The 144,179-nt window shown below is 42.1% G+C and overlaps 1 protein-coding gene across 18 annotated transcripts; it reads right to left on the reverse strand.

The window, feature by feature from the left end:
• Positions 1–17,492: 17,492 nt before the first annotated feature.
• SHLD1 (shieldin complex subunit 1) lies at positions 17,493–117,001 on the reverse strand. 18 transcript variants are annotated; one of them, XM_058684946.1, is made up of 6 exons: positions 116,916–117,001; positions 114,190–114,377; positions 112,981–113,257; positions 96,538–96,712; positions 95,437–95,621; positions 17,493–20,148 (listed from the first exon to the last, which is right to left on the reverse strand). In XM_058684946.1, the coding sequence occupies exons 5-6, from the start codon at positions 95,612–95,614 to the stop codon at positions 19,706–19,708; spliced, it is 621 nt and encodes a 206-aa protein (XP_058540929.1). In that variant the 5' UTR covers positions 95,615–95,621; positions 96,538–96,712; positions 112,981–113,257; positions 114,190–114,377; positions 116,916–117,001; the 3' UTR covers positions 17,493–19,705. The 18 variants fall into 18 exon arrangements, 17 of the variants coding, with proteins under 17 accessions (XP_058540929.1, XP_058540923.1, XP_058540926.1 ...); XM_058684940.1 differs by having other exon boundaries at positions 112,981–113,300; XM_058684943.1 differs by lacking the exon at positions 114,190–114,377 and having other exon boundaries at positions 112,981–113,300; positions 116,916–116,987.
• Between the last annotated feature and the right edge of the window lie 27,178 nt (positions 117,002–144,179).

A 144,179-nucleotide genomic window follows, 5' to 3' on the forward strand; every position in this document is an offset into this window, starting at 1 on the left:
CTGTGAGCATAGCACTGAGAAAGACGAAACAAGATATAGGCCCTGACCCTTTCCCTCAATTTGACCATTGAGCAACTGCTGAGTCTAACATTGTGTGAGTTGCTGGGACTCACGGACAGTTAGGACAAACCATAACTTCCCCCAACGAGCCTATCAGGAGGTTTGTCCTAACTCAGGAGTTCAGAGGTGCAAATAAATAACTATAATACAGGGTTCTGAGTGCTTCCTTAGAGGAAATATAAAGTAGAGCCAATAAAGAATTCCAACAATTGGCAGGGGGGCCCCAAGGCTTCCACTAGAGCTGATTTTAAGCTGGCTTTTAAGTAAACATATGCCAGAGAAGCTTATTATTTCATAGGATGATGAATAACTTTAAAGACAAAACAGCAGTTACAAGGCACTGTGCCACTCATGCTGGAGCTAGCTTGTTCGGTTCATGAGAGGTGATTGTTAAATTTTCAGGAATTTCAAGAGAGTTGGCTGACATTACATTGGCAGCTTGAACTCAGCCATGGTGGGCATATTACAGCACAGAAACCATATGTATATATGATTTCTATATATATCTGGTCTCTCTCTCCCTCTATATATCAGATCTTCCCTTCCCCAAGAGAGGTGGTTGCTAAACACCCAGGAACATACCAGCAGGCACAGAGCAGACATGATCCTAGGTTTCACATGATGGGATGGCCATAGCAGCTGTCACAGTCAAGGACTCTGGTGATGGTAAATGAGCTAGGCCTTCACAGAGGATGAGATTTGGATGTGCCAAAGTGAATGTACTGGGTGAAATAATGTTCCCCCCCCCATTCATTTCCACATGGAACCTCAGAATTTAACTTTATTTTGGAAATAGGGTGTTTGCAGATGTAGTTAGTTCAGTTACAGTGAGGTCATACTGAATTCAGGTGTGCCTGAAATCCAGTGATTGGTTTCTTTACAAGAGATAGGAGAGGGAGATTTGGGTATGGAGAGAAAAGACCTGGGAAGAAGGCATGTGAGGAGAGACACAGAAGTGGGGCAGATACAACTTAAGGAGTGCCAAAGATTGCTGTAAACCACTGGGAAGTAGGAAGAGGCAAGGAAAGAGTCTTCCCTACAGGATTCAGAGGGGGCATGGCCCTACTGACACCTTGATTTTGGACTCCTAGTTCCAGGACTGTGAGACAATAAATGCCTGTTGTCTTAAGCCACTAAGGTTATGGTAATCTGTTACCATATTAAGAACTAGGTTACCATATTGGGAAACTAATACAGAACTACATGAACAAAGAGAATGAGGTGGGATGTGCACGAGATATCTGAAGGAGAGGAAAAGTAAGAACTGTTGTCATTCATTTATTGAGGGCTTTATATGCTTCCTCCATTCCTACGGTCAGCATCATTTCTGTTAATCCTTAAAATAATCCTATGAGGTAGGGTTCATTATCCTCGTTTTGAAGATAAGAACATCAAAATTCAGAGAAGTCAAGTTATTGCACAAGAGTACACAGAAATTAATAACAGAACTTAGACTTAAAAAGCAAGCTTGTCTGGGGCACCTGGGTGGTTCAGCCAGTTAAGCAACCAACTCTTGATTTCAGCTCAGGTCATGATCTCACAGTTGTGATATGGAGCCCCGTGTTGGGCTCTGTGTTCGGTATGGAGCCTGCTTAAGATTCTCTCTTTCTCCCTCTCTCTCTGCCCCTCTCACCCTCTCATGCTTGCTCTCTCTCTCAAAAACAAAACAAAACAAACCCCAAAAAACAAGCTTGTCGAGCTTTTAATGCTCACCTTCATGTTCTCTCCCAAGTGGGCAAGAACCATCTCAACAATCATAAATGATGGAGACAGTGATAAGATATTAAAATCCTCATTATCTACATCAAGGAAGCAGGGCAAGGAGATTTTAGGATCCGAGTAGAGTTCAACACCTTTTGCACTGCAAAAAGTATTGATCTGGTAGAAAGACCCAGATGTCATTTTAAAATGGAATTTTAAATACAGACATGCTAAGAAAAATGCTATAAGAGAACTGAGACCCTTTATGTGGAAGGAAACCACCATCACAGTCAGAAGAGATCCAAGTAGCTGACATTTACATTGGTTAGAATCTTTTCTCCCCCCAAATCGTGCCTTTTATCTGGCATCATGGTTTGAACTTAAAGAAATAAAGATCTAGCTACTAGAAAAACAGTCAATAGTCACATAACATTCTACACATTTGTACACTTTAGACAAGCTTTGGTTTAAAAATAAAAATAAACCCAGGGGCACCTGGGTGGCTCAGTCAGTTAAGTGTCAGACTCTTGGTTTTGGCTCAGGTCATGATTTCACAGTTTGTGGGTTTGAGCCCTATGTCAGGCTCTGTGCTGACAGCGCAGACACTGCTTGGGATTCTCTCTCTCCCTCTCTTTCTGCCCTTCCCCCACTCTCTCTCTCTCTCAAAAATAAATAAATGAACTTTAAAAAAATAATTCCACCAGCGTTTTAAGGGAAGATCACATTGAACAATTGCAGTTATATTACCAATGAGTCCCTCTCCTCCCACCTCAAGTAGATTCATGTAAAAATGTTTCTAGGTTATATAATACTAGGATTGTGTTTGAACTTGTATATTGATAAAGATAGTCAACCAGTTATCTAATAAAAGGGAACTTACTAACATAAGTGCAATAGTTGAATGGTGGAGAATATAATGGGTTCTATACATTACCTCGTTTACAAAAACACAGCCTTCATATGAGATATAATATTCTCATACGATTATTCAATTTATTAAAAGTCTAAGATTAAAAATGTCATTTTGCCTACTTGGTTTTTGAAAATTATTATTGCTTCCAAATTGTGGTTGGTTAGGATCTTTTATTGATTTATTTTTAATGTTTATTTATTTATTTTGAGAGAGAGAGAGAGAGTTTGCAAATTGGGAGAGGGGCACCTGGGTGGCTGGGTTAAGCGTAAGACTCTTGATTTCACCTCAGGTCATGATCTCACAGTTGTGAGATTGAGAACCACATCAGGCACTGTGCTGACAGCACAGAGCTTGCTTGATTAGGATCTTTTAATCTGTGACTTTAATTGTTGAGAGCTGAAGTCAGCCTAGCAACTGGAATTGATTTCCGTTAGGTCCATACTTAGTAAAAGGCTATGCCTGTATTTCACTGACTCTGCATTCTAGCCTTTGGGAAAATACTGTCCTCAGTCTTTTGAGGTGTGACTGCGAATGCAGGGTGCACCTACCCCAGGAACACTAGGCCCCACTGAAGCATTCAGTGCAGAGATCCCAAACTGGTAGAGCCTGGGCCTCAGTGGATGGTTTGACTTATACCAGTTGGTTGTTTTAAATATTTGAATTTGAATACTTTTATTTTCATTATTTTTTTTAATGTTTATTTATTTTTGAGAGGGAGAGAGACAGAATGAGAGTGGGGGAAGGGCAGGAAGAAAGGGAGACAGAATCCAAAGCAGGCTCCAGGCTCTGAGCTGGCAGCACAGAGCCTGACGCGGGGCTCGAACTCGCAAACCGTGAGATCATGACCTGAGCCAAAGTCAGACGCTTAACCACTTACCTGACTGAGCCACCCAGGCTTCCCTGAATTCGAATACTTTTAATTGAGGCTTGCACTCTCCTGTTTGGCCACTCCCAGTCTCCACCACTTCTGGTTTAATTCTTAGCCCAGTTCCCACAGTTTATCACCTTTGTGTCCCTTGGAAGCATTTGCTTCTGTGATCCTTGGAAAGAACGCCTTGTACTATTTTTCCCACACTTGCAGAAAGTTTTCCATTCTCTTGATTGCACTTCTAACCCCCATGGGAGATATATTAGTTCTTCACATCCCAGGATGAAATCATTCAATCAGATTGCTTCCCTCCTGAAGCCTAACACCAACCCAGAGAGGATTGAAGTTTTGCTGGTGGGGAGTGTGTATCTTTGAAGCTTAAATGATATAGGAGAAAGGGCAGGTTTAGCGGGATCGGGTAGAAAGGGGATTTGGGCAGTCAGAGGGTACAAGAGGTAGTACCCACTGAGGAGCTGCTAAGTAATGTTTCCATGAGGGAATTCCTTCCCAGCGTTTCTTAGACAATTTATATACTCTCCAAATAGAAATTGGGAAAACAGGAGAAGGTATTACAATTCTCCTGTATGAATTAAAGCTTAACAATGAGCAGAGAGATATGACTGGTCTAAAGGGATCCACTGAAAGACCAGGAGCCACCAGAGCCCAGGAGTTGAAGGTTAATGTAAACATTTTTGGAGAATGTCACAGAGAAGTCACAGTTTGATGGGTCTGCCTGTGTGTAGCTGTTACTGTGTGTACTGTGTTCCTGGTCCTATCTGCTAACTGAGAGACACTCTTGCAAACAAAATAAATATCAATACCTTTATACTTATTATGATATACTTTATACAGATCCTAAGAAATAACAACTTTTGAAAGCAAAGTAAGCCCATAAATTAGTGATTTTGAATTGTGATTTTTGGGTGATGATGTCTATATTGCTGGATTACATTCAAATGTTAGATTATTTAAGAACTACTCAATTATGTTCACTGGCATTTTATAATGTTTGGATATTTGTTATGGGCTACAATTTTTTTTACATATATAAGCTGTATATTTCTCATTTATTAAAAATATTTTAATAAATAGGAGTACCTGCCTGGCTAAGTCAGTAGAGCATGTGACTCTTGACCTTGGGGTCATGAGATCAAACCCCACGTTGGGCATAGAGTTTACTTTAATATATATATATATATATATATATATATATATATATATATATATATTTTTTTTTAAATAAATCCATAATAATGAGTAAGGAATTTTGGATTTTTTACTTCCAAGTCCCCAGGATTCATATGTTTCTGAGAATTTAGAAACACTACAATGTTGAGGATTTTAAACGGTGGAGAGAGTCTGTTTTGAAATTCTGCCCAGGGCCAATCTTACTCTCGGAGGAAAAATAATGGTCTCCAAGAGGTAGAGGTTCGCAGGGAAGCAAAGTTATTTGGTAAATGTCACAGGCTACAGAAGCCACAGGGATTTGCTGTTGTTTGTCTTATCCCCCATGTTCTCAATTTCACCTAGCAACATCATTTCACTTTTGTCTTGGCTGACAAGTCCACTTATATGCCTAAGGAGGCTTAAATGAATGTGGCAACCTGAGGTGCAGTTTGGTAGTTTGGTCCAGAATCCGAGGTCTTTTAACTATTTTGCTATAGGTAAAGCACTCAACCACATAGCATCAGCCGTTTCCCTTGTCCCAACTGCTTGTTTTCCAACCAAGATCAGTTCAGGTTGAACCAGATGTGATCAAACCATGTCAAGTTATCAGCACTGATTGCTCTTTTGAGAAGAAGTTATTCTGTATCACCCTGGTATAGACAATGGTGTCTGTACCAGATGAACCTCTGATTCTGGAGACTGGCAAGCAAAGAGAGGGCATGGATGAAATTCATCAGGCACAAGCTTAACTTCTCATTTCAGTCCAACTCAAAATGGAAGCCTCTTTGACTTCTACTAGCAGAAATCAAAGTTGTCCTTTGAAGCCAGGACAAAGCCAGTAAAGAGCTCATGCCTCTTCTACTTTAAGGAGTGTGATCAGTAATGGTCGACCTCTGTTCCACTCACATTTTTGTATGTGGCCAGAGGAGGGGAGAATTAAAATTCTCATTCTGATGTAACAAATAAGCTCTGAGCTGCTAGTTAGATATACAGGTAGGTGTAGAAGTAAAAGATGTATGTCACATAGATGTAGATGTTGTATATGTTCAAGTAGGTGATGTTGATGTAGATATTGCAGATGCTGTGATGTGATGTAGCTGTCAGTGACACAGATATAAATGCAGATGTAGCTGATGTCAATATAAATATAGATGTACATAGAGTAGATGTCAATATAGATGTAGATGTGATTGGCATAGCTGTAAACATGGATGTAGTTGATGTGGATAATGTGGATTAGGGTTTCTCAACCTCAGCACTATTGTCATTTGGGGCTGAATAATTCTTTATTTTCAGGGACTGTCTTGTGCATCATAGGATGATTAGCAGCATCTCTGGCCTCTACTCACTAGATTCCAGGGGCACGCCTTTCCCACCCAGAGTTGTGACAATCAAAAATGTTTCTGGATGTTGCCAAATGTCCCCTGGGTACAAAGCGGCTCTGGTTGAGAACCACCAATTTAGACAACGTAGATGTAAATCGAGGTAGACGTTGATGTGGATGTGAGCATAGATGTAGATGATGTAGACGATGAACAAGAAAGTGTAGCTGTAGGTAATATAGACACAAACATAGATGTTGGTAAAGAATATGTAAATACAGACAGAGGAGATGATGTAAGAGGAGATATAAATGCTATTGGTCTAAACATAGGTGTGGATGACATATTTGATATAGCTAATGTTGATGGTCTAAATGTAAATTTTATGATCTGGGCAGAAAAATGCTGGTGTTGATGATACAGATGACATAGATTAGGTATAATGAAGAGTTTAGGTATATGAGATACATATCTAGATAGATCAATATAAAAAGAATGTTCCCAACATGAATTTAAAATTTTGAAGATGGGAATCATATCTATATATTCATATCTCCCAGAGTAATTTGGAGGTACTCATTAACGATCTGTTGATTGTTTCATTAGTTCTACCCCTTAGGAGCCAATGAAGTTATCTCTTATATTCAAGTATATTTTCAATTGTGAAAACAGATTGTCTTCAGGAAAGTTTGTGGTTATTTAAATCTCCAAGTTATAAATAAAAGTACGTGGGTAGACACTTAAATACTCAAAATATATCCTGCATATATTTTCCTAACATTTTGTTGTGAAAAATTTCAAACATACAGAAGACTTGATAAAAACTTACAAATAAGACCTTTATACCCACTGCTTAGACTTTACCATTAACATTTACTATACCATTAACATTTACTTTACTATACATATAACATTTACCATACATTTGCTCTACTATGTCTTGTGTCTTCTGTCTGTCCATCTATCCATCCATCATTCCATCTTATTTGTTGATGCATTTCAAAGCAAATCCTACATGTTTTTCACTGATTCTCTAGAAGACTAAATTTCCCCCAAATACCACTTTTGACTTCCTATAATTATATACTGTCATCTAGCGTAGGATGCTCATAGGTCACTGGGATGTTTTGCAGAATATCTCTTTGTAGGATTTAGGAGATCATCATGACATTTGTTAAAAACTTGAAGCAAAAGTTCAAACAAAGATAAGCCCAGAGTTTATTAAGGAGAGACATTGAGAACAGGCAGACTGTGGCATTTCTCCCACTTTTCTTTCAAAGAGTTTTCAGACCACACAGAAGCAGCATCCTGTCAGGAATGGTTTAAGTGTGATGTTGCCTGAAGGCAGAGAAACTGCCTCGTGATCTTTTAAGGTCCTTTCGATAGAGCCAGCTGATTCTGAGATCTCTCATTCTCTACTAAAGACTGATACTCAGATTGAAAAAAGAAAAAAAATGATGAAAAACAGAAAGCCGTTACTTCAAGATATAGGTAGCTTCATTAGTACAAGATCACATGACAAGCCTCAGATGGTCTTACAACTCAACTCATTCAGTAAACCACAGTAGGATGTTCATACACCAGACAAGTGAGTAAATGTTTCTGCTTTCCTGACGTCTTTGCCTTTCTCACAGACATTTCCAAGTTGCCAGCTCACAGCTGGCTGAACCACAGTTGAAGGAAGTGCTATTCATAGTCCTGAGGAACCTGACCTCTTTCCCTAGGAACGAGCAACATATATTCTTTCGAATCACAGGTTTTTAAAAAAAATTTTTTTTTAAACTGTTTTTATTTATTTTTGAAGGAGAGAGAGACCGAGCGTGAGCAGGGAGGAGCAGAGAGAGAGGGAGACACAGAATTTGAAGCAGGCTCCAGGCTCTGAGCTGTCAGCACAGAGCCCGATGTGGGACTCAAACGCACAAACTGAGATCATGACCTGAGCCGAAGTCGGACGCTTAGCCGACTGAGCCACCCAGGCGCCCCTAGAATCACAGTTCTTTATACACCCCAAACTCATTATGTTTAGCAAATTGTAAATCTCTCCAAAACATCAAACCTGACGAGGACCTACACAAAGTACATTGGCTGTGGACTGCCGTGATACCAAGTATCCAAGAAGATGTTCACTGAATGGAAGGGTCAGTCTGTGAAGTTTGTTCAGTTGTTGCAGGGCCATGGTCAGTGTGAGCTGCTAACACGTTACCAGGCAGGGTTAAAGAGGACTAGATGCAGAATGACCCTGTGACATGTGTGGAGAGCTACCAAATAGCAAATGGTGAAATAAGTAATCTGTACCAATTAGAAATTTGGTTTGGGGTGGCAGAGGAAGTGCATCCCCTGTTTGATTCTGGGGGAGTTTACTTTGGGCTTTGAATGGGTGGGGAACAGAAAGTTTGCCCACAAGTCTGGAGGATGAGAGAACACAGAGTAGCAGATGCTATAGATGCCCTGGCCCTATCTCCTCGGGCTTTGACGTTGCATGTATACCAGCCTGACTTCCAACGGCCAGCATCTGCCCTCTTTACCGGAGGGCTCTGTTGGGTGGCCAGGGTCTGCTCTGCCCATACACACAGCAGGCCAGACATGCTGGAGATTTAATGCCTTCCTGGTTGCTGCCTTTTACCAAAGACTGATGGGAACTGGTGCTTACAGACCCCCACACTCTCTCTCTCTTCTGGTGCAGGATAACTGAGGCTTGCGTTCTGCCCTGGCCCCCTGAGTTCTGTGGTAGGATTGAGTTCCAGTTGTGCACAGTTGCAACTTGCTTGATAATGTACCACCTATTGGCTTGCTTTTCTCCCATCTCAGTTCCCCACTCCCCCACTCAAATAAACTACTTGCACTTGAATTTGTGCCCCAGAATCTGTTTCTGAGGGGATCTAAAACTAAGCCACATAGGCAGTGGACAAATGCTCTGAAGGTCCCTCTGGCTCATTATTTTCCATCTTGTAATCTGTCAAGGCAATCAGAAAGCAGAGAAGATAGGGCCTGCCAAACACTCTTACCTCAGCCCAGAAAACTCAAGGGCATCTTTTCCTAGTAACAAAGAAATCCTGTGCCTTTGGGAACAGCTGTCACAGTGTCAGCTCTGGCTTCATATTACTTAACCACACACCACTGCTTCCCATTATGGAATTTGAAAGCTGTTAGCAATACTGAGGGAACAGAGTCAGAATCCTGGCTGTTGCCTGAACAAATCTCCTATGTCCCAGTTCATCTTTGCCCTAGTCTGATACATAGCAGCATGGGATACTTTCAAGTGCAAGTCCAGTCACTAATGGAACTTGGAGAAGTTTTAATGCCCCTGGAAGCCACTGTGATTACATTGAGCATCTGAGTGAAAGTCGAGTGGACAGATTGGTCTTTGGCTTCCCCCCCCCCCCCCCCGCCCAGAGATTAGGCCAAGAGACAATCACTGAAACACCAAGGCACAGAAGAAACTGTTAACCTACCTCTTTAGTAAGGTTAAAGCCTTTACAAACTCGGTGCTTAGAAAAGTGCTGTTTCTCTGACAATGTAATCCATTTTGGAGGGTAGGAAATCTCTCCCTATTTTGTTGAAATAAAATAACTACTGTTGTCTATGTCTATATACTAACAGAAGTCCACATGGGGAGATGGGTGGGCCATTTGCTGTTTTCAGGGAATGCTTAGCATCCTAATTCCTTTCCTCTATGATGTGGCAAATGGTGAGAAGCAGGATTCACCCCCTACTATACAAGGGAGCCACACCTGATGGCCCTTTCCCTGATCCCTGACTGCTAGAGGACAGTCACATGATCCAGCCTCAGCAAATCAGATGTTCCGACCCAGGGCTTAATTTAGACTTGGGCACAGTGCAGAATTTAGTGCAGCAGTGGCACCTAGGCTCCTGGCCACAGCTGCAGTCTAGTCCAACAGCCAGAGTGGCAGCAGGGCCAGACTTAGGAACATTCCATCCAGTCTGTCCCTGAAGTATGACCTCAGCTGTGTTCCTGCTGCCCATCCTCCCTCAGATGCTGCCCATTTTCAAAACCTGATTATCCAGACTTCTGGTCAATTCTGTTTGCCACCCATTAGCCAACCTTCTACTAAAGGCAGCTAGAGTCCACTTTTGTTGTGTGCAATCCAGAGCTCTGACTGCACAGAAAGTGATATCTCTTAGTATACAGAGTCACCCCTGGAGGTCAGAGACCTGGGAGACTCTTGTCCAGGGGGCATTTAGATATCTAGATAACTAGACAAAGGGGTCTTTATCTCCTTCCCTGCAAAGGGCTTGACTACATGATTGCTGAGTTTCCTTTGCTGTTCAAAGTCTATGATTTTTTTTTTAATTTTTTTAATGTTTATTTTTGAGAGAGAAAGACAGAGTGTGAGCAGGGGAGGGGCACAGAAAGAGGGAGACAGAATCTGTAGTGGGCTTCAGGCTCTGGGCTGTCAGCACAGAGCCTGACGTGGGGCTCAAACTCATAACTGTGAGATCATGACCCAAGCCAGTCAGACACAACTGACTGAGCCACCCAGGCACCCCTCAAAGTCTATGATTCTAAGTGAAGTGTTGACCAGTAAAGAACCAAAGCTACTTGAGTTTCTGCATCCTTAGCGATAGGGAAAGTGTGTCTGGAAAAAGATGCCACTCTGAAACCCACAGATCTGGTCCAAATCAAATAATCAAAGAGTATCTCAAGCCACTATCCTGTATGCACAGGTCCCCAGAGAGGTGAATGTATCTGGTAAACACTGCTTTGGGCATGTCAAGGCAAAGAAAATCCATGGTTCACTTAACACTGTTCACAAGCGTCTCCCACTGGGGACAAAGAAAATCAGAGGGAAGACAGAGTGATTGACACTTTTGTGTATGCAGTAATCTAAATAATTTTGTAGCCATGAAAACAAGTCTGGGGCGTGGGAAAGGTGGTCATAACAATCCATAGCATAGATTATGGATTTTTAGGGGGAGAGCAGAGTTCATTTGTTTTAAAGCCCTTTCACACTATAACAAATGCAGGAAAAAAAACCATTTGAAAATTAAGGTCAGGAAAACTTTTGCATTTAATGATAAACCAATTTATTTGGATGGTAGTTCCAAATAGTTTTTATGAGAGAGGGAGGCTAGTGTAGATTGAAAGAGGTTTAAGAGATACAAATGCAGGGTGCCTGGGTGGCTCAGTTGGTTAAGCGTCTGATTCTTGATTTCAACTCATGATTTCATGATTCATGGGATCCTTTTTCTCTCCCTCTCTCTCTGCCCCTCCCCCCTTCTCAAAAGGAATAAACTTTAAAAAATTAAATTATAAAAAAAGATACAAATGCAATCGTAGATCCTTGTTTTAACCCAGATTCAAATGCTGTAAGAAGGCATTTTTGAGAAAGTTGGGAAACATTGAACATGGACTGAATATTAATGGTCATGTGATGCTTTGTTTTGTTTTGTTGAGTCCTTATCCATTAGTGACAGATGTTCAATTCACAGGTGAAATAAAAGAATGCCCTGGATTTGCTTTAAAATATTGTAGCGTAGGGGCACCTGGGTGGTTCAGTCAGCTGCATGGCTGATTCTTGATTTCGGCTTAGGTCATGGTCTCCGGGTCATAGGATGGAGCTGTGCATTGAGCTGAGCATGGAGACTGCTTGGGATTCTTTCTCTCTTTCCCTCTGCCCCTCTCCCCCACTTGCGCACACTCTCTCTCTCCTTAAAATAAAAATTAAAAGCAAAAACACTCTAGTGTAGTACTACTCAAGTTGTGGTCTGTGGATCAATGCCAGTTTGCAGATTGTGTGCTATTGGTCCGTGATAAGTGCAGACATTGACACTATGTATTTAGAAACTGTTACAACACTTTGTGTTGTCATAGCCATCCAAGCAGGGATTAGTGTCTCATTGGCCTGGGAAGAGCCCAGTCTGGGTATTGTTGAACTTGCATGGTGAGCTGCATGTGCATGAGCACAAGCTGTGTGCTTGAGTGGTCCATGAGAGACTGGAAATTAAGCAAAAAGTCCTTTGCCATTGATAGCTTCTGCAATGCTTTAGCACACACACAAAAAGCAGGTGGAGGAGATTGATGAAAAAGAATGGCAGAAAGCTAATGGCTGTTGAAGCTAGGTGATGGGCACATAGCACAATTCTCTCTACTTTTGTGAAAGTTTGAAAATCTATATCATTTGATTTAATAAAAAGTTTTAAAAAATCTAGCCAAGGGAGATATTTTAAATACGTACATTTTCAATACATCTCATATACTTATATCTAAGCGTATATAGTACCTATACAATATGTATGTGTTTCAAATAAAATAATACGGAAATGACCCACAGAATACATAGTCTGCATAGGGATTATATGTAATGATTCAGGTCAAACTTTATTTTACAGAAGAAGTCGTGAGTAAACAAACAAAGCAATTTGCTAGATCATGAGCTTGGTGAGCTTTTATTATATAATAAATTCTGATTATATAATAAACTCCTTGAAGCCAAGGTTCCTGTGAGATACCACTCTGTGTCTCCACAGGATTCAACACAGGGTAAATGTTGAGTAAATGGTGCTTAATAAATACTGGCTGATAGGCTAAACTCAGGAAATAAATTGCTATGAAAAACAGTTTAACTCTCCATGCAGTCACGCCATACAGCTCAATCAATTTGAAAATCAGTTTCCCGAATCCACCCTTGTGGAGGTTTGTCACAGAATGTTTGAGCCTGAGAGGGACTTGGAGCTTTGCTAATGTCCTCATTTTGCAGATGGAAATGAGGCCTGGAGGAGTTCCTTGTTAAGGACAGCATTGTTGCCTCTGATGCCTACAACTGGACTCTCTCTCCAGCCATGATGTTTCCCAAAAGGGATAAAGCCACCTCCTATTCCCTGTACTTTACTCCTGGTTTAAGATTATATGGTTTCAGTTGCAGGAAAGGGAAAGAGTTGTCAAGCTGGCTCTACCAGGAGGCTAAACAGAAGAGGAGACTACAGAACAAGCTCATTTCATAATCAGTATTTACCCAGGACTGGTCTGTGTCTAGTCCGGCTAAGAGAAGCTCCCTGACCTTTAGGAACTTCCCATCTCTTTTGGGAAAGAAGATGTATATATGTTAATAGCTACAGGGAGGTCCTACTGTGTAAGATTAAAGTATAAATGAGTGGTTGGGTAGAGCCGTCAGGGCTAGAGAAGGGATGGGATATTCTGGAGGCCATGGATCTTGGGTATAAGGTCTGAGGGCTGAGAAAAGGGCAGAACACCTAGGTTAGAATAGTATGGACCTGGTTTGTGCTTCACCCTGCTGGTATTAAGGGCCTTGGGAAGTTTCTGTGGGAGGTGGGATGGGATCCAGTGTTGACTAGATTTAGGAAGACCAATATGGTAGCAACAGTGTGGGGAACGGCTGAAAGCAGGAACTTTAAGGAGGTCCTTAAGGAGATGAAAGCTTGGAGCAGGCGATGGCAGTGAGAAGAGAAAGAAGACGCAAATGTAAGAATTTCAATTTTTAAGCAACCCCTCACCCCCAAAAAACCAATGCTACCTGCTGGGTGCTATTCTAAATACCATAACAAATCTGAATTCATGTGAGTATCCTGAATTAGACATGATTGTTATTTCTGTTTTACAGATGAGGAAACTGAGGCACAGTTAGGTCAAGTAACATGCCCAAGGACAAATGCTAATAAATGGTGGAAGCAAGATTCATATCCAGGCAGGGGAGCTCCCAGGTCTCAGTTCTTAACAACCACTGTGTGCTACAGTGGAATGTTTAGAAGTAAAAGTCATGATGAATCCAAAGTTTTTCAAGCCTGAATGACTTAGCAAATGTTAATGCCATTGATGAATTACATGCATCAAATAGGAGTATTATTAGCCTGTGGGAAAGAAGATACCTTTGGTTTTTTAATACATTTTGTTTAAGGTGACAAGGATGCATCTGAGTAGAATGTTCCATGGTAAATTACAACAGGACAAGCTTGGGAAAGATATGGCTGCCAGTTTTTTTTTCTTTCAGCCCTTGAAAATGTTGTACCATCTCCTTCTGTCCTCCATGATTTCAGATGCGAAATCTGTTCTTATTTGAATTGGTGTTTGCCTATAATTAAGGCATGCATCATTTCTCTCTGATTGCTCTTAAGATTTTTTTTTGTTAGTTTCCAGAAGTTTAATTATGCTGTTTTGATGAGCATTTCTTTAGATTTATCTTAGTTCAAGTTCACATAGCCCTTGAATCTGTAGTTTTCATCTTTTGCCAAATGGAAGTTTTCAGCCATTATTTCTTTGAATATTTGTTTAGCCCCACAATCTTGCTCATCTCCTTCTGGGATTCTGGTGATAGCCATGTTGATATCTTTTATTACTGTTTCACAGATTCCTTTTCTTCCCCCAGTCTCTTTCCTCTATGTTTGTCAGATTGAGTACATTTGATTGATCAGTTCTCAGTTCAGTGATCCCATCTCTTGTCATCTCCACTCTACCACTGAACCCATCCAGTGAGGGTGTTTTTGTTTGTTTTTTGTGGTTGTGCTTTCAGTTCTGTAATTTCCACCTGGTTCTTTTTTATAACTCTATTTCTTTGATGAGGTTTTATAGTTTTTCATATGGTTCAAGGGATTTCATAATTATTGGTTGAAACCATCTTAAAATGCTTTAAAGTCTCAACCAGATAGGGTTCCCTGGGTGGCTCAGTCAGCTAAGCGTCTGATTTCAGCCCAGGCCATGATCTTGCAGTCTGTGGGTTCCAGGCCCGTGTAGGGATCTGTGCTGACAGCTCAGAGCCTGGAGCCTGCTTCAGATTCTATATCTCCCTCTCTCTCTATCCCTCCCCAGCTCATGCTCTGTCTCTCAAAAAAAATAAAAATGTGAAAAAAATAAAATAAAATCTCTGCCAGATAGTTTCAACATCTGATTCACCTCACTGTTGGTGTCAGTTGACTATCTTGTCTCACTCGTATTGTGATTTTCCTGGTTCTTGGTAAGACAAGTGATTTTTTACTGTGTTCTGAACTTTTGCATATTACGTTAGGAGACCCTTAATCTTTCTTTTTTTTTCTTTTTTTTTTTAGTGTTTATTTATTTTTGAAGGAGAGAGAGACAGAGGTGAGTGGGTGAGGGGCAGAGAGAGAGGGGGACACAGAATCCAAAGCAGACTCCAGGGTCTGCGCTGTCAGCACAGAGCCCAATCAATGCAGGGTTTGAACTCACAAGCCATGAGGTTATGACCTGAGCTGAAGTTGGACACTTAACTGACTGAGCCATCCAGGCATCCTAGGAGACTCTTAATCTTATATAAATCTTCTATTTTAGTCAGCAGCCACCCTGTTTTTGTTTTTAAGGTTTACGTTTGTAGTCTGTAGTTTCAATGACAACTTTCTGAGCCCTTGCAATGCTGTTCTGGTCTACTATGTTCTGGCTTTGTTTAAACTCCCACCAGATCCCTGCATGTGATGCCTACATGGGTATCCTTGGGCAGATGTAGGGGGTGCCCTAAGTCACCATCTGTCATTGCATGGAGGGCTGGGAGACACTGGGCCTGAAGCCACTACTAGTGCAGCTGCATGTATCTATAGCATTCATTTTTTATTCTAGAATTTTATGATTTTTATCTTTTTACCTTGAAAAAATTTCGGGGGACACCTGGGTGGTTCAGTCAGTGAAGTCTCCAACATCAGCTCAGGTCATGATCTCGTGGCTTGCAAGTTTGAGCCCCAAGTCAGGCTCTGTGATGGCAGCTCAGCACAGTGAGATTCTGTGTCTTGCTCTCTCTCTCTCTCTCTCTGCCCCTCCCCAGCTCACACCCTCTCCCCCTCTCTCTCAGGGGGAGAGAGAGAGAGAGAGAGAGAGAGAGAGAGAGAATCCAAAGCAGGCTCCACACTGCCAGAGTAGAGCCCCATACAGGGCTCAAACCCATGAATCGTGCAATCATGACCTGAGCTAAAATCAAGAGTTGGAAGCTTAACCAACTGAGCCATTCAGGTGCCCCTTACTTTAAAATTTTAATCCACCTAAAATTCATTTGGATATCAAGAATGAGGCAAAGAATTTAGCCTTTTTTTTACTCTCCTTCCTCAGTTGGGGAGCCAATTATTCTAAAACCATTTGCTAAGGGGCACCTGGGTGGCTCAGTCAGTTTAGCATCCAACTTCGGCTCAGGTCATGATCTCGCGGCTCATGAGTTCAAGCCCTGCATCGGCTCCAGACTGACAGTGCTGAGCCTGCTTGGGCTTCTCTCTCAGCCTCTCCCCGACATGCATGCTCTCTTTCTCAAAATAATAAATAAATAAACTAAAAAAAAAAAATTAAAACCATTTGCTAAAAACTCCACCTTCCCTTGCGAATTTGAAATGTTACCTTCATCAAATACTCCATTTACACGTACATTTAGGTCTATGGGCTGAATGCTTTTTCTTTGATTTGTCTACTTTGGTTTTGTTGCTGCTTTAGTTACTGTAAGTTAAAAACGTCTTCATATTTGACAAGGCTAATCCCTTCTCTTTAATTTGCTGGCTATTCACATCTGTTTGCTTTTTAAAAGGATTTGCAACACAGCTGCAGGGTAAAGAGAGGCAAAGGATAGGGCACCTGGGTGGCTCAGTTGGTTAAGCAACCAGCTCTTGATTTTTATTAAGGTCATGATCTCACTGTTCATGGGATCGAGCCCCGAGTTGGGCTCTGCGCTGTGTGAGGAGCCTGCTTGGGATTCTCTTTGGGCCCCTTCCCTGCTCATTCTCGCTCTCTCAATAAATAAACATTAAAAAAAGAAAAACTTAAAAACTAAATAGAGGCAAAGGAAGATGTGGGTTGACCTGATGGAAGCTTCCTGCAGTATTCCCGGAGAGAGACGGGGGATACAGAAGGTAGAATAGATTCTCTCTCCCCTTGTATCCCAAATTTCAATCACCTGTATAATTTTTGACATATCTGTATATTGTCGACAGCATTAACTTTTTCAGTAATTCACTTTAAAATTTTAAATATATTAGGCTTGTCCTACATGCTGTCTGTAAAAGCACAGATTCAACGCGGTAGTTATATATTTTTCTAACACATTAAACAAAATAGATAACCATGAAGATAAACATTGTTCGTCCATGTGGCACCTACAGTTATTTTGTATACTACCAGCAGCTCTGGAAACGAGTAGTTTGAGCAAACCATCCCCATCTGTTCTCCAGATGAAAATTCTCTCTCAGCAAGGAGCCACCTGGGCTGGCTGGTGATCTCCATATTGTCTTGTGCTAATTGCTGGTAATAAGATCTACAGCATGTGTTCTCACGTAGGTCATGTAAAGAAACGACTAGTGAAGTAACAGTCATACACATACAAGACACTGGCAGCAGTTTCTCTTCTTTGGAGTTCTGATGTTCCTGCGAGCAAATCCTCCCTCACAGAGACCTCTGAAAAGGGCCACAGATGATATCATAGGCCAGTGAGAATGTTCACGGGATGATAAGACGGTGAAGTGATCAGGAGGGCAGAGACAGACAATAATGCCAAAGGCCAGAGCCTTAACACGCTTATCTCTTAGTCTTTATTAAAGGTAAACAGGGATAAATGGAAAATGCCATCCCAACGTTGTGAAGAAGATCAAATTAGAGAGCGAGACTGCAGGGAATCAAATATCTTGTACTGACCTGTCACAAGCACTTACTCAGATACAAGCAAACACACACCACACTCTTTTTTTTTTTTTTTTTCCTTCACCCTAAGGTGATTCTGGCTTCCAGGTTTCTAAATGCTCTGGTTTCAGGATCTACCTCTTTTTACTGAGCACCCTCAGCACTGATGATAATAAAGGTTACAAAATTACCAATACTAAAATCTCGGTGCCAAACAGAAACGGCTGCTTCCGGCATGGAGATTGGAATAGCTTCCATCTTCTGTGTTATAAAAACAGTATAAAATAATCCAGTTTCCTTCTGTTGGTGGCCATGGAAACTAATCTCCAATATTCCTTTCAGTGAATGAATAATTCTGAAATCTACAGCATTCTTCAGCTGCGTCTATTAATTTGCTCTACCTTAAAAAACAATAAAACTACGGACCTTAAAATTCAACCTGCACATTTTCAATTGTAAGGCCCACTGGTTTACGAGTAATTTGGGGGTGTTGCACAGGAGAAGCTCCTGGGGAAAGACTCACATGATTGCTTGTCAGAGGAAAACGCAGAGTATTGTTTCCTTCAGTATCTCTCAAAGACCTCCCCATTTCCTAGTTCCTATCATTTAGGTCTCTTCCAAGGGGCTTCTGCACTGCAGTGTGAAACACTGTTTCTTACCTCTGCTCTTCCCGGCACTGGAAGCCTTGGTATGTAATCCCTGACCTTTCAAGCAAAATCCCCACTCTTGCTCGGAGAGTCCCCAAGAGACCTGCCTGAGAGGGCTCACTCACTTCATGCGCGCCTCGAGGCCGATCCGTTTGCAAACTCCGCTTTCTGGCAAGCTTATGGAGCCTTAGGCCAATGAAATTTCACCTCGAGTTTCTCAAAATCTAACTGCACAGTGTTGCCAGCCTCATCTTGTTGTTCCCCCAAACAAACGATAGCCCTCTTTCTGCCAACGTAATTTATTTGAAGGGCTGTCGAGGCAGGGATTAGCACGAGGCCTCCAGTTACAGCTTCCAAGAGCTCGGTGCCAGGTGACGTCATTCTACCACCCAAGTCTCAAAGGGGGTTTCAGGACACGGCCGTGGAGCAGGGCCTCTGCCGGCGCAAGCCGCGCTGGCTATTTATAGCCACTCCCTGGCGGAGCAAGGACGGGACAGGGGTGAGGGGCCAACTGTTCAGAGGGTGACAGAGGGTACAGGCAGAAGGCAAAAATGACAGGGAGGAGTCCACCTGGGCAAAGGATTCCTTACTCTCTTCCACCACAAACTGCCAAGGCCGCGTCCCGTCAGCCTCGCGGCGCGTCCTTCGGTAGGTGGCGCACATTTGTTTTCTTCACACCTTCCACACTGCCAATCTGGTGGAGACCGAGAGCCCCGCCCCCCCCTTCTTTTAATTTGCAAATCTTAGCTCTTATTTTAGATGATCCAAATGTTCCTTCCACACCCTGTTAGAATGACAAAACAGGGAATTCTGGCTTTGGAGAGGCAAGGGTATGAGGAAGATGTGATGCACTTTTGGGAACCGTATTTAAATCTTTATGTTATTTTGGGAAATACATGCGCAGTCACATGGTCTCAGTTCTACAACTTGGTACAATTCTTATACTTGCTTTGGCGCAGAGCTTTAAATCCTTTAAAAAACTCATGTAACAAAGAAAGCCTGTTCCCTTAGGTTGGGTTCTCCCAGAAGTAGATTCTGAGTCAAGGATCCAGGTACAAGAGATATATTAAGGAAAGGCCCCTGGGAGACACCAGTAGATGAATGGGAGGACAGGGAAACGGCAGGTGCTGAGCGAGGGAGTGATTTCGTGTGAAGTCCCAGTCTTGGCCTGATCCAGAGGGGAGCTCTGGAGAATAATTTATGCCTCAGAGCATGTCCTTCCTTCCTTGGGGCAAGGAAGATGTGCTTCTGGGCTCCACAATCAGTCAGTCACTGGCCTTAAGTCAAAGGGAGTGGTAGGGTGGGGTGGGAGGTGGTGTGGACACAGGGGCCAGACACACAGGGGGCTGGACACACAGAGCCGGCAAGAGGGGCTGGAGGGGAAGTGGGTGTGCACTAACAGCGTTGGCCACCGGACCACCCTCCACACTGCCTGCTCTTACCACCAGGCACTACTTAGAGGTCTTTCATCACATTCTGCTGCAAGAGGAAATGAATGATATCTTTTGAAAGTCCCGGGGTTGGCTTTTCATCATCCAGAGACACACTTCCTTCTCCCGACGGGTAGAAGTGGACATCCCTGGAATGCCTCTGTAAGACCGAGCAGCCATCCCGGTTGAAGATGACCCGGGCCATTTGGAAACTGCGGAGGGCATACTTTCGGCTCTCCTGGCCCTTCAGTTCGTTGATTTTCTGAGACAGGCACTGGCAGACTGCTGCGGAGAGTGCATTTCCAGAGGCCGGCTGTGGACAGCCAAACACTTCATAGAATCTATCCAGGGATTTCCTAAGCCCATCATCCTCTGCCTTGGTCTTCACCTGTCCCTTCACAGAAGGGTCCAGCCAGAAGTTCTCAGAGGTCCAGGAATCATTTTGTTCGGAATTTAGGTTGCTGGTATCTGCAAGACAAAACACATTCCAGTACTTGAACACACATTCAAAAAGGCCAGAAGCAGATGATGTCTCTTCAAGTCACCTGCTGCTCCTGGGTGACTGGTACTGGGCAGGACTGGCCGATTTTGGGATCGATCCCCACCATCCTGGGGGTTATGCCACTTGTTTGCTCCAAACAAGAACATCTTATGTGCATGTTTCAGGAGTTCTTATCTATGGTCTTTGTACAGAAGTTCAGGGTAGTTGTGAATTTGGGTAGGGAGAAAACTTGTATCTTTATTTTCACTACCCTCGCCTCAATCAAAAATTAAGCATTCCCTTCCATAATAAATGTAAGCAACAAACCTACTAGCAGCAGTACGTATGACTTTGTTGCCAATAGCTCACAGCTATTTTCATACCACATTACAGTCTGCAGAAGATGTTTCAAAATATCATTTATGCCATCACTATGCTCTGGACTGAAGTGTGGCCTCCAAAATTCACAGTTGAAGCCCTAGTCCCTAACGTGACTGGATCTGGAGATGGGGCATTTAGGAGGTTACTAAGGTTAAATGAGGACATAAGGGGTGGGTGCCTAATCTGATAGGAGTGGTGGCCTTATAAAAAGAGGAAGAGATCTCTCTCGCTTTTTTTCTCTCTCTTGTCTGTCCAGGTGCAAGACTGGGGAAAGGCAATGAGAGGACACGATGAGAAGGTGGCCTTCTCTAAGCCAGGAAGCCCTTCCCAGACCTCAACCATGCTGGCACCATGATCTCAGACTTCCAGTCTCTGGAACTCTGAGAAAATAAATTTCTGTTGTTTAGGCCACCCGGTCTATGGTATTTTGTTATGGTGGCCCAAGTACACTAAGACACAGTTATTGGTCCTGATACTAGAACTTATTATTTAAACATTAATTAAAAAATATTCATTATAATATTGTAAATTTGTTCTTTAACTAACTTAATAACTACATTTCAATATTTTTCCCTTGATCATCCCATACATTTCAATTTTTTCACTTAAAACATTATCTAAGAAAGGGTGGGAAGGCTTCACCAGATGCCAAAAGGATCCATGGCACAGATACAGTAAAGACCCCTAATATAGACAGTGCTGGGCATTTACACAGTTCAGACATTTTCTTTTTCTACTCCTTACAGTAATCCTATGGACTCTTTCTCTCTCAATTAAAATCACCACCTTTCTGTTTTTTAAAGGAGTAACAAATAAACTGATTTAATAATAGACAATAAGAAGCCAGAACTGGAGCCAAATCCTAGTCCGTGATCTAACTTTCTGTACCTCTTTGGGAACCTTAATTCTTTCTTTTTTTTATGTTTATTTATTTTTGAGAGAGAGAGAGAGAGAGCGTACATGCACATGTGTGCAAGCATGAGCAGGGGAGGAGCAGAGAGAGAGGGGGACAGAGAATCCCAAGCTGACAATGTGTTCTAGAAAAGATTCCCCACAAATAATTTACAGAATTCCTTATACACCAACCAGTTTTAATTTTTAAAATTGTATACATTAAATCAAAATATATTTTCCTTTTTTGCTCTGATATAAGCTTTAATAAATTACTAGCTTTAATTCCACACATACACCCCTCACCCCATTAACTCAACTAGTAGCTATGATAAAAATATTTGCACTCACTAACGATTAAAAAAGTTGTGTGATGCAGTGGATGGTTATAGAAAAAGAGAAGAGATTTACGGTTTTGACTCCAGTTTTGCTACCAGCTAGACACCATACCACCTTGCTGAGCTTTGGAGTTCTCATCTACAAGAGTTTTAGTAAATGATCTCTCTTCTAGAACTTCTATGGTAAGACAAGGAACAGAGGAGTAGTTAATCCAAAGCACCCAAGAAGGATGTGGACACATGGTGTGAGACACACGCAGCCGACACATGGACGAGCATTCACTGGTCCACCACACAAGTAGCCCCAAAACAAAGCACTCAGCCACCTTGAAGAATGGCCGATTCCAGGCTGATTAAGGACAGTACAAGATGGGCCTGGTGCATCTTACTATCTAGAATGCTCAAATATTGATGGAGGCTTGTCAAGGGGGAGCAGAGGCCAGCTCCAAAGGGATCACCTGGCCACATCTGGAACAACTTAAGCATCAAAATAAATTATGAGAGTACCTGTAACTGATGGTAGCCCATTTATTAAAATATAAAACCATAAATCCATAAAATAATTGCAAGTTTGCTGAGGAACAGTCTCAGAGCACTTCCCCATAAAATACTTGCTAGTTACAAATGGGAAAAAAATAACTTCAGAGTGGAGAATCATGGCACATATCACCTTAATCAAGTGACCTAAGTGAGTATCACCAGTAATGGGACAAATCGAAACCCTGTTGCCACCTGACCAGATGCAGGAGGAAGACCCAATACCACTTCTCTGATAGTCCTGCCGAAGGTGCAGCCCCTGAACCCAATTATGAGGGAGCGACAGATAAAACCAAACCGACAGATGTTCTACAAACTGACTGGCCTGTACTCTTCAGAAGTGCCATGGTCATGAAAACCCAGAAAAGACGGAGCAAAAGACGGTACACTGAAGAGTACCAAAGAGTCATGACAACACATGATTTTCAACTAGATCTTTTTGCTATAAAGAATGTTACTGGGATCGCCTGAGTGGGACCTGAGGATTATATGGTAGTAATGTACCCTGTGAACTTCCTCATTTTGATAGTTTCATTAGGTTATGTAGGAGAATGTCCTTGTTTATTGGAAAATCAGGGGTGGTGGGCATCGGGCTGGCAACTTACTCTCAAATAATTCCAGAAAATAAAAAATTCTTTGTATTATACTTGCAAATTTTCTATGAGTTTGAGATTCTTTCAAGAAAAATAATTAAATAATTACAGAATTATTTAATTAAGTCATTAAATTCCTCCTCTGGAAGAATAACTGTTAAAATTTCCTTTGGTGGCCTACTTTAATACTAACACAAACAAACAAAAGCCTTAGTCCAGGGCTTGGTGAACAGTACTTGCCTAATAAACGGTACTATTGGAGAACCAAGGGGAGAAGGGGGTGGGCAAGGGGTCCCACAATGGCTAGATGAGGTGTCCCTTCCCACTTGCTTCCACAAAGATGATCTGGTCCTGGGGAAGTAAGGCAGGAAGACAGGGGCTGAGAAAGGTCAATGGGAAGAGTGAAAGAGAGAGGGAAGGTCCTCAGCAGTAACACTGAAAAGGCTGGAGAGTTCCTGAAACTGCCCATCGAGGTAGCCATTTATACAGAACCCTCCAAGTAGCATAACATGTACTTATTAAAGAACTGGTCAATAACTTTGATTTGAGCCTAAAGAGCCTAAAAAACTAGTGTGGCTCCTCTGTTTTTCATGTAAATATCAAGCAGGTTGCAACTCATCTTAAAGAAACCCTCCTTCCCTTTTCCAGAAAAGCAATGACAACATGGGTTGAGTTATTTACCATATCAGTTCTTTTGAACACTGTCTCCAGCTCATTTCAGTCTTTGATTTCCTTTTAAAATCTGCTTTACCAACAACAACAAAGCCATCTCTCTAATAATGTGGCTGTTGTGGCCTGATACCTGGGATTTCTTTTCCAGCAAATAGAGCTAATCGCTTTTCTTTTCCTCATGAACCTACATGTGTACAGAATGATGATCTTTGATAACTCAGTTCCTGTTCAGTGGTGCATCCTCACAGTTATGTTCAAACTTCAATCTTACATTAATAGTTCAAACTTACATTAAAGTTCAAACTTTAATCTTACATTAATACAGGCCAGACTTGTAAGGCTCTCAACTTGGGATGGTAATATCTATTCTAGGGATAGTCTGAGGATGTTTTTGTGTTAGTGATTGGAAAATGGTTGTACTTAATGAGTGGGATCAAGGATGGAAACATCCTGTAATGCACAGAACAATCCCATACAACAAAGAGTCATCCTCCCCAAAATCACAATTATGCCTCCTATCCCTTGAGAGGAACAGTCGCTCAAAGGATGGATTCTGGAAAGAGTGGGAAGTGAATGGTGAATCCCACTGCATTGTAATATATTGAATTGCGTTGGGCTTCCCAAGGCAACTTTGCTATTGATCCCTGCACAATCAATGCCTTTCTTGCTGGCATCCAATTGTACCATGCATTCCTCCCTTCTCAAACCTCGAGATGGCATTTTATTTTTCTCAGCAAGGGCCCCAGTCCCAATCATTTTGGCATTGTCTAAATTGAGTGGAATTTCCCTTTTTGTTCCAATTTCTTTAGGAATTGACAAGAAGAAAGGGAGGAAGGTGGCACTTGGTATGGCCATACTTTTGCATGCATTTTCAAGGTCACCTATCTACCAGAGCATCCATTTGTTAAATTCTCTTTTGATGAGAGAGAAAACAGATAACATAGATGTTTAAGATTCTTACAAATCTAAAGCCATTTTTATATGTTTAGGAGTCATAGATGGCAATTCTAGGCAATCAATTTGCATGAGGATTTGAGATGAATAGTTGCATTCTGTGAGATGCCATCAGCTTTTAGAAACCCAGATGTTTAATGGGGGTTTCTTCCAGAGAATCTTCCACGACTACTTCTGTGGTTGATAAATGCGCAGCAGGATTTTATCTCTGTGAAACATTTAGCTTTCAACTTTAACAAGCTTTTTCCTAAATGGATTTGATATTTTGAATTCTGTCTCCCTCATGCATCAGCCTCAATAGCCGCCCACTCTGCCTTATTTGTTCAGACTCTCTTTTACTAGTGACTACTAATTGGGAGGATCTGTGGTTTCAAGGCTACACAGAGCCAAAAGAAATCGAAGACTTTATATTTAAAAAAAAGAGAATTATCAGGATTTAAGGAAAGAAGGAACATGTGGCTCATATGGTCTCCTTTCATGTTGCTCAAAGGGAAAGCAGCCCTTTTTCAGGGCAGTGCACCGTCTGCTAAGAGTGGTCCTTCTGCCTTGGTTTGTCTGTTGGAGGTTCCTTGGAGTCTGTGTGGCTCTAAGAAAGTCAGGGGGTGTAAGAACAAGGTGAGTGGGAAAGGGGCATGTCGTGGTTATTAGTGCTCACTGATTAGCACACTTTGGATTCACAGACTCATCTCCTTTATGACAGCAGTAAGACTTCAGAGGCCTCACAGGCTCTCTATGTGGGTGACACTATGATCTATAATATATGAGTGGCTAGTGCCCATGATCTGGAGCCGTGCTCTGCTAGGTTGCATCTCTCTGCCCAGATCTTTCTTTTCCTTCTTACCCTCGTCTGTCCCTATCACTCCTGCCACTCCACTCCATGCCCTGCAGAGATAAAAAGGAGTGGCAGCATCGCCGGGTGAACAAGACTAAGTCCTGTCTCCAGCCCCACAAGGTGCATGAAAATCTGACTGGCGCAATACCTCTGCATCATTGCCTTGAGAAGTCTGGCTTCGTTTCTGATCCTTGCAAGCTCCCTCTTCAGAAGCTTTGCACTTGCTGTTCCTCTGTGTGGAACATGCTTTCTCTACACATCTGTATGATTGGTTCCCTCACCTCCTCAGGTCTCTGTTCAGATGTTATCTTTTCAGTGAGGGCTTCTGTATCAGTCAGGTTATGCTACATAACAAGCAAGTGCCAAATCTCAGGGGCATAAAAGAACAAAGGATTATTTCTCACTACTTACAGCTCTGTGTCATACAAGCAGGTCTGTATCATCCTTGCCTTTATGCCAGACCCTAGGCCAATGGAGCAGCCACTATCTCAACATTGCTTAGTGACTGCGGCAGAGGGAAAAGAGCATGACAGAGCAGGCGGTGACTGGGAGGGCTTTGTCACTTCTGTTCACATATCATTGGCCAATGCTAACTAATCTCAAGAGAATGAGGATGCAAAATTCTCCCGTAGGAGGCAGAGAGTATTGGTGAACAATAATTCAGTCTACCAAACCATCCCTGAGCATACAACTAAAAATTGCATTTCCCTACAAATCAAAACCACAATGAGAGACAACCTCACACCTGTCAGAATGGCTTACATGAACAACTCAGGCAATAACAGATGTTGGAGAGGATGGGGAGAAAGAGGATCTCTTTTGCACTGCTGGTGGGAATGCAAACTGGCGCGGCCACTCTGGAAAACAGTATAAAGGTTCCTTCCTCAAAAAATTAAAAACAGAACTACCCTACAACCCAGCAATTGCACTACTAGGTATCCAAGGGATACAGGTGTGCTGTTTCAAAGGGGCACAAGCACCCCAATGTTTACAGCAGCACTATCAACAATAGCCAAAGTATGGAAAGAGCCCAAATGTCCATTGACGGATGAATGGATATATATACACAATGGAGTATTACTCAGCAATCAAAAAGAATGAAATCTTGCCATTTGCAACTACGTGGATGGAACTACAGGGTATTATGCTAAGTGAAATTAGTCAGAGAAAGACAAATATCATATGACTTTACTCATATGAGGAATTTAAGATACAAAACAGATGAACAGAAGGGAAGGGAAGCAAAAATAATATAAAAACAGGGAAGGGGACAAAACATAAAAGACTTAAATTTAGAGAACAAACAGAGGGTTGTGGAGGGGTTGTTGGGGGGGGGATGGGCTAAATGGGTAAGGGGCATTAAGGAATCTACTCTTGAAATCATTGTTGCACTATATGCTAACTAATTTGGATGTAAATTAAAAAGTAAATTATTGATAAAAAAAGAAAAGAAAAGAAAGAAAGAAAATTCTATTTCCCTTACTCCCCTAGCTGGCTGGAGTCCCTGGCTGTCCCTGTCTCCCTTATCTGCCTTATATTTCCATATAAACATACCAACATCTAATAACATATGATTTGTTTATTGTCTAGCTTCTGCTCATGGATTTTTGTTTCTCTTGATACCTGTTGTACCTTCAGGGCCTAAAACAGTGCTAGCACATGGTAGATGCATTTAAAATTTTTTGATGTTTTATTATTTAATGAATTTCATTTTCTTTTCTTTTAAAAAATTTATTTTATTATTATTTTTAAATGTTTATTCATATTTGAGAGATAGAGACAGAGTGCAAGCAGGAGAGGGGCAGAGACAGAAACAGAATCTGAAGCAGGCTCCAGGCTCTGAGCTGTCAGCACAGAGTCCAATGTGAAGCTTGAACCCACAAACCATGAGATCATGAACTGAACCGAAGTTGGACACTTAACCAGTTGAGCCATCCAGGTGCCCCTAAAGATTTTATTTTTAAGTAATCTCTACACCTAACATGGGGCTTGAATTCACAACCCCGAGATCAAGAGTCACATGCTGCACCGACCGAACCAGACAGGCACCCCTGATGAGTTTCATTTACAAAGATGTAAATGTGCATGATTACTGGGTGACCAGTACTCACTAGGGTGTCTAGGAGGTTTGCCCAGGACGACCCCAGTTTATGCCTGTTGTCCCAACTAATTATTAATAGCACCTTCTTTCACTCTCAAAAGGGCCCTGATCACATAATTCATTACATGTATACGTGTATCATGATACATCACATATAAGTTCCTGTCATACATCCCTATGTCACAGGAGGGCTGAGTTTTGATGCCAGAAATAATCTGGTCTGTGGGTTAATAATAAGATGCCTACACACTTTTGTTTTTCTCCTATTTTTTTTTTAATTTTATTTATCTTTTTTGAGACAGAGAGTGAGTACAAGAAGGGAAGGGGCAGAGAGAGAGGGAGACACAATCCCAAGCAGGCTCCATGCTGTCAGTGCAGAGCCCAATGTGGGGCTTGATCTCAGGAACCAAGAGATGATGACCTGAGCCGAAATCAAGGGCGGGCTGGTTAACCAACTGGGCCACCCAGGTACCCCCCTAAACTTTCTATTCTCCTGTCCTCCAAGACAGTCCTCCTTTCCTTTCCCTCTGCTTCCACAGGAATCATTTTTCACCTACCCCCTGGCTGGGCAAGGACCTTTTGGTTTCGGCCCTGCGAGTAATACGGGCCTCAATTTACTTCATCCCATCAGTAATTCACTTTGATTCCTTTCTCTGGTTTTATCTGGCTTTCCACCACTGTACAGTAACAGCAGCCCCGGAGTTCTAAGGTACCTTACTCTCTGTCTTATTAATAACATAAAATTAATGACAAAAAAAAAATCAGTAAGCTTACGCCTCCTTTTGCCAGATAGCAGCCTGCCATCTGTGGTTTGTGCATTTTAGAATCTGCAACTGTTCCTTTAAAGGACAAAACCCACAGACTCACAAAGGGGTGTGGGCGGGGTGTGGATATCAAGATATTTAACCCAAATGAACACTTCAAAAGATGGATGATACTGTCAGGTGTTTCCGAAACCTCAGCCTAAGTCTGTACTTGTTTATATCTGAAAGCTAATCCTGATGAATCACCCCGAGAGGAGGTGGCCTATGCTGTCACCCTTCATCCTAATGACGAACAGATGCAATGGGCAAAAGCTAGGGTCCTCTAAAAGGCAACTGCTGAGAAAGAAAATAATGCTGGGGGAAAAAAACCCAAAAATTTGTGTCATCGGCGAAAAGCCCTAAAATTAAGTGCTCAGGGCAATTAAGAAGGCTTATCTTTGCTGTCTGATCTGTCAGCTACCTTATTTTTACCTTGGCATTTTATATTTGTCTTAAGAAATTAAAATGTTCTGAAAATTACACAGGAACTGGAATATCCAAATTCACGCCTTTAACATATTGTCATATTTGCTTCAAGTCTCTTTTCTTATTAAAGAAGGAAACATTTTAGGGATGGGGTTTAAGGAGTGCATTTGTGATGAGCACTGGGTGACATAAGGAGTAGCTGAATCACTATATTGCACACCTGAAATGAATATAATACTGTATGTGAACCATACTGGAATTACTTTTTTTAATATAATTTATTGTCAAGTTGGTTTCCATACAATACCCAGTACTCATCCCAAGTGCCCTCCTCAATGCCCATCACCCATTTTCCCCTCTCCCCTACCTCCCATCAACCCTCAGTTTGTTCTCTGTATTTAAGAGTCTCTTATGGTTTGCCTCCCTTCCTCTTTGTAACTTTTTCCCCCCCTTCCATTCCCCCATGGTTCTGTTAAGTTTCTCAGGATCCACATATGAGTGCAAACATATGATATCTGTCTTTCTCTGACTGACCTATTTCACTTAGCACAATACCCTCCAGTTCCATCCACGTTGCTGCAAATGGCCAGATTTCATTCTCTCTCATTGCCAAGTAGTATTCCATTGTATATATAAACCACATCTTCTTTATCCATTCATCAGTTGATGGACATTTAGGCTCTTTCCATAACTGGGCTATTGTTGAAAGCACCACTGTAAACATTGGGGTACAAGTGCCCCTATGCATCTGCACTCCTGTATCCCTTGGGTAAATTCCTAGCAGTGCTATTGCTGGGTCATGGGGTAGATCTATTTTTAATTTTTTGAGGAACCTCCACACTGTTTTCCAGAGCGGCTGCACCAGTTTGCATTCCCACCAACAGTGCAAGAGGGTTCCCGTTTCTCCACATCCTTGCCAGCATCTATAGTCTCCTGACTTGTTCATTTTAGCCACTCTGACCGGCATGAGGTGGTATCAGTGTGGCTTTGACTGTATTTCCCTGATGATGAGTGGCATTGAGTATCTTTTCATGTGTCTGTTGGCCATCTGGATGTCTTCTTTGAAAAAGTGTCTATTCATGTCTTCTGCCTATTTCTTCACTGGATTGTTTTTCAGATGTGGAGTTTGGTGAGTTCTTTATAGATTGAACCATACTGGAATTAAAATAAAAACAAACAACAAAAAAAGAAGTAAATCTTTTAATTAAAATTGACCATCTCGATATAGAAATTTATTCCTTCATCCCATGTTTAAAATGTTTTAATAATTTTTTAAAGACTTTATTTTATTTTTTAAAGTGTTTTTTAGTGTTTATTTATTTATTTTGAGAGAGAGACAGAAAGCATGCACAGGGGAGGGGCAGAGAGAGAGGAAGAGAGAATCCCAAGCAGGCTCTGGATTGTCAGTACAGAGCCCGGCATGGGGCTCCATCCCACAAACTGCGAGATCACGACCTGAGCCAAAATCAAGACTTCGATGTTCAACCGACTGAGCTACCCTGGTGCCACTTAAGATTTTATTTTTAAGTAATTTCTACACCCAACGTGGGGCTTGAACTCATGACCCCAAGATCAAGAATTGCATGCTCCACCAACTGAGCCAGCCAGGCACCCCTTCCGGCACATTTTTATACTTTATACCAATGTTCCCATAATACATGTGTGAGTATCATCTTAATTTTACTTCCCATATACAAAGTTTTGCATTTTTTCACTTAACTTTGACTTTTTACTTCAGCCATTGTTGATATTATGTATGAATCTGCTTTACAGTATTCTAATATAAGAACATACTGCATTGGGGCATCTGGGTGGCTCAGTGGGTTAAGCATCTGATCATGTCATGATCTCGCGGTTGGTGAGATTGAGCCCCACCCTGGGCTCTGTGCTGACAGCACACAGCTTGCTTGGAATTCTCTCTCACTCTCTCTCTGCCCTTCCTCATCTCTGTCTCTCTCAAAATAAATAAATAAACTTAAAAAAAAAAAAAAGAACATACTGCATTATTTTTCGTCTATTGCATTCTCTTGCTGGTAGACATGTAGATTGTGTCTGATTTTTTCCCCATCACAAACAAGGCCTCAGTGAACCCCCATTGCCTGCCTCCCGGTGTACTTGCAGAGACACTCTCTGGAATTACATCCAGTAGCGGAACTGCTTAGTCCAAGGGAACGTGGGTGTTCAATTTCACCAGAACCTGCCAAATCGCTCTCCAACTGGCTGTGGCAATCCCCCCAGCAGTATCTGTTGTATTTTCCTGTTTCTCCACAGCCTTGCCAAACTCTGATACTGTCAGGCATTTTAAATGGTATCTCCTTACTCGGATTCACATTTCCCTTAACACTCAATGTGGCTAAGCTGCTTTTCATACGCTTCGTGCCCACTTCTTTGCCATTCATATTCATATTCTTTACCATTTTTCTACTGGGCTTTGTCCCTTTTCTATCTTCTTTTTATTTTATTTTAAAAAAATTTTTAATGCTTATTTATTTTTAACAGAGAGAGACAGAACACCAGTGGGGGAGAGGCAGAGAGAGAGAGGGAGACACAGCATCTGAAGCAGGCTCCAGGCTCCGAGCTGTCAGCATAGAGACCAATGTGGGGCTCGAACCCAGGAACCGTGAGATCACGACCTGAGCCAGTCGGATGCTTAACTGACTGAGCCACCCAGGCGCCCCTCTACCTTCTTTTTAATGGCACACAAAATAAATTACAGAGAAAACAATATCTTTGTTTGACTTTTCTCCACTTGATCTCATGACTAGATTATCCCTGTCTGAGGCTGGACAAAAGATCTTGAGGTTTGTTTTTGATTTAATGGCAGATCTCAAGTAAAACAACTTTCACAGTGTCACTTCCAAAAATAATACTGTGTCTCTACTCCATTTAGTAAAAAAAAAAGTCACGCACCAAGCTGGATCCAGGGGCAGGGAAAACATCTGGCTTCCGGAGTCTCATTTGTCAGGCAAGAAAATTGAGACAAAGACCAAGTCTCCAGAATCACTTCATGAAGGGCCTGGAAAATAGACCATGGAAAAGGCTAATCTGCTTATTAATTTTCTTAATTAAAATGCTCTTCATGTGGCTAACATTTGCCATAATTAGGAACAATGATAGCTTTGCATGTTGGCCGTGAGGAGCCAGTCAGGGGAGTTTGAGGACCTCCCTAGATGATTCAGGTAATACAAATTTAGGAATCACAGGCCTGGATCTTAAAAATGCTTAACAATTCTCTTCTTTCCTAGCAGATTAAGGCTTAGCCAGAGGCTTGATTTAAAACAGCTTGGTTTTGCATTTTGTTAAGTAATAACCAAATTAAAGGATCAGAACCTGAGCCCCCCTTTACAGTAGAAAAGCCATGGGGAATTATCTGGTTCAGCTGTCTCACTTTGAGGACCACAGTCTGATAGCTAGAACTGGAACAAGAACGGTGATCCCCCGACCCTGTCCAGGTTCTGGGGTACTTCACCACCCAGAACCCCAAGAGGGGACTGAGTGGTGAAGCTGTCAGACAAGGGAACCTGAGAGAGAATCTCCTTCAGGAGCCACTGGGAATTAGGAGCTTCCTGTAACACTTAAAGCAATCATTTAAAAATGTTTTCCCCCCTAAATGTTTTCTTTTAAATCTCATTTTACACGGGATGTTTCTGCAGATTTGTCTCACATCATGGCCTAGATAGTAAGGTACAATCGTGAGCAGAAAAGAAAATCAAACGATTCTGATCTAGGTTGCTATGGTAACATTGCTGTTTTGAATACGACTGTTTACTTTGGCAGAGTTAAGTTGAATGCGAGCAGCTAATTAAGATGAGGCTTGAAAGTTTAACCTTAACCTTCACTGTAAGAAAAAAAAAAAGCACTTTAAAAATGATGCTTGAAGTGTTGCTGGAGACATTTTTAGCAGCGGGATCATCTCCCTTTGCTGTGGAAGCAGCAAACTGATTTTTTTCCTGAAGAAGAATGGGGGCCTACTCACAATCTGTCCAAATCCACAAGTTAGTATTTCCTAATTTGAAGATATAAAGAGGAACAGAATCCTATCAAAACAGAGCCAGTTCCAGTGTTGACATCAGCAGAGTTTATAAGACTGTGATAGACAAGGAAAGTCTGATGTCTTTCTAAACACAGTAGTATTTTCCTTAAATGCATATTTGTATAAACAGACTTCACATCAAATCAATTTATCTATGAAGTAACAGATTGAACTGTAAACAAATACAGCAGAATGTGAATATATAGCTGAGTGCTCTCCCCTTCAAACTAATCATCCTGGGAGGCCAAGCTCTCATTTTCAAAATGCTGACATCACTGAGAACATGCTGGAGCCTCCTAGGAAGTGTCTCCACTCCCCCTGAAAGCTTCTTCTGAATGTCCTCATTGGTGGCAAATCTCCATCCTCAGAGGACAGAATTACCTTTTTGGAAATTGTCAAAAGGTATTAGGAGTAAAATCTGATAAATAATGTAGGTGATCAAGTAGGGTAACATGGAATGGAATAAAAAGCAAAGTTTATCTCCAAAAAGAAATCGCTTGGGGCGCCTGGGTGGCTCAGTCGGTTGGGCATCCAACTTTGGCTCACGTCATAATCTTGGGGTCTGTAAGTTCGAGCCCTGCGTCAGGCTCTGTGCTGACAGCTCGGAGCCTGGAGCCTGCTTTGGATTCTGTGTCTCCCTCTCTCTCTGCCCCTCCCCTGCTCATGCACTGTCTCTGTCTCTCTCTTTCAAAAATAAATAATAAAATATTTAAAAAATTGTTTTTCTTATGTTTCACACACTGGCTCTGAAGGCAGTTCTTACAAAGGACTCCAAAACCAATGGTGCATAATGGCAGGCAGCATGGTGTTATACACTTTCAGATTTGTTACTTTAAAGGACATAACTGGTTGCAACAGCCTCTCCTCTGCTGTCCTGCCTGCCGCTCCCTGGAGGTATATTCAATGAATTTCTATCTTTTTTATAAATAAATATATAAGTAAGTAAGTAAGTAAGTAAAGGACAGAACTAACGTGAATTTAAGTTCTGGGTTCTGTAAAACAGCTCACAGTCATAGATCAGAAATCTGACTGTTTCTGTCCTGATAGATGAAATGCTTACGAGCATGGGCTGGGTTTGGAAGGCTTGCGTTTGAGTCCCAGCATGGCCACTTGCTGGCTGTGTGACCTTGGGCAAGTCACTTAACATCTCTGAATCATCATGTCCTCATCTGTAAAATGAGGATGATAATGGTCATGCCTTGCAGGACAGTTGTGAGAATTAATGATTTATTAGCATAAAGCCTAGCTCACGGTTCACACTCAGGAAATAAAAGCTACTTGGTAATTATTATCATAGTGACAAGAGCAGCACCAGCAGCAGTGATGTTACATGTAAATATTTAAGAAATTTGTCATTTAACATCCAAGGTTTTAAGAAGTGAATTGTAAATGCTCTTGTATGTCTCCATGCAGTGGCAGATACATATCACAAGGAAAGTCCAGATAAACAAGCGTTCATTCCTGACTGGAAGGAACATCACCTTTATCAACAGCCTGTGCCTCATCCTGGTATCAGAGTTGCTGGGATGAATCACAGTAAACAGTACCCATCTCACGGTTAGGACTGACTACAGAGAGGTCCCAAGTGCATGCTCTACAAAGCAAATATGATCCCAGTGTGGGTGGAAACAGCAGGTTCCTCAGTGTGGGGGAGTGTCAAACACAGAAGCCCAGACTGGGGGGGGGGGGGTGCCTCCAGCTGTCCCCCGACATGTCTCCCCAAGGGGGACCAGCACCAGGGTGTGGGTGGGATTGTAGTGACTCAACCTCCAGGGGCCTGATGGCAGTGGTGGTTTCATAGTTGATAGAAACTATGAATCAAGTGAAAAGCTTCAGGGAAAAGTTTAGGTTAGTAAATATATTGAAGAAGGAGAAACAGACTGCATCAAAAAAATTTAAAAAAAAGAGATCGGGAAATTAGGCAGAAAAGATCTAATGTTCACAGAATGACTGCTGGCTGAGTCAGAATTGTAGGGCTAAGTTAAAGTTTAAAAGGCAAGGTAAGACTGGGAAATACACTGAGAACAGTCATAGGAGTTAATCTTTCCCTTTCCCCCTGCACTCCCCCATTTACCATTGAAGTTGAAGAAGGGCAAAGCTTTGAGCCCTCTTTTCTGGAGCAAATAACATCAGAAAACATAGAAAGCTCAGAAACTGGGGAAGCCATAGGGGGCGTCTGTGTGGCTCAGTCAATTAGACTCTCGGTTTTGGCTCAGGTCATGATCTCACAGTTTTGTGAGTTCAAGGCCTGCATCAGGCTCTGAGCATGCTTGGGATTTTCTCTCTCCCTCTCTGCCCCTTCCCCACTCGGTCTCTCAAAATAAACAAATAAACTTAAAAAAAATTAAAAGAAAAAAAAAAAGAAGAAACTGGGGAAGCCATAAACACTTAAAAACAGCATGACTGGAGTGCCTGGGTGGCTCAGTTGGTTGAGCATTTGACTTCGGCTCAGGTCATGATCTCATTGCTTGTGAGTTCGAGCCCCTCATAGGGCTCTCTGCTGTCAGTGCAGAGCCTGCTTCAGATCTTCTGTCCCCCTCTCTCTCTGCCCCACCCCCGCTGGTTTTCTTTCTGTCTCTCTCAAAATAATTTAATTTAATTAAAAAAAAAACAGCTGTGATACAACCTATGCAGAAAAGGCCTTATAGACAGTAGAGAAGTAAAAGCTGGGGCTGACTGAATGACAAAAATATTAGACATGAGGGGTTTAGGATGTATTTGTGTTGAAAATGTTTCTAGCATGAATTATTAAGAGCTAGTAGTGGAGGCAAATATGGAATTGAATTTCTAGCTTTACAAGGACATCTCTAGTAGGACTGCAGAGATAGTTACATATTTTTGACTAAAAAAAATGTGGTGGTAACAAAATCCTTCTTACCAAATATCTAAAAATCCTGGGTAAATTTTCTTTTTAATCTTTTAAAATGCATGACTGAGCTGGAATAAAGTAAAGGAAATCCTCAGAGACCAAAAGCAAAAGAAATCCTCAGAGACCAAAAGTCAAGATGGGGTGCTTGAAAGGACATCACTGCATAAAGCTGAGAGCCCTGAAGTCACACACTTGGAGAAAAGATGAACTAGGAAAAAAAAAAAAAAAAAAGCTTTGCAAAGGGTCCCAATAGGAAACTTGTTTGTCTTGGCTTTGGCCCTGGGTAGAGAAAAGAAAAACAAAAAAACAAAAAAACAAAAAAACATCTTTCTGGAGATTTAACTATGAGCCAGACCTCACATGTGTTTGTGGCCTAAATTGAGACTATTTTTGTGGTCTAAAGACCTCCAAATCAGGAATTTATTTTAGTATATTTCCAGAATAATGTGCCATTATATGTTTAGAAAAGCAGATGAGAATCCTCTCCAGAGGAATGTACCTTCACTCAAGTGTCATAAGAAACCCCTCAAATAAAATTCCACTGAATAGGAGCTCACAATAAAAACGGTACTCACAAAATACACACTGAAAACAAGGCACTGGAGCCAGCCTCAGATTGAGACTCACAGAAACTTTGGATACCAGTTAATGGTCACAGAATATAAAACAAGTATGTTTACTATGTCAAAGAAATAAAGTAGGGGGGCCCCTGGATGGCTCAGTCAGTTGAGCGTCTGACTCTGACTCAGGTCATGATCTCGCGGTTTGTGAGTTCGAGCCCTGTGTCGGGCTCTGTGCTGACAGCTCAGAGCCTGGAGTCTGCTTCAGATTCTGTGTCTCCGTCTCTCTCTGCCCCTCCCCTGCTCATGCTCTTCTCTCTCTCTCTCTCTCTCTCTCTGTGTCAAAAATAAACATTAAAAAAAAAAAAGAAAATAGGAAATAGAAAGTTTGAGTTAAGAACAAGAGACTACAAAAAAATAAGCAGGTAAATTAGAAAAAGAAACAAAAATAACTTAGAAAACTAGAAAATTATAATAATAGGTATTTATCCCTCTGTAGATGGGTAAAACAGATTAAACACCAGTGGAAAGAGAATTAGAGAATAGAAATCAGATTTGAAGATATTACTCAGAATTTAGCAGAGAGAGACAAAGAAATGGAGAAAACAAAACAATTAAGAGATATATAAGTCAAAGTGAAATGGTCCAACAGGCACCTAATTCGAATTTCAGAGATAAGAGAGGGAATGGGGGAAAGACAATGCACAATGAGTTAATGGGTGAAGATGTTCTACAACTGGTGAAAGCATGAATTGTCCAGTTTAGCAATCACGGGGTTTTGCAAGCAGGATAAATAAAAAGAACCTTATTGCTAGGCATGAGATAAAACTTCAGATTATCAAAGACAAAAATTCTAAAATCACCCAGTAAGAAAAGACAGATTACCTATAAATGAATGACAATTAAGTTGATGGTTGATGTCTCGACAGCAGCAATAGAAACAAGAAGGCAGGGGAAGTTCTAACCTACGGTCACTAAGGAAATGGTGAGGAAATTAAGACATTCTCTTACCTGGCCAGATCAACAGAATAATAAATGTCATAGCCAGACTGCCTTCCTGTCCAAAGTTTATTCTTTTAAGAATGCTCAAAATGGACAATATTCATATCACCTAAGTCAATTTATGGAGATTTTTCCTGAAGGCAGAGAAATGAGCTACATAGAATCTTCATGTTTTCTATTCCTTTGGTGATGGGAGTCTATTTAATTCACTAATAGGGTCCCAGCTATCCTTGAAACAGGGTCCCAATGCTAGACCTTGATCCCAAATCACACGTGATCACCTTAAAAGTATAATTCATGTCCACCTTATATTTTGTTTCTGAAAGTTTCATTCTGTAATGAGCCAATTATGCAAAACAATTCAACATCAAAGTTGTTCTAGTTGGTTTTATAAAAAAAGGCAGATGCTCTCAATGTTTTGCTGATGACATTTTCTCTCTCTGTAATCAACTATTTCCATTTGCTTTTCATATAATTACTAACTTTATCTTCCTAACTCAGCTCATGCCTGCTGCTCTAGTGGCCTCAGCCTTGCAATTCTAATTATGCAGTCATTGGCTCCAAACACTCTTTTGAAAAAAAAGGAAAATAATTATTTTTACTTTCATGATATTCACTCTCTTGGAAGAGATCACATGAAAGAAGCTGTATAGGTTAGTTTTAAGAAAGCAGTTAAGCTTTCTTTTAGTCAAAAAACTGTGCCAATCACTTATAAGAAGATAAACAGAGTCAGAGGTTTTGAATCACAAAGTTACCACTGATAATATTTACTGCCTTATTGATATTTTGCAATTTTCTCTTATTTAAAGTCCTCAAATTAATTTCACTTCATGTATAAATGAAATAGTTTTCTGCCATAAATCTAGAAAGGACAACAAACTTGTAGAGGACTATGAAAAATAAAAGGGAAAAGTAACCTGATTATACTGATTATTCCAGAGGACTAAATTTTTTTTGACCTCTGAGTGGCAAAATCTCAAATGCATTTGAAACTTCAGCTTCTAAAAAAAGCTCCCTCAAATCCATACACACAATAAATCTTTCATGAACACTTCTGTTTCTCTGTATCTTGACCTGGGTAGTGGTTAATTGGGTGTATACATACGGAAAAATCCACCAAGCTATAACACATAAAATTTGTGTACTTTACTTTATGAAAATAGTATCTCAATTAAGAAAATATCTACACACACACACTCCCTGTCTCCAGTAAGTCCCAGAGGTGGCACAGAAATTAAGTTTTTTAAAAAATGTTCTCAGATAGGGGCACCTGGGTGGCTCAGTCGGTTAAGCATCCGACTCTTGATTCCAGCTCAAGTCATGATCTCATGTTTCTTGGTTTCAAGCCCCAAGTTGGGTTCTGTGCTGACAGCACCAAGCCTGCTTGGGATTTGCTCTCCCTCTCTCTCTGCCCCTCCCCACTTCACATGCTCTTTCTCTCTCAAAACTAAATAAACATTAGGGGCATCTGGGTGGCTCAGTCGGTTAAGCGTCCGACTTCGGCTCAGGTCATGATCTCGCTGTCCGTGAGTTCAAGCCCTGCGCCAGGCTCTGTGCTGACAGTTCAGAGCCTGGAGCCTGCTTCAGATTATGTGTCTCCCTCTCTCTCTGCCCCTCCCCCACTCACACTCTGTCTCTTGCTCTCAAAAAATAAATTAAAAAAAAAAAAGATTCCCAGAAGGTTCTAATGTTCAGTTAGGTTGGTAACCACTATCCTAGGGTAGCTGGGGCAACTCTTGATTAGCATAGATTTTCAGCAAATATTTGTTTCAATGAATGTATGAATAAATGAATGAATAAATGAATGAATGAACGAACCAACAAGCTAATAAATATCTGGTTATTATGGTTGTAGGTGTACCATTGACTAGGGCCAGAAAAAGTCCTAGGCACGTTTAAAAAAGAAAAAGCACACCAGATGTTCTAAACACTGTAAATGCTTTCTTATTAACTCAACAACCCGATAAGGTAAGTGGACTGTTCTTACTCTTCAGGTGCAGCCGATGTAAATCACTTTGGCTACTTAAGAAGTATACCAGGGGCGCCTGGGTGTCTCAGTTGGTTAAGCGACCGACTTCGGTTTAGGTCATGATCTTGCAGTTTGAGCCCCGTGTTGGGCTCTGTGCTGACAGCCAGAGCCTGGAGCCTGCTTCGGATTCTGTGTCTCCCCCTCTCTCTACCACTCCCCTGCTCATGCTCTGTGTCTCTGTCTCTCAATAATAAATAAACATTTTTAAAAAATGAAAAAAAAAAGTATACCATAGTATATATTGCTGTTGGAAGGGCTGCACAAATGGACTCTAGGCTGAGCTTTTACAAATTACTACTCAAATCAGCCAAAGAGGCTGCTGGCTCTATCATTATTTGAAAGCTAAACAATTAGAGAGCTGCTACAGATGCTGCTCCAAGTTAGTTTCTGCTACAACCTGGAAGCTTCCCAATCAGGAAGCCATCACTAAAGTTGCTAGTTCCAGACCATGCTGCCTCTGCCATTACCCACCCCAGCCAAAAATGAATGTCCCATGCCCCATCCCTCTTCCCACATAATCTAGGTCTGAATCCACATGTTTATGGGAATGCATTTGATTAGCAGATCTAACTCACATCCAGAATACTAGCTATAAGAGATTCTGAAAGGGGGAACTTCCATACTCTGTAAGAAGAGGAGGCTGGAATAGGCACTGAGTGAGCTAACTGATACACTCATGAAGAATGACACTGAGGCATGAAGATTAAGAAACTTGGTCAAAGACACAGAGCTAATAAGGAGCAAGATCAGGATTCAAACTCAGGAAGTATGGCCCCAAACACTAAGAAGGCACATAAGAGTATAATGATATGGTGCACAGGCAAGCTCATGGCTGTGGGGCCTCCAGTCTTGACGTACAAATTTTCGTGCTTATGTCACAACGAGCAACTTTCGATCGACTGTACTCATTGATCCTGACATCGCCTCTAGAATTTTAGGTCTCACAGTTTCTCATCTTCAAAATTCAAAAATATATTAATTTACTTGACCATTTTATTTTTGGTTTGGGAAGTGTTCTCAAGTGTTGACAAGGGAGGGTTGTCGAAAAGTTTCTATGACCAAATAGTGACCTACGACATCCATACCCAGGCTTCAATAACCGGGCTTCCAGCTGCAGCTCCTCACATTAGTTCCATGGTACAAATTAAAAGAACATCTACAAGTATCCTGAAGTTATTTCAGGACTTTCTAATGGAACATCTTGTTAATTGCACTTTCATCATAAAGTCTGGGAAACTATGTTGATGTAATAGAATGATGGTTATTTAGCCTCTTCTTGGAAAGCTACTACATAGCTCTTATGAAGTGGAAATCTTAAGACTAAAGCTTGTGATGTGTTCTCTGTTATCTGAAACTGTATTTCCACACACGCTTAGTACAGTTTGGCCTCTCAGTCTATCTACCTATTTATCTATGTATCTACCTACCTATCATCTTTCATCTATCTCTCCATCCATCCATCCATCCCTCCCTCCCCCTACTCACCCATTGCTCTATGCAAATGACCCAGATAACAGAATAAAAACATTAAACTGTATCCAAAATAAATATATCAATAAATACAAAGATTGAGAGGAGTGAGAAGGGTCAGTTCCAAATAAGATGGAAATGTTGAAAGCTCCCCACAAAGACAATGTGTCAGCTATTTTTAAATGATTATAATTTTGAACAGAGATCCTTCTAGGAGCAGGGGAAAGAGAAAATGCTTCATTTGACATGACAAGCTATAAATTGCAAATCTGCCAGTTTGGGAAGGGTAAATATTTGCTGAAGATTAAGTGCATGGCAGAGGGATGTCATTAAACCTACAGTAATTAAAAAGTTCAATTTAGTGCCACGTGCATCTACTCCAGTTTTAATGAGCATACAGCCGCAACAACCCCGAGCCATAGTCCAATCTACCTCCATGGTGTAGAAAGAAATGATAAATGTCTTCAGCATGACTTCCAACAAAGTGAGTCTGAGTTAATTACTCTGTGTGCAAGTGAAAATGGACTTGGTTAAACAAATGGGCCTACCAGCCAAGGACATCAGCCACATGCTGGACCAAATTTCATATTAATCAAATACACATCAAACTCTATCAGAGACATGTGCACAGCCAGAGGGCTGCTTGAAGCTTGTATTTTAATTCCTAACTAATTTTTGGTTATCAAAGTAATATATGCTCATAGCTTTCAAAAGTCAGATGAGGCTAAAAGTCTTACAATGAACAATAGTGCTCTGTCTCCCCCAGCCTCCTTCCCATTCCTCAGTCTACGTCTCAACTTGCTATTCCCTCTCGTTTTAAAAATTCTGTATATCTAATTAATATAACAATAATGTAGTTTATTGGTTTTAGACGTCCTATGTTCATATCCACATTCTATGTTCATATCCTCAGGCCTCAGGTGCACACTCATACACGCACACGTACACAGAGGCTTACCTTCCCCCATTCTCTAAATACAGTTATGTCAATTTTTTATTAAAGCCACAGCCAGTGTTTATGTTATTATAACTATATAAAGTTGATCACTGCTAAATGTAGTAAGAGAATGTTTCCTTTATTGTACAATATTATTGTTTTTGTAGTTAATAGTTATTTCTTTTTTTCTGCATTTGCTTGTTTGGCTTTGTAACCATCTCTAACTCTACCCACACCCTCAAAGAGCCTCTTGGTATCATTTTTCCTGTGTCAAACTGGCAGGACAGCCTCTTGATTCCCCAGCACTCCTGGTCACCTCCCCCTGAGAGCCCTCCACCTTTCTGCTGCCATTGACTAGGTTGCTCTCCAGGCCTGCTCCCCAGCTATTGGCTTAGGTGTCCCCTCTGTCACTCTCACTCTCCCGAATTACTTGTATTATTTCCATGATGATTTCCTCTGCCCCATTTTCTGTTTTGTGCATGTGTACATGTGTGGGTGTATGTATTTCTTCTGTTTCATCATTGTCTCTGTTTCTTCCAAGTTCTTCATTTCTTATTAGTCTGAGTCTCTATGTGTTGTGATGGAGGATTCCTGCAAATATCTGGTGATTTTTGGCTATGTGTTCATAATTTAAGGGTGTGGCATGAAAAAACTAATGTCCAGCTTATAGGTTGGTGGGCTTTGTATAAGATGACTGATAATTCATTCAGGTTTTCCAGAGATGGATCCCCTCATCTCCAAACTGGCCAGAGCAATGAATGAAGACACTGTTTTGTTTTGTTTTTTAACTTTTTAAAATTTTATTTATTTTGAGAGAGAGCAAGCATGAGCAGGGGAGGGGCACAGAGAAAGGGAGGGAGAGAGAATCCTAAGCAGTCTCTGCACTGTCAGCACAGAGCTTGACGTGGGGCCAAACCCATGAACCATGGGATCATGACCCGAGCCAAAACCAGGAGTTGGACACTCAACCGACTGAGCCACCTGGGGGCTCTGAAGATCCTGTTTTAGACAGGAAGGTCCAGAAAGTCCTCTTGGAAGAGTTGGCATTTAACAAGAGCCATGAATGCAACAAGGAAGGAAGCAATGCCAGTATCTGAGCAGCTAAGTTCCAGACAGAGGAAACAGAAGATCCCTGAGATGGAAACAGGTTTAACAAGGATAAGAACCAACCAGGAAGCCAATGGGGCCGGAGCCCATGAGCAAAGAGGAGACAGAAGGAACCATGTGCATTTATAATGTATGGAAACAATTTTCCACATAGACCTTGTTGGAGACTTTAAAAGCCTAATATTAAAATATTTAGCGATATCTTATAAAAATGAATTTGAATCATTTTTACAGTATTTGACATCAAACAAAAAAAATCACTATGACTTGCCTTTTGTGTTTAATCAGGCAGGCTAACAGTTATGTGAAATTATTTATCACTGTTCAACCCTGTGAAGACTGTGGAAAACAAAAAAAATCTATACCTCATAAACACGCTAGAGACTCTGAATAAGATAGAAATCTGTGCACACATCTGAGCTAAATCAAAGGAGGCAGCTCATGTTGTTGAGAGAAATCAAAAGCATAAAAAAAAAAAAAAAACCCAAGGAGTTGCCAAGGCAACGAAAAAATCATTCGACAGAAAATACAGTTTCCATCTTAAGCACATTCACACTGAGAAGCCAAGTACCTTCTGGCCCTGCTTTGGGGGTTTTATGTAACCTTTATCCAGTCATTTGTGGAGATGGGGCAAGGCTTGAGAAGCCACCACACTGGGACCTTGGTCAAAGCTGGACAGGCGGGCAACTCACCAGTAAAAAGCCAGTCAGGAGAGTGATGGTAAACCCAGTGGTTCGCAGACTAAGGCACGAGAACCCTTTTCTTCTCTTGAAATCATTCTGTCACTTTTCCTATATCCTCCAATTTTACAGAGCTCCCATTTATGAGCTAGACCCAATGGTTATTGAGAGACTAGAAGGTCACAGATCTGGCTGGAGGGCTTCCAAATCCTTCTCCCTGAATTTCTGTAATTTCAAAGAGTGACTCAGAGCTGACTTTAAACACCATCTGTGCTCCTCACTGGGCATCCTGCTCAAAGCCTGGCCACTTGCACACTGCCAAATATGGTCTCAACTCTCCCTTGGCTGGCCTTCTCTACCTGGAGACTCCACTGCTCCTGGGGGACCCTGTGCCCATGCCCCTCCCCGCTGTTCCCCAGGTGGAGCTGGCTGGGCCCTCCCCCAGGGCCCACAGTGCTCAGGACATGGTATTCAGCGTCTCCTTCCTTGCACTACTAAAAGCTTGTGTGTGGCTGTTTTCTTGTCCGATTGTGACTTCCTAGACATGGGGTCCCTGTCCTATCTTTAGTGGGACACCAGGGCTGAGGCAACTGGTTTTAGTGAACCAGAAAAAATGAATTAATATCCTGCTCTAGGTTTTAATGTGGAAGGACGCATTAAATCACCATCAACACAACTAGCATGAAGCATCTGAAAGCTGGTAGGTGGTAGAGGGAGGCAGCGCGTCTGGTCCCAGTTCAGGCCCTTGCTGGTGAGAACACTGACCTCTCCTTTTCCGAATAGTATCTGCAGAACACCACCTGCGTCCTGAGAGATGGCAGCAGGTGTTCATGAAAAGGGGGACTTGGTTTTCAATAAGTTCAAGATGGGAGGGTTAAAACATTAACCGGATTTATTTTGCCATAGACCTTTGCACAGTGGTACCTCACCCACAGAACTGGAGGAGGATGAAATGAAGCAAAATGGGGAAGCACAACTGAGTGCTTGATAAATGCTAACTGTTGTTTTCATTATTGTTACCCTTCTCATCCATCTATACTCAGTAGATTTTTCTTCATAATGACTACACATTACTTTTATTTTTTTTAAATTTATTATTTTTTTTTCAACATTTTTTATTTATTTTTGGGACAGAGAGAGACAGAGCATGAACGGGGGAGGGGCAGAGAGAGAGGGAGACACAGAATCAGAAACAGGCTCCAGGCTCCGAGCCATCAGCCCAGAGCCTGACGCGGGGCTCGAACTCACGGACCGCGAGATCGTGACCTGGCTGAAGTCGGACGCCTAACCGACTGCGCCACCCAGGCGCCCCTTCACATTACTTTTAATTTAAAAATGAGAAAGCCAAAAAAAACCCAAAAAACCAAGAAAGCTATTCAAGAAAGCTATTTTACTCAAAGAATTAGTCAAATTAGAACGCAACCCAGCTGGATAAGTCTGTAATATATATATATGTATATATATATGTTTTTTCCTGTATCATGATAGAAATGATCCCGTTCCCAGTTATTCCTCTGCATAAAAGTTATACACTGTTAATTTCTCTATCAAAAAAATTTTTTTAACTTCAGAAACTCATGTTTGAAGAAAAGGACTCACAGGATAGGAGAACCACTCACCCAGAGGCAGAAAGGCTCCACCATACATACACCTCTCTCCTGGCAGGCAGCTTGGTTCTGGGCCTCCAAGAGAAGGCTCGGACATGGGTGGGAATTGCCCATTTGCTTTCCCAAACGTTGAGCACTGCCTTTCCAATACGAACATAAACATCACGTCTTGAACGTGAACTTGCCCTCAGCAGGTATCTGCATTCCAAGGGTCACCAACTTGAAGGGCATCAAGTATAAACACATGTGAAGTCTTGTCTCCTCAAGGCCGAGGACAGCAGGGGCATCTTATATGAGGATTATAGAACCACTTCAGGTAACTGAACATAGGCCAAGAGTTAATCAAGATGGAAACGGTAAAGGTGCAAATCCAAACTATGTCCATTCTCTTCTCTTTTCTATAACTATTTTGGTAACTAGATTTTCTAAAATTATTCTCTCTCTCTGTTTCCTGTCTCTGTCTCTCTGTCATACATACACACTATAGAGCAGGGGACTCCCTTTGGATGGATTCTGATCAGGACAATCATTTATAGCAACACAGTTAAGTACAGGCTTAGATATAATGCAAATGTCACATGGAGTCCAACCAGAGCAGAGCTGAACAAACAAAACAATGTGCCTATTAAGCTGTTTTAAAGGTCAAGAGAAACAGACTGTCAGTATTATGGGGGTGATTTTTCTTCTTACCAATGAATAATCTCATTTAAATGAGTATTATTTAAATACTTCAGGAGCCTAAAGAGAAACTAGGGACAAAGCTTTGAGGAGTCTGGAGGAAAAGCCGGAAGTCAAGAAGGAGAGAAGCACAGGAGTCTATTTTAGGAGAAAAAGCAAGAGTGCAAACACCACATGGCGTGTGTACCCGGGCACATGACAGATGGGGAGCTCCAGGTCATGACAAGGAAGACAGGCGTGTCAGCCACACAGCGCTGATGGAGGGAAGGTGATCACCCTCTGGTTCCAGAAACAGAAAGAACAGCTCAGCCCAGGACAAAAGCCCAGAAATGGCTAGCTGGAGAGGCAACTCTTTTGTTCAGATCTCAGGCAGAGAAATAGGATTCATGGGATTTTCAGGGTCTGAAAGATGTTGAAGTCTAAGACATTTAAAAGCTCTCATCCTGCTTTTGGGATGAGATTGAGGACAGTAATATTAGTAAACATAATAGTTCTATCCTGGAAAAAACTCTAAGTTCTTTTTAGAGATTTGGAGTATAATGCATGCACCAGCCAAGCTAGTCTAAAAAGCTTATGCAGGGGATAAGAGAAGCCTGGGTTACATCTTCTGTTATACTATTCTGTAGCAAGGCATGAAAGCCCGGCTCTTAAGCTAAGTCACACTTTCATATATGGAGAGTAAGGAAAACTGAGGCAGTAACACACCTAGTTTCTAACCTACCTGAGTACCCTTTAAAAATGTGAAGCAGTTAAAAAAAAAAAAAAAAAGTGGAGCAGTTTCTATCCTGGATTCACTCCCATCCCTCTCCAGAAATGAAAGAAAGCAGTGGGGAGGGGAGGGAGCATGAAAGCAATGGCATTATAGCAAAAGCAAAAGAAAAAACACAGCAGAACAGTAAAAGAGTTTTGCTTCGGAGTAGGAAGTATTATGGGTGTTTCTCTTTTACTTCTGTGTGCTTTTTCATAATTTCCAACCATGTAAACAAGAAAATGTTAAAGAGAGAGAAAAAGATATCAAAGGGATTTGAGAAATCAAATTGAGATGATTCAAAGCAACACAATTATTGCCACTTAATCTACCCCCAAAACCAAGAGCACACGGCACACACTGTATGTTAGCCAATTTGACAATAAATTATATTTAAAAAAAAAAAAAAAGCAAATGCTTGCTCTGCCTTAGGCAGAGCCTCTGTTCATCTTCTTGTGTCTTCAAGAGCAATGGTCATTTGTCAGATATTTATCAAAGGTCCACAAATGCCTGACCCCGGATGGAGAAATGAAAGGTGGAGCTGGTGGCCTTGATAAACTCACAGTCAAGAAAGAATCAAAAGAAACAAAACGCCTAGAGTACTATTAACTTCTAACCCAGTTCCGATGGTGGCTGTGATCAGAGCTTATAAGAGAACAGAGGTCAGAGGTGCCACAAAGATTTCCCTGAACTGGAACACCAGAGCTGGCCCCTAAAGGAACTGGGGGTTTGGATAAGCTCCCATGGTTCTCCGCAAACAAAATCATGGCTAGGTTGAAGTGTCCCATTCATTTGGTTTCATTTGGTAGATAATATGGTTCTGCCTAAAGACAGTGCAGTACAGTACTTGTGTGCCCTTGAACCTTTGTCAGAGTGGCACTGTATACTTGTGCCTTTCTAATGAGTCAGCTTGGAAAATTACAGCAATGTCCAATTTGCAACTTGATATATTTGTAACTTTTTATTAAATTATAATATCATATAAAAAAGTGCCTAAATAATGGCTCTACTACTTTTCACAAACTGAACAGACCCAGTTTAACTAGCACCCAGATTACGAAACAGAGCAGTGCCAGAAGCCCAAGAGCCCTTCTCGTGTCCCCCTTCCGGCAACTACCCTTCCAACAGTTACTGCCTTTTTGACCTCTAACACCTAGATTGCTTTGTCTCTTTTCTGCTGCAAGCAGATGGAATTATACAGTGGGTACTCTTTGGCATCTGACTTCTTCCACTCAACCCTATATTTTTGTGAGACTCATCTCACTGTTATATAGGGTAGCAGTTTGTTCATTTTCAACGATGTATGGTATTCCACCACATGAATACATAACCACTTATTTCTCCATTCTACCGATGATGGGCATTTGGGTAGGAACTAATTATGGCTGTTATAACTGGCACCACTATGACTGTTTCAGGGCACGTCTTTCCATGAACATAAGAATGCATTTCTGTTAGGTATGTTATCTGGGAGCAGAAATGCTGGATTGCAGGATATCAATGTTTGGCTTTTGGAGATATTGCTTATCTGAGTATTAAGGGCCCATCACTGCTTTTGCCTGTTTCTGGCTCTAATTAGGATGTTCTATATCAAACCTGGTCCAAATCTGACCTTCTGTCATGTAAGATTGAGAGCTCCCAAACCATTTTATTTTCATCACCTTAAAAATATTATCTTCAGGGGTGCTTGGGTGGCTCAGTCGGTTGAGCATCTGACTCTTGATTTCAGCTCAGGTCATGATCTCAAGGCCATGAAACCAAGCTCTATGCTGTTAGCGCAGAGCCTGCTTGGGATTCTGTCTCCTTTCTCTCTGCCCCTCCCCCTGCTCATGCTCTCTCTCTCTCTCAAAATAAATAAATTAATTAATTTAAAAAAATTATCTTCAAGATATTGCCTATGCGTATTTTTTTCCTAAAGTAAAGGCTGATAACCAGAAGAGTGGAAGAAATTATATTGTAGTTAAAGGCAAATTATATTATGAAGGACAAGCTGTCTAGTAAAACACAAGTTAGAACTGCAACTATCTTCAAAATAAATCAATCATTTCTATAAACCCAACCACTCACTGGTAAATTAATGAAAAATATAACAGTGTTGAGCTTTTAATTGCTTCTGTCACAAAACCCCCAAACTTAAACGTCCATTATCAGGCAGAAAAGAGGCAACTAGTTTACAACAGAAGCATCAGTAAAACCTGTTACAACATGGCCCCACAGTTAATATTCTCCAAGTTTATGAAGTACATCTGTCCAATTTTTTCAGGTTTTCACTTTAGACAATCCAACTTAGACAGTCCCTCTAAAACTAACCGCTTTTTTTTTTTTTAATCAGGATCTTTTTCTAATATCTCCAGTATATAAGCTTTGTAAAGAGTCCTGTTATCTCAAACCTCAAGTTTAATTTCCTCTCCAGAACATTTTTTTTTCAGAATATTAAACATCAGAAAAACGGCAGATGAAAAGATTACTGAGCAATGATAGAGCTTAAATAAACTAAGGCTCCCAGGCTGTGTTGCTACTTCCCGTTTCCAAAAAGTAATCTTTTTTGAGGATATTAAACATCATCATTTGTGACCTTTAAAGAGAACTCCCTGAAGTCATTCATTCATAATAAAATCTGGTTAGACTGTCACAATAGTCAATAAGATAAAATGATGCCAATTTTCAATTACAAGACTTGATAATGCCCTATGACACATTTTCAAGACTACTGAATAGGTTTGAAATGGCCCAAATAACAATCAAATATATTTTATTTGGCACCATCAGATTAATAAACTACAAATAAACACAATCAGGGGAGAAATGAGAAATGGGATAATTGCAGAAAAAACAATTCCCCCAAATACATTATATTCCCTATGGAGTTTGAAGGAAAAGGGAATTTGTCCTTGGTACAAGACTGCTCCTGTACAAGTGGAAACGGTGGCTGCTGTAATGATGAGGGGGGAGGATCATAAAGAAATGACCCCTTCGAGACACAAGAAATGACTTGAAGGGTATGAAACTAGAATCCCCACTCTGCTGGACTCTTGAAGTTATGACATGTCATGGGTATTATGAACAACACATTTATTCATTCAACAAACATTCGTGAAGGATCTAGTGTGTACCATATACTGTTCTAAGGTTTGGAGATGCTGTGAAGAACAACACAGATATGGTCCCTGTCCTCATGGAGCTAAAGATCTAGAAGATCTAGAAGGAATAAATGACTACAAAGATAAATTCTAAACAGTGATGTATAGGGTGCCCCCAAAGAATATGACAGCAACTAAAGCTGGATGCGGGGACAGGGGGTCAGAGAGTGACTTGGTTATGCACAACATATGATACAGTTAGCCAGTTAAATATGTTGAATACATACAGTTAGCCAGTTAAATATGTTGGATACAGTTAAATATGTTGAATCCAGGGATGACTGGTGGCTCAGTCAGTCAAGCGTCTGACTCTGGATTTTGACTCAGGCCATAATCTCACACTTCCATGGGATCGAGCCCCGTGTCAGTCTCTGCACTGACAGCACAGAGCTGCCCCTCTCCAGCTCGTGGGTGCTCTCTCTCTCTCTCTCTCTCTCAAAAATAAAGAAACTTAAAAAATTTTTAAAAAATCCGAATCCATTATTCATAACTAACACCACCTTTAGCCACGTTAAGTGGTATTTATTGCATCTTTCCAACTAGTCGTTTCAATGCAATTGACTTTTTGAGCATTTTTATTTCAACCACTTGGAGGCACCACAAAGGAATGCAGAGAAGAGTATGGCACAGTCTCTCCTCAAAGAGAGGGTGATCTAGGGGCACCTGGGTGGCTCAGTAGGTTGAGCATCCCACTTCGGCTCAGGGCATGATCTCACAGTCCATGAGTTCGAGCCCCACATCAGGTTCTGTGCTGACAGCTCAGAGCCTGGAGCCTGCTTCACATTCTGTGTCTCCCCGTCTCTCGGCCCCTCCCCTGCTCATGCTCTGTCTCTCTCTGCCTCTCAATAATAAACATTGAAAAAATCTTTTTTAATAAAAAAAAAAAAAGAGAGGGTGATCTAGTCTATAGAGGAGGCAGTCCCACAGGTAAGGCTCTAAAGCACATGCAGTGCAGCAGGGATACATGCAGAGCCAGCCTAACAGGCAACCTAACAGGAGGCAGTGAAGACTGCAGAGAGCAAGGGTATCTGGACTGGATACTGTAAGCATGCTGCACTTCTCCAGGCCTAGAAGGAGGGAAGGGCACCCTGTGACAAGTTGAAGAGTGGCACAGAGGTCGGGTGTGTTTGCTGAGCCGCCTGCAGACTGGCCATGTGGCAGGGTTAGAGACCACAGCGGTAGGTACCGGGCAGAGCTCCACGAGGGGCGATGTATGAAGGCCAGACCGCCGGGGGCCATGACTCTAGCTGAGTGGGGGCCGCAGACCAGGGCCTCAGGGCAGTAAGCTGGTATTTTCCCCCTCTCCTCTGGTCTAAATCCACTCTCCAGCTGGCTCTACCCTGCTCTGCCCTGCTCTGCCCTGCTCTGCCCTGGGAGGCGACTCCATGCACTGCAAGGCATGGATGAGTGTCTTTGCTCTCCGTCTTGGAGCTGAGAACCAGGGGGTGGCGCTTGGCAGGAGAATCAAGGAGAGAAAAAGGTGAGGTCAGATTCCTTACCTCCCTGCTTGTCTTCCAGGGCGGTTGCCATGGGCTGGCTGCATCCTTCTACCAAGCTCGCTGGCCCCTGCCAGGCAGCCCTCTCCACACAGCTCCTGTGAGCATGCTCTCTCGGGGTTGCCAAGGCCTGGGCACTGTGCTTCCCCTGTGGTCTCCTCATGCATGCTCACACCTTTGCCCGTGCTCTCTTATAAGCTTTCCTCAAATTACCTGGTTGGACAGTGTTATCTGTGCCACCCCTAGGACCTGAACTGAAACAGTCGCGCAGCGAAGATTTCAGGGAGGAGGTGCTGGTGAAGCATGAGAGGTAAATGCAGACAGGGAGTCGCCTGTGGGAGAGATGGGGAAGGGAGTGTGGAAGGTCATGGTGATGGGGGAGGTGGTGTGACAGACTAGCCACAGACTACAGCACTTATGAGAAACCTACCCCGTGCCAGGCGCCATTCCACAGGCTTTAACATAACTCACTGAACTCTTGAAACTTTCTTGTGAAGCATCCCCTTGAATGGGTGAGGAAACTGAGGCCCAGAGAGGCCCAGTGAATTTCTCAAGGTTCCAGCTACTTATGTGGTGGAGCTCAGATTCAAACCCAGGGAGGTCTAGTACCAGAGTCCAGTTCTCAGCCTCTGTGCTAGACTGACCACTCTGGCTGGGGCAAAGAAGGGGCCTTCAGCATTTATGACTTTGCAGAAGGCAAGACACTGGTGATGAAATTCTTGGGACAGACACATGTGTAGATTGCTGAAGTAAAGCTGTTTGAAGAAAATCTTGCTACTACACAAACTCTGCCTCAGTGACAATGCAGAATCATGTAAAGGTATCAGAATGGAAGAAATCCTAAAAAAAAAAAAACCAAAAAACCAAAACCAAAAAACATACCCAAACAAATTACAGTCACTCATGCTATAAAATTACACTTATATTCCTAAGAAACATTATCAAAAAACATATACAAATAGTTACTTCAAGACAGGAAAAGGAGGGCTATGGTTACAGAGGATTGATAAAGCTAAATAATTTTTCCTGTAGGAGCTTTGATAACAAAGAGTTTAATTACTTTTTGTCGCCATCTGAAAATATTAAATGGCTTGATCACAGACCAACAAAAGAGAACCGTGAACAGCACAGAAACATAACCTGCTGTCAAGTTCACACCCACCGACGATAAAGAAAAGCCCAGGGCTCCCTCCGATGGTGCCTAAATCACAACCCCTAGTGGCCCAGAAAATGCAAACCATGCTTCCCACATGGACAGGTGCATAATAACCAGTTCTTGAGATGAAAGGTTCTGCCACAAGGAAAATATCCATCAGTGATGTTTGTACAAGGTCTCTTGCAGCAGATAAGATCATGAAAAGCACAGTGTTCTGGAAAATGAGGAGGAAAATGAGAGACAGGTGACAACAGCACGTGCCTCCGTTATGGTTTTAAATGGCACCTCACCTTCCTAACTGAGGCTGTCTGTCTTCCTTTGGCCAGCCGAGCCAGGCCATCATGTTCCTATGAATATCAGAAATAGCTTCCACAGCAATCACTTTCCTTTCCTTCAGAAGAAAGACAGGAAGGGAAACGCTCCCTGAGTCAGACTCCTATATTTTTCATTTGCACTGTGGGCTGCCAAGCGTGCCAGCCCTGCCGAGGCTGTATTGAGGAATCCGATAACAAGCTCCTAAAACACCGGCTGGGGGCCTGCAGCCACACGGGGGGTGGGGGGGTGTTGCATAACAGCTAGAACTGTACTGACCAGCCCCTGCCTTATTCCGTTCTTCCTGAATATCCTCTTGCTGGGTCCCACGCATGGTAGAGACAGGACTACAGAGAATGGTTCATTTCCACAGTTGGTCACTCCACATCCAGGGCAGGCTGCCGTGATTGTGTGAACGCTCAGCTTTTCCATGCAAGAGGGGTGGCCGGAGATGACACTTGTTAATCAGTGACGTTCCATCCATTCGTACAACAGGAGCCAAGAAAAGCTGGCGCTATGGCGAGTATTTATCCTTTCATTTGTTTTAAAGGAGTGCACCCTCTCTTTTGGGTACAGCAGAAGGAGAGATTTGATGAAGCACTTTGGAAGGGACGTGGCTTAGCTAAATGTGCTGTTAATTTTTGTAAGTTCCCATTTTTCTGATGCCTCAACACCCCCCCACAAGCATGCTGTGAGCACCTGCCCAGGCAACCAGGTACACCAGTGTGATAAGGCTGGTCCCTGCTACAGCTCCTCTTCTTTCTCCCCCCTGACTCTGACCAAGTGACACTCAAACACACCAGTAAAATGCCCTCCCACCTTTGCTGGTCGACCCCTCCATGACCACCACAAAGGCACTTGCCCTGGGGTGTGCTCCCCCACAGCCTGGTTGAGTCTTCTCCCTGGCTGCTCCTCCCACGTGGCTCCCCTTCCTCTAGGCCCTGAGAGTACAATAGACCCTTTCATCTCATAGGCCTCTCTGTAATTTCTGTGGCTGTGCTGGAATCATCCTTAAAGACCCCATAAGGGAGAGGAGCCTGGGTGACTCAGTCAGCTGAGCATCTGTCTGGCATCTGTCTGACTCTTGATTTTGGCTCGGGTGACGATCGTAGGGTCATGGGATCGAGCCCCAAGTTAAGCTCGTATTGGGCTGCGTGCTGAGCACAGAGCCTGATTAAGATTCTCTCTCTACATCTGCCCCTCTCCCCTGCTCATACGTGCTCTTTCTCTCTTTCTCAAATAATAATAGTAATAATAGTAATAATAAAAAGATCCACAATGGGAGACTTACTCCCCCACTTAGTCCAGTGGTTTTGGAAAGGAAGCTAAGGCCTCTGATGACCGTGAAGATGGAGATATGTATACAGGCCACAGGGATTGATCCACAATTTTTGGTTTGAAAAATGCAATCTGAACATTAGGATTTGGAAAAGGCAATCTAAATTTTAGGATCTTCAAATAAAATTGGAAAGACACAAGCTCCAGTCCACATTGCAGAAAACTGGAGATTTCATCAGAAAATTGTTCCTGGATACTAGATACATTTTTCCCTTAAAAAATGCAAACTTCATGGGGCACCTGGGGGGCTCAGTTGGTTAAGCCTCTGACTCTTGATCTCAGCTCAGGTCTTGATCTCAAGGTCCTGAGTTCAAGCCCTGCGTTGGGCTACTAAAAAAAAAAAATGCAACCTTCATGACAACTGATGAACCAGCTGTACTGTTATATTAGGTGCAAGTTGTAAAGCAAAATAGCTATGTGTTGTGCTTGGTTAACAAATGTACAATTGCAGCCCTTTCGCGTGATCGAATTCAAGCTGTTTATAAAAAACAAAAAATGCTAGTGGAGAAAACTGCCTTCCTGATAGAAATATAGAATAGCAAGGTTGATGGATATCACAAATAAAGAATCCAATTCTTTACATAAAAACAAAAAAAGCAGCTTTCATCTTCTGAAGTCAAGATCGGAAGCCAGCTACCGAAAGCACCTTTGCTGGTCTGCTCTGCCCTCCTGCTAGACAAAGAGCAGCCCTGCCCCTGCGGGCTGGGCCTGCGCTATTCATAGCCGCCTTGTTCTTTACATTCTTCGGTTAAGGTTCCCGTGGAGGAGAGCGTGCATTCACATCCGGCCCCATTGAACTGCGCGTAGTGGCTCTGAAATAGTTCCCTCTTCCCCCTCACATTGCTCTACCTGTTCCCCCACCCCCAATCCTGTGTCCCCTTCTCTGAGCACACAGCTAGGCTGCATTGCCAGCCTCCTTTGCTGCCAAGTGTGGCCACATGACTTAAGTTCATAACAGCAGTGGTGGAGTGTATGTGGGGGCAGGGGTGGGGGGGAGGTGGTGGTCAGTGGGGAGCGGGGAGTGGGGAGGGGAGGCACTAGCCTGGCTGGGGGGGAATTGGAGAGGAATTGGGAAGGAAAGAAGGGAGAGAGTGAGTATGGACAAATTAGACACATCTTTCACAGCCCTTTGCTGGAAAAAGGAACAGAGAAGTGGGGCAGGAGCCCAAGAGCAATATGGGGTCAAGGGAGGACTTCTTTTTTTAAGATGAGGGACATTGCAGCATGTTTTGTGTTGCTAAGAATAAGCCAGTCAAGAGGGGAAAATCAATAATGCAGGAGAGAGGAGATAAGTGGAGGTGTGATATACGTGACTGGGAGAGAGGAGATGGGGACAGCATACCTTAGGAGGGACCAGCCTTAAATAGGAGCAGAGACAATGTACTCACTCTAACAGATGGGGGCCTATGGGGACAGGGGCAGGTGTCAGGGCCATGAGAAAGTTCTTTTTCTGTTGCTTGAATTTCCTGGTAAAATAAGCAAGAAGCAAGGTTTGGGGCTCATGGGGTGCTCCTGAGAAGAGGTAGAAACAGGGGTGCCTGCGGGGTTCAGTTGGTCAAGTGTCCAGCTCTTGGTTTTGGCTCAGGTCATGATCTCAAGGTTTGTGGTTCAAGCCTCACATCGGGCTCCATGCCAACAGCACAGAGCCTGCTTGGGATTCTCTCCCTCTCTCTTTCTCTCTCTCTGTCTGTCTCTCTGCCCCTTCCCATCTGTCTGTTTGTTTCTCTCTCTCTCAAAATAAATAAAAAACCTCAAAATCAATTAAAAAAAACAAAGAGGTAGAAACAACCCAGTTTCCTCTAGGCCTGGGCAACAAGCAGCTTCGGGCTGGACCAGTGGGGGCACCAAAGCTCACCCTGAGGCCTGCTGAGCCACTTTTTCTTTCCTTCTCTCTTTCTCTCTTTTTCCAAAAATTATTTATTTACATATCGTCACTGCAGGTCACATTCATGTTGTAAACTGTGACTTAGTTTCAGCAAAACAATATAATGCATAACATTAAATTAATGCTGTTAATTTACTAGTTTTGTTGTTTACTGTCTTGGCTTTATAGCTGTATAAGCACCATAAGCCTAGGGCATTTTTTGATCTTAAGTGTTCTCAACACACACACACACACACACACACACACACACACACACATGAGCTAACTACTTAAGGTGATGGATGTGTTAATTATTTTGATCTTGGTAATTATTTTACAACAAATCATCCTGTTGTACACTTTAGATACATACAATTTTGTCAATTGTTCTTCAGTAAAGCTGTAAAAAAAAAAAAAAATACTGAGCCCATTTCTAAGGAGAGGAAACAGTTGGGAGATCGCAGCTTAGAAACCAGGAGGGGATAAAAGAAGGCAAATCTCTCCAGAATCAAGACTAGGCAGAGAAAACCCACCAATCTTAACAGTGCTTAAAAAACGAAAAATCCTTGATCCAGTCACTCTCAACTTTCCTAGGAAACTCTTCCCACTCCATGAGAAAAAGACTAATGTCCCGATAGGAAATATAGGCTGAGGACATTTTAAAAGAATTGATAGGTGAAGAAATGTGAATGGCCAATACATATGAAAATATTGCATTTCATCCATACAGGCAGAAAATAGAATGTGGATGCCGGGGGCTGGGGAAAGAGGTATGGGGAGTTAGCATCTGATGGGGACAGAGTTTCAGTTTGGGAAGATAGAAAAGTTCTGGAGATGGATGGTGGTGATGCCTACGCAATATGTAAATGTAGTCTAATGCCACTGGTAAATATGGTAAATTTTATGTAATATGTGTATATTGCCACAGCTTTTAAAATATTACATTTCAGGGGCGCCTGGGTGGCTCAGTCGGTTAAGCGGCCGACTTCAGCTCAGGTCACGATCTCGCGGTCCGTGAGTTCAAGCCCCGCATCGGGCTCTGTGCTGACAGCTCAGAGCCTGGAGCCTGTTTCACATTCTGTGTCTCCCTCTCTCTGACCCTCCCCCATTCATGCTCTGTCTCTCTCTGTCTCAAAAATAAATAAACGTTAAGAAAAAAAATTAAAAAAAATATTACATTTCATTATAAATTATTTGCAAATAAATGCAAATTAAAACAATGAGATGACACTTTGAACCCATAGGGTATTCTCAGTGAGGACACACAGTGGGCATCAGTACTGGTGGAATGAGTAAATATTACCATGATGTGGGGAGATGAGCCCCTTCCCAGCCTGCTGGGTGGAGGATAAGCAGGTGTCATTTTCCCAGAGGGCCAAGGGACTCAGATACTTTAATCCTGTAATTTATCTGCCAGGAGTCTATTCTCAAGAAAGAATCAGCAGACAGGCTCAGAATCCCCAAGTGCACACCTGTCAATCCACTACATGCTGGAAGGCGAGGAGGGCACCTCCAGTGGACAACTTGCAGGAAGGCCAGCTAGAGCATGAAACCCAAAGGTGCCACATACCCACACTCCACCCAGCTGAAAGAAGGTGGCTCACAAAAAGTGAGTTTCCCAGCAGAAACCTGAAATGATCCTACATTCAGAAACATGAGGAGGTGGAAGGAGAAAGGGTGGGGAAAGGGGCTGGTAGGAGGTGACATCTGGCTGGATGTCATTTAAAGGGATTAGAACAGTTGAGCCTGGTTGCTCCCTAACACATAGCACAAACCTGCCTCTTCTCAGAATTGTCAGCTCTGGTGTGTGTGTGAGCAGGGTGCAACACAAAACACATGGGACATTTATGTTCACAGTGGCACTGTTTGTAAGATGTGCATGTGACATGTGCATGCCCTTCAAAGCAGGCATTCCACTTCTAGGACCCTATTCTACATAGGGAAAAAGAGGCAGCATGCAAAACCATACAGAGAGTATGATCTTTCTTTGGTTAACAATAAAAAGCTACAAGTAAATCACAAAAATGGGAACAATGATTAATGATTACCTCCAGGTTTTAAACAGGAGACTGTGTTCTCCTCTGCATTGCTTTTTAAAAATATATGAAGGGGCACCTGGGTGGCCCAGTGGGTTAAATGACAGACTCTCGGTTTCGGCTCAGGTCATGATCTCACGGTTCTGTGAATTTGAGTCCTGCATTGGGCTCTGTACTGATGGTGCAGAGCCTGCTTGGGATTCTCTCTTTCCCTCTCTCTCAAAATAAATAAATAAACTTAAAAAAAATAAAAAACCAAAAACATATGAAATATCCAAATGAGCAGGAAACAATCAAAAGCAAATACAGCAAACCAACCAGAGTAAACTAACGTGAAGCTTTAAGACAGTATATCATTAGATATATTTGAACACCATCCCAACTTCTTTCCACCCTTTTCCTTCCAGAGTTTCTTCTTCCTAAGCTTTCTTCTTGAAGTTTTTCTGTATTTACAATGAAAACCTATTATCCTCATTACAACCATAACCCTTTGGAAAAAGCATTGAGTGCAAACAGGCAGATAGCTTGCACATTGCTCAGGATGTCCAAAAGGTTCTGGTAATTCCCCCTGACTACTTGTTATTGTAGAAACTGCTATTATCAGGTACCTCCCCTCGCATGCCATAAGACTGGCTCATTTAAGGCTCTGAGTTGAAATAAAAGGCCGTTTGGGAACCAGTAGCTTTCACATTTGAATGCCCAGGTGATTCTTCATTGGAACAATAGCTGGTAAAATGCCAGTTGCAACATGACTTAGCCACGTACTGTACTCATTACCTTTCTTTCTAGTCCTACCACTTTGGTACTGTTACAGAATTTAATACAGAGCAAGCATGTGACTTGCTCAAGACCAGACCTCAGGTCTCCTATGGGGGAGAATAAAGGAAGGGCTCCACGAACAAGATGGTACTGGGTCCCTTTCTTTCCCTTTTGGAAAATGAGCACTGAAAGGAGCACAGACCATGGCCTGGAGAAGGTGTTTCCAGGATGTTGCACTGAAGAAAGGTTCCCTCCTCAGATTTCCTACAACTTAAGCCTGGTCGGTGCCCCCATCAGTGAACAAAACAGATGGGGCTTCTCCTTTGTACTGGATCACTGGTCTTATTCAGGTTGAGATTTATTCACGCAAACTCGAAAGTCTTTTGGTGATCAATTCCTGCCTCTCAGGTGTCAGCTCTTTGGCCCTATAATATGACAAGGAATTGTACAATTGGCTGAGACTTAGGGACATACACACACACACACACAACCCCATGGCTCTGGGTTTTCACTTTTATATCTCTCAAGAAGATACAACCAACATGATAGACTTTTAAATGGAACTTTGCTGAACTGTGGCACACAGTAGGTGCTCACTGAATATTGGAATTTACTTTCCATCTTAACATAGCCCATGTGGTAGCCAGCCTCCAAGATGGCTCCCAAGGATGGCCCTCTCCTGATATGCACACTCTTGTGTAGTCTCCTCCCATGCTGTAGTGGGATTGGTCTGTGTGACCCATAGAATAGGCAGACATGATGGTCTGTCACTTCTCAGATTAGGTTTTGAAAGGCACTGTGGCTTCTGTTTTGAACCCCTCCCCCTCCAAGTCTCTCTCCTCACTCAGGCAGAAGTCAACTGTCATGTCTTGAGGACACAAGCCTGTGTCCCGTGAAGAGGCCCATGTGGACAGCCAAAAACTCCAGCCAAGAGTCCCATGAGTGAATCTTCTTGGAAGCAGATTCTCTAGCTCTAGTCAAGGCTTCAGCTTGATTGCAACCTCATGAGACCCTGAACCAGAACCCTCCGGCTAAGCCACCCAGACTTCTGCCCCCAGAAGCTATGAGATAATAAATGTTTATTGTTTTAAGCCACTGAGTCGTGGGGTAATTTGTTATTACTCCCGATAGATACCTAAGCTCCCTACCCATCAATATCCAGCATGTTATAACAGTAACTATAGTTTTAGTAAACTGTATTTTAGAGGTTAAAAAATGTTGGCTACAGATTTTCAATAAATTTTAAAGCCCCTTACTTAATATATTCATAATTAATGGATTTTTCAGTTTTCTCTGTTGATTGAACTCAGATAGTAAAAGAATTTTCAAAGGCCTACAAATTGCTGCCATAACATCCAATACCCAAGCAAATTGTGTATTTCAAAGAAGGATTAGGAAGGTCTTTATTTTACGAGGCTTTAGGGAAGCTGCCTTCCCAGCAGGCTCTCCCTGAGCACCTGCTGAAATCCTCTGTGCGGCTCTCAGACTGCTCCGATCTAGGACAACACAGGGGCTTTTAGGTAAGGCCTGGCAGGCTTTGTCATCCCTGGTCTCTTTCTCTAGAACACTGTAAATCAAAGGCTCTGGCTAAAGCTTATACATCAAACATGGAGATGAAAAGAAGACAAGACCAAAAGAGACATAAATAAAACCTTTCCCTGTGAAACAGTATGGCAGCTGGCTAAGCTATCACTGAATGTCAGCCTCAAGTAACATTTTCCCTTCTTTATTTTATGAACTTAGCCTGATCTTTCACAACTATTCTTTTTTAAGCCTACCCATGACAAACAACTCCAAGTTTGCCTAGTAAAAATACCACTGTAGGAGAATGTCTTCTAATGGGAACATTTCAGAGGCTGATTTCTTGGGTTTTCTATTGCTAGAGGGTAAGTTCCAAGATAGAAGAGACCGTATCTAGCTCACACTTCATTTCCAGGAATTAGCACAGTGCCTGGCACACAGTAGGTGCTCACTGAATATTGGAATTTACTTGCCATCTCTGAAGGCCTATCAATCAATCAAAGGGTATCTGTTGAGTGGCTATGGGTATAGCACAGTGCAAGGAGCTGTAAGGACCATGAACTTAACATAACATATACATACCTGAAGCACTTAAAGAGACTATCAAGTCCTCATTGTGTATCCACTGGAATCCAGTAGTTCTTTACACATAAACACAAAGCTCTGACTTTCTTAACAAGTTACGTGACGTTTTAAATATTCTATGTAGTTCCTGTGGTATCTGAAATCAATAACATTCACTGGGTACTCACTGATGAAAGCGAAGGTGAGTATTTCAGTTAATAAGCCAAGTTTGGGACTGGAAATAATTATACGTATAAGGGTGAGAGTATAGATGGCTTTTTTTTCCCCTTCTAATGTTCTGTATATTCAGTATCTCCTACAATTAACATGTATTAATTTAAAGTCAGAGGAAAATAAATGTACTCTTAAAGGGGTGGAATGAGGTGGAAGGAGGAAAAACATCAGGCAAATCAACAACAAGTCAGGGAAAGGCAACCTGTGATGAAGGCACAGGCTTTGGAGTCTGCAGATCTGGGTTCAAGTCTCAGCACTGCTGCAGTCTCAGCTGTGTCTCTGGGCAGAGAAGAGCCTTTCTGAGCCTCAGTTTCCTAATCTGTCAAATAGGGATAATAGTGTCTTCTTTGGGTAGAGCACGAAGATAAATGAGATAATACATTGAAAGCTCTCAGCAAAATGGTAAGGATGCAGCCAATGGTGGCTATTATTTCTACATTGTCATGAGTGACAGTGAGTGATATCTGAGGCAACTCTTGGGGTAACTGTAGAAGCCCCAATTTCTACCCCGATAGACAGCTAAAGAACTTTCCTCTCCCCGCGCTTCCACCACTGTCCTGTTTTACCCTTTCTTCTCTTTTCTCCACTGCTTTGGTCTCTGCCTGTAACACCCACTGGCATGTGTCGGTCTGCAGGTGGGATCTAGGTTAGTGAGGCAAGGTTGAGTCATGTGATCCAGGATCCTGCCATCCTACCAACTCTGCGTGTGATTTCAAGCCTCTTACGCACTCTTGGCAACTGTGTCATCTAACCTATAAAATGGTGACAGGACCCCTGCCTTTACTTACTGTAGAAAAATATTAGAAGGAAAAAAATCCAAGTAAACAGTCTCCAGCAATGATACAGTAACTGGTACCAGACCTGCCCTTCTGCTGTAAAACAACTGGAAAGCTGGACAAAACAACGTTTTTCAGTTATTGAACACAGGGAGTTCAGGAGAGAGAAGGGAAGCAAGTAAAATGTGCCTACGACTGCCCCAACTTTCTGCGTGGAGTCACTGTAGGGACCACAGTGCAAAGAGGGGGAATCCAAGCAGGGCACAGAGATTGGAATTTGAGGTGCCTGAAATTTATGAAGCCAAGTCCTGTAGAGGAGGGAGCCGCACAGAGATAAAACTCCAGAAATAAGCATAGAGATTATTCTTTTGAGTCTTTCACTGGACACTAAGCTGTACATTAAAAAAAATTTTTTTTAATGTTTATTTTTGGCAGAGAGACAGAGCATGAGTGGGGGAGGGGCAGAGAGAGAGGGAGACACAGAATCTGAAGCAGGCTCCAGGCTCTGAGCTGTCAGCACAGAGCCCGACCCGGGGCTCAAACTCACGGACTGTGAGATCATGACCTGAGCCAAAGTCGGACACTTAACCGACTAAGCCACCCAGGTGCCCCTAAGCTGTGCATATTTAGAGCAAAAGTCTATAAAGCCAGGCAAAGCCAGGGCCGTTATGACCTGGCCACCTTTTAGAACTCACACAGGGCTGGGGACACACATGTTTTGACAGCCAGAGTGGAGAGTCCTTGTTGAACAACTGGGGTATTCAATAAGAGAGCCAGAAAGGGACACACCTCGGTAGGAAGCCAGACTAGCGATACGTAAAGGCTGCCCTAAAATCTCCCTAACAAGCTTACAAACAAGCCTTGAAAGGATCAAGTTTACCAGCAAGTAATCTACCAGTTACGCCATTACTTTTATATAAAAATAAATTCCTGAGTATAGGAAAAAAAGTGGTGCATGGGTCCTATAAAGTGGGATATTACTAAGAAGGGATTTTTCAGTGGTTATAGGGAGCTTTATCAAAAGTCCTTTTAGAGCAGGAGTCAGCAAATTTTTTTCCTGTAAAGGGCCAAAAGGCCATGCAAAATCAGCCCTTGGGTCAGATTTGTCTGGCAACCTCTGCTCTACAGTCTTACTCAGGTGTCCCTGGTCTTTGCACGTCATACTCGACTGAATTAGAATCTGCACTTTAACCAGATCCCTGAGTGACTGATACACACATTACATTTTGAAAAGCGCTGCACTAAAGCAGGGGTTTTTAAAGCTTGGCTGCATATGAGAACCACCTAGGGAGCTTTTAAAAAGTTCTGATTTCCCCAGGCTGCCCTCCTTACTTATTAAATCAGAGCTTCTAGAGGTGGGTCCTAGACATCAGTATCATTAAAACTCCCTCCAAGTGATACCAATGTGCAGCTAAGGCTAAGAATCAAGGTTGAAAAGGCTTACTTAGTACAAACTGTCAAGCTCATCTGCTAGCAGAGAAAGCAGCCTCCCTCTTAGAGACAGATGGATTCCAGAATCACAGAAACTCCCAAGGAGCATGAGTGGTGAAAAAGAACATCAGAGCTAATGCTTTTTTTTTTTTTTTTTTAATATTTTTTTCTAAAGTTCATTTATTTATTTTGGGGGAGAGAGAGAGAGTGAGCAGGGCAGGGGCAGAGAGAGAGAGGGAAAGAGTCACTTAACTGACTGAGCCACCCAGGAGCCCCAGATACTTTTTTTTTTTTAATTGAAGTATAGTTGACATACAATGTTACATTAGTTTCAGATGTACAACATAGTGATTCCACAATTCTATACCTTATGCTATGCTCACCCCAAGTGTAGCTGTTGTCACCACACAACGTATTAGAGCTAGTTCCGGATGTCTCTTTCCAGTCCTCTGGTGGTGAGTGCCACTAAAAAAACATAATCTTAGAGGGGTGCCTGGGCGGCTCAGTCAGTTAAGAGTCCGACTTTGGTTCAGGTCACGATCTCACAGCTCGTAGGTTTGAGCCCTGCATCAGGCTCTGTGCTGACAGCTCAGAGCCTGGAGCCCACTTCAGATTCTGTGTCTCCCTCTCCTCTCCCCCACTCACGCTCTATCTCTCAAAAATAAATAAACATTAAAATTAAAAAAAAAAAGTAATCTTGGAAGTGCAGAACGTATTTAAAAAGATGTTACCAATTTCAGTCTCAAAAGTTAAACATTTAGCTAAAAGTAGACAACTTACTAATCTTTTTGACTTTGGGATTAATTTAAGGAATTAATTCTATAGGGCTGAGTTTAGAGGCATTTTAAATTCAGTAATGTTTAACAGAAAATATACAGATATTCCTAAATAAACCACCAATGAGTGTTCAGTACTTTTCTTCAAGATTCTTGGGTCCCAAACAACAATTTCACAGATGAGACTTACTTTTTCCAGTGTTAATAAATATTTAACACCTTTAAAGATGCTTTCTGGATCAATACTCAGGATGCCACGAAAGAGAGGCAGTAATAGGTGTTTTGAGAAAAGCTGGCTCATTTCTTGGTATAAAGTCCAAAACAACCATTTGACTCAGTTCTTTTTGTTTGTTTCTCTGCCTTTTCCTCTTCTGAGGAAATAGTGTCGTAAATATATGATTCTCTTTCCAACTGCTCTTTTACAATATTTGCATTTTCTCCCACCCATAGGAAAGTACAGAAGCTCTTTATCCCATAATTACAAGCTTATAAGCAAGGAAAATGTATTAATTTACTCCATTAATACTAAAATTCTTCCAGACTCTCCTCACAAGTCACCTATCCAAGAGGCCTTTCCTGGCCATGGTGCTTAAATCACACCCCCATCTCTTACATTTCATCCCCTTTCTTCATAGCACCAGCTGATAGATTATTTGTTTTGTTATCTCTCTACCTCTTGTGTACCCCCTCCAATCATGAGGGCAGTAACTACAGTAAAAGCTCCTTGAAGGCAAGACCTTTATCTGTTTTGTTCACTGTGTATCCCCAGGGTCAAGCACGGGGCTTGGCACATAGTAGGTACTCAAAAATCATTTCTTGAATGAACAAACAACATCCACTGCATTTTTAAAGAGCCTAGTCCTCAGGGGTTCAGGTAAACAACCCAATTCAACATGGAGAGAACTGAAAGAACTCAGTATATTGCTGAGGGATAATGCCTGGTGAGAGTGATGCATAGGGCATCGTTGCCTCCCATCGGTGTAATGATTTACTCTGAAAGGCAGAGAAATGGTGTAACTGAGCTTGAAGCTTGGTATAATCTACTAAAAATATGATCCATAAGCTCTACAAAAATCTCTCCACCAAAGGAAACTTTTAATACACAGAAAAGAATAGACTTGCTGTCTTACAAGAGGCCATCCATTCACTTGTTCAATGATACCAGAATTTTCAGAAATGGAAGGAAGGGCTCTTAAATTTCATGCAGCAGCATCTCTAAGCAATAGTTATGATTCATACTACTACCATTTTCCAGTTGCCTGTTAAGCATCAGGGAACTGTAAGCAGTGCTTTCTGTACTATGTATGCCAAGCATCCCAAGCACTGGCCTCTGACTCATGGTAGGCCATGATGAAATTCTCACCAGTCCATGGCCAAGTGAGAAAACTAGCAACCACATGAGGCTGATCTTTATTTGGGGATTAGGTCCTCCTTCTATTTTGGAAATTAAATTAGCTTTTCTTTTATGAAATGAAGGTAGATTTGTGGAATCAGTGGTATAGGCTGCTTTCAACGTGTTTCCTTGGCAAAATAAAAGTGGGGCCAATCTATGTTGGTCCTCAAAAAAGGAGGGGAGGGAGAAGGAGGAGGAGAAGGGGAACCAAAAATGTATCCAAACATTGCCAAACATCTCTAGGGTGAGGAGGGTAAAATCATCCCTGGTTGAGAAATGTGGTGTAAATACTTGAGTTACCTACACAAAAGAGGGAGGATGGATGCAGTTGCTATCAAACATGATAGTGGTAGTTAGAAAACTTGTCCGGGCTGTGGCTGCCAATGCCAAGGGCCAATGGCACTGACTCATACTTGCTGGAAGAATGGCACTCCACTCAGGTGTATGCTGAGCTGTGGAACCGGGGACCCACTCACACAAGGCAAACAGCATTTGCTACATGGATGATGGCAATCAGACCCCTGATCACATGCATGTACCTTTAAAGGGAAATAGGGGGCGCCTGGGTGGCTCAGTCGGCTAAGTGTCCAACTTCGGTCTAGGTCATGATCTCACCATTCCCGAGTTTGAGCCCCATGCCGGGCTCTGTGCTGACAGCTCAGAGCCCAGAGCCTGTTTCAGATTCTGTGTCTTCCTCTCTCTCTCTGCCCCTCCCCAACTTGCACTCTGTCTCTATCTCTTGCAAATAAATAAACATTAAAAAAAATTTTAAGGGAAATAGGGAGGGGCGCCTGGATGCCTCAGCCGATTAAGCGTCTAACTCTTGGTTCCAGGTCAGGTCATGATCTCACAGTTTGTGAGTTCAAGCCCCACATTGGGCTCCATGCTGACAGTGCAGAGCCTGCTTGGGATTCTCTCTCTCCCTCGCTCTTTGCCCCTCCTCCACTCTCTCTCTCTGTCTCTCTCAAAATAAATAAACTTAAAAAAAAATTTTAATAAAAAAAAAAAAAAAAGAGGGGCGCCTGGGTGGCTCAGTCGGTTAAGTGTCCGACTTCGGCTCAGGTCACGATCTCGCAGTCTGTGAGTTCGAGCCCCGTGTCAGGCTCTGGGCTGACAGCTCAGAGCCTGGAGCCTGTTTCAGATTCTGTGTCTCCCTCTCTTTCTGACCCTCCCCCATTCATGCTATGTCTCTCTCTGTCTCATAAATAAATAAACATTAAAAAAAATTTTTTTTAAATAAAGAGAAATAGGGATTTAACTGTGAATTCAGAGCAAATCAATCTAAGAATCTACTTACAGAGAGCTATATCTGTTAATGCCAGCAAGATGGACTCTAACCAGTAAATATTCATTTCATGGAATCAAAATGGATTGCCTATTTTTGTGCAAACATGAACATTCAGATCCTTTCTATTAGGCATACATCTAGTTCTTTGATGACTTTTTAAAAGCTGTCATTTTAATCACTTATGAAAACTGTTTTATAAAGAAAAATCCACCCCCAAAATTTCTCACCTCCTCTTATGAGAAATTATTCTGTTTTAATTCCACCTATGGAAGCATATTCTAAGGATGTATGTGCCACAGTGCTGTATCTGCCACTATGGCAACTCGTTAAAAAATGCCACCCCCTTAAATTCCTTCATGGCGTATTAATTTGATGTTCTAAAACAAATATCTTACCATGAATTAATTCCTAGTGAATAATAAGATTAACCTAACTAAACTGGCTTCTATAACACTTCCACTATTTGTAAATGTGTTTCTTGCACTTTTTAAAAAATATTGTTTAATGTTAATTTATTTCTGAGAGAGAGAGACAGAACATGAACGCTGGGAGGGGTGGGGGCAGAGAGAGAGGGGGAGACACAGAATCCGAAGCAGGCTCCAGGCTCCAAGCGGTCAGCATAGAGCCCAAGGCAGGGCTCAAACCCATGAACCGTGAGATCATGACCTAAGCCAAAATTGGATGCTCAACTGACTGAGCCCCCCAGGCGCCCCTCTTGGACTTTTTTAAGGAGATTTTTTGCCAGGCTTCATTATAAATATTCTCTGCTAAAATCTACTAAATCACTAATACAGGTATCCCCTACTTTTCCAAAGTTCATATCTCACCACTTTGCTTTTACAAAAGACCTTCATTAGTACCTATTTTCACTAACCAAAAGAAATCCAAAGAGGGTTTTCACTTTGATCAAAAATGGCAAAATAGCATTCACTGCTTATATACCGAGGCAGCTGTACCTGAGAAGCCAGAGTGGCCCCACCAAGCTCCTTCCTGGGAACTACACTCATAATCTCTGCGTCGAGCCACCATAACTTTGACCTGTGTCTGTGGACATCTGTACTTCATCTCAATTTATTATGTGCATCTGTTAACAAGGTGTGTCCTAAGGTGTCAGAAATGCCTAAAAGAGGTTATTTTTGGAGTCTGGGAAAGCTCAAAAAATTTTCCATATAAATTAATGATAATTGCATCTTCACTTTATGCCATTTTGGCTGATGAAAGCTTTCACAGGAACACTCCACTTATGTATATAGCACAAGAAACCTATACTTAAAATATAGCAATATAGTTCTCAAGATGTGATTCAACTAATGAGAGTATGCATTCACCAAATGCACTGGGTAAGATATCACTGAGAAAACGCACTACAAGATTGTTTGTGAGACTAAAAGAGTAGGAACCACTTCAACATCCATCAATAGACACCACATTAAATAAATTATGGTCCGACCATACAACAGAATACGACGTAGCCACTAAAAATATGAGATCTGCGTGTACTAATATGGCAAGATGCCTTGATATAGCATTAAGTGAAAAGAGTAAGATACAAAATGGTAGGTACAATAAAATTCCATTTGCATTTCTAAAAAAACAGATACATGTGCTGTTTTGTGTGTGCAATATATGTGTATATGTACGTATGTGTATGTATAGCTATATCAATATTTATGCTTATAATTGCATAGAAAATATCTAGGAAGATACACAAAAGTTATTCACAATTACCTCTAGGGAGAAGCACTGAGGAGACACAAGACTTTTATATTTTATTGTGTACCTTCTGTACTATTTATGTTCCTAAACTTTTCTTTTAAAAGGATCACTACTGGGGCGCCTGGGTGGCTCAGTCTGTTGAGTGTCCGACTTCGGCTCAGGTCATGATCTCAGTTTGTAGGTTCGAGCCCCATGTCAGGCTCTGTGCTGACAGCTCAGAGCCTGGAGCCTGCTTCAGATTCTGTGTCTCCCTCTCTCTCTCTGCCCCTCCCCTGCTTGTGCTCTGTCTCTGTCTCTCTCTCAAAAATAAATAAACATTTAAAACAATTGAAAAAAAAAAAAGGATCACTATTGCCTTCATCACAAGGGGACCTGCCTTCAAAGACAAGTTGCAGTAAGTATTCAACAAAAAGAAAGATATGGTTTGGATTTATTCTCTGTAGCTCTTTGCCTGAAATCCCTAATGGCTTCTAGGGAACATGAATCCTGAAGCCTACAAAGAAAGGCTATATTCTCAAAAAGGAAGTCTAAGGGGAGCCTCTTTTCCAGCAATGTTAAAATAATTCTAGGGCATGTGACTTGCCAAAATGGGAACATTCCACAAAAATAGGACTCTAACTTACAAAGCTGCTTTGAATAATGCAGTGTTTTATATATATAGGGATATATAGGGATGGATATTATTTTCGGAAACATTTTCGGAAGTCAAGAGTTTATATTATATTTCTGGATTAAAAATTTTTTTAAACCAATGATATCATCGTGCCAGTTTTGAATCACAGTTCAAGCACAATCAAATGTGGCCAAGAGCTGCCCTCGGCCCAGCAGAGGAGAGGGACAGGAGGCAAAGGCTGACTGATGAGAGGCACAGCCCCGTGGGGCTCCAGCTGAGAGAGGTGGGCACTGTCCTGGCACGCAGCTGCCAGCCAGTGGATTCCTAAGCCAGTGTGTTCACGAGCAAAATGAGAAGTCTGGACAGAAAATCACCGGGAATGGTTACAAGACCACTTACTCTCAGACACTAAAAGCAAGTCTTGTAACAGAAAGATACAATAGGGGCGCCTGGATGGCTCAGTCAGTTTAGCGTCTGACTTCAGCTCAGGTGACGATCTCGTGGTTCATGAGTTCGAGTCCCACGTCAGGCTCTGTGCTGACAGCTCAGAGCCTGCAGCCTGCTTTGGACTCTGTTTCTCTCTCACACAAACACAAAAATAAACATTACCAAAAAAATTTAAAAAAAAAAAAAAAAAAGAAAGATACATGTGGCAACCATCACAGCCACCACTCTGCACCCTCCCCTGCCCCAGGTTACCTCGTTCACATGTCCTGCTCACACCAAAACACAAGCACGGGCTGTGACAAGGCATGTTGGTATCTGGACTCAGCAGCATGTCACGGGCAGGCCAACTCTCCCATCATTCTGCAGTGACAGGGAGATGCTGAACCTCCCCGTCCATGGCCAGAAGCAGAGGCCAGTAATCTCAACCAGTCCCTGGGACAACGCCACGCTTCTCCTAATCTAACTCCTTCAGCACTTGGGAAGTAGTTTACCAAAACTGCCTGCCTGACTGTAAGAGTGGAAACAGACTGGGGCACTTATTGCAGAGAATCTGTTTCCTCACAGTAATACAGGAAATGATCACTGCTTCTTAATCATCATAAGGGATGGGATATAGGAATGGAAGAAGAGGCAAATTTTTTCATTTTCAACGGGGAGGAAGAAGATATAATCCGTAAGTGCATACATCATAGACCACCGAGCCTGATGCTTAAAGAGTTTAAAGTGTGGGGTGGGACTGTCATGTGTGACACCTTTGTGTGCCCAACTCCCTTGGGTAGGTATCGTTATCCCCACAAAACAGATTTTAAAACTGAGGCTCAGACAAGTTCTTTAACACACCTAGGGACACCAAGTAAAAAGTCGCAAAGCCCTTCAAACCCCAAAGGCTGTACTCTCTCCCCGTTCGACCGAGAAACCGAGGCCACCCAGGCCCAGCCATGAGTCCTACCATGTTAGACCCACCTCTGTCTGATCACAAATTTATCAGAAAGTTCAAGTACTTACATCCCTATTTTGTTGTCTGTCCCAAATAATCTACCTTTTACCCTTTTTTTTAAGGAATTGAACGGATGTTACCTAGACTTCTTACGGTGATCATTTTGCAGTGGATACATATACTGAATCATTATGTTGTACATCTGAAACTACTATAACCTTATATGTCAATCATATCTCAATTTTTAGAAAGGTTTACATAAAGGGGCGCCTGAGTGGCGTTAGGCGTCCAACTCTTGATTTCGGCTCAGGTTATGATCTCGTGCTTTGTGAGATCAAGCCCCACAACGGGCTCTGCACTGACCACATGGAGCCTGCTGGCTTTCGCTCTCTCTCTGCCCCTCCCCTGCTTGCACTCATTCGTGCTCCCTCTCTCTCTCAAAATAAATAAACTTTTTTTTTAAAAAAAAGATACTACATAAAAAAGAAAGTGATGCAATGTACTGCTGTAGAAGGGCCTAACATCTTTTTTTTTTCTTTTTTTCAACTTTTTTTTTTTTTTAATTTTTTTTTTTATTTTTGGGACAGAGAGAGACAGAGCATGAACGGGGGAGGGGCAGAGAGAGAGGGAGACACAGAATCGGAAACAGGCTCCAGGCTCCGAGCCATCAGCCCAGAGCCTGACGCGGGGCTCGAACTCACGGACCGCGAGATCGTGACCTGGCTGAAGTCGGACGCTTAACCGACTGCGCCACCCAGGCGCCCCAAGGGCCTAACATCTTAAACAATGCAAAAGGGGGCCTGGGGCACTGGTTGATAAAGAAGAGAATGAAGGGGAAACACCATTACCACCCTGCAGCTTCATGACAATTAGACCCAACGTTAGGCACTAAGGTGAAGCTTTCTGAGCTTGGGACAATACTATGCTCCCAGAGGGAACAAGGGCATTCGGGGTTTGCGTTGTTAACATTTTGGTTTTTCTCTCCGCAGATCACCAGAGCATCGCCTGGGTTCCCACTGCCAGGACTCCACCAAGATCCCCCCATGGGGCACAGGCTTTAGCTTGCCACCAGCACGCAGCCCTCTCCAGCAAACAAACTGCCAAGGAGTCTTTGAGTAAGTGGGAACTCTTGGGTTGTTTGTTGTCATTTGCCCCACGCCTGCAAACACTTCCAGAAGTCAACAGGAAACCTCTTGTGCCAAACTGAACAAAACCCTGCTTCTCGACACAAATTCCTGTTCGATGCACCAGCAGGTGTTTCCATGCCAGTCACAAAGCGTCAAGTGGCACCGGGAGACAGGACTAGGTGACAGGGATGGCTGATGGGCACCTTCATCCTGGGCAACTCCCCCCATGACATTCCTGGGGTACCCCTTATGTCAGGCCGAGACTGACATGTTCTCGTGCAGCCACAGATCAGCTCTAACAAAGCGAAAGGTTACGGACCTGGAGCAAACAAGCTGGCCTGCAGGAACCGTTGAAGTCACATAAAAAATACAAAGGAGACGGTATAAACTGGTCATTTTTTTTTTCTTGCTCTGTGCTAATGTTTTGCATTAATTTTATCAATCCAGCACGGAGGCCAACAGCGTCCTCTTTTGACTGAGAAGGCAGGAGACAGGCTCCCAACACCCCAACGGCAAGCCCACCACCACCTGCTCTCGGGATTCTTGTTTTATTCCTTTAAATGTTAAATTTGAGGCCCAGGCTTCTAGGGAGTTTCCCTGAAACCATGCCACATTTGAAGCTCCCTACCTTTTTTTTTTCCCCCTGGGGAAAGCTTTTTATTCTATCAGATTCTCAAAGAGATCTGCAGTTGAACCAAGGTAAAGCAAAAATGCCTTCAAGCTTTCAAGAATGTTGTATTAAAATACAGCCCCTCTTGGGGCCCCTGGGTGGCTCAGTTGGTTAAGTGTCCGACTTTGGCTCAGGTCATGATCTCACGGTTCATGAGTTTGAGCCCCACATTGGGCTCTGTGCTGATAGCTTGGAGCCTGGAGCCTGCTTCAGATTCTGTGTCTCCCTTTCTCTGCCTGCCTCTCTCTCTCTCTCTCTCTCTCTCTCTCTCTCTCTCTCTCTCAAAAATAAACATTTACAAAGATTTTTAAAACATTTTTTTTAATAAAATAAAATACAGCCCCTTTTGAGTTGCAAGTGTTATGGGCTTATGGAGTATGTGCTGAGGACGAATAAATCTGCAAAGTGAGAAGGAATGGCCAGGGCTGGTAAACAGGCCAAATGGGAGCCTGAGCAAAATGTAACCCAATTCACGTTGTTTTGGCATGGGCCCTGGCCCTGTAGCATGCTGACAGAGAATTTTAAAGGAATCACCCAGTTAAGCAGGGAACAATGTTGCAAGTGGTGATCACTGATCAAGCTCAGGAGAAAGGATGCCTACTCCTACCACAGCCTCAGTTAAATAACCTAACTGGGACTCAGTTTTCTCAACTGTAAAATGGGGCTAAAAATAGTATCCTCCCCCCCTCCCCCACCTTTGCTTACTGGGATAAGGCCAAGTAAACAGTAAATGTCAGGGATCATGACTGCTAGTTAGAGGAGAGGTTACACTCCTTTTGTAATCATTTTCATGTGTGACCTTTGCAGTGAACCCTTCCTCAGGGTGAGAGATTTATTGTCATCTCTGTGTTAATTCTTCCCTTTAAGAACATGTGGTCACATGTTTTAAAAGCATATTCTCAGCTCTGCCGCTTGACTCTTTCACAACTTCTCTCTTGAAAGGACCAAAGCAAATGTATCTCCTCCACATTTTCCGTACATTCTATTTTCTGTAAATATCACATGAAGTCTACAATGATTTGAACATTTCTAAGCTCAACAGACAAAATTACAGAGTGGATTTTCCAATCTCTGCCACTTACTGACTAAAAACGTCTTGTGTGTGTGATGCTTTGAACCTCTTCCAGCGCTTTCATAACTACTCTTTATTTTATTTATGTGCTTCTTTATTTATTAATACCTGTACCTCTTCCCATCAAGGACTGAAGGTGGCTTCAAGGACACACAAAAGTTGACAAGTTGGCATAAAATAAAGGCAGAGCCAAGGAAAAAAGAAAACCAAAACCCCTGGGAAAGGGGAAGAAAAAGGCATTATTTCTGTTTCACAGAGAAGGAAACCAGGGCACAGAGCCATGTAATCCTTTTTGAAGCAATGTGGGTTAAAAGCTAGAAATAAGCTGACACGAAGCCAGCCCTACAAATGATATCCTGGGACTCTGAGGCACTGGAAAATTGACTCAAAACAAAACCCACCAAATCAGAAAGACCACCATGCAGCTCAGCGAAAGTGGGCAGAGAGATGGGGACCCCTCCCGGGAGAAGCCCTGGGAGCTGGATGGGAACAGAGCTTGGAGGAAATGTGGCACTGACAGCAACGATGATGACCCATAGCACGGATCAGGTATTACTAAGGGCCAGGCACCATTCAAGAACTGTCACAATGTCACCTCATTCACTACTCACCACAGGGTCTTACGACATAGGCTAGTATTACTCAAGTTTTGCAAAGGAGGCCCAGAAAGCTTAAGTAGGTAACTTGCTCAAAGTCATAGAGTGGGTGGAAGATTTAGACCCAGGTGGTCTGACTCCAGAATGCACTTCTAACCCCTGTCCCCAGAGACCTGATGCAGGCAGAGGCCATCAAAGGAAAGTTGGGTGACCAGCTGAGAGAGTGGGAGAGTGAGGAAAGCAGTCATGGTGGGTGGGTCAAGGAGGCTGCAAGGAAAAACGAGGACTCGGCTAGGAAACCAAGGAAGCCAGGATCTAAATCCCCGTGGTGGACATGCCTTTTATTTTGATGCTGGCAGCTTGATGGAGGTATTCCTGAGTGACCTCATGAGGAGCCAGGACACTGCCTTGCTTCCAAAACCAACCTGATCTATGAGACAGGATAACAGGGTGCTGTTGTTGTTGATGTGGATGCTGCTAAAGATATATGATTATTTAGGAATCCTTTCATCAACAACAATAGCGTCTGCTTTAGCATTGCCATTCAATTCAGCTAATATTCGCTGAGCACATACCATGTACCAGGCACTGTAGTAGGCATAGTGATTTTGAACACAGGACTTTATAGACTTTATGTAATTTCCATAGCACATCAGGTATTTTTAAGCATTAAAAAATTTCTAAATTTTAAAATAGAGCCTTCCTGATTTCTCTGTTTCCAGGATATGAGTGGCTGCCAGCCTCCTAGGCTATTCCTATCACAGCTCTAGTTAATTACTTGCTTTACTGTACAGGGTCCCCTCCCCCTCCCTATACCTTCAGGAGCCACTACTTCCTCCGGTTTTCCTTGGTGCACACTTTGAGCTGTAGCTTCTTCCCTCTGTCATATCCCTTCCGTCCATGTTGGCCTTTGAGGGGGGTCAGTAAACCTATATGCCAAATATTTTTAATTTTTCCGCTCCAGGCAGTTACAGGATTGCTCTTCTTGGTTCCTTTGTGGAAATGGGGCCATGTCAATAGTTCTGGCAATGAGTTGTGAGCAGAAGGGGTTCTTGGGGCTTGTCCTTTTAAACTGCCAGGGCGACGCCCTCCAGAGTTCTCTTTCTTCCTCCACATGACCAGGGCAACTTTTGAGAAAGGCTGCCAACCATCCTGACCACCCGAATGAACATGCAGCATCAATGAGAAATCAACTGTGCACTCTCCAATCACTTAGACTGGGGGCTCTGTTACCACGGCATAACCTCACCCCTTCTGGCTGATATAGCCTTTCAAAAAGGCTCAGTATTTCTGGCCCATAGTGACCACCCCTACTTTTCCAGAAGATAGAGAGAGATAGAGCGATAAAGACAGAGATAGAGATAGTGATGGAGATGGAAATAGAGATAGAGACATAGACACAGATGGATATAGACACAGATGTAATTTTTTCTTGTCAGTTCTTGAAAGTTTGAGGGGAAAGAAAGGTAGGATGTGTGGACTACCAGCCACTTTGTTCCAGTCTCTGTATATAAATTATTTACATACAAAAGTAAACAGAAGTTGCAGCGGGGCACCTGGCTGGCTCAGAGGAGCATGAGATCTTGGCATCTTGAGTCTGAACCCCGCGTTGGGTGTAGAGATTACTAAAAAAAGAATTAAATGAACTTAAAAATAAAAATAAGTTGCAGCTTTTGAGAGCCTTTAGAGAAATCTCACAATTTGAATCTGGAAATATATAGATACGAAATTTCTTCACAAGATGAAAGGCACAAATGATGCCTTGGAGTATAAAAAGCAGTGCACTCTGTATGAACTTACAAGGCAGTCTAGGAAGAACCTTTGCTCCAGCTCAGGGTTTCTTAGCCTCAGGACTATTGACATTTGGGGCCAGAAAATTCTTTGTTGTGAAAGATGGCTGTCCTATACGTTGTAGGATGTTTACTGTCATCTGGTTTCTACTCACCAGATGGCAGTAGCACTGCCTCACATCCCAGTTGCGAAAACCAAAAATGCCTCTAGGCGTTGCCACACATCCCCTGGGGACAGGTAACCTTCAGTTGAGAATTACTGAGCTAGCTATAATCACAAATGGACTTAAACTTTCTCCCACAGAACTGGATATCAATTTTCCTTCCTTGAAGATTAGTGTCATGTTTATATACTGACACAAGTGTTGCCCCAGTGCCACAGAACTGGATCCAAGACAAATCGGTCTGGGTTCCGAAGGTTAGGCCACCTTTTCCAGAATTACTTCCAGGGCATGAACCTTGAGCCTGTGAGTGTCCTTTTAAGAGACTTAGACTCGGGGCATCTGGGTGGCTCAGTCTGTTAAACATCTGACTCTTGGTCTCAGCTTAGGTCATGATCTCACAGTCGTGGGATCAAGCCCAGTGTTGGGGCTCTGCGCTGTCAGCTTGGGATTCTCTCTCTCCCTCTCTCTCTCTGCCCTCACCCTGCCCTGTCTCTCTCTCAAAATAAATAAACATTAAAAAAATTCTCTCCCTCTGCCCTTCCCCCACTCACTCTCATTCTCTCTCTCTAAAATAAAAATAAATAAATGATCTCTTTTAGTTAATAATGAAATAATAACTAAATAACTGAAGACTTAGTTAAGTCTTTTAGTTAATTATTTTAGTTATTACTTAACTTCAGTTAAGACAAATTTAAAGGAATGTGGTATTTACTCTATAGTAAGATGGCCACGCATTAACCCCGTCCTCTCCTTGTGTGCATGTACCATTCTTGCATTAAGGGTGGAATTGATTCCTTCACCCCTTGAATCTGAGCTGGTCTGTGACTGCTTTGACCTACAGAGTAAACCAGAAGTGAGGCAAGCCTTTAAAAGACTAACAGTTTCTGCTTTTCTTCTTTTGGAAGGCTCCCTCTTGGGATCCTCCCTTTAGGAATTCAGCCACCATGCTGTGAGAAGCCTGGGTCATGAAGAGGCCACATGGAGGTGTTCCAGTAGACAGCCCAGCTGAACTTCTGGCTGATGGCTAGCATCCACTGTCAGTGATGTGAATAAGATCTTGAACATTTCAGACAACTCAAGCTCCCATGTGATTGCAACCCCAGCCAACATCACACTGGGCATAAGAACTACCCAGCGGAATCAAGTCAACCCACACAACTGTGAGAGTTAATAAAATGGTTGTTGTTTCAAGTCACTATGTTTTGGAGGAGTTAGGCTGCAACAGATAACCCAAACACAATCTCAGAGAGAACCACTGTTGGTGACAGCGGCCAGAAGGGGCAAATGTTGGGGCGCCTGGCTGGCTCAGTCAGAAGAACGTGCAACTCTTGATCTCAGGGTAGTGAGTTCGAGCCCCACATGGGGTATAGAGATAAATAAAAAACTTAAATAAATAAAAAAACTTAACAACAATAACAAAAGAAGAGTCCAATGTACATGTGTGACACACCAGGAGTCCAAGCAGTAGCCCAGGAAACAGGGAGCAGAGAGGTCTCTGACAATGGCAGAGTCTTGTCACATGGCCAGGGGTGTATAATTCCAGAGAGGTCAGTGATATCAAGTCATTGTAAGTTCATGAGTAACAAAGTCATTGTAACGTGACTTCTTAAACAAATGTAGATGTGCCTTCAGTCAAATACTGTTTCCTGGAACATACAATTTTACATGATCATCATGGCAGATACTATTAATAGTGTGTTTAGTGTGCGTGAACATGGTGCTCGGTACTTTCCATGCATTGTCCTTATTCCTCAAAACAGTCTTGAAAAATAAGAATATTTATCTCTCCCCCCAACCCTCTTTCCTTCCCTCTCTTCTTTCCTGCTTCCTTCTTTCATCAGAAAAGGTAGTTTAAATTTTTTCTAAATCACGTCATACATTGTTAGATGTAAGAAAGCTTCCTGTTAAACTTTGAGCAAAAAATAGAATCCAGAGCTGTTTTTTTTTTTTTCCTTCCCAGTTCTTTCTTTTTTAAATTCCAATATAATTAACGTACAGTATTGGACTAGTTTCAGGTGTACAATGTAGTGATTCAGCAATTCTATACATTACTCAGTGCTCATCATGATACACATACTCTTAATCCCCTTCACCTATTTCACCCCTCCCCGCCTCCTCTCTGGTAACCATCAGTTTGTTCTCTATAGTTAAGGGTCTGTTCATTTCTCTCTTTTTTTATTTTGCTCATTTGTTTTGTTTCTTAAATTCCACGTTATGAGTGAAATCATGTGGTGTCTTCCTCTGACTTATTTTGCTTAATATACTCTAATAATATACTATAATACTAGTATATTATACTAATATTATATTATAGTATATTATACTATAGTATATTATACTATATAATATACTAGTATATTATACTAATAGTATATTATATAATTATAGTATAATAATATACTATAATATACTCTAATAATATACTCTAATACTCTAAGCATAATATACTCTAGCTCCATCCATTTTGTTGCAAATAGCAAGATTTCATTCTTTTTTATGGCTGTTTCTTCCCAGTTCTTAATATGCTGAAATGAATTCAATATCCTTCCTACTTCCTGGCTAGTTGCAAACAACTTCAACTTCTCACGCCTGTTGAAGGTTGAGTTAATATTTGAAAAGTGATATGTAGGTTTACAGCCTACTACCGGCAGAGACCAGTTACCTTTCAGTTCACCTCCCATGTTCTAACACCCTGGAAATGTTTACGGAGTGTCCACCGCATGGGTAAATGCCACGTTACCTCCTCGGTAGATGAAATCAGAAACAGATTACAAGTAGGAAGATTCTACCTGGATGGACATACTGGCAGTAGGAAACTCATTTCCTTTCCACCATTCTGTAAGGCACCTGGATAGCCAACAGCAGGCACAGTATTCAAAACAGAGCATGCACTTACTCAACGCTTACTGGATGAATAAAAAACATTAAATAGAGAGTAATATGAATGTCTGAAAATAATGTTAAACAGTGTTCACTGTGTAAAATAAGTAAGGTAGGATTATCTGATATTATTGGTTCATACTGAGCCCGCAAAATGCATCAAATGCATTTGAATGCATTAAAAAATTCTCATTTATAGCATTATGTAGATAATTCCAAATTTGTTTTTCCCAATTTCTAAATCTTGCCATTTCATACTTTTGCTCAGGCTGCTATTGCCTTGGACCTGTAGGAAGTTACCACATAATCTATATTCATGAAGTCCAGATTTGAAAGACAACATATTTCAATCAACTCATTCTTTGAAGAAAGAAGGCACAGACTTGGTCACAAAGACCAATGATCTTCTCATCTTCACAAAGTAGCTCAAATTCAAATTTAGGCAATTAGCTGAGAATTTATAGCCAGAGATAAAGCAGTGGGAAACTGTAGGGTACTTCTCAGATGCATCATGAAAGGAAAAATTCCACAGGCACCAGCTGAAATCACAAATGAGCAACTCCCTGTTTCTTATTATGACTATTTCTCTATATCTCATTAATAATATATTAATAATGTTATTAATAACTATGGCTGACAGAGCAACTTTAAAGCATAATTTAAAACTCTACAGGTTTAAAAGTACTGACAATAAATAAGGAAACTCTGAGGTCTAGTAATAAATGGTTATAAAAAATGTTTCCTCCAAGATCTGATTAAATTTTGTATTATTGTTCTTCTCTGGGGAACTGTAAATGTAAAATAACATGTTAATTTCTATTCCTTAAGTAATATTTCTCTAGCATCCTCAGAATGTAATAGCTTCAACAGCTACTCTTTTCATAGAGAATTCTGACATGGGAAATAAGATATCTGCTCTTTCCTGAAGAGATGTTATTTTCTTAAATGAGTTTGTTCATTCTATTTATTTGTTCTGTGAAGCTATGATACCTACCCTGCCTGATTTTGTTCCTCTTATTTTAAGTTTGCATATTTTATTTTCCCAACTAGCCTCAACTCCCTGCATACAGAAATCATGTGCTCCCACACGATTTCATGTTTTATGTCACCCTCAACCTAGAGCATGGTGATAGATGCAAAGAGGACAATAAAAAAAATGTTTCACTGACTGGTTAGATAGACCTCTAACAAACATGCCATAAAGGCGCCTGGCTGGCTCAGTCGGTAGAGCATGCAGCTCTTGATCTCAGGGTTGTGAGTTTGAGCCCCACGTTGGGTGTAGAGATTACTTAAAAATAAAACCTTTAAAAAAAAAAAGCATGCCATAAAACACATTCTCACAGACGTGGCTCTGCTTAAAGCCACCTGAAATTAATGGGGATCCTTCACCATAGGATGATTTGTGGAAACTGCACGGAAGCCTCTTCAAATACAAATCAAAGCACTTTGCAAATGAGAAGTCATCCGTTGACATCTACATTTGCAATGAAGAGATTATATGAGAACAGGGTTAGATAATTTGCCTACAACTATATGCTGAGTTAGCAGAAAACATCTATACTAACAGCAAATTCTAGGAAGTAATTCTGTGGATACTTTGGGTCAGTATGAATCAGAATAACTTCCCTGTAAAGGCTCTGTGCCAGTACAAATCATTTTTTTTTTTTTTTTTTTGCCCCTTACTGAGCACCATAAAGGGTAAGGCTTATAGTTGCTTCTTGAAAGGAGTTCAACAAAGAAGTAGAAGTCTAGAAACACCCACAGGGGCACTATTAGTTATAACAGCAGCAACAGTAATGACCACTAGCCTTTACTAAATGTTCTAAGCTCTGTTGCCTCATTCAGTTGTCATGACAACCTAAGAAGCAGGCAATATTATCATTTTCATTCTACAGATGAAGAAATTGAACAACGCAAAGTGTAGCAACTTGCCCCAGGTCAGAATAAAGGTCGAACCCAAACCAGTCTAGCTCCAAAACCAAAAATAAGAATGCAGAATATGATCTTTTTTTTTTTTTTTAAACATTTATTCGTCCTTGAGAGACAGAGAGAGGCAGAGCATGAGCAGGGGACGGGGAGAGAGAGACACACACAGAATCCGAAGCAGGTTCCAGGCTCTGAGCTGTTTGTTAGCACAGAGCCCGATGCGGGGCTCGAACCCACGAACTGCGAGACCATGACCTGAGCCGAAGTCGGACGCTCAACCGACTGAGCCACCCAGGTGCCCCAGAATATGATCTTTTTAAGTGAAAATGATACAACTAAATAAGTAGCTTTAAGACAACTGGCTCCCATTGAGAAAATAATAAAGCTATCACCCTGCCTCACATTCTACACCAAGAAACACATTTCAAAATTAAAAAAAAAAAAAATCTAAACTGTAAAATTACCAGGAGATACCTAATTTTTTTTTTTTTTTTTTTTTTTTTTTTTTTTTTTTTTTTAGGAGATACCTAATTTATATAATCTTGGGAGAGAATGATTTTCTAAACATTATACCAAAGCAGAAGCATTGATGGATAAAATTAACTATGTAAGAATTTAAAATCTGTACAACAACAACAACAACAACAAGAACAACAACAACGAAACAACACATTTACTTGTAGTAGCCAAAACTGGGACACAAACTAATGGCCATTAACAGGGGGACAGTGAAAAAGATTATAGTGTATTTGTACTCCAGAATACTACACAGACCTTTGGTTGAGCTATTAACATCTAAAGATGATTGTGATAGAACATGGAATTTAAAATTTTTTTTTCAACGTTTTTTATTTATTTTTGGGACAGAGAGAGACATAGCATGAACGGGGGAGGGGCAGAGAGAGAGGGAGACACAGAATCGGAAACAGGCTCCAGGCTCTGAGCCATCAGCCCAGAGCCCGACGCGGGGCTCGAACTCACGGACCGCGAGATCGTGACCTGGCTGAAGTCGGACGCCTAACCGACTGCGCCACCCAGGCGCCCCAAAACATGGAATTTTAAAAGGTGAGTTGGAGGGGTGCCTGGGTGGCTCAGTTGATTAAGTGTCTGACTTCAGCTCAGGTCAATATCTCACAGTTCGTGAGTTCGAGCCCTGTGTGGGGCTCTGTGCTGACAGCTCAGAGCCTGGAGCCTGCTTCAGATTCTGTCTCCCTCTTTCTCTCTGCCCTGCCCTGCTCATTCTCTCTCTCAAACATAAACATTTAAAGACAATAAAAAATAAATAAATTTTTAAGAAGGCAAGTTGGAAAACAGTATGTTTTTGTTAGAGATTTCTGGTTTGCTAAAATCAAACACAAACAGAGACCAGACTTGAAAATTCCCTGAATGGACACAACCAGTTAGTCATACATGTAAAGTAAAGCTTAATTTAGTTTACTTTGCAAGATAAGAGAGGCTAACTTGACCTGGGACACTTCTTGGTTATGTGTCTGAAAATCATAAGCAAAACTTAAATTGTTCCCCCAAATTCATAGGAGGTAACCACTAACCAAACCCTTACATTTAAGAAAATTCTAATATTGTAACCAATTACTGCAAAAGCCAGTCACTGCCTCCACACTACATAAGCTGCTTTATAACAATATACCTCTGAGCTTCGTTCTGTGTTTTGGTTTGACCACTCCCAATTTGCAAAGTGTCTTTTTAGTGTATGCACAATAAACTAATTACTACTTCAGTGATTCATTGGTTTTACTTCTGTTTTCTTTTTTTTTTTTCCTGAACTTTGACAGGTTAAAAGCTATGCATAATCAACCGTACTAAAATACACACATTTACATGCACAGTTTACCAACACTGAGATATATATATTTACGGTACACTTCCCTAAAAATATACACAACACTACTGGTTACCACCAGGAAGTAGAAAGGGAGGGGAAGAATAGAGAATGTTCTTTTTGCTTCCTTTTCATCTGTGGTATTTTACTTTTTTTTTTTTTAATGTCTATTTATTTTTGAGAAAGATAGAGAGACAGCACAAGTGGAGGAGGGATGTAGAGATGGAGAGGCAGACACAGAACCTGAAACAGGCTCCAGGGTCTGAGCTGTCAGCACAGAGCCCAATGCGGGGCTTGAACTCATGAATGATGAGATCACAACCTGAGCTGAAGTTGGAGGCTTAACCAACTGAGCCACCCAGGCGCCCCTATTTTACCTTTTTTAAAGTACCCATTACTTTGGTCATTTTAGAGAAAACAAATTTCAATCAGAGAGTGTATAAAAATTAAAAGGCAAAACTGGGATGAATTATTGCAAAAAATGCTAAAGAGTTAGTATTCTTGATGTATAAAGTACTCTTACGAATTAGTAAGAAAAGATGACAATTTTAATAGAAAACAGGCAATTCATAAAAAGAAAATGTCCAAGAAAACACAGTATTTCTTTACACTATAATCAGAGAAATGCATATTAAAACAAAAGTCTTCTTCCCCCCCATAATTAGCAAAGTTTCAAAAAATTATAATATTAGTGTTGAGAAGAGCCTTGGAAAAAATGGTTTTCTTCCCTTTTCTGGAAGGACAAACTAGTAATACATGTCAAAAAAAAAGTTTTAATGTGATAGAGCAATTTTTCTTATAGGAATTTAGCTTGAAGAATAATTTAAGATAAATACAAGGGCTTAACCAGAAGGATGTTGAACACAGCCCTTTATAACAACAACACATTAGAAACAATGAAAATGATCAAAGCTAGGGAATTGTTTATTGGTATAGCAATTTTTACAGTTGTTTCAGAGAAAAATGCAACTATTTCAGAGAAACACAAGAAAACAAAAGAAAACAAAGAAAAGGTGAGCTTACAAGCATTTAAAGAAAAAGGGCCAGGATTTTTATGATGCCCAACAGATTTTTTGGTTGAAAATTTTCTTGAGATATTTAAGACTCCCATGCTGTGCTAGAGATCAATGCAGACAAATCCTGTGAACATTTCCCTACTTTCCCTCAATGTACTTCCAACTACAGAATACTGGCATTGATAAATCCAACAATCTTATTCCGATTTCTCCAGTTTACTTGTATGCATTTATGTATGTCTCTACAATTTTATCACGCTTCTGCGTTCACCCATCCATGACCACAGTCAAGATACAGAACATTTTCATCATAAGGATCCCACGCATTGCCCTTTTAGAACCACAGCCACCTCCCTTCTGCCCACCCCAACTCCAAACCCTGACATCTACTAGTCTGTTCTCCAATTTCTAAAAATGTTTGCACTTCAAAAATATTGTGTAATGGACGACAGTACGTCAAGTTTTGGAATTCACTTTTTTCCCCATGAGCTGAATTCCCTGGGAGATTCATTCATCCAAGTTGTGTGTCTGGATGGTTCATTACTCTACTGCTGAGCGGTATTCACTGGCCATACCAGTGATGCACCACAATCTACTTAACGATCTCCTGATGAAGGATATCTGGGACATTCGAGTTTTAGGGTGTTAAGACGAGACCTGCTACGAACATTCATGTATAGGCTTTTGCACGAATGTGACTCTTCATTTGCCAGATAAATGTCCAAGAGTATAAATGCCAGGTGGTCATATGGTAATTCCATGTTTAGTTTTACAAGAAACTACTAAACTGTTTCCCAGAGTAGCTGTGCCATTTTACACTCGCAGCAGCAATGCGTGAGTGGTCCAGCTTCTCTACCCCTTTACCAGCATTTGGTGGTGTTATCCTAGCCATTTCTGTAGGTATCGTTATTGTTTTAATTTGTACTTTCCTGATGGCTCCTGATGTTGGACATACTTTCATGTGCTTATCTGCCATCTGGATACCCTCTTCAGAGAAATGTCTCTTCATGTCTTTTGCCCATTTTCTATTTGAAGTGTTTACTTTTCTGCAGCTGAATTTTGACAGCTCTTTTATACTCAACATACTAGTCCTCTGTCAGATAACAGACTTGCAAGTATTTTCTCCTGGTGTGTACCTTTATCTTTTCATCCTTTTTATGTGGGCTTTCAGAGAGCAAATTTAAAAAAAAATTTTTTTTAATGTTTATTTATTTTTGAGAGAGAAAGACAGAGAGAGAGAGACAGAGACAGAGCGTGAGCAGGGGAGGGGCACAGAATCTGAAGCAGGCTTCAGGCTCTGTCAGCACAGAGCCTGATGTGGGGCTCGAACCCACGAGTGGTGAGATCATGACCTGACCCAAAGTTGGAAGCTTAACCAACTGAGCCACCCAGGCGTCCCACAAATTTAATAAATTTTGATGAGGTCCAATTTATCAATTTTTTGGCTATGGTCTATTTCATTTCCATCATTTCCATTTAGGTTTTTTTTATAACTTGTATTTCTTCACTGAGTTTTCTATTTTTTCATTTGTTTCAACAGAATTTATAACTGATTGCTGAAGTGCTTTTATGGTGATTGCTTTAAAATCCTTAGCAAATTCCAGTGTCTGATTCATCTCAGGATTGGTGTCTGTGACTCTTTTCATTCACGTTGTGATTTTTGGTTCTTGGTATGACGAGTGACCTTGGCTCTATTTAGGTCCTGTACTTTAGCACACAGCCATCCTGTTCAGGTTTAGCACGCAGGTTGTGGCCTACTTTTGCATGGTTCCAATGACAGTTTAATTTTCAGAGCCTCTGCTGCTTATCTTGGTCTCCTTGGTTTATCAGGTACTGTTGAGGCTCCCATAGCACCCTGCTGGAACTGCCTGCAGGACTGACCCAGCCCGTGGGTGTCTCTTGGTAGGGGGTTGATCTCAGGCCCCCTGGGAAGAGGCGGTTTTCCAGATGGGCTGCTTGTTGTTGTGGGATTTCCCTTTTCCAGTGCCTCCAGCTGCCCCAGTGAATGTAAGAAGGTAGGGAGCAAGGGGAATCTCACGCCCACAAAGACAAAGGGGATTCTCGGCCCAGGTCACTACTTGAGTTGGCAGAATCTCCTCACTTGTGCTTGCGGGCCACCTGGGTCTGGTTTAGCAGAGGAGTGAAGTCTCTGGCCCAATGGAGGAGAGTGCTTCCTCTCGCCGCTTACTATGATGGGTTTTGCTATAGATGCCCCCTTGTTGGGTGCTGGGCTCTCCTAGTGATGTGGGATGACCCACTGGTCAGTACTGTGGAGAAATGAGCCTACCCAGGCCCCTTCTTGTTGCTAGGTTGCAGGCTAAAATGCACCAAGTTCTGGTCACCTTCTTCTGGTGGGTGGGAGAACAGAAGACACTTTGCCTCTGTGTTGTTCCTTCAGTCCTGGGGCCTGAAACCAATTCCTCTTCTTTCCACTGCCCACTATTCCTTGATCACCTCTCGTGTTTCCATGGTTTATAGTTGTACTTAGCAGAGAGTCATGGGTATGCCATCTTATCAGATCAGAAATCCCGAAAGATTTTTAAAATCTCATTACCCTTTAATGCTACTATAATTTCATCAAATAAAGCAAATTTAAATCCTTTGGTCTTATCTTTGCAGAAGAACGCAACTTTTTCTTGGCAAATGCACACACAAAAAATCAGATATTATTTTTATGTTTACATTTTCACCTGCAATCAATCAAGCAACATAAATGAAAAGGTGTCCTCAAATTATATAATGCACTTGCAGTAACTAGACTTAACACTGGTGGCCTTAAGACAAGTTAGCGTCTCAGATTTCGAGTAAAAAAATCTCTAATAACTTGAAGTTTTATTTCTAGTAGGCACAAAAGTTCTGCAAAGGATGAATTATAAAGGCTTAACACATCTGGTACACTGAAATTCTTGTTCTCAGTAACGCTCAGGAATATGTAAAAAATAGTCACTAGAGGGCAGTAGACTCGAACGCTGCCCCATGGCAAGCAATTGCCAAGCACCATCTCCAGGATCTAGACCCGGAGCAGCTGTTTGGGTTTTGGTGGCTGAAAACACAGAATATTATTTTAACCCATTCTCCCTCAAACTCATGTTCTAAAATGGCATTGGCCCACGGGTAACTTCTTCATGTTTTCACTTGCACTGCGCTTAACATTCCCTAATGTTTTCGAAGAGTTCTTTACAGAAGAAAATTCTGGATCTAACGACTGAATATATTGTGAAGAAACAGGGTTAAATCTCTTGGCTTGTTTGTCGGTTTTTAGAATTTATTTAAAATTTCCACTCAATTCCATTATTTTGCGAGCAGGAAAATTCAGAATGCTATAAAATGTGATAAGAGTATAGTTTTCTTGGGGCACCTGGCTGGCTCAGTCAGAAGACCATGTGGCTCTCGATTTGGGCTCAGGTCATGACCTCACGGTTATGAGATCAAGCCCCGCATTGGGCTCCGCACTGAGCATGAAGCCTGTTTGCGATTCTCTCTCTCTCTGCCCCTCCCCTCCCCTCTCAAAATAAATACATGAACATTAAAATTTTAAAAACCCTGTGACTATAGGCAAAGTACACAGAAGTAAACAAGTCTCTTCTCCCATAGCAGGTGTTCTTGAAACTCAAAAGTGAGGAGCAATGAGAGATGTCACAGATGGCAAATAGCATTCTTGAGCCTTTGAAAAGAACTCTCCTCTTAAACTACTATCTCTAACGACTATTTAAGGTTATCTACAATTTGGCAGTCTAAACTAGAGAAGAATATTCTTCTGTTTTCAGAAAAGGGATAGCAAAGTCACAGTTAGAAGTAGTCTGTAGAGAGGGCCACCTAAAAATAGAAGTTACCAGGTTGCTACGTGACCTTGGGTGATTTTCTTCATTATCCTGGGTTTTGACACTCTCTTGCAGAAAATGACACATCTGGGTGAGCTTGGCAATTTTCAAACTGTTTGGCCCTGACATCCTTTCTTCCAATGACTGCTCATCTAGAAGCCTATGATGCAAATAAGTTGATATGGAGAGCAAGAGTGGAGAGTCCAGGGCCCCCATAAGTTCAGTCCTGACCTTATAGCTCCTAAAGGGATGCTTAGAACACAGTTTGAAAACCACCGGCCCAGGGGCTGTAACATTCTGTAATTCTGTGGGCCTTAGTCATATACACGGAGAGTTTATCCTTCACTGCTTGGGCCACACAATTAGGATGCACTGCTTCCTTCCAATAGTAGCAAGCAAAGAATTCAACATCCTGTTTTGGACCTGAAAATGAAGCCTACAATGGCTGAATCTGTAGAACTCACCCCAATGAGTGGTAACAAATCAGAAATGCACTGGCATGCAGGACACTCAAACTTTCCAAATAAAACCCATCAACTGGACATGGGATAGTAAGCACCAGATTTTGTTCTCTGATTTCTCAGAGAATTAGTTCCTCAATCTCCTTCTTTCCCTTCCTCCCTATATCTCAGGTCAGGTTTAAAGGGTGCTGGGTCATTAGCTGCTAGGATGGATGTCACTTCTAGGTTGGATGTCACCTCTAAGGAAAATGTCTTTACCATTATTTACATGTGTAGAATATATCCTGACTCCTATTTAAGATGGCAACACCACATTCAGAATTCTATAATTATTATATATAAATTCTATTTTGAAATTTTAGATTTAAGAGCTTAAAGTTTCTTTTTTATAATTTTTTTTAATTAACGTTTATTTATTTTTGAGACAGAGAGAGACAGAGCATGAATGGGGGAGGGTCAGAGAGAGAGGGAGACACTGAATCGGAAGCAGGCTCCAGGCTCTGAGCCATCAGCCCAGAGCCCAACGCGGGGCTCGAACTCACGGACCGCGAGATCGTGACCTGAGCTGAAGCCGGACGCTTAACCAACTGAGCCACCCAGGCGCCCCAAGAGCTTAAAGTTTCTTATGGAAATAAAATTTTCCAGAATTACAAATAGATACCATAGGAATCATAGAAAGGAAAAAGGACACATTCATCTATTCTTAAATTGCAAATTCCTTGGATGAAATGCCTATATATTTATATAGGTTACAAAATGGTCTTTGAAGATTGGGATTTTGACAGATTCCAGAAGAAAAAAAAGGAGACATTAAATCACTATTTACTTTAGACATACAACTAAGGCTACCAGCTAGGGCTTTTAATCATCAAGACTTAATCATCAAACATTCAGTTTGCTGTTCACATGCAACCGGTTTTCTCAACAAATGCTCTTAGAAGTCAAAGTTTGAGGAAAGGGCTCAAAAAGAAACATTTACCAACTCCATATTGCAACGTCTAAGCCAAACAACTCCAGAGCAACTCTTTGTCCTGTATTAGAAGGCATCTAATAGAATGCATCTCCAGAACAGAGGCTGCAGAGGGCCCTGATGAGATCAGCCACCGATCTCAGACTTTTCTCAACCTATAGCAGTACACACAGAACTTCACTCCAGGAAACCCTGGTGACCTTGTTTTTGAGGGGTTTATCCGAGACCACTGACCATCTCACTTGGCACTTGCATTCTGTTTATGCTTTCCTCCAGTCCAGTAACAAAAGAGAAAGGAAACAAGTATCTAAGAGGCAGGGAATCCAAGCCCATCGCTAAGTGTGTATGGGGGACTAATTGACGGACTCAGCGCAACAGTTTCTGGAGTGGCCTGGAGCTGACCAGGAAGGAAGGAGCACATTTCAAGGACAGGAACAATGCAGCTGAGGCATTAAGGCCCGACTCAGCATAAAAACAAGCCCAACAGGAGTAGCAGGCCTGTGTTAATGAGTAGTTAGACACCAGAAGGGGCCTGCATTCGGCTGGCATGCACCTGTATGTTACCTGGTGCCTTGCCAGTTACTAAAATACTGCAATACTGCTGAACTGGCTGTTAAATATCTTGAACAGGGGTGCCTGGGCGGCTCAGTCAGTTAAGCGTCCGACTTTGGCTCAGATCATGATCTCGCAGTTCATGGGTTCAAGCCCCGCATCAGGCTCTGTGTTGACAGCTCAGAGCCTGGAGCCTGCTTCAGATACTATGTCTCCCTCTCTCTCTCTCTCTCTGCCCTTCCCCCACTCACACTGTCTCTCTCTCTTTGTCTCAAAAGCAAATGAACATTAAAATAATTTTTTTTTTTAATCTTGAACAAATGCTTTGGACATGAGATTATGCAGAGCCCTGACAAGGAGGCACAGGAGCCTTGTTTGGAGTTGGAAGGAAAGTGGGGGTGTACAATGATATCTCAAAGGGATTTAAATAGAGGAACGTGATGGAAATGCTGTTTCAGGAAGACCTCTTTGGCAGTGTGGCTCTTCTGTCAGATCTCACCAGGAAGAGAAGGGAGGGAGTTCTGCACTCCTATGCCTGGCTTAGGTGACAAGTTGTTGTTTGTTTTACTATTACTTCATAAGAAGTAGCTAGACAATGCTTGCTCAAGACACCAGTTCGAGACAGAGGAGCAGTGTTTATCTAGAGAGACACAGCCCAGACTCACCCGCTTTTGGGTACCCAGACTGAAATGACCAAGGCTTTGAGGTTTTCCTGACTAATACTCTCCGATTCTTATCAACTCATTTCCTAGAAAGTGCTCTGAACTCTCATGTCCCTTGCTGCTAATATCCTCCTCCAGGGCATGAACAGTGATATGGCAGTTGGGCATACGAGATTAGGGCAGAGAAGTGTCCATTAGGTTTAGCTCCTGGGCAAAATCACCAGCATCTGAGCAAGGGTGGGCTTAGTCTAGTGGGTAGTGGGGGTGAAGGACATGTGCCCAGAATTGAAGAACAATCATAAGAGGAAGTAGAATGGAATATGGGCAACCCCTTCAAAAAGCCTGGCTGGGAAGAACAGGTCAGTGATGGGCAAAGCCAGAGGCAGCTACATGGTGAAATGGGGGATCCTTTATAAAAGTTAGGCGTCAGCCCAGGTCCCTGTCCTTAAAACCTGGTTTTTCCAGTGGTCTCTGCCATCTCCTAAAATTGAGGCCACTCGTCCCTTGCCTGCTATTCTTCCAGAGGTTACAACTGTGATGCTGTCTCCGACCTTGAAGTTGGGACCTTCCCACTCACTGATAAGCCACCTGCACACTGCCTGCCACTTGCTGGGATTTCTGGGTACTCTCGTTGCATTACCTGTTGCAGGGCTGTGCTCTGCTACCAGTAGGCTATTCTATACCATCACCGTGGACCCCATCTCCTTGCTAACTGTGTGTCTGAATTTTAACCATAGGTTTTGACAACTGGGCTAATTTGACTAAATCTTAAGGGTCAGCTCCTGGCTCCTATTTCACCCAGTAGCTAGAGAAGCCAGGTCCTGGGTTCACCCTCAGACCTCTGTAAGCAACCTGCCAGACTCCATCAGTTCTTGAGGTACTCAACCATATTCTGAGGTAAGCACAGGCTATCTAAGTGCAAAGGGAGTACCAGGGCTGGGTGCAGCCCAATGCTGAGATACCTTGGGTGACTATCAGCTGGAAAACTTTGACTGTGTTCACCAATCTCTAGAAGATCAACTTCCTTACAAAACACAACAGCAAACAAGCAAGCCAAGAATGCAAGTTGGCTTGGGAGCTGGATATGTTAAAAAGCAGAGCTAGAATAGTAGCCATCAGAACACCAACGGAGACCAATGTAAAGGTAGGCCATGTCTCTGAGCAAACAACAGATCCAGAGTTATCAGAACTAGATTAAAATGTGGGCAAAATCTGCTGAAGGGCTGTGGGGGAGAGAATCTGCAATTATAACTACCTATGAGCATGCAGTGAAGGGAAGGAAAGTGGATCTTACTTATACATACTTTGTTAAATTTTAGTTTTTAAATGTTTATTTATTTTTGAGAGGGAGAGAGAGGGAGAGCCAGGCAGAGGCAGAGAGAGAGGGAGAAAGAATCCCAAGCAGGCTCCATGCTGACAGTGCAGAGCCCAACACGGGGCTCTAGCCCACGACGAACCATGAGATCATGACCTGAGCCAAAATCAAGGGTCGGCCCTGTAACTGAATGAGTCACCCAGGTGCCCCGGATCCTATTTATTTATTTATTTATTTATTTAAGATTTTATGTATTTTTTAATTTTTTTTAATGTTTATTTATTTTTGAGAGCAAGAGAGACAGAGCATGAGCGGGAGAGGGGCAGAGAGAGGGAGACACAGAATCCGAAGCAGGCTCCAGACTCCGAGCTGTCAGCACAGAGCCCGATGCGGGGCTCGAACCCACAGACCGTGAGATCATGACCTGAGCCAAAATCGCGGCTCAACTGACCGAGCCACCCAGGCACCCCCCCACCCCGGGTCCTCCTTATAAATAGAAAATCAAAACTCAAGACCATAGACAGTTTTGAGAAACTGGAGGTGCAAGATGGTCAGCCAAGAGCAAATCAGGCTGGGTGGTTAGGGCAATGATTTCCCCCACAGTGTAGGACCGTCCACCTCAGCCATTTCACTGGCTGGTAATGGTCGGATTACCAGTGACAATCTTTCCTAAATTTACTTAGTAAAAATCTCTTTCTCACAAAAGGCAACTCTGAAATGTTTACAACAAAATAAATAGCTTCCCATGCTGTGTAAATTTCACTTAGTGAGATCAGAATTAAGTTCCTTTTGTGGTGGATACACCTGAGTGCATTTATTCTTGCCTACCATAAGCTATCCGCTACAAAGCTACTAAATATAAAGGTGGCTGCCTTCCATTGGATCCTAGTGTAATCCCTGCTCCCATCATGATATCTTTTGGATATCATTTCCACTCAGTTCTTGGGAAGCTCTAGATGATCTGGTCCAATTTTACTTTATTTTATTTTATTTTTTAACTTTTTTTGAATATTTATTTTTACTTTCGAGAGAGAGAAAAAAAGAGTGCAAGCGGGGGAGGGGGAGAGGGAGAGAGAGAGAGAGAGAGGCACAGAATCCAAAGCAGACTCTAGACTCTGAGCTGTCAGCACAGAGTCTGACGCAGGGCCAGACTCACAAACTGCAAGATCATGACCTGAGCCGAAGTCAGACACGTAACTGACTGAGCCACCCAGATGCCCCGATCTGGTCCAATTTTAAGCAACCATAACAAGTATCGTGAGTAATAAATGGTATAGCATACAAAAGTACTGCAGAATGGTGGACTGCACCACAAAATTAAGATTGCTTTTAAATATGTAAGTCTGAGTAAAATAGTATCAAAAACTTAATATTCCTCCCTAAAACTGCCCCCCTCCAAAAATGAGTTGTTTGCTGTGTCAAGAGAACAAACTTGCCTAGATTCATTTCTGAGCAATTCCTTATCTCAGTGATATCATCCATTTGGTTGTTTTCCAGGTTAGAAAAAGCAACTTTTTTCCAATAAAAATGTGATTGAAAACAGTGCCTTTGGGCTCAGCCCAGCTCCGCCATTTATTAAGTAACACTGGGCAGGCTTCCTAATGTCTCCACATCTACATTTCCTTATTTATAAAATACGGTTGCTTTCTACTTCTCAGGTTTGTGGTAAGAATTAAAAGTAGCAATCTTTGTGAACCACTTAGCATGGAGCCCAACAACAAAAAACCTGACAGGCAGCCAGGCTGCCATAAATGGGAGTGATCATTATTCCTGTATTCTAAGACATTCCGATGTCTAGCTCTGCAGGGAAAAGTAACCACAGAACCTTCGTTGGGGTAGTATGTGCAAACCAACATTAGTGTTTTAAACACATGCTGCAGATCAGGAGGCATGGCCACAGGGAAGAAGGAGGAAATAAGACTCCCGGATGCTAGGAATGGCTCCATTTGGAAAGGTCAAATTGGGGGGGTAGGGTGCAGAGGGGGGGTGTGAGAATGTGTAGGGGTGAAAAACATAAATAGGATGCATTTTAGGAACATCAGACAGACAGAGTTTCCCAATCTCTCTTCTACCTATCCTCAATTCCTGAAATTAAACCATTCTTTAAGGTTAAGGCTAGGTATTCTTAAATGAAGACCATCCTGGAAAAGCTGACACTTGAAGCTATTTGTCTCTGAGTCCAAGTTTCAAATCGTCTTTTGGGGATGCTCTGAAGGGTGACATATGAAGGCCCAGGGCACGTAGGAATGGGGTGGAGGCCCAAGCAAGGAGAAGACAAAGTGAGAACTGGGCCTCCAGTTGGACTGGACCCACTTGGGTTTGGGGTGCATGTGTTCTATCCTAGCAGAAGTGGCTCAGGATTTATATCACTGCACAATAGTTGATGATGCACTTTGCACACGTTAATGGCTGACAGTTGGGCCATGTCTCCATCAATTACACATTTTGACTTTTCTTCTGGGAGGCAGATGCAATCTGACAATCTCCTCCAACACGGATTGTGCTATGGGGCTAAATTCAGGCTTCACCTGATTCAGTGCTGCCTATGACTCCCACTCCTTATACATGGAACTTTCCAAAGTTACTCCTAACCAGCCTTAAGCTACATGTGTGGGCAGTGGAGAGGGGACCAGAGATGTTTTTACGTTGGGATCAGCTTCAGCCCTACATCCTACATCCATACAAGCATATCTCTTAATGAAATACCAATAGCAGTTAACATCACCCATTCATTCCTCACACAAGTATTTATTGAGTACCTGCTATCCTGGAATTTATATTCCAGGAGATGAATCAATTAAAGTCAAATCTAGGGTGCCCAGTGGCATTCCTGCCGAGGCAAAGAATAAAGCCAGGGAAGGGTACAACAAAGAATGTCAGCAGGGAGGAGGGTGGCTGGCTCTTAGAGGTGGGAGGCAGAGGCCCCGCCCAGTGAGGACAAGAACAGTAGGAGGTCAGGGCAGAGACGTGGCAGACCCAGGGCCCAGAGGGCACGGGTGCCATAGGACTTTGGATTTTGCTCTGAGACAGATGAGAAGCCATGGGAGTTTTGCACCAAGGACTCACATGATCTGATTTGCATTTTTAAAAGGATCTTCTGGTAGATGTGTTGAGAAGAGAGTGTAGGAGGTCAAGGGCAGGTATGGAAAGAGCTGGTTAAGAGTTTGTAACAATAATCCAGAAGACAGGCAATAGTGGCAGCAGAGGGGGTGGCAAAACGGTTTAGATTCTAGATCTTACTCTGGCAGTAAAGCTGACAGTGATAGACTGGATGTGAGAGAGGTTGAGGATGACTCCAAAGTTTGGGCCTAAGTGAATGGATGGGTAAAAATGCTTTTTAGGGATGAGAAAGGGTCAACGAACAGGTGTGTATATACAAGGGGAAATGGACTGGGGAGAGGGTGGAGGAATTAGCAATTTGATTTAGGATATATCAAATTCCAGAAGTCTAACAGAAATCTAAGTGATGATGTCAAGTACACAGAGCTCAGAGACATTAAGAAACATGCCCCAAGTCCCAGAGCCAGTAAGTGGGAGAGCTTTGGGCCCAGGTCTGTGGACCTCCAGGTCTGGACTGGGCAAAGAATGGGAAAGACAAGGGCTTTACAACCAGAGATGGTCAGTAACTACGTCAACAATCATCATTAAGCTTAAATAATAAACTTTTTGGCAATTCAGTCAGGGAAACTTGTAGAAAAGTTGTTCCCCAAATGCAGAGTATACTCTATACGAGGAATACTGAGTGCCCTACTACTGTCACCTGTAACATTTAACAGGTCCACATTGCTGCATTCTGAAGTTTTAGTTTTTATTTTATTTTTTAATTTATTTATTTATTCTAGAGAGAGAGTGTGTGCACGTGCTCATGCGAGTGTATGCAGGGGAGGGTCAGAGAGAGAGGGAGAGAGAAAATCCCAAGCAGGCTCCATGCTGTCAGCACAGAGCCCAACATGGGGCTCGAACTCACAAACCATGAGATCATGACCTGAGCTGTAATCAAGAGTCAGATGCTTAATCCACTGAGCCACCCAGGCACCCCAACTTTCTGAAGTTTTAAAAGAACAAAACAAAATTCAATTCCACCCTCTCCCTGTTGAGCCTCTGAATGCAGTTGGATGGAGATGAGAAAGGTCCTCAGACAAAAAGGCCTCCAGGAAATAGCTCCTTGTGGTTACACCAGGGAGCTTGTCCTTTGAAGTCTCTCCCCACAGTTGTGCTTAGATAAGATGTTTTTCTACCCGAGACAATGAATCATTCCTCAGAGAGGTGCTATTGGAAAAGAGAGAAACAAACAACCACATACCTATATGTATGGGGTTGGGGGGGCGGGGGTGTCAGTGTTAGCTTGTTTTAAACCCTGTTTCTTACCTGGATCTGCATCAGAAGAGCAAGGACTAGAAAGGGCTTCTACAGAACTAAAAGCCTCACTGTCGGCCTCTTGGTGGGGTCTCTGCAGCACATAATCTCTTATGTCATAAACTGTTGGCAAATCCAAGGCACTGCTCTCCTCGGACTGGCTGCCTGGAGTGGCTTCCTGGGTCGCCATAGTCCTGCTGTGGAAAAAATAATTCAACACAAGAGGCATTGCCTAAGAGGAGGCCCCCATTTCAGTCACAGCTTGAAGGACTAAAGTCCCAGCGCCTTAAAGGCCAAACAATACTTTGGCCAGAATACTTTCCCATTAGTAACAGTCTTCCTTGTGCTTACTTTAGACCCAGTATTTGTTTACCATGTTTCTTCATCATGAGAAACAAACACTCTCGACACAGAAAGATTAACAATTTCAGCTGGAGAATAAACTGCATGTCTGATAAGGATGAAGCACTGTGCAACACGATAATCCAAGGACTACAAGAATATGTAATGAGAAGAGAGACTGTCTATGATGCATTATGTGGAAACAAGATTTTTAAACAATAGGTAGGGTTTGATCCAGACTTTATAAAATGCAGAATCATGTGTGGGGTGTATGTGTGTGTGTGTGTGTGTTTGTGTAAGTGAGAAATACACATATCTATAGCTAGAAAAAAAGCATCTGGAAGGATAAATCCCAAATAAACTTCAATGGTAATTAATTCAGTGGTTTAATTGCTGACTAGTGAGATGACGGGTGACTTGTATTTTTATCTGTGGCCTAGTCAAACATGCATTCAATGATTTAACACGCCAGGCCCTGGGTATCCAAAGGTGAATGTAATAGACCCTTCCTTCAAGTTGCTCACAGTTTGGGATGATGCAAACGCACCAACATACCATGTAAACACAACGACAAGACAGAGAAGAACCCAGAAAGCAACAGTAAGTTTTCTGGAGAAGGTCGTCTCCAAGCATGGGGCAGGCCAGGCCAATGCCTGGGGGACAGCGCAAATGCAAGTAGAACCAGCTTGGGCAACCCAAAGCCATGGGTGCTGGGAGTTTAAAGTGAGAGTCAAAGAACAATCGCACATGGGTAACTGGGGAGAGACAAACCTTGTGGTTTCAGCTGGATGGCCGTGGGGCTCTTCTGTTCCCAGCTCTGGAAAGGACAGTGAGGCTTGGCTGTTGATAGCCACTTGGATGCACAAACGCTCCGGCTGAGCTTTCGAGACCACAAAAGTGCTTTATTGGGTTCATCACTTGGACATTTCTTGTCACATTGGTGTTCCTAAAAAAAAAATAAAATAAATTAAAATTAGGTGTTCCTCATCCTCCCTCCCCAGGTAGACCCCGATCTACTTGTGGGTACTGGATTCTCTATTGGAAGGTTCTTTACAGTGCATTCAGCTCTGCCCACCTCTCTATAAAATAACTACGGGCCTGGGGAGAGCCTAAACCCTCTGCAACTCTCTGCCTCATAAATTTCTGTCATCAATAAATCATATTGTAGCCAACACCACGCGTCATGACTGCCGTGGGCCACCACGTGCCATGCAGAGGAGTTTACACGGTCAGATCTGCAGATTTGGCAGCTGGATGGGAGATGACTTTATAGGGCTTCAGCCCAGTGGCCAGCAATCTTAGAAGCAACAGGAATTCATTCAGCTGCCATGGTCCTGGTGAGAGACAAGGAGCATGTGAACTAGGGTAGGGTAATCAAGAGCAGGGGGCAGATTAAGAACATATGTAGGAACTAAAATGAGAGTAGAACTTCATCACTGAACAGGTAAAGGGGCTAAAGAGAAAGAGAGTCAATGAGGAATGGCAGCTTTAATGACTGGGTTGCTTTATCTAGCTGCGTTAGAGAAGGAATAGTTTTCGGAGGGGGTGGTATTCCAAATTATGGAATACTGTACAGCTGTTAAGATGACAGTTGGAACCTGAAAGATCTCAAAGACATATGTTTGAATGAAACAAGCAATTTCAGAATAACAGGAACAGTATAATAATAAGGGTAGATAACATTTATCCAGTGCTTGTTGGGTGCCAAACACTGTGTGAAGAGCTTCATCGGCAATAGCCCCATGAAGCAGGCAATCCTACCACGACCCTCATTTACAATCAGACAGTCAGACACAGAGAGAAGTCGAGTAACTTGCCCAAAGAAACTTCATCTAGAAAATGCCAATCTGGAATGAACCCACCTCCCAGACCTCCCAGCCTCCTGTGTCTGCACAGCCCAAAGGACCACCCTATCAGGCAAAGATAGGGTGTGTATAAAAACATATCAACAGAGAAGCCTGGCAAGATTCTTCTTGTTTGAGGACAACGGTCGCATGCTGTTGTGGACATTCACCCATGCAGAGAGTGAGCCAAGAGAGCAAGCAGCTGATTGCTTCTGAAAGAAGCAGAGGGATCAAGGTTCCCAAAGAAGCAAGAACATCCTGTCTCTTCACACATATTACATTAGCCAACCAAGCCTGAAGTTTCATCAAACACCTCCGCCACAGGCATCTGTGTCTCTTCCTTCTCCCCTCGTGTTAACAAACACTGCTCTGGAGGCTTCTGGAAGGGAAAAAATAGTTCAGTGAAGGACAGCAGTACATCCTGCCTGCCTGAAAAGGAGCCTTGACATTGACCATCAAGGAAGAGTGTCATTAGTGATACAAGCAGCAGATTGATGTGATATCTGTCTTTCCTTTTAGAAATCACTGGTATTAAATGTCAAATATATTCCAAACTGGGCATTTGAACAAAACAAAACAAAACAAAACAAAACAAAACAAAACAAAAAAGGAAGAAAGGAAGGAAAGAAGGAAGGAAGAAAGAAAAAAGAAAGTCTACTGAAAGGCAGAATCTGGTTTATTGCAAAGTAAGAAACTGTGCATGCAAAACATTCTTTGGAATTCTGAAGTTGCCCAGGAGAAAGCAAGTAATAGGTACAGATGAGACCCTTCCTATGGCCTGTAACCACCTAAGCTGACAAGTACGATGCAATGATTATCTCTGCCCTAAAACTTTTAACATGGGGTTCCACTTTCTACTCCAGAAGAGCTTATTTTCCTCTCTTAAAAGTACTTGGGGTGCCTGGCTGGCTCAGTCAAGAGAGCATGTGGCTCTTGATCTCAGGGTTGTGAGTTTGAGCCCCACATTGTGTGTAGAGATTCCTTAAAAGGATCTTTCAAAAAAAAAAAAAAAAAGTGCCAAGGCACCTGGGTGGCTCAGTCTGTTAAGGCCTCCAACTCTTGGTTTCGGCTCAGGTCATTATCTCATGGTTTCATGGATTCAAGCCCCCATCAGGCTCTGCGCTGGCAGTGTGGAGCCTGCTTTGGATTCTCTCTGCCCTTTCCCTACTTGCCCTGTCTCTGTCTCTCTCAAAATAAATAAATAAAACTTAAAAAAACAAAAAAGGCTTTAATTATACAATCTAAGTGTTCTTTTCCAATACCATAGGGGCACAGGCACAAGACGTCTCTCGGTACATCAAAACCTGCTTACCGAGAGAAGACAGCCATTCTCCCATGACTACAGATTCTTACCAACCTATAAATCCAACCTATAAATCCAGTCAGGGTCCTCAGATAAAAAGCTGTTTAGCTTCATCTCTTTTTTCAGCCAAAGGTCTTCCCTCCCTTCATGTTTTTACAGTGAAAAGTTTCAAACATAAAGAAAACTGGAAAGAATTATCTGATGAACATTCCTATAGCTACCGTCTAGATTTCACAATTAACATCATACTATGATTTTCTTTATCATAAAACTATCCACCTGTCCAAGTCTTTATTCATCTGTTAATTCTTCTTTTTTTACCTATTTCCAGTGACCTGTAATGAAAGGTTCTGAGTTAGTGCCCGGTACAATCAATTTGCATTTCCAAATGCTCACACTGTTAGCTAAGTGAAGCGTGAGTCAGAGGAGGGTCAAAGTGGAGCAAGGAGCACAGCTGGGAAGCTCTGCAGAGCAGTCCAGAGATACACAGGGTCTCTGAAGTTAGAGACTCACTTTTTAGCTGTGTCACCTTGGGCAAGTCACTAACGTCTGTTTCCTCTATCGATAAAAATGGCTTGATGCCTGTGCTTACCTCATAGGGTTGTCATAGGAATTATATGAAATTAATGGATGGAAAATACTCAGTAGAGAATGCAAGCTCAATAATATCTAGATCCAATAAGTCAAATAGTAATAATTAGAAAACAATTTACAGGCTTCCATCTTCCCAGTCTACCTCCTATCCATTTGCCCTTCTATTTCCCATTCAGTAGCCATCTTACTTCTTTCATTCTTAACCAGTGTATTTTATGGTCCATTATCTTGTCAGTACCCTAAACTTCCCTTCCCGAACCATTGTGTTCTTTTATCACACCCGTTTGGCAAAACCCTCACCTAGATGAACTCAGTTTATCTCCCCCCTCTGCAGGGCTAGACATGAGTTACTGAATAGAGCAAGCTGGCTCACTCTGACTGAATAAACATCAACTAGAAATGGGCTGTTTGGCCACATGAATCTTGAGATGTTTATCTCATTACTTCCTCTTCCCCTCTCCTTGACTCTTGTGCTTTCTCCTGTCTTCTTCAACTCAGACGCTTCCCATCTGTCACATGCCTTCCTGCTCTTTTCAGTAGATCTGCTCACTTCCTAACTGACAAAGGAAACAGAATCCAGCAGAGAGGAACTTCCTCCACCATCCGTCAAGCAGAACAAAGTCTCCAACGTTTGCACACTGCTTCACTCCTCTTCACAACACAGAGCTGTCCCTCCTGTGGCAAAGTCCAACCCCTCCACCTGCACCTTAAATCCTGCTCTCTAGACCCTTCAACAAGCCCTCAGTGACAACAACCCCTTCTCTCACTTCTCTCCCACTGGATCTTCACTTAGATTTTTCAATATGCCCAAATTGCTCCCATTTTCAACAAAACCTAGTATGTAAGAGAATGTCCTTGTTCTTTGGAAATGCCACTCAAACATTAATTGGTAGGGGGAAAGGTGTGTACAACACACTCTCAAATAGCGCTTTGTGTGTGTGTGTGTGTGTGTGTGTGTGTGTGTGTGTGTGTATGAGAGAGAATGGTTAAGTAAATTGATGGGGCAAGTATAGACAGCTGGTGAATCTGGAAAATGCTATTTGGGAGTTCCTTGTACAAGTCTTGCAATTTTTTGAAGGTATAAAATCATATCAACATTAAAAGTTGTCAAGAAGTGGTGCCTGGGTGGCTCAGTTGGTTATAGCGTCTGTCCAACTTACAGCTCAGATCACGATCTCATGGTTTGTGAGTTCGAGCCCTGCATGGAGTTCTCTGCTGTCAGCACAGAACCTGCTTTGGATCCTCTGTCCCTCTCTCTCTCTCTTTCTCTGCCCCTCTCCCACTACTTCTCTCTCCCCCTCTCTCTCTCAAAATTAAATAAACTTTTTTTTAAAAGTTGTCAAGAAAGTGGGGTGCCTGGGTGGCTCAGCTGGTCAAGCAACAGACTCTTGACTTCAGCTCTGGTCATGATCTCATGGTTCATGAGTTGAGACCCACATTGGGCTCCACGTTGCTTGCTTGGGATTCTTTCTCTCCCTCTCTCTCTGCCCCTCCCTGGCTCCCATGTGCAAGCACACATTCTCTCTCTCTCTCTCTCTCTCAAAAAAAGGTTGTCAAGAAAGAAAGAAAAGTGAAAAGGAAATCTTTGACACCTGCACTCCCCACAGCCAGTCTCCTCTCCTATCCACAAAATTCTCAAAAGTCTAAATTGGTTCATTTCCTCATCTCCACCAACTCAATCACTCTAGCATATGACTTCTAGAAACTCCTTCTTCTGCCATCCTTTGTTTGCTTTCCAGGGAACCACTCTCCTGTCTTCCCATCTCTTTGCCTTTGTTCCTTTCATCCTGCTCTGTGGCTCATCCTCCATCCGCAACTGGACTTTCTCCATGTTTAGCCCAAAGCTCTCTCCTCTTCTTTCCTCCTCTGAGACATTAATCACCATCCAGAAATTTCTCTCTAGCCCAGATCCTCCAATGCCAGACCCCACTGCTTTCCAGGCTTCAAGCATAATGGCTTTTCTTCAGCTTCTCCAATAAGCCCCACTTCCTCCCACTACACTTGTCATTCCCTTCCTTAAATAACTCTTCTAAAAAATGGAAGAGGAGCAAACACTTCCCAATTTAGTCTAAGCTCAGCATCAGCCTGATACTAAATCAAGACAAAGGCACCACAAAAAACTACAGACCAATACTATGAATACAGACACAAAAATCCTTGAATACTAACAAACCAAACCCAGCAAAATACAAAAAGGATTAGACTCCATGGCCAAGTGGAACTTACCTTAGGAATTCAAAGTTGTTCTAACATCTCAAGATGAATCAATGTAATATACTATATTAGAATAATGGACAAAAAGAATAAGGGACAAAAACCACAACACACACACACACACACACACACACAGCATTTGATAAAGTCAAACAGTCTTTCATGATCAAACCACTCAACAACTAGAAATAGAAAGGAACTTCCTCAGTCTAATAAAGGGTATTTTTTGGGGAAAAAAATGCATAGCTAGCAGCATATTTTGTGGTAAAATGTTTTCCCCCTAAGATCAGGAACAAGATAATGATGTCTTCTCTGATCACTTCTACTCAACATTATACTGGAGGTTTTAGCTAGCACAATTAGGCAAGAAAATGAAACAAAAGTCTTCTATATTAGAGAGAAGTAAAACTATTTCTATTAGCAGAAGGTGTGATCTTGTGGGTAGAAAATCTCAAGGAATCCACTTAAAAAACTGGTAGAACCATGAAACAAGTTAAACAAGATTACTGGATACAAGATCAATATGGTAAAATTATATGCAAATGATTTTACACTGCCAATAAAAAATATCTAAAAATACTGTGTAATATTTACATACACTAGCAATAAATAATCCTAAAATTAAATTAAGAACATAACTCCATTTACAATAGCATCAAAAAAGATTAAGGGGCGTCTGTGTAGCTCAGTTGGTTGAGTGTCCGACTCTTCATTTCGACTCTGTCATGATCTCACAGTTTGTGGGACTGAGGGCCTCAAGGGGCTCTGTGCTGACAGTGCGGAGCTTGCTTGGGATTCTTTCTCTCCCTCTCTCTCTACCCCTCCCATACTCACACTCTCCCCCAAAAATAATACACTTAAGAAAAAAAACAGTATCAAAAAAGAATAAAATACTTAGGAATATAGTTAATAAAAATATGTGAGACAGGCACAATGAAAACTGAAAAAAAAAAAATTTTGAAAGAGGGGCTCCTGGCTGGTTCAGTCAGTGGAGCATATGACTCATGATCTCGGGGTTATAAGTTTGAGTTCCACGTTGGATGTAGAGATTACTTAAAAATAAAATCTTTTTAAAAAGAGTTGAAAGAAATTAAAAATCTAAATGAATGGAAACACATCTAATATTTTAATATTTTAAGATGGCAATATGGCTTGGATTGATCTATAGATCAATGTAATTCTTAGTTGCATCTCAGTTGTGTGTGTGTTTTTTTCTATTTGCAGACATTGACAAAAGTACTTAAAAAATTCATACAGAAACTCAAGGGACCCAAAATAGCTAAAACAATCCTGAAAAAGAACAAAGTTGGAGGACTCATTTTTTTTTTTTTTAATTTCAAAAGTTAGTAAAAAGCCACACTAATCAAGACTGTGAGTACTGGCATAAGGATGGACATATAGATCAATGGAATAGAACTGAGAATCCAGAAGTAAAATGTACAGTTATGGTCAATTGATTTTCCACAGGGTTCCAAGACATAGGAAAAGGAAAGGGCAGTCTTTTCACTGAGACAAATGGATATCCACATACAAAGTTGCCAGCACTTTGGAAAACAGTTTGGTAGTTCTTCAAAAGGTTAAACGAGGTTACACTTGGACCTGGGAAGTCCACTGCTAGGCATATGCTCAAAAGACATACAAACATATATCCAGGGGCACCTGGGTGGCTCAGTTGGTTAAGCATCCAACTTTGGCTCAGGTCATGATCTCATGGTTCATGAGTTCAAGCGCTGCATCGGGATCTGTGCTGACAGCTCAGAGCCTGGAGCCTGCTTCAGATTCTGTGTCTCTCTCTCTCTCTCTCTCTGCTCCTCCCCTGCTTGCACTCTCTCTTTCTCAAAAATAAATAAACATTAAAAAAAAAATTTAAAAAAACATATGTTCACACAAACTTTACACAAATGTTCACAGCAGCCTTTTTTTTTAATTTTTTTTTTTTAATGTTTGTTTATTTTTGAGAGAGAAACAGTGTGAGCAGGGGAGGGGCAGGGAGAGAGGGAGACACAGAATCGGAAGCAGGCTCCAGGCTACGAGCTGTCAGCACAGAGCCCAAGGCAGGGCTCGAACCCATGAACCATGAGATCATTGAACTGAGCCCGAGTTGGACGCTTAACCAACTGAGCCACTCAGGCATCCCTCAGCAGCTTTATCCACAATAGACAATAAATGGAAACAATCCAAATGTCCACCAATTGATAAATGGATGAATAAAATGTAGTATATGCACACATGGAATATTTTTCAGCTTTATAAAAGAATTAAGTTCGAATACATGCCACATGTATACTTAGTGATAAAAACCTAGTGTTAAAAAACAAGACAGCAGATCCAAAATGGTTTTGCTTGTGCTAAACCCCACAACCAATCAGGAATCGCCTCATCAGCACTAGTTGGGTAATCTGCCAGAGAGAACCTTGCCATCCCCTAAAGAGGAGTAACCATGCGATAACCAACCTGCTTTTTTGGCCTAGTATCACTTTCTTGTTCCTGCTCCCTCTGCCTATAAGTCTCTCATTTTGTTCAACTCCTCAGAGATCCTTTCTATCTGCTAGACTGGATCCTGCCCAATTCAAACTGCTTTTTGTCTCAAATTAACTTAGAATTTTAAATATGCCTCAGTTTATCTTTTAACACTAGTAAAGAAAGACCACATGTTGTATGATTTTATCTGTATCAAATGTCCAAATTGACAAATCTATAGAAAGTAGACTAGTAACTGCCTAGAACTGGAAGGTCAAAGTGAATGGAGACTGCTAAGGGGCATTTCTTTGGGGTGATGGAAATGTTCTAAAATTAGATTGGGGGGGGGGGGGGTGTGTGCCTGGGTGGCTAACTCAGTTAAGCATCCGCTCTTGATTCTGGTTCAGGACTCAGGTCATATACAGGTCATGATCTCACGGTTCATGGGCTGGAACCCCTGATGGGCTTTGCAATGACAGTACAGAGCCTGCTTGGGATTCTCTCTCTGCTCCTGCCCTCCTTGACCGTGCACTCTCTCTCTCTCTCTCTCTCACTCTCTCTCTCTCTCTCTCATTCTCTCCAAATAAATAAACTTTAAAAAATAAAGATAAAAATAGATTGTTGGGATGGCTGCACAATTCTGGGAATATATGAAAAGCCACTGAATTTTACATCTTAAACAGGCGAATTTTATGATATGTATTTATTGCTTTAAAAAGCTGCTTTTTAAAAAGGAGAAGAACCCAAGGGCATCCGGTCACACTGCCTGCAAATTTACGGGGTTTCCCCAAAGAGGTGTCTGCAGAGGCCATGTGTTGTTGGGGTGGAGGAGGGGTGGTAGGGGAAATTGGAAGTGTGCCAGGGGAAGCCGCCATAACTTCCCAACTATGAGACTGATCTTATACATTGCCTAGACCCCCTGCCGATTCCCAATCCCAGGGCACTCCTTGTTCCACGGAGACAACTGATAGAGAAAAACTGCAAAATCCCGTTTACACTCACCGACCGGCAACAGCAGCACATCCAAATCCGGAAGCGGAGGCGCCATATTTGTTATGGGAAAAGAGGGTTTGAAAGGAAGTCACTGGAGCCACCTTTGCTGAGGGCAAGTAAGGGCAATAGAAGGTAGCTACCGCCATCTTGACTAAGGGCATTGGCCAAGCCAGTGAAATTTTGCGCCCTTGACTGAACTTTACCAAAGGGCTTATTGGTAAATGCTCTTGGTGGACGTTGAAGAGAACAGGAAACATTTTTAATTTTAAAAATTTAAATGCCTACGTTTTAAAAAACATAAAGAGTAGAGAGAAATTGACAAAGAGAATGAAAATATTATAGTATGTTACATGCGACTTAGCCATACACCAGTGCCAGAATTGCAGGACCACAGAAAGGAGACTGAAGGTCATTGTCCCATTTCACCATCTTCTTGAAAGAGTCCTGTACACTCACATCCTCCTACAGATTCCTATCTTAGAATAGAATCCCATAATTTAGGGAGTCCTTCACTTGAGAAGAATTTTTTAAATAATGCTGAGGTTTGGCCAACCACATGCTGAATTTGAAGGCAAATAAAAATAGAAGCAGAAGTAAAAACATATTCAGACAAACCTAACACAGCAACTGTAAATTTCATTTTTTCTTCCAGCATTGCTAGTCAAAGTGTATAGATTCAATTTTCACCCTTTCTCATGTAATATATCTTATAAAATATTATTATTATTATTATTTGAGAGAGAGAGAGAATGTGTGTGAGCTGGGAAGTGGGAGAGGGAAAGGGAGAAAATCTTGAGCAGGCTCCATGCTAAGTGTGGAGGTTGTGGGGAGAACTCCATCCCAGGACCCTGGGATCTGACCTGAGCTGAAATCAAGAGTCATCGCTCAACCAATTGAGCCACCCAGGTGCCCTAAAAACATTCTTCTAAAGTAACACAAATTGTGATTAGAGAAAGCCTGGAATAATACTAAGTTACTTTCCTGTTTGTTTCATAAAATGACAAACTCAAATATAATTAAATGAAATTATCTGGATTATTATACAACCATTAAAGATGATAGAAAATACAGCAAAAAAAAAAATCTGAGATCATGCATTGCATTCTCAGTTTCCATGTTTCTTTGGTCTCCTCGAATCTCCATTCCTCAGTCTTTTTTGTATTTCTTGGTGTTGATGTTTTTTAAGATTCCAGGTCACTTATTTTGTGGAATGTCCCTCAACTGGAGTTTGTCTGATGCTTCAGCCTGGTTTCCAATGGCATTGAGCACTGTTGATCACTCCTTCCCTCTGGAAAATGTTTTTTCCTGGGTTTCCCTGATACCACCTTCCTATTTTTCTTTTTCCTCTTTTAAAAATTCATTTAAATCTCCTTTATAAGCTCTTCTCTTTCTTCGTTGTGGGCCTTTCTCAGGATTCTGTCTTGAATCTTCTCCTTCCCATCTATGCTCATGATTCCCAAACCTCTAAGCCTCCTGAGAGGCTCCTCCTGAGATTCAAATCAACATACCCTTCAGTCACCTTTATTTCAAACTTCTCCCACCTCTCAGTCAACCTGCTCCTACCCCAGTGTCTCCTGTCTCAGTGAGTTGGACTATTTAGTTGCCAAAGCCAGAACATTATTTTCCTCCTTTTCAGCATGTTCTGTATACAACCATAACCCTGCTGATTCTTTCTCTTAGAGATCTACTGACTATCTCTTAATTCTCTCCATCCACACAGCAACTTTCTGAGTACAGCTCACCGTTATCTGCCACCTGGATGACAACAGCTTTCCAACTCTCTTGCAGCCAGTTGTTTGTTTTGTTTTGTTTTGTTTTAATGAAGTTTAAGCACACCACTCCTTTACGCTGGGGCTAAAGCTCAAACTTCCTTACTAGATTTAGAGGACCCTTATCCCTTATCTCCCACCACTATCCTCCAACCCTCCACCTGTACACTCTTTTCTTTTCCTTAAATACTCTGTGCTTGCCTGCTTTCGCCCCTGAGCTTTTTACGTAGACCGTTTGCTTCCTTAGGGACACTCTTCTTTGGTCTTTCTCATCTTTCAGATCTCAGCTTTAGGGAATTCTTCCAGGAAACCTTCTCTGACTTTTCAAATGAAAGTTAGTTATCCCTCCTAAGAATCCCTGCATTCCTCCATTTACCATGATTAAATTCCTTTGCCCTTTCTGTTTCTCCCACTAACTGTAACTGCCTTGAAGGCAAGGACTGTGTCTATTTCATATTTGTAGTCCAGATCCCAGCCCAGTGACTCAAAAGCATTTTTATATGCATGAATTAATAAGTCTCTTCCCAGGTGTCCTGCATTCCCCACTGCCATCTGACTCAACCCTTATATTCTACAAGAAGTCTCAAAAGCATACCTTCTTCCTGACCTGTTATCAGTGAAACAAACCTTGGAACATTTTGCCATTGTCACCCTTTCCTTGAAAAACACATTTGTTAGGGCGCCTGGGTGGCTCAGTCCGTTAAACGTCCGACTTCAGCTCAGGTCATGATCCCACGGCTCATGGGTTCCAGCCCCGTGTCGGGCTGTGCTGACAGCTTGGAGCCTGAAACCTGCTTCGGATTATGTGTCTCCCTCTCTCTCTCTGCCCCTCCCCTGCTTATGCTCTCTCTCTCTCTCTCTCAAAAATAAACAAAAAAATAATAATAATAAAAGAAAAAACATACTTGTTTGCTTATAAACTAATTCTTCTTTATTCTCCTGTGGCCTTTCCATAATAAGTTTTATCTTTCTGATGGGCTTCCTGGAGCACATTTCTGAATTCTGAAATGACTTGTCTTTGCCATATAGCATGCCTCTGACCATCCTTTCTTACCACTTTCAATTGGTTAGTGCATAAGAAATGAAAACTAATTGAAGTCATCATCAAAACAAAATAGGGACTTTAAATCTGTGGAGACAGCAAAATAGAGATTTTATTGCATTCCAAAAGTAAGGTATAAGTTATTTTGGTCCCCCTGCTGTTTTGCCATTGATTATATAATGGCTGTAAAAAACTGGGTTATGTCACAATCTTATGAAACCTTTATATTTCATGGTTGATTTTTCTGCCATCAGCTAAGCTAGCTGCTGCCAAATCTCTTTCAGCAGAAATAAGTCACTTTAGGTGAAAGACCAGAATAGCTCTTTCAACGTGGGATGATTATGTTTGCAGTTACCTTATCTGTCTTTGTTATTCTGAACCTTGATCTAATTACTCACCCATCTGGGGATTTAGCTTTAAGAAGAAAGAAAGAAAACCTTACAAAAGTTCAAGGGTTAAGTAATTGATGAGTCTTAAGGCATCCTATTGCTTTTCATTCATGCAATATTATAAAGCCATAATTAAGCAACAAATAGATGCCCAAGGAAAAAAAATACATATCAGATAGACTGTAAGCTCCTAGACTGGACCGGAAGATCCATGAAAGTGAAGATGTGGGTTTTATTTGCCAATAGATACCCAGCACTTGGACCGTGTATATTTATCATGAACATAAGCTTGGACCTTAATTTCTAGAGTCAGTACCTGCACAATGGTAAAGACTGTCTGACCTATAACCCAAAGCCACTCTGGACTATCTATACTCAGAGGTGAAGAAACAAGATCTCTTAGTGTAGAGTCAGGAGGCTGAGCTTCAGTCCTAGCTCTCAATAACCAATTATGTGGCTGTAGCCCTTTAATCTCTGTGAGCCTCAACTTCCTTGCCTGTGAAAAGGGAACAATAAATGCCTTCCAGGACTACTTAGAAAAAAAACCAAAATTGCTTGATGGCATCATTGACAGACTGATGGCTAGCAATTCTAAATTCACTTTCCTTGCAAACGAGTGATTTGAAGAACACCAGGTATAATGAAAGTATGATGTCAGCAGGGAAAAAAGGCAGTTTGTAGAGACTGTAGATGAAAACATTGATGATATTTATAAATACTAAAGAAATAATTTGATTCCTATACCTTTTTTGGAATGTGATGTCTGAGGTCTTAGTAGTTATTGCAAAGCTTTGAAATCATCAGATATAATAGGGTGTTGAAGATTTTTATGTGTTTATATTCTTCCTACCTCCAAGAACTTTTAAAGGAAGTGAATGAGCATTTTACCTGGGGACAATACATAATATATTCTATTTACTATGGCTGCATGATAAATTACCCCAAAACTTTGAGGCTTAAAATAACACTTGATCTTTTATTATCTCTTATGCTTTCTGTGCTTCAGTTATTTGGCAGTGGTTTGACTAGATGGTTCTGGCTGGGTGTCTCTCATGAGGATACAGGCTGATAGCAGGTAAGGCTGAAATCTTTTGAAGGCTGAACTGGAGTTGAAGACTCCACTTCCCTGCTGATTCACTCATGACGAGGAAGTTTGTGTTGGCTCTGGATGGGAGGCCTCAGTTCCTCTCCATATTGGCCTTTTCATAGGACCACCTGAGGCCCAGGGCACTCCAGATAAGTGTGTTCACAGCAAGCTGCCTGCATTCCTCAGATCTGGGGTGGCAAACTTTTTCTGTAAAGGACCAGACAGCAAATATTTTAAGCCCTGTGGGCCACCTCCAGTCTGCCACATATTCTCCCCTTTTTAATAAACTCTATTTTAGGAGTACCTGGGTGGCTCAGTTCGTTGAGTGTCCAACTCTTGATTTCGGCTCAGGTCATGATCCCAGGGTCATGGGATCAAGCCCCACGTTGGGCTCCGTGCTGAGCCTGGAGTCTGCTTAAGATATCCTGTCCCCCTGCCCCTCTACCCAGTGCACACGCTCTCTCTCTCTAAAAAAAAAAAAAATAATAATAATAATAATAATAATAAAATTTAAAAAACTGTATTTGATTTTTTGTTTTTAAGTTTATTTATTTATTTTGAAAGACAGAGAGAGACAGCATGAGCCAGAGAAGGGGAAGTGAGAGTGGGAGAGAGAGAATCCCAAGCAGGCTTTGTGCTGTCAGTGCAGAACCTGATGTGGTGCTCTGACTCATGAACCATGAGACTAAAGACCTGAGCTGAAGCCAGGAGTCAGATGCTTAACCAACTGAGCTACCCAGGTGCCCCTAGAAAACTATTTTAAAAATAGGAGGGGAGCCTGGGTGGCTCAGTCAGTTAAGCGTCTGACTTCAGCTGAGGTCATGAGTTTGAGCCCCACCTCTGGCTCTGTGCTGACAGCTCAGAGCCTGGAGCCTGCTTCACATTCTGTGTCTCCCTCTCTCTCTCTGCCCTTCCCCTGCTCACGATCTCTCTCTCTGTCTCTCAAAAATGAATAAATGTTAAAAAAGAAAAATTTTTTTTTAAATAAGAAAGCCAATCTTCGCTCACAGGCATGCAAAAACAATTTGCAGGCTGGGTTTTGCCCATTAGCCCTAATTCCAGTCCTTGTCCTAGAGTAAGCAATCCAAGAGACCAAGATGGAAGCTGCCATATCTTCAAAAACTTAGACTGCCAAGTCACACACTATCTCCTCCCATGTGTTCTATTAGTCATTCAGGGCTTGATTCATTGTGGGAGAGGAGTACACAAAGGCATGGATCATCGGAGGACACTGCTACACCGTGCCTTTAAAAATAATATGTCTGAGCAGCACACCAATTGATTAACATGATAGAGCACACAGAGAATTGTCCTTATCTCAAAATATAAGATATTCTACTCCTAATTGCCTGGTATTTTTCTAAATTATTCCCTAAAAAGTCTAGAAAATAGGAAGAATATAAATAATTAGATTATGGGTGGAGACTATCTTTTTATCTTCAAAAATCCCACACAACTCCTAACAAAATTATTTTGAAAGAGTGGGCCTCATATTTTTCACCTAGTTCTGCTGACTTTACATAGACACAGTATGTGTTTACTAAGAAAAAAAGAAAAATGTAGGAAAAACATGAGTAGCGAAATATTTATGGAAATACCTCACTGTCGAAGATATAGTAATCACTCAAAATTTTTTTTCTTTTTAAATATCCACTTGTCTTTTTGGAAAATACCTTTGAGTCATGTTCTCAAAGATAGTGTCTCAATGCCTGGTTTGCAGAATGCGGAGAACTTGACAGAACTTGCCAAGAGCTGCTGGCTTCAGCTGGCTTTGTTGGTAATTTTTGAGTCTCCAAATGATTTTGCTGTTATGATCTTTGACAACAACCTTCTGAAATGAAATAAGGTAAAGCCACTTTCTTACACTCCATGCTGCTTAAATCACAGGTTGAACTACATCGAGCACCAAATTACTGACTTCTCCCCCCCATTCTTTCCACACCATGACCTCTAAAAAGCCTACAGGTGCCACGAAGAGGCTGTGCAGATTGGAAGATGTCTTCATTCCTGTATTTCTCATCTTTAACTGAAGGTAGCATTGTCCATGACACATAAAAGCAGTTCAGTCTTTGAACTTCTCCAGTAAAAAGCAAAATACACTCACACTAATGTGTAATGTATCTTCCAAAATTTCTCTTGAATTGTGCAAGTCTTTGTTTTCCAGTTCTGAGAAGCGTATTTCTAAATGCTGGTCCCTGAGAAGGTCTTCCTACGCATTGTACATACCCCAGAAGGTGTAAGGAAAGAGCAAGGATTTGACTGCACAGAAATGTGCAAAGCTGACCTAAACACATATCAGAGCCACAGACAAATCGGGTGAGGAGCTAATACCCATCTTATGTAAAGAGGGGCCTCCAGGGAACCTGCTCTGGAAGGATGTCCATGGCCAGTTGCTAGATGGCAAGCAAAGTTCTAAGACAGTGCAGAGAAAAACTGCAGTCGATATACAGTGGCTATCTCTAGAAAGTAGGACCGGGTAGGGCTGGTGAAGAGTGGACACAATTACTCTTTACTTTATAAACCTCCAAATTCTTTGGATTTTTTTTTTTTTTACAACAACACACATTACTTCTGTAATTCAGAATAATTATAATATGCTAACAATAGCTAAGTTTGGTAGAGCACTCTAGACGGTGCTAAGGGCATTAATGACATGAATTTCTTCATGTAATTTTGGTAATAATGCTGTGGGTAAGGTACTATTATTATGTCTGTTTCACAGATGAGGAAACTGAGACACAGAGACAAAGCTCGTAAATGGCTAAGAGGATTTTAAAATATATAAACTGTAAAGAATACAATTATCCTAAAAAGAATCAGTGGTACTATTCCTAGCTTTAGAAAATAAGTCAAAAATAATTTATAATTTAGGGAATGATGTAACTTTTCATTTAAACTAATGAACCAGAGCACATTGAACTCATAAATTATTTTTTAAGAGCATTATTAAAATAGAGCAGACACAGCCTTATACTGGATATCTGTGACCTAAATCCTTTGTGTGTTTTAGAAATATCCTTTGTGTGTGCTATAAAAACCCCATGTCAGAATGCATGGTTGCTAAACTGGCTTGTTTAAAGGCCAAGAGAGGGCAAATCACTAGCAAAAGCATAAACGAGGAGAAATGTGTAATTACAAAGCTCAAATGCTCCAAACCAATTGATGTAGAAAATAAAAAATGTGAAGACAGCCCCTTCGTTGGGTTTATTATCTTAAATTGGCTGCCTCCTTTGTTGTGGTTAGCCAGGCAGACTCATGAGAGAGGCAGAGTGCTCACTTCATGTCTGTGGTGACACTCTGAGAGTTCGCAGCCTCAGCTCCTGGGGTTCCTAATATTCCTGTTCTATAAAAGAAGGTAGTAAAATCCACCTCCCTGCCATACCTGAAGACAGCATGTAAACGTACTCTCCCTTTGCTATCAAAGTGATGAGAAAAGCACTTACCTACTGTCCACTGATAATATCAAGTTATAAATACCCATTATCAGTAAGTCCTTGTAGTGAACTGAAATCCACTAACCTTTGAGAAAGACAATGAGCCAGATGTTTCTGAAGTTCCAAAGGGCAGAGCCAACCTCTCAAGAGGGTAAAGTAGGAGGCTACCTAGTCGATCATTTGAACAGCACAAGGTAGAACACCCTGGCTGAAAACATCTTTGGACACTTTATGTGCCTGAAGTTCCACCATTAGATATTCATTCCTTTGTATTGTTAGAGTCTTCCTTCAGAATGAAAGTATCTTCACATCACCTTGCCACATGGGCAGTTAGTTCAAAGTTGGGTCATTGGGAGTAACACCTAGAAGGTCAATCAGTCCTCACGTTAGGAGGTTAGGAGGGGCCTGCCCAGGAGAGAGACACAAAAAGATGTTAATATAAACAAACTGCAAAGAATGTGATTATTCTAAAAGGAATCAGAGTTACTATTCCCAGCTTTGACCACCCCTAGGACTAAAGGAGCTCTAGTCCTTTCCAGGTCAGTATGTCCCACATAAACAGGGCCAGGCTGGTAATCTAGTTTCCAACTGCACAAATGCCTCCAGCTTTGGCTGGGTTCCCTCTGAAGTCACCTTCCCAGCAAATAGCTAGACTTGGTGACTCACTGGCGTTATTTCTCTCTTGTGCTTTGAGACTCTGTAGACACACAGAGCCGGGCTATGGGCAGTGCCTAGATGCAGACATGATCTTTCCAAGATGGATTCCTGACCCCCAGAAAACTGGCTTTTTTGTTTTTGTTTTTAAATTATATTGTCATCATGGATTTTGTAATCCTTTCCATGGAGAATGAGTCTGTATTCTGCTCTGATTAAGGATCTCAAGGTCCTAGACAGGAATGCTTTCCCCCCGCTCTGCAAAAGGAACTCACTACACTCACATTCTTTCTCTTAGCATATAACCTACTATCCCCTGAGTGCCAGCAACACTAAACTAAGGGCCGTTCCCACCAGCCCTGGCTGTGAAGAGGTTGTCATAACAGAAAACTCTTAATGTCTATTTAATCTGCAGACAGCATGGAACTGGGGGGAGGGAGGAGTGGCAAGCAAGGAGGAAGGAGCTAGCAAATTGCAGAGACAGACACACCCTATGTACCATCCCCTTCATAGAACCATCTCAGAAATTAACTCGAGGAAGTGTTAGGACTTTGAGCTCTGAGCAAGGGTTTCGTCACTCATCCACAAAACAAAATGCAGTGAGAGCAAGCTCTGAATTAAGGTGATAAGATAAACTTACCACTAGTCTTCTTCTAACTGTTGTCCTTAACATTTCTCTCAGAATCTTCTGAATTTCTCTGCCTCTCTCCAGGTCTCACATTGCTCACTGTTTTACTTGACAAACTCAATGAGTTAGTAAAAATATTTTTCATATAAGTTAAACTGCTTCTTTCTGAGCCTCCCTTCATTTCCTCCCTCTTCCTGGATCTGTAGGAAAAAAATTCCCAGGATGATAGAGCGGAATCAGGAGGAAGTCCTTGCCCCAAGAAGACAATAAAAAGTCAAATAACTCAGCTCTCAAGGACTGCCAGGGAAAAGCCACTCATGGGGCACAATGGCTCCTTTGTAAGTTCACCTTCGCCAAGTGCACTCATTCAACAGGCTTTGGTCTTTCTGGGCATTTCTCTGGTCAGTGCAGGCTCCTGCCCTCCACCATGATTATTTTAAATTTCTCTCCTCTCTCTCTCAGCTGCTAACTGGCTTCCTAATGTTATTAAACATCTAGCCACATCCAGATTATCTTCCTGTCGATTTAACACAGAAGTTGCTGGCAGTCCCTTTTTGTCTTTCTATGCCCTATCCTCTGTCCTGGACTGTTCACAGGACACTCACACTATTGATCTTCTCTTCCTCTTCCCTTCCCTTCCCTTCCCTTCTCTTCGCTTCCCTTTTCTTCTCTGGCCAATTATTCCCTCTCCACTGGTTCTTTATATTTATATCTATATCTATATATCTATTGCTTTACCTGTAATACGCATAATATATATAATGCATGAGGCAAATATTTACCCCAAGAAGACAAAAGTTTGTCATTTGCCTTTTAACTTTGTTTATTTTTTTTTAAATTTGTTTGCCTCCTTACTGTGTTTTGTGTTGTTTTTTTTTTTTTTTTTTGGCATGCAAAGGTTTCTTTCTAAATAATAACATTTATCAAACACTTCTTTCATTGTATCTGGATTTTGAGTTAAAAATACCTTTCCCTTACTAAATACATACATACATACATACATACATATATACATACATAAAAGGGGTCCCTAGCTGGCTCAGTCAGAAGAGCATGTGACTCTTGATCTCAGGGTTTTGAGTTTGAGCCCCACATTGGGTATAGAGATTACTAAAAACAAACAAACAAACAAACAAACAAAAGCCTTACCCCACCCTCAAGATATCAAGGAATTCACACGTTTTCTTCTAGAATTGTATGGTTTCATTTTTACATTTACAGATCCAATTCATTTGGAATTTACTCATATATGATATGAGGTATAGATCCAATTTTAGAATGTCCAAATGGCTATTCAGGCATCCCAACACCATTTCGTAAGAAGTCTTCGCCCCAGAGATTTGAGATGCCACTTTTATTATGTTCTAAATTTCTGTGTGTATTTGAATCAATTTATGGATTTTCTATTTATGAATCTACCATAAAGAGAAACAAAAAAGCCCTCAAGCCCACATCCTTCTCTAGCTTTTGCCCTAGTTCTCTCTTCCACTTTGCAGTTAAGCTTTTCAAAATAATTATCTATACTCTGCCTCCATTTCCGTACCTCCATTTACTCCTCAATTCCCTCCAGACTGGCTTTCACCCTTGTCATTCCATCAAAGCATTTTGAACTTGAATCGTCACCATGACACTGGATTCCCCAGGCAGATTTTGGGCCACATCTTATTCATTCTCCCAGCAGCTTTTGACATTGTTGAACGCTCCTTGAAATGTTTTCTTTGAGGCACTTGGGTGGCTCAGTCAGTTAAGCATCTGACTCTTGATTTTGGTTCAGGTCATGATCTCACAGTTTGTGAGTTTGAGCCCCACATTGGGCTCCACTCCCAATCACAAAGCCTACTTGGTGAGTTTGAGCCCCACATTGGGCTCCACTCCCAATCACAAAGCCTACTTGTGACTCTCTCTCTCTCTCTCTCTCTCTCTCTGTCTCTCTCTCAAAATAAATAAGTAAACTTAAATAAAATGAAAACAATGCTCTCCTGACTGGCCTACAAGTCTCTACCATCTCCGGCTTTTCCTCCTTTTCCTTAGCCAATTCCTACCTGGGCTCCTGCTGCCCTACCTGGCCACCCAGCCCTGGTGTTTCTCCACTCACTCCCCACCCCCTGCCCCCTTAATGCCCACACACTGCCTGGGTTGTCTCATCCCTGCCTGTAGCTTCAGTTTGAACCGACCCACCGGTAACTCATCATCCCTCTCTCCCACCCAGGTCCCACTCCTAAGTGAATCTAGACCCATTTTTGGACCCCCTTCATGACATTTTCACTTGAGTATTTCAAGGGCATCTTAAAGTCAGCATGTCCAAAACTGGACTCAAGAAAGACCTGTTTCATTTTGCCCTCATCCCCAAATCTGGTTCGTGTTCTTCACTGAATAATAGCATCATCCATCAGGTGAAGAAACCCAAACGCCCAAGTGTCCTCCTTGACTTCTCTTTACTCACATCCCAGCTCCAAACTATTACTAAGTCCTCCTGAAGACTTCTCCTATCAGTCTCTCTCCTCCCACAGCACACCCTTGTCCAGGCTATTCTCACCTCACAGATGCATTCCCGTCATGGCCACCAAACTGGTCTCCCTGCTTCCTACTCTTTCCTCATCCCCGTATTTCTCTCTTCATTTGGCAGCCCGAGGGATCTGTTTGAAAGCAAACCACTTCACTTGCCTCCTGTTGCTCTTAAAATAAGCCAAAGTTGTAATGTGGTCTACAGGAGCCTCTGCAGTCTGGCGCCTACTTACCTCTCCCATCTCCTCTTACACCACGTTCACTTCCCCTTGCTCTCTGAGCTCCAGGAAGTGAGCCAACTCTCAGTGTCTTTGTTATTCTCTTCTGTTAATGGGCCTTTCCTCATGCCTTTGCTAGGCTACCTCCCCTCCCCAGCCCACCCCCTGCCATGTTTTTCCTGTCTAGGACCAACATATCCATCATATCCTCTCTGGACCTCCCTTTGGAAATGTTTTCATCACAGTTAGCACTTGATGTTTACATGGGAGATTTATTTTTAATATCTGTGAGGACAAGACCACATCAGTCATTTGTTTCAATTTTATCTCAACATCTACCTCGGGCCCTGACACTGGGAAACAAATGAATAAACTTAAATCAACTCCTACTTCTTTCACAGCCCTTGTTTTCTTTTTTTAAACTTTTAAACAAATTAAAAAAAAATTTTTTTAAGATGGTTTTATGAAACTTGGAATCATGGCTTAGGGTGGAGTCTGATACAAGGACCAGAATATTGGGAATCAGGAAATTTTAGTTCTAAATCCAGTCTTACAAACCACAATGGGAAATTTAGGAAAATATTTCAAATATTGCCTACTTCTCCAAAACATGCAAAATATGGCTGCATCACTTCTAATTTCATTATTTTAGTTACTTTCATATTCTTCTCTTGTGCTGGGTGGTCAAGTTCTTGATGGGATACCACACTGATTTTTGTGTCTCTGTGAAGTCCATCACTTCAAAGTACATAGAAAGTGTTCAAATCAATGTTGAATAAATGAGTTAATAAATGTGTAACACAGGATGGCATGACTTTTTTTTTTTGTAGCACGGTGAAAATAATGCAATACTAAAAATAGTTGAGTAAGAATTGAGAGTATTTCCCCTTAGGTTTAATCAGAAGTGAAATATAAACAGAAGTGCCCAAATGTGGTAAGTCTTTGGTCAGAGATTTGAATAAGGAGAGCTGATGCCAGGTCAAAGCATGTAGTAGGTGCTCAAAAAAGACCTTAGAAGAAACTTAAATAGGGAGTTGAGAAATATATAGGCATCTGGAGTTGACAGAATATCAGTGTAGGTGACGCTTTTCAAGAGAGCAGTGAGTATGGAAATTTAGAATTAGTTTCATTTATATAAAACAGAAAATGTACTTAAATGTGATAGAATATTTTTCTTCATGTAAATGACTTTTGGCTAGTAGCTAGTCCAGTGCTGATATATTGGCTCCGTGATCATTTGGGACCAAGATCCCTTCTATCTTGTTGCTTTGCCATTTAAATGTGTAGCTTCTCCCTCATAACCAAAAATAGTTGCTTGGGTTCAAGCCATTATATCTGCATTCCAACCAGAGAGAAACAGGAAGAGAGAAAGATGGCCATGCCTAGTCCTTTAGGGACACTTACTGGCACTCATATCCCATTGGTCAGTATTTAGTCAAGTGGCCACAACTAGCTGCAAGAGAAGCTTGTGAATGCAGTCTTTGATCATGAAAGCCACATGCCCAGTAAAACTTAATAATCAGAAAAATTAAAAGAAGAGTTTGTGTTGCAGGAAATGAAGTTAGGAGGAAATCCATGGAGTAAGCCAGTATTCACATTGCTAGTTCGTACACATAGACTGCCAAGTGCTACACAGCTGGCACAGGTAGTGGCCAGATGAGTGATCATCAAACCTCAGATGGATCTCAGCATCCCAGTGAATCCCACACTGGTGCCCGGTCAGCTCCCTCCTTCACGCCCATAGAGCCTGTTCCAAAGCTTTGCTACTCTTTTAAAGCCTGTCTTCTGCCTCTTGGATCTCTGACAACCCAGAGGAAATGGATGCTGTCAAGCCTGGGTACCTCAGTTTCCCACTCCCATATCTACAACCTTGTCTCTCTCATTCACCCCCACAACGCCTACCCTCTAGTTTTGTGTTTGTTTTCTTTCATTCTGTGTGTTACCGCGTCCTTTCCCCTGATTAAAAGAAACCCTGCCTCTCAAGAAACAAGTCCCAGTGGATATTATGGCTTTTCTTAATATCCTCCCTATCCCAACACTTTCTAAACATTTTCAAGCCTCCCCTATCTTGAAAGACAAAAAGAAGGTTCAGGCCTCCCTTGACTGTGTGGTTTCATCAAGCTACCACCCCGCCCCCTCTCCCTCTATTTGCTTACACAGCCCAGACTCCCAGGAAAAACAGTCTACTTCCCACCTGCTGCTTACTCTTCAACCCATTGTAATCCTATTGCAACCTGACCTCTGGGCCCTCCTGTCTCCCGAAACTGCTCTGGTCAAGATCTCTGATGACCAATCATTAATTGCCAAATTCAACATTCTCTTTTCAGATTTCATCTTTCCTAATATTTCCTTGGCACCTGGCACTGTTGATACTTTTCTTCTGGAAATTGCTCTTATGAGCTCTATGCCCGTTTCTTTTCCACCTCTCACTGGTGCTTCTGAGGTGCCCCAAGGCGATCTCATCCCTTTTCACAACTTCAAATACGTACTCCCTCTACGCTGATAACTCCTGCATCCCGATCTGCAGCTTCAGATCAAAAAGTTCAGGTACAGGGCACCTGAGCGGCTCCATTGGTAGAAGTGTCTGACTCTTGATTTCGGCTCAGGTCATGATCCCAGAGTTGTGGGGTTGAGCCCCAAGTCCTGCTCCATGCTGACAGAGCAGAGCCTGCTTAGGATTCTGTCTCTCTCTTTCTCTCTCCCTCTGCCCCTTTCCCCTGCTTGCTCTCTCTCTCTAAAATAAAAATTAAAAAAATTAAAATTAATTTTCTTTAAGTTCAGGTAGTTCCTGGGATGTTTTCACCAGGATATTAATTTGCTCATATTTCTTTGAATAGCATTTTGGGCTGGATTCAACTGGGCAATTCTGCTGATCTCACCGGAGCTCACTCATGCAGCTATAGTCTCTGGTGGTTCATCTTGGCCTAAAAGGGCTTCATGTATCTGGTGGTTGATACTAGCTCCTGGCTGGGGCACTTCAGTTCTCCTCTAAAGGCTTATGCACATCATGGTCTCAGTGTTCCTCCTCTGGTTGAAAGAGATCAGTCTTCCATGTATAAGTGCTTTTCAGGGCCCTGCTTGTGTTACCCTTGCTAATGTCCCATGCACCAAAGCAAGTCCCACAGCCAAACCCCAACTCAAAGGGTGGAGAAGTAAATCCTACTTCTTGATGGTACAAATAGCAGTCTAGGGATGCCTGGGTGGCTCAGTCAGTTAAGCGTCTGACTGGCTCAGGTCATGATCACACGGGTCTGTGAATTCGAGCTTCATGCCAGGCTCTGTGCTGACAGCTCAGAGCCTGAAGCCTGCTTCTGATTCTGTGTCTCCCTCTCTGCCCCTCCTTGCTGTCTCTCTCTCTAAAATAAATAAAAACATTTTAAAAAGTAGCAGTCTCATAACAAAGAGCTATATATACAACAGTGGATAGAATTATTGCAGTAGGCAATCTACCCTAATGTCCTTCCCATTCCAAACTTGTTTCTTCCCACCATGTTCCTATCCTACAGAATAGTGCCAGACTCCCCATATTAGCTGAAGCCAGAGTCAGTCTAGTTTACTCCTTCCTCCCTTACAGATGCTGTAGATTGGAGGACTTAATACCAACTTCCAAACCTCTTTCTCTGCCATGGAGATGCCGATGATAAACATTTTTTCACACTACTTTGTAGCTATAGGTGGTCATGGGGTGCAGTTCTGGCCAATAACTAGAAGTCTCTGAATGATTTTACAAACGCTTTTGCTCCAGGCCCTGAGCGGTCAGCACAGAGCCCAAGGCAGGGCTCAAACTCAAGAACCAGGAGATCATGACCTGAGCCGAAGCCAGACACTTAACCGACTGAGCCACCCAGGCGCCCCACTTTTGCTATTTTATTGAAAGGAACAGACCCTGTCTTTCTTATTTGCTCCTTCCATCCCTGAATGCAAGCAAGACATCTGGAACTGCAGCAGCTATCTTGTGACCATGAGGTGACAACTATTAAGAAAAGGCCAAGAGAAGTAGAGAGACAGCAGCCTTGATATTGTTGAATCATGAAACAAAGGCAGCATTTGCCTCGGTCTAGACTTCTTGCTATGGGGAAAAATTAACTCCTCCGTTTAAACCACTCTAAATTGGGATTTTTTTTGCTACTTCCAGTCAAAAGAATTCCTGGCACACCTTCATCCTTAATCCAATCAGTCATCACATCCTATACACTCTTCCTCCTGTGGTTTTCCCACTGGTACTTCCCTCATTTCATCTCTGCGACCTCTGCCTTTGTTCACACTCCCATGGAGCTACCTCAACAACCTTCCATCTGGTTTCCTTCTAATCTTTTCTCCAAACTAATCCTGCTTATTGCCAGAACTTGATCCACCCAGAGTCGAAAAATTTCTGATTTCCCATCATCTAAGGTCTTAGTTACTTAGAATGGCCCACAATGGCTCTCTCAATCTAACCCCTACACATCTCTCCATGATTCAGCAGGTCTAGGGTGGGACCCAGGAATTTGTACTCCTAACAAGCTCTCTGATGGTGATGCTACCAATAGTGGGTAAACCACTTTTTGAGTAGCATTGGTACAGAGTTCTTTTCCTTCAGAGCATTTGCCTTCACTTGTAACGATAGGTTCCTTCATTCCTTAATTTAGTGGTTCTCAAACATGAGCCTGCATCAGAGTCCCCTGGGGGGCTTGTTAAAACACAGAACGCTCGCTTCTACCCCCCAGAATTTCTGATTCAGCAGGTTTAGGGTAGGGCCTAAGAACTTGCATCTCTAATGAGTTCCCAGATGACGATGACGCTGCCTGTCAGGAACCATACTTTGAGAATCACTGTCTTACTACAGGGTTTATCAACCAGGGCACTATTGATATCTTGGGCCAGATAATTCTTTACTGTGGAGGAGTTGTTCTGCACGTCACAGCACATTTAGCAGCATCCCTGGCGTCTACTCAATAGATGCCAGGAACAACTCCTCCAGTTGTGACAAAAACATCTCCAGGAGTTCTCAGATGGCCCCTAGTTGAGAACCACTGACTCTTTGATCTCTAACCATCTTTTTCTTTAATCTCTCTGTTTCATAAAAGCAGGAGGCTGGTTTTTTTGTATTCCCAATGCCTGTTACAGCCACTCAACAGATGTTTGTTCCACAAATGAATCTAATTCCAAACGGATTTAAGGTCCTTTAATGCTTCCTTCTCCAATCCCTTTCTGGTATCTCCCTCTGATCACCAAAAAGCATTAAGAAAAAAAAAAAAAATCTTTCTGCTGCCACCCTACCCTGAACAGCAAGGTAACGACGACATTTCCAGTCTTCTTTCTGTATTTTATAGGACATCTGTGCCTTAGCAGTGATATTCTAGAAATAATAGCTTAACCAGAAGAACAACCTGATAATGAGAATTTATGAATTGTGACAGGCTGGCAGATAGGGGATACTTTTGCTCCCTCAATAGCAGTATCATATGGGGAGCAGCCTATGACACCCACACATTAGGTGGCCCAGGAAGTAAAGACAAGAAAGCTGAGGACTCAGAACCCTGGCAGGCAGTAAGTAGGGACCGGGGAGTTTGCAGAACTGGTGTCACAGTGTGTTCCTGTTCAAGCGTATTTGACTTTCTCCAACTTCCTCCTCCTACCACCAATCTCTAGATCGGGGCTCCCTGGTGAGTTTGTGCTGCTCCAGGAGAGTAATTAGGGAATAAATTGTTCCTTTCTGGGTTGTCTTGGACCACAAACACCTCGCTGTATGTGCCAAGCAGGTCTTTAGGCCAGATTTTGTAAATGCCCGAGGGTGGTTGAAGCTTTGTTCATTCACCTGTGGGGGATTAACAATCATTGTGCTTTCAAGCCTTCAAGAAGGAAATTCTCACAGGGAGTGTAGTGGAGCAGAGCTTTCTGGTTCGCTGAGAGTGTGAGTGTAATTTTACGATGATTTGCTGGGTTAACTGATTCTTTGATGGTATGTTATAGAAGTTACTTGAGCTACCTTGAGAGACAATGGAGAATTTATACCTATATTGTACCCATATCGGTATAATTCACAGAGCAGGAGCCAGGTGTAGGAGGGTTTTAGGAAGGATCTGGATCAAGAAGCCACATCTCTTCTCTGATTCTCAGGGCCATTCTCTCTCTCTATCTCTCTCTCTCTCTCCCTCTCTCTCACTCTCTCTCTCCCCTGCCTCCTTGTACCACCCCTCTGCCCCGTCCTGCAGACTGGCATTCTCTGCTTCCCTTACCTGTTGGTACACTTGCAAAGCTCCTGAGTTCACATGTGAGAGCCCTAGCCTCCTGCAGACACTGACCTATATCCTCTCTGTTCCAATACAAGATTCCAGGGAAGGAGAAGCTGACGGGTATAGCTTGGGTCCAGCTAGCTATGGGAAGTACAAGCAAGCTTGCAGGGGTCCACCCTGAAGATGGGGTAGTTCCCAGATATCATGCTCTCTCAGATCGGATCCCCTGAAGCAGACTCTAAATCAAGGATTTGAGTACTACTTTATTTAGGAGGATATCGGAAGAACATATACTCCCACCTCACCCTTCTTACTCCCTTTGGTCACCCATTGGACACCTCTGCCAAAGTCTCAAGCCAGAAGGCAAGGAAGCCAGGGAGCCTATTGAATTGGCCCATGTTGGCCCAGCCTTCCAGGGCACAGAGCAGGGTGAAGAAGAGTATCAAGTAAATCTGAAGGGGCAAATGAAGACATGATTCAGACAATTCTCAAGAGAATCATGTTATTTAGTGGGTGGCTCGGTCGGTTAAATGTCCGACTTCAGCTCAGGTCATGACCTCGAGGTTTGTGAGTTCGAGCCCCGTGTCAGACTCTGTGCTGACAGCTCAGAGCCTGAAACCTGCTTCAGATTCTGTGTCTCCCTCTCCCTCTCTTCCCCTCCCCCACTCATACTCTATCTCTCTCTCAAAAATAAACATTAAATTAAAAAAAAAAAAAAAACAGGGGGTGCCCGGGTGGCTCAGTCAGTTAAGCGTCCGACTTTGGCTCAGGTCATGATCTCACAGGTCTGTGAGTTTCAACCGCATGTGGGCTCTGTGCTGACAGCTCAGAGCCTAGAGCCTGCTTCGGATTCTATGCCTCCCTCTCTACCTCTCTCCTGCTCACGCTCTGTCTCTCTTTCTCTCAAAAATAAACATTAAAAACATTTTAAAAGAGAGAATCGTGTTATTTATGTACCCTAACAAAGATATGAAAAAATAAACTATTCCATTCTTTAATCAGGTAATTGTAGCAGTTAGCCATGTCTAATTTCATAGCATTACTCATGAGACTTGAATAGTCTATTGATACTTGGCATTTATCACTGTTTCATACAACCTGGGATCAGAAGTATCAGTAATTTTCTAGACAAATTTTAAGCACATTTACATTTACATAAATATGATCCTGGATTGTCATAACAAACTTAATCAGTTAAATACAGTATGTTTGAAGATAATATGTTAAATACATATTTCAAATACAATATGTTTATGTTATACTCCATATAAATAGTTGTGTCCTAAGCAAGAGAAAAGTTGTTTTTAGAACAGTGATATCAGGGATGCCTGGGTGGCTCAGTCATTTAAGCATCTGACTCTTGATATTGGCTCAGGTCACTATGGGCTCAGGTCGTGATCTTGAGGTTCGTGAGATCAAGCCCCGTGTCGGGCTCCACGCTGAGTGTGGAGCCTGTTTAGGATTCTCTCTCTCCCACTCTCTGCCCCTCCCCCGCTCATGCTCATTCTCAAAATAAATAAATAAACATTACAAAAAGAGAACCATAATATCAAATTTTGTTCTTCTCTGTATCTTCCTGTGTAGCTTCTGGAAGCTACTGTTCAAGGCTTCATTCAAACTCCTTCCATATTGATTCAAACTCAGTCCATGCAGATTTGTAGAAACATTTCTTCCCCAAGCAGCTTTCACCAAAAGCCTCCTGTCGTTTCTGAAACAAATGACAACAAGAAAAATAAGTTGTCTATCTGTATTAGTTACCTACTGCTGCTATAACAAATTATCCCAAATTAGTGGTTTAAAACAAAACACATTTATTATTTTATAGCTTTGGATATCAGAAGTCCAAAATGGGTCTCAGGATTGGATTTCTTCTGGAGGCTCTCAGGAAGAATCTGTTTTCTTGCCTTTTTTAGTTTCAAGAGACTACCTGCATTCCTTGGTTTGTGGCCCCTCCGACATCTTCCAGCAGTTTAGCATCTTCAATTTTCTCTCTCTATCTCTTCTTCTCTCTCTTTCTCTCTCTCTTTGACCCCTTCATCCATCATCATATCTCCTTCTTGGATTCTGACCCTCCTGTCTCACTCTTATAAGGACACTTGTGATTACATTGGTCCCAACCAGATAATCCAGGATAATCTCTCCATCTCTAGATCTTTCACTTAATCACCCCTGCAAAGTCCCTTTTGCCATGTAAGGTAACATACTCAGAGGTCTCAGGGATAAGGACATAGATATCTTTGAGGGGCCATAATTCTGCCTACCACATTGCTATTAGGGCCATTCCCTTCATACTGCAGTTTATAAATCTCCCAAAGTAATTAAGAAGGAGGACTTCTATCACTCTACACATTTTCAGGTGATGGTAGAAATATCCTAGTGTTTAAGGGAGAATCTCAAGTCTACCAGCAGAAACTTGAAAAAAAATTTTTAAGTTTATTTATTTTGAGAAAGAGAGAGGGGAAGGGAGGGACAGAGAGAGGAAGAGTCCCAAGCATGCTCTGCACTGCCTGCACAGAGCTGATGTGGGCTTGATCTCAGGAGAACCAGGAGATGATGACCTGAGCTGAAATCAAGGGTCCCTTAACCAACTGAGCTATGTAGGCACCCCCAGCAGAAATTTATAATACAGAAATGCAGTGGAGCGAAAAAGTGCTCTCTCCCAGCAATTCACCAGAAGTACGTGCATTTTTGGAGTTGAGATTGAACTTGGGATAATGTTGGATGCAGAGAAAGCAGGAGAAGAAAAAGATGAAGGAGAAATAGGGACAGAGAAACCTCTTTGGGTTGGCTGCAAAGAGCAGTTGCATTGAGCCTTCTAAACACCAAATTTGGTTCTGGGAGGGATGAAAGGATGTTAGACGTAACCACCACATTAAACTCAAGGATTCATTTGCTAGTTTGGTGTTGATTCTCCAGAGAGACTCCTTGCTTCACTGATAGTTGGCTTTACCAAGTTGGGGTTTTTTTTCCCCCAGCTTCTCTCCAAGGCTTCTGTTGATCCTAATCAACCATCTTCTCCCACTCACCCTAACGCTCTTGGCTTAGTTTTAGTATATTCTTGGGTTTCAAGGAGAACTCATGATTATCAATTAATCCCACTTTCTCTATCTGGTTTGTGTTATTTTCCCTCCTCACCAGTCTACAGAGAAAAGGACATGATTAATTTTGTTCAAACTAGATTCAAGGGCCATAGAGAACTTTATTCTCCACACTACCATATGAGAAAAATTAAAATATACTTTATGCCCAATGTGGCACCTTGTATTCTGCAAAGATGGCCACAATATTTCCCTTCTCTCTCTTCTTAACTGGCACTCAGTATAACTGACATGGGAAGATGTAGCCTATATTCTCTCCCTTTTAATCTGGGTGAGTTTGAGACTATGGTGGAATTGACACTATGTGTGACTTCCAAGTCTCGATCATAAAAGACAGCACAGCTTCACCCACGTCATCGTGGGATGCTCACTCTTAGAACCCAGCCACTTTGCGGTGAGGGAGCTCAAGCAGTGACATGGACAGGCCATATGCTGGTGCTCCAGCCAATAGCTCAGCTGAGTTCCCAGCCAACAGCCAGGACGGACCTCCAGACTTATAAGTGAACAGACCTTCAGATGATGTCAGCCTCAAACTCTCAAGTCACTCCCTGCTGTTTGAATTTTCCCAAATGAAGTCCCAGATGTCAAGGAGCAGAGACAAGCTGTCTTCACTGTGCCCTCTCTGAATTCCTGACCCATGAGAGCCATAACCAGAGTAAAATGATATTTGTTTTACGTTAAGCTTGACGCAGCCTATGTCACAGTGAGAGTAACTGGAATATTTGGGTAGATACAAACGTCAGAGGACACAGTCATTCTTGCCAGCAAACACTATAACCTTAACAAAATTCCTGAATCTTACCATTTTTTTCCTAGCTTGTTTATTAAGAATAACAAATGTCTCAACCCCATTAATCTAATCCAGAACTGGCCTTTCCTTCTTCCTCCAACGCGATTCATCTTGTTTTCCAAACTACTCATGTGGTCAGAGCTCAGTGCTCTAGAGATTTCATGAAACCTCATAGAAGCCAGAAACAAATCTCATCGAAGAGGATAGACTGAATCTTCTTCTTAAAAACAATTTTTGTAAAATGTAGTCAATAAGGCAACAAAGCAAAAAGGAAACCCTTTTCCTTAAGTGGGGGAAGTGGCATGGGATTGAGGGGAGAAGGGAAGAACCAGATGACAAAGGTTGATAGTGAGGTTGCAAATGATCCCCAATCAGAAAAAAAAAATCCTATTTTTCAGTTCTTTGTGGTTTCTGCATTCTGAGAATATTAGTAACCGTAAATCTATTCAAGCAGAGCCTTCTTTGGATCTATGTTGCTAAGTTAAATCCCCCTCAAATATCTGCTCGCCGTTCAAAAATATCTGTAGACTCAGAGTTCAGAGAGTAATCGTTTCCTGATAAAGTGTTTTGTGAGATCAGCTATATAGAGGAAGCTATTCATTATTTCATTCAGCAAATATTTGTGTTGGCTCTGTGGACAGGAGAGATGATAAGATGAGATGATGGTTGAAATGGGCATTTGAGGTGGGGCAGACACATGTTTCAATCAACCTAAAAATAAAGCCATATGATTTAATTAAGTGCTCCGATGCTGACATCAAGGAATTTGCTTATTCCTCTACAGAGTCATTTAAACTTCTCTTGATTTCTTTGAAACCCTTTTTAAGAACGGAAAGTAAAGAATTGGCTTATTTAATGCCTCTTGAACGATTACATCAGGCACTTATTCTTTTTAATATCAGCTATTCTTTTGAAAGTCGCTGCTTTTTGAAGGATAGCTCAAGAATGCCAAGGCTGGCTTGCATGTGTGGATTGATGGATATAGACTATGATTTTCATAACAATTTGTTAACACTTGACTTCACTTAAAAACACAACTTAGAAAAGGCTACGAAAACATGGATGATTGAAATCCTCTGACATTTTCTAAACCTCAGTATTGCCACTGACCACCTCCTTCCCTGAGCCTTAGACCGCAAATGCAATTTGCAAATAGTCTGAGTACTATTTGCCTGCCCTCCTCTCCCTGAGCTGCTGTTGCTGCTGCTGTCACTCAGCAAGAAAAAAGGTGATGTCCCTTTTGATGATGACTAGGGACATGAATAATCATCTTTGTAACACACTGACATCTCTAAAAATGCTTCAGATTGTGTCTCATTGGTTCGATTTCAAGCAGGGGTCAGAACTCCAGAATTATTCACCCATTTAGTCCTTGTAACAATTACTGGGGAAGATACCAGGATTACACCCCATTTTAAAGAAAAGGAAACAGGCACAGATAGGCTGAGTAACTTGCCCGAAGTCATAGTGAGTGGGAAAGTCAGGATTTGAACTCTGAATCCTGGGTCCTGAGTTCACGGTCTTAGCCATTACACAATGATACTATTGAAAGTCTGTATCCTTCTTTATTTAAAAAGAAAAAACCAAAACTCCACAACAAAACTGCTGATGCATTGGTCTTTGTTCTAGACTCACCTACCCACTAATCGATAGAAGCAATAATTCTAAACTTTTATAGTTAATTTTGACCCAAAGAGCATTAGGACATATTGTTTTGGAGAGTCTGTTCTTGGAAAGGACAGCAGGATCTGGTTTGCACAACAGTTCCCAGTGACACAGTCTGTTTTCAGAAGCCGCCAGGGCTTCTGAAACAAAACCTGAGACAATGTTCTTACCAGAAATATGCAGAGAGCAGGAAATGGCTAACTTCTGAAGCAAACTAAGAGGGCTTCTTTGATCACTTATATCATTCCATCATATCTCTATTTATAAGTTCACATATCACCATCTTTGTGGTTGCGCATTTATTGCTAAGGTCAAGTGGGAGGTTCGAAGTAATTATAAGGTAAATATAGTTCATTTATATGGGCAACATATTACCTAGTAGAATTGCCTTGTCTACAATACTTTCTTTCAAAATCTCTACCTTCACCCACCCACCCACCCACACACACACACACACACACACATACACTGTCAGATTTGGGGAAGAAAAAATCGTAATATATTGCCATTTCCTCCATCAAGGGATGGAGGGGTTTGGCGGGTATCCCTGGCTGGCTCAGTCAGTAGAGCATGTGACTCTTGATCTCAGGGTTATAAATTCAAGCCTCACATGGGGTGTAGAGATTACTTAGAAATAAAATCTTTAAAAAGGGAGAGAGAGAGAGAGAGAGAGAGAGAGAGAGAGAGATAGGATTCACTTTTCCTCAAGTTTTTGGGTGACTTGAATCTGGGCTTGGCCATGTTACTTGCTTTGTGCATTAAGACGCTAGCAAATGAGGGGCACCTGGGTAGCTCAGTCGGTTAAGTGTCGGACTTCAGCTCAGGTCATGATCTCAATCAGGTCATGATCTCATGGTTCATGAGTTCAAGCCTCACATCAGACTTGCTGCTGTCAACGTGGGACCTGCTTCGAGTTCTTCATCCCCCTCTCCCTCTCCCCCTTCCCCACGCATTCTCTCTCTCCCACAAAATAAATAAACATTTATTTAAAACTAAAAAAGACATTAGCAAATGGGATGCAAACAGAGGCTTGAAAAATACATTGCACTGGGGTTTAACTTGTTGCTGGGGTCTCTTATGCTGTCATGTGAATAAGCCTTGGTTAGCCTGCTAGATGATGAGTGACGTGTGGCTAGTTTGTCCTCTCACCCCAGCTAATCTCAAACCAACATGTGAGTGAACTGCCTCTCCCTACTCCTCCACCCCCAAATCAAACAGCCTCACCAACCACAATTGAGGGAGGCCAGACAATTGAGGGAGGCCATCCTACACCATCCAGCCCTAGCTTAGCAGGCCCAGACAAACAACATGCCAATTTGACAAGTATAAAAAAGAAGCAGAAATGAGGGATGGAGAGAAAATTCCTTGGTGGCATTTTAAGACTTAAGCATTCCTGATACTCTTGCAGCTGGATGAGTTAACTCTTCCTTGAGTTTCATGAGCCAAAACTTTCCACCTTTTCCCTAAGCAGTTAAAGTTGGGTTTCTATTACTAACTCCCAAATGAACCCTAACTGATATATTCTATTCATTTGCACACACAACTATTATTTATGCAATAAACAGATCTATGGTTATTATTTTTTTAAATAGACTTTATGACCAATGTGCAGCTTGAATTCACAACCCTTAGCTCAAGAGTTGCATGCTCAGGGGCACCTGGGTGGCTCAGCAAGTTAAGTGCCCAGCTTCAGCTCAGGTTATGATCTCACGGCTCAGCTCATGAGTTGGAGTCCCACTTCAGGCTCTATGCTGACAGCTCACAGCCTGGAGCCTGCTTCAGATTCTGTGTCTCCCTCTCACTGTCCCTCCCCGACTCATGCTCTTTCTGTCTCTCAAAAATAAGTAACCATTTAAAAAATTAAAAAAAAAAAAAGAAATTAAAAACTTAAGAAAAAAAAAGAGTGCATGCTCTGCCAACAGAGCCAGCCAGACACCCCTTGATGATTATTTCCATCCATACATTGGGTAGCACTTTAAGGACTGTCTTGACTATCTCCTGCTATATAACAAACCACGTCCAAAAACGACAATGATTTTGTCATCTCTCATGGGTCTGTTGGTTGACTGGGATCAACTAGGTGGTTCTTCTGCTGGCCTCATTTGGGGACTCACATGTGGCTATAGTCAGTTGGTGGTTGGGGCAGAGTCATCTGAAGACTAAAGGCTCCATTAATTGGAACATCCAAAATGGCTTCTAACTTACACAACTGGCATTTCAGGCATCTCTACCTGCCTTTATCTCCACACTGGCCACACCTTGGCCACAGTTTCTCTCTTTCCAGCAGGATAGTTGGACTACTTACATGGTGGCCCAGGGCTCTCTGAGCATGTTCTCAGAGATTAAATTTCCTTGGGACCCAGACTTGGAAGCCACACAGCATCACTGCCACCGCATTCTATTGGCCTATGTGTACCAGGCCAGGCACAAAGTCATTCTGGTTTCCAGGAGAGGATATTAGACTCTTATTTCTTGGTGATAAGAATGGGAAAGAGGGGTGCCTGGTAGGTGCAGTCGGTAGAACATGCGACACTTGATCTCGGGGCTGTAAGTTCAAGCCACATGTTGGGTGTAGAGATTGCTTAAAAATAAAATTAACAAAAAAGGGGGGGTTTTAAAGAAACTGCAGCCATTTTTGCCTACCACAATAACTTTGGGATTTTAACAGATGTTATTTAAATTTCAGCTTCAAGGTGTGTGACATTTAGAGATTCAAGGTATAAGAAAAACCAAACTTTAAAAAAAGTTAAAGGTCAATAAAAATAATTCTTCCTACAGCCTGGTATTTCTGTGTCTATGGATTTCATTCTAAAACCGGCACCTGCCTAAAAAGGCCATTTGGATTTTCTATTAAATATAACTTTCCCCCAAAAGTGAGTTATTTGTGTAACTGCACGTTTAATGTTGATCTCCCTTGCTAAACTATGAAGCTTGAGAAAGCAAGGACCACATCCCACTGGCACACTGTGTCTCCCCTGCTCTAGGAGGAGAAGCATGATGTCTGCCAAATGGTGAATGCTCCTGAAATATTTCTTGAATGGATGAATGCAGTGATTCCTACCCCAACGGTGATTTTGCTTCTTAGGGGATGATTGGAAAGGTCTGGAGACACTTTTGGATGTGACAACTGGACAGAGTGTTGCTACTGACATCTTGAGGGTAGAGGCCAGGGGTGCTGCTAAATATCCTACAATGCACATTACAGCCCCCTACAACGAATAATTATCTGGCCCAAAATGTTAATAGTGCTGAGTTTAAGAGACCCTGAACGAATGGCTAGGAGGTGAAAATGATTGTGTTGTCATAGCCCAGTCTACTGGGAGTCTACTGGGCCATAGATTTCCCATTTTTTTCTGCATGATCCCAGTTGATTACCCCTGGTTTCCATATAGTAGCATGGTTCCATGGGTTGGCGGGGGGTGGGGGGTGGGGGGAGTGGATCATAGTCAGGACTGGAAGCCCATGCATAGTCCTTACCAGCCACCTCCTCCAGGGGTCCTCACTGTCCTCCTTCTGTTCCAGCTTAGGAGTGTTATCCTGAATTGAATATGTTGACCACATGATATACTGAGTATCTTACATTTGCTCCTCTGAGTCCAACCTCTGCCTTTCTCCTTTCTGTCCTGTGACCTAAAAAGCTGCTAGAAGTCCTTGTAAACTGCTTCAGAGGGACTTTTCCTTCTGGTTTCCCTTTGGATTCAGCCAAGCAAGGTGATGGCAGAGGGAGAGTAAGGCTGGAGAACTTACTGTCCTGGATTCTTCTGTGCTGGTGGCTGTGATTGGCTGCATTCTTCTCTTGGAAACCAGAGCTTCTCCCAGGAGGCTGCCACTCTCTTTAACTATAACTGTGACTGCCTATTGATCCTTCAGGCCTGCAGTGTGCATGACTTCTCACCCTTGCTAATCTCACTGCCCTGCACCATCCATTGTGGTTTCCCTTAACCTGTCCACATCTTTGTAAATAGTCAATGAAACTCTCAGTTACCCCATTTGCATTTGACATCAGTTTCCTTCTGGGAAATACACTGGGAGTTGCAAGATAGCCACGTGCATAACTTCAAGAAAGACTGGCCATCTATAAAGACATGTCCCTGGTTCTCACCCCTTGGTTTTGATCATCTTGGATACCAACATCCACCCTAAGCAAGCTGAGTACACCATGCCCCTTAGGATCATGAATAATCCATGGTGTTACTTCAGTGTGAGTTGAATCCTACAGTCCATCCTCCTCCCTTTCCTTACTGCCCACCATTGTATCTCAACACTTTACGTCCCAGGCTCAACCAAAATGAAGTTTTTCCCTCTACCCAAGGGTGTCATGCTACTGAGGCTGGCAAGCACCGGGATCAGCTCCCTGCTGAATTGTGATACATTGACTCTGAATGACCCAAGCTTTCCTGGGTCAGCTTTGCCCAGCTCTGAACTCTGGGCATCTGCCTGCTGGCGTGAAATGTGTTGCAGCTTTGCTAGGAATGACTATCTAGCCCCTGAGCCTCTGCCTCTCTCTGCAGCATATATATGGTGTGATACCTGTTAACGTTACTTTCCAATGTGTTGTCCTTACAGATTCCCAACATTATCAGATGCTTTCTTTGGTATCTTCATAGGCTATTCAAGTTTATCTGAGACAGGAAAGAAGAAAAGAACTAATTTCTATAGCCACGTGTCATATCTCACTTTAGCAATTACTATTGCTGCATAAAAAGAAGTATCTCCAATTTTAGCAGTTTAGAACAATGACTGTATTCTGTCTGCAGGTACCATGGGTCAGGATTTCAGGTAGAATGGGAGTGATTTGTCTGTTCTCTCTGATGTCTGGAGTCTCAGCAAGGAGTGTGACTGGACAGCTGGGTCTGGAATGATTTGGTGTTCCATTCACTCACCTGTCTGACTTCTGGGCCAGGCTGACTCAAAGACTGGGATTGCCAACCAGAAGGCTCATGTGTGGCCTTGCTATGTGCTACCCATGGCAGCCTTGGCATTGTCAGAATTCTTACATAGTAGCCCAAGCCTCCAAGAGTGGTTTTTCCAATGAACAAGGCAGAAAATGCATAGCCTTTTATGAACCAGCCTCAGAAGTCAAACAGCAAAGGAGCCTGGGTGGCTCAGTCGGTTAAGCGTCCAACTCTTGGTTTTAGCTCAAATAATGATCTTGAGGTTCAAGCCCCATGTCGGGCTCTGTGCTTATGGCACGGAGATTTTCTCTCTCCCTCTCTCTCTGCCCTGCCCCTGTTCGCACATGTTGTCTCTCTCTCTCTCAAAGTAAATAAGCTTGGAAAAAGAGGTCAAACAACATCCCTTCTGTTGTGTGCCACTTGCTGAAGCTGCCGTAAACCTCCACCACCATCACCCCATTCACAGGGAAGATAACTGGACTGCACCTCTTGATGAGAGAGTGGTGAGGTCCCACTGGAGAGAAAGAAGTAAGACAGGAGGTATTGTTCAGCCGTCTTTGGAAAGTGCCATCTGCCCAAAGAACCTTAAAAGCAATTGTTTCTTTTAATCCACCAACTCTGAAAGACAAGTGGCAGTTCTCCCATTTTACAGACAAGCAAACAGAGTCAAAGAGGGTGAGGAACTTGCTCAAAGAGAAAGTGGCAGACAGAAATCAAGGCTGATCATTGAATTCTAAGGGCCACCTTCAAAAATATACCATGATTATGTGTATGTATAAATATAAATATACACAACGTATGAATGTGTGTTTAAATTAGGATGTCTCCTGCAAAGCAGAAGCACTTTTGTAATACTGAAATCATGTTTAGGGGCCTTTCCCTGACTTAAATATAGTATTAAAGATCTAGATTTCCATGTGTCCCCTGGCTTCCTTTTCATGTACCTACTGGCAATTTGTATGTTTTCTTTGGAAAAATGTCTATTCAGATCCTATGCCCATTCATTAATCACATTGTTTGTTTTTTTGCTACTGAGTTCTTCATATATTTGGGGTAATAACTCCTTATCAGATATATGATTTGCAAATATTTTCTCCCATTCGGTAGGTTGTGTGTGTGTGTCTTTTCATTGTATGTGTGTGTCTGTGTGCGTGTAAGCAGGCTTCACACTCAGTGTGGAGCCCAATGTGGGGCTTGAACTCATGACCCTGAGATCAAGATCTGAGCTGAGATCAAGTCAGATGCTCAACGAACTGAGCCACCCACGTGTGCCATCTTTTCATTTTGTTGATGGTTTCTTTTGCTGTACAGGTTTTTAATTTCCATGAAGCTTCTTTATGACTGAAGGACAGAAATATTTAAATGGCAAGGTTGATTGACGGGATAGGAGCCAGTAGCAGATTTAACCAAGTAATACTGAACTGCCTCTCATCCCAGAGGACCAGACACATACACATACCTTTTCAAAGGTGATAGTATGAATATAGAAAGTTATACGTGCTTATAAGATGTGAGAAGAATCTAAGAAATTGAAACTTGAAGGTAACATACAAAGAAACAAAAATCTTTTAAAGACTTTTAATGTTTTTTATTTACTTTAAGAGACAGAGAAAGAAAGTGAGAGCACAAGCTGGGGGGTCAGAGTGAAAGGGAGAGAATCCCAAGTCGGCTCTGCTCTGTCAGCGCAGAACCCAGGATGGGGCTCGATCTCAGGAACCATGAGATCATGACCTGAGCCGAGATCAAGAGTTGGATGCTTAACTGACTGAGCCCCTAGAAACAAATGTTTTATTATTTTTTAAATTGCTTAATGTTTATTTATTTTAGAGAGAGACAGAGCACAAGCAGGGAAGGGGCAGAGAGAGCAGGAGACACAGAATGGAAGCAGGCTCCAGGCTCTGAGCGGTCCGCACAGAGCCCAACGTGGGGCTCGAACCCATGAACCACAAGATCATGACCTGAGCCGAAGTCGGCTGCTCGGCTGCTCAACCTACTGAGAAACAAATGTTTTAAAAGTCTTTGCAGAGTGACTGGTGCAGGAATTCTCTCTCCCGCTGAGTGAGAGATCAGATCAAATGGTGAAGGATTTGAGGAGCTGTGGTTGCACGGATCTTCCATAGAAATCTGAATTTCTGATAATGTCAAAACATGTGGAAAATCATAATACTTCCTTATGTGGCATGTCCTATTTGGAATACTTCTATTTCTTTTCCTTGTTATGAGAGATGAAAGGAACAAAATTTTCGAGGTTTGCCTTTGCAATCAGCTCTGCTTTTAGTAGGCTACTCAATATACGGTCGGTCTCCACACAAAAACATGGATGAATCTTACACACACCCTACACAGCAAAAGAAACCAGACACAAAATGGTGACACGCCAAATTACTTCATTTATATAAAATTTTAGAATAGGCACAATTAATCACTGATGATAAAAATCAGAACTCCCTTGCTTGCAATTCTCTAACACTAGCTTTCCAACAACAATTTGCCAGGGAGAACATATTTTCAAATTTCAAACTCTGCCTCGCTTCAGAGGCTTCTTAGTAATAGGGTTCAACTTCTTTATGGGAACACTCCAGGTTCCAGGGAAAATGGAGCTAACTGCCTGTTGTCTCCAAAGTGCTGGGTGGATATGGTATTTCCTCTTCCAGAACCTCTTCCTAGTTCTTGCAGATCAGTGTGTCCTCCTAATCCCTGCCTCACCTCCTCTCCAGGACAGACTTCCTTCCAGAGTCTCTCCACTCCAGTCTGCAGTGTGGACTGGCACAGCCAGAAACCAAAATAACAAGGGGCTATCGCAGTACTGGGAACACAGGCAGATCTGCAGCCCTGAATACCAACGGGCAGAACCTTAGGTTCAAATCACTTGCTGTCTGAAACATTGTCTCAGTCTGCGTTCTCCCCAAAGCAGACCCTGAGACTGTAACAGCACTGCAGCCAGTCTTTAAGGGTTAATTTGCTTCAACTTTGTGCACTCCTTGCCAGAAGACCTAAGTCCCTTGATCTGTGATTCCCTTACTTTGACATTTGCAGCCCACTGGCCTTGAGGAGCGAAGGACCAAACTTTCCCAGAAGATAAGGCCTGACTACATGCGAAAACAGCTGCCACGGATGCCAGCATGTGTATTCAGGGTCATGTTGACATACGACTAACTGCCCAGATCCTGCACACAACCTCCCGCCCTTTCCCTGTAAAACCGTCTGGCTCCTGCTGTCCAGGAAAGGGGGTCTTCCAGCTGTTAGCTCACCACCTTCCCAGGTTCATGAATAAAACAAGTTTCCCTTTCCACTGTCACTTATCTCTCAAGTATCGATTTTGAGCGGCAAACAGCTGAACCCTTAGTCTGGAACCGGTTCTCTGCCCACTAACAAAACAGGGTCTTGGGTGCAGGTTGTTAACTCCAGGAAGCTCAGTGAAAAGGGAGAGGGAAAAGCCATGAAAGAGTAAATTAATAAGCAAGTCATAACTTAGGGCAAACTGGGTTCAGTTCTACTGGGAACCTCCTAAGAAACTGGGTAGAACATGCCTCAAAAACAGCACGCTGAGGGAGCTGGGGGTTGTATGCACTGTTAACGGACAAAACGTCCATATGACCCCCAATTCTCATGTTGAAGCCCTGGTCCCGAGCATAGCTGTATTTGGATTTGGGACTGGATGGAAGTAATTAAGGCTAAATGAAGACATAAAGGTGGGGCCCTGGTCTGATAGGATTAGAATCCTTCTAAGAGGGTCTCCTCTTAGAGCCTGCTTACCTGCTCTGTCTCTGTCTCTCTCTCTCTCCCTCTTCCGCTATGTACATTTGCTGAGAAAAGGCCATGTGAGGGCATAGGACAAAGGCAGCCATCAGCAAGTCATAAAGAGAGCCCTTACCAGAAATCAAATTGGCCAGAACCTTGACCTTGAACTTCCAATGTTCGAAATCGTGAGAAATTTTTTTTTGTTTTTTTGAAAAATTTTTTGGTTTGTTTTTAAATAGACTTTCCTGTCTCTAAAGTTTCTGTTTTTTAAGCCACGCACTCTGTGGTATTTTGTTATAACAGCCCAGTGCAGACTGAGGCATGCACTATCTTTCATTCTCAATGATTAAGGGTTGCTGTTGAGCGCACTGAAGGTGGCTTCAGGTGGGAAATTTTGTAAAAGTATGCAAAACTTTCCATCCTGGCTGCCAGTGAACTCAGAGGTTAGCCAAGGGAATATGGAAAAGCCACACAGTATGTGCTATACCATTGTTTCCAATCTTTGACTTAGAAATGCTGCTGCATTGACTATCCTTGTACATATGCCATTTTGCAAGTGTTAAAGAATAAACTAGGGACAAATTTGTACAATCAAACGGCGTGGGCATTGTAAACTGTGATTGATATGACCAAATTATTCTCCCAAAAGATCATATCAATTTATATTCCACCTGCAATGTCTGTTTCTGTAGCGCCTAACACATTTTATCAGACGTTTTGATCTTGCCAGCGAAGTAGGTAGAACACAGTGTCTCATTGTGATTTTTCACTTGTAAACTTCTTTTGAATCAGTGTAGTAGAGTGTGAGACAAAGGTAGGGGAAGGAAATTTTCCTGCTTCATTGGCAACCTTAGTTCATATATCATTTCTTCACTGAGGGCATGGATCCGTCAGCAACCTCAAAGATTGTTGTGTCTTTGACTGGGTTGGGGCAGGAAGGAAATCTCCCTAAGTATACTCTGGTCCAGGTATCACTTGATCTTGGAGGTAGCCATGGTAACAATGACAACAGCAACAAAGGCAGCAGAAGTAGTTTCAAAGCATCAAAGGCCTTGGTGCATATTAAAGCCCAGGAAACACAGTGAGGGTGGGGTTGAGGAGTGATTGTACATGCCACGCCAAAGCTGTGTTTGTGAGCTAGCCTAAGTTACTCCAGCCCGCTGCCAGAAGAGATGAGATCAGAGACAGAGATAAGGCATGTGTGCTGTTACCTTGTTCCTGTATTTTTGTCTCTGCACTGGGTCCACAGTTATTTTGCCAGGCTTCATCAAAGACACTATATTCTTTTAGAAGACATAAGGACTATAACATTCAAGCAGTTGAAAAACATTATTTGTTGTCACCTCCACAATTCCTATAAACAAATCAGAAAAGGGATGGCCATATGGAATGCTGGGGAGATCATAAGGCTGGTTGTGGGGAATTTAGCAGTAGAAAAATTTGGGAGAAATGGGACCTATGGACCGAGGGCTATATATGGATAGAGCTGTACAGTGAGAATTCCCTCACAAAAGTTCTGGGCTAAAGGGGCGTCTGTGTGGCTCAGTCGGTTGAGCGTCCGACTTTGGCTCAGGTCATGATCTCACAGTTTGTGTGTTCGAGCCCCACGTTGGGCTCTGTACTGACAGCTCAGAGCCTGGAGCCTGCTTCGGATTCTGTGTCTCCCTCTCTCTCTGCCCCTGCCCCGTTCATACTCTGTCTCTCTCAAAAATAAACATTAAACAAAATTTTTTTTAAAAGTTCTATGCTAAAAAATTATGCGACTTTGCTTCTGGTAGGTGTGGCCAGATAATTCAAGCTAACTCTTATACTGTGCACAATTTGAAAGCAGGTTGGTATATGAATATACATTTAAATCATCGATGAGTTATCAACAGAGTAAAGAATTACTGAGCCAAAATCTAAGGTAAGGCAATAATCTAGAAAGGTAAGTGTGGTGCTCAGAACTATTTTTGCCTCTAGATCATTTGTTGATTTGAAAGTAACAGCCACAGGACTGAGCTGTGATTTTGACAGTGTCCAAGGGTGAGAAGAACAAAAGTCAAAGCTCAGAGGCTGCCCAAGGAAAGAAGAGCAAGTATAAATAAACATTCAACATACGAAACAAAAATAATAATGTCTTGGGAGGTCTTAAAAATATAGAATTAAAATATAAAGAGAAACAATCGCTTTAATGGGATGATGGGGATTAAGTGTTCAATGATTTCAGATTTGCAATAACAAAGTTAGGCTATTTTATTTTTTTTTATTTTTTTTTTTTTTAAATTTTTTTTTTCAACGTTTTTTATTTATTTTTGGGACAGAGAGAGACAGAGCATGAACGGGGGAGGGGCAGAGAGAGAGGGAGACGCAGAATCGGAAACAGGCTCCAGGCTCCGAGCCATCAGCCCAGAGCCTGACGCGGGGCTCGAACTCACGGACCGCGAGATCGTGACCTGGCTGAAGTCGGACGCTTAACCGACTGCGCCACCCAGGCGCCCCAAGTTAGGCTATTTTAAATTGAAGTTTGGTTGTATTTATTTTTTTTTTAAGATCTTTTTATTTTCTTATTTTTATTTTATTTTTTTAAGTGATCTCTACACCCAGCATGGAACTCAAACTTATGACCCTGAGACCAAGAGTTCCATTCTCTACTGATTGAACCAAAAAGGACCCCAAGTTTGTTTTGTTTGTTTTGTTTGTTTGTTTTGTTTTGTTTTTAATGTTTTTACTCATTTTTGAGACAGAGAGAGACAGAGCATGAGCAGGGGAGGAGAAGAGAGAGAGGGAGACAGAATCCGAAGCAGGCTCCAGGCTCTAAGCTGTCAGCACAGAGCCCAATGTGGGGCTCGAACTCACACACTGTGAGATCATGACCTGAGTCAAAGTCGGACGCCCAACCGATTGGGCCACACAGGCGCCCCCCAAGTTTGTTTTTTTATTTTTTTTAATTTTTAAAATGTTTTTATTTATTTTTGAGACAGAGAGAGATAGAGCATGAGCAGGGGAGGGGCAGAGAGAGAGGGAGACACAGAATCCGGAGCAGGCTCCAGGCTCCGAGCTGTCAGCATAGAGCCCAACACGGGGCTCGAACTCACACCGCGAGATCATGACCTGAGCCAAAGTCGGACGCTCAACCCACTGGGCCACCCAGGCGCCCCATCAAGTTTGTTTTTTTTAAAGTAAAAGTGTTTTTATAGCTATAAGGACACATACATAAAAATCAGGGAGCAAATCCAATTTGGTTTGATTAAACATTCTTTCAAAAAGACACAGACTTGTTATGTATAGTCTTGTCAACTTTAACATCCATTATTAGGAATTTGGGGATGGGATAAAAGACAAATAAAACATTAAAAAACAAACAAACAAACAAACAAAACCAGAATATTGGAATACATGATAGACCATTCACAATCACCAATGATCAACAAAAGAATAACATACCACCTAAGCAGCCTAACAGACAAAGCCCAGGCTGATCTTGAATCCTGTTCTTTCCCCTTGATGCCAACCCTTCCCTGACTTCACATTCTCTAGAGACACGTCCCCATACTAATTAAGGGATTATATTCAGTTTCTCTTCAGAAACTTGTGCTATTATAGAAGTCCGTTTTTAGTGACACACAAAGCCGCAGTGAAGCCCAGAATCTCTAGGGCTTCGGGGGAGAGTTGACTTGCCAGATATCAGTGGCATTTCTGAGCCTGCTGCCTGCTTATTCCTGGAAGTCTGGGTGGTGTTGCCAGCCAGGGGTATCTTATTCATTCTGTCCTCCCCTCTCTGATGCATGCTTTTATCCATGCTGATCACATTACAGGGGTGTTCTATTTTGGGCTAACCTTGAATGACTTAGGTTCTTTTGCTAATACAGAATCGAACAATTGGTTTGCTTCCATTCTGATTTACCTGTTCCCATCAGGAGAGCGGATCTTCAGAAGGACACCTACAACATATAGTGGGAAAGCCAAAAGATCCCTCTGTTTTCAAGAAAGACAGCTATGTCCCAGCCCGTGTGCAACAGATCACCCACACCCCCAAAATTTGCATGTGCCATGATAATCTGCACCCTTCCTTTTTCAAGGTACTGAGTTGATTCAGGCAAACATCATCTGATGATGGGTAACTGCAGTTGGAAGTTGTCAGCTACTCCTCAGCTTACCACATAAGGGAGTAGAATTGTCTCTTTCCCAAGCTTTCTGGAGCTTCCCTTGACATCTCAGAACAGTTGGCCTCACAAGCTTTTCCTCCCTTTGCCTTTCGCCCCTGTGCTCTAAGCACTGTGTGCACTTGATGCAACCCACTTGCCCATGGTCTTCTTTTTTTGTTTTTAAGGTGTATTTGTTTATTTTTGAGAGAGAGAGAGAGAGCGCTCGAGCAGAGGAAAGGCAGAGAAAGAGAGGGAGACACAGAATGTGAAGCAGGCTCCAGGGTTCGAGTTGTCAACACAGAGCCTGACATGGGGCTCGAACTCATGAACTGTGAGATCATGATCTGAGCTGAAGTCAGACGCTTAACTGACTGAGCCACCCAGGTGCCCCTTGACCACGGTCTTCTAATATCCCATGCCACCCCTGTTTTCCCTAGGCCAAGTTCTAGCACTCAGGTTTAGGGATCTCTGTGAAACTGCAGCTTGAGAACAAGTGGGAAGGTGACTTATTCGGTAACGTTTTCTGTATGGTTCTCTTTCCCCACAGAAATCCTTCGAAATCTTTCTGGTGGGAAAAACATTTAGTCCCAAACTCTGGTCAAGGTGAAGTCAAATTTTTAGAATGATAGTTCAAGATTTTTTTACTGAATTCAGGATACAGTTAGATTTGTTCATCTTTTCTGAGAATAATTTATTGAACTAATTACATTGTACAAATCACTTTAGGATTAAAAGAAGCCAGAGCACCTGGCTGGCTCAGTCAATGGAGCATGCAACTCTTGATCTCAGGGTTGTGAGTTTGAGCCCCACATGGGGTATAGAGATTACTTAAAAATAAAACCTTTTGAGGGGGGAATGCAAGCTGGTGCAGCCACTCTGGAAAACAGTATGGATGTTCATCAAAAAATTAAAAATAGAACTACCCTACGACCCAGAAATTGCACTACTATGTATTTATCCAAGGGATATGGGTATGCTGTTTCAAAGGGACACATGCACCCCCATGTTTCAGCAGCACTATCAACAATAACCAAAGTATGGAAAGAGCCCAAATGTCCATCGATGGATGAATGGATAAAGAAGGTGTGGTATATTTATACAATGGAGTATTACTCAGCAATCAAAAAGAATGAAATCTTGCCATTTGCAACTACGTGGATGGAACTACAGGGTATTATGCTAAGCAAAATTAGTCAGAGAAAGACAAATATCATATGACTTCACTCATATGAGGAATTTAAGATACAAAACAGATGAACAGAAGGGAAGGGAAGCAAAAATAATATAAAAACAGGGAAGGGGACAAAACATAAAAGACTTAAATTTAGAGAACAAACAGAGGGTTGTGGAGGGGTTGTGGGGGGGGGGGGTTGGCTAAATGGGCAAGGGCATTAAGGAATCTACTCCTGAAATCATTGTGGCACTATATGCTAACTAATTTGGATGTAAATTAAAAAAAATAAAAATTAAGTATTATGTTGAAAAATAAATACATAAATAAATAAATTAATTAATTAATAAAAACTGGAAAAAACTTTTTTTTAATTTTTTAATGTTTATTCATTTTGGAGAGACAGAGAGACAGAGCGTGAGTGGGGGAGGGGTAGAGAGAGAGGGAGACACAGAATTCAAAGTAGGTTCCAGGCTCTGAGTTGTCAGCACAGAGCTCGACGCAGGGCTCTAACTCACGAACTGTGAGATCATGACCTGAGCTGAAGTCAGATACTTAACCAACTGAGCCACCCAGGTGCCCCAAAAATAAAACCTTAAAAAAAAAAGAAGTCAAGAAGAGTTTGGTCGGGTAATGTAGCATTGACTTCATGTCTGTTGGTTGTCACCAAATAGTACTGATATTGCCAAATCGTTAATAATAAATTGAGGGGCGCCTGGGTGGCTCAGTCGGTTGAGTGTCCGACTTCGGCTCAGGTCACGATCTCGCGGTCTGTGAGTTCGAGCCCCACTCTGTTGGGCTCTGTGCTGACTGCTCAGAGCCTGGAGCCTGTTTCAGATTCTGTGTCTCCCTCTCTCTCTGACCCTCCCCCATTCATGCTCTGTCTTTCTCTGTCTCAAAAATAAATAAATGTTAAAAAAAATTTAAAAAAATAATAAATTGATTCAACTATACTCTGAATAAAATCTGTATTACAATCTTGTAATAAATGGTGTGCATCCACACATGGTATATAACTAACATTTATTACTATATATATTACAAGACATGATATACAATATAAAGTTGTTATGGCAGACTCAAGAACCATGGGTCCATAATAGAAGAGAAAACCAGAATTCAGAGGTAACAGGATGCCAAGGACAGAAAGAATCAATTTCTTAAACTTTCCTATTTTTTTAGTCTTCCTGAGACAGTGCAGCTGTAGAGGTGGATTAACCCACCAAGAATGTACCAGCACGAACTGCAGGCTTTCCAGCAAGGATGCAGCCAACAACTGTAATATCATCTTCTTTTCACTGATCAGGTAACTGATAGAGAGGTTAAGTAGATCCCCGAAGGTTTTACACCACGAGTCGGTGACAAAACCAGGAATAGAACCAAGTGGCATGCAACACTGAGCGGGGATGTGCCAGGTACCTCTTCTGTGAATTGGCAGCCTTGCAATATTCTGAATATGAGCCTTTTTTTTCAACCATCTGTCACCACACAACACTATTTTAATATCATCGACTATATTCCCTATGCTGTATAATGATTTATTCCTTCCGTAGCTGGAGTCTATACCTCCCACACTT

The sequence above is a fragment of the Neofelis nebulosa genome, chromosome 9 (genome assembly GCF_028018385.1).
Source record: "Neofelis nebulosa isolate mNeoNeb1 chromosome 9, mNeoNeb1.pri, whole genome shotgun sequence".
Taxonomy (NCBI): domain Eukaryota; kingdom Metazoa; phylum Chordata; class Mammalia; order Carnivora; family Felidae; genus Neofelis; species Neofelis nebulosa.

What these genes read in the sequence shown, in the direction of transcription:
- SHLD1 (XM_058684938.1), bottom strand. Translation starts at nt 29,656, where the DNA reads ATGCCGGTCAGAGTGGCTAAAATGAACAAGTCAGGAGACTATAGATGC. An exon ending in TATTGTGCTAAGTGAAATAG is followed by an intron (nt 20,149 to 29,223) that starts GTCAGTCAGAGA and finishes TTTGTCTTGCAG; the next exon opens with ATACCAGCAACCTAAATTCC.